The sequence below is a fragment of the Trichosurus vulpecula genome, chromosome 7, assembly GCF_011100635.1.
Source record: "Trichosurus vulpecula isolate mTriVul1 chromosome 7, mTriVul1.pri, whole genome shotgun sequence".
Lineage (NCBI taxonomy): Eukaryota > Metazoa > Chordata > Mammalia > Diprotodontia > Phalangeridae > Trichosurus > Trichosurus vulpecula.
Genome location: NC_050579.1, coordinates 252,986,325 through 253,130,503, shown reverse-complemented (window position 1 = coordinate 253,130,503; position 144,179 = coordinate 252,986,325). Strand labels below are relative to the sequence as shown.

Below are 144,179 nucleotides of genomic sequence, written 5' to 3'. Positions count from 1 at the left end.
TATATGAACATAACTATGAAACACTTTTCACGCGAATAAAATCAGATCTAAATAAATGGAGAAATATCACTTGCTCATGGTTAGGCCGAGCTAATATAATAAAAATGACAATTCTACCTAAATTAATCTATCTATTCAGTGCCATACCAATCGAACTACCAAAAATTTTTTTTACTGAGCTGGACAAAATAATAACAAAATTCATTTGGAAAAACAAGAGGTCTAGAGTATCTAGGATATTAATGAAAAGACATGCTAGAGATGGTGGTTTAGCCACACCAGATATTAAACTGTACTACACAGCAGCAGTCATCAAAACTGCCTGGTACTGGTTAAGAAACAGGGGTGTGGATCAGTGGAATAGGATAGGTACACAAGTAGGTGAAATCAACAAGTTTAGCAATCTACTCTTTGATAAACCCAAAGAAGCCAGTTTCTGGGCTAATAATTCACTATTTCACAAAAACTGTTGGGAAAATTGGAAAATGGTAGGGCAAAAACTGGGCATAGACCAATATCTTACACCATACACCAAAATAAAGTCAAAATGGGTTCATGATTTAGGAGTAAAAGTTGATACTCTAAGTAATTTGGGAAAGCAAGGAATAGTTTACTTATCAGATTTGTGGAAAAGTAAAGAATTCATGACCCAACAAGAGATAGAGAGCATTACAAAATGCAAAATGGATAATTTTGATTATGTCAAATTGAAATGTTTTTGTACAAAAAAAGCCAATGCAACAAGAATTAGGAGGGAAGCAGAAAATTGGGAGAAAATCTTTGCAACTAGTATCTCTGATAAAGGCCTCATCTCTAAAATATACAGGGAGCTAAGCCAAATATATAGGAATACAAGCCATTCCCCAATTGAGAAATGGTCAAAGGATATGAACAGGCAGTTTTCAGAGGAAGAAATTAAAGCTATCTACAGGCATATGGAAAAATGCTCTGGATCGCTGCTGATTAGAGAAATGCAAATCAAAACAACTCTTAGATACCACATCTCTCCTGTCAGATTGGCTAAAATAACAAATCAGGAGAATGATAAATGCTGGAAAGGATGTGGGGAAATTGGAACATTGTTGCATTGCTGGTGGAGTTGTGAGCTGATCCAGCCATTTTAGAGGGCGGTGTGGAACTATGCCCAAAGGGCTATAGAAATGTTCATACCCTTTGACCCAGTAATACCACTTCTAGGGTTGTATCCCAAAGAAATCACGCAAGCGGGAAAAGGACCCATATGTACAAGAATATTTATAGCAGCTCTCTTTGTGGTAGCCAAGAATTGGAAAGCAAAGGGATGCCCATCAATTGGGGAATGGCTGAACAAGCTGTGGTATATGAAGGTGATGGAATACTATTGTGCCATAAGAAATGGGGATGATGCAGACTTTCATAACAACCTGGAAAAACCTACACGACATAATGCTGAGTGAGCGGAGCAGAGCCAGGAGAACGTTGTGCACAGCCACAGATATATGGATTCCGTGAGGACCAACCTTGACAAACTGCCCTTTTCTCAGCAACCTAAGGGGCAAGGACAACTCCAGGGGACTCACGATGGAGAATGCTATCTTCATTGAGACAAAGAATTGCGAAGTTTGAATACAGACTGAGGCACACTACATGCTCGCCTTTTCTGCTTCTCTTTTTTTTGTTTTTGGGGGTTTTTTGGGTTTTTTTTTTTTTTGGTTCTGTTTCTTCTTTCTCGTGATTCATTCAATTGGTCAAAATTCTTCTCCACGACTTGACTAGAGCATAAATTAATTCAATGCGAAGTTATACATGACAGTTATATGAGACTTCATGCCATCTTGGGGAGGGAGGGGGGAGGGAGAGGAGAAAAACTGGAACTCAAAACTATGTAGAACCGTGTGTGGTAAACTAGAAATAAATAAAGGAAAAACAAATTTAAAAAAAAAAAAGTAAAGGAAAAAGACTCTTATTTAGTTTCAGAGGACTTGGGTTGAAATTCTGGCTGTGCCTCTTAGTACTTCTGGTATTCTTCCCAAAACACTTCAACTGTGTAGGCCTTATTTTCATCATCTGTTCAGTGGTTCATTAAGCTTTCATAACAAAACCCAAGGCAATCCTATCGTGAAACAGGAAGCAAAAAGAAATTAGCCACCCTTGATACATTAGTTAAGCAATGTAATACCATTTTGGTGTCAAAAATTCTAAAAAATAACAGAAGCTTGAAGGCCTTACATCACAGATTTTCTACTTGTTACTGTATTTTACACCACTTTCATTTTCACATATATAACTCTCCCAATGGCCTCAACAAATGCATCGTTATCAGAAAAAAAGTTTAAAAAATCAGTTCAGAGAAACTAAATAATGGTAGAACTACATTTCTGGCTCTTTTCCAGAGTCAAGCTTCAAATTTTCCTTATTTTCATTTACATTGTTACCTTTTATGTGTTACATTTCTGGTTCAGTTCATTTCACTTTACTTCAGTTTAATTGATATTGATTTTATAAATTCTTTATATTAATTCTTCCTTATGATATAAAAATATTCCATTACATTTTCATGTGATAATGTTCTTTATTTGATTACTTTGCTAATATAAAAAGTGTTTATTTGAATGGCTAATGGAACATTTGCTGACTATCTTTGACAACCACGTCAGGAGGACATGGGGATTAAAGTACATGTACAATTTAGTCATTGCCACAATATCAAACTACTTTTCCCAAATGGTTGGATCAACTGACGGTTACAGCAACTGAAGTGTTCTCATTCCACAGACCTTCCAACATTAGACTCATATTTTGTCTTCTTTGCCAATTTCGCATGTCTGAAGTAAAACTTCAGTTACTTTTCCTTACCATTTCAGTGATCTGTACTTTCAATAGCTATGTGGTTTTTTTTTTTCAGTTTAATAATAATTATTGGTTCATATACCTACATCACATCCCCTTAGGAATATTTCTTATATACTCTTATAAGAAATTTCATATAAAATTATCAAAATATAGATTCTTTTCTTTCTGATCCTAGTGTGATTGATTTCTAATTTCTTCGGGTATTTCATGCTACTGAGAAAACCGCATTTTCTCCTTTCTCTTAACCAATTTATTCAGTATCTTCTTGTTCCTATGAATTCTTGTTTACATGTCACCTCCCTCATTATAATATGACTGACTGTCACAGAAACAAGGACTATTTTTTGCCTTTCTTTCCATTACCAGTGTTACCCTAGTGCGGATCACATCAGGCAGGCCAGAAGCCAGAGAACGGTTTCTACGGTTTTTTTTTTTTTAAATATTCTGACCTCAGAGCAACATTATAAAACTGGCATAGTTACAGATTTGGCCGAACAGATAAATACTGGTTTGGTGACTCAGGGATTAAATTTCCTCTTTCCCTGCCAATTTGGCTGCAGAGGGCAAACAAAAAAGACATAAGATGCAAAGTGGAGTCAGCGTCAAGAAAAACTTCCTCATAATGAGAGCTATCCAAAAATGAAATGAAGTGCGCAGACCAATATGAGTTCTTCAAGAAGAAAACGGATGACCACTTTTTGGGCATATTATCAGTAGGGATTTCTTCTGATTATGCATAGCAATATAATTTCTTGACTACAATTCTAAGACTGAAACTTATCTTTATCTTTGTAATCTTGTTCTCTTCTACGTAAAGTGCCTGAAAAATGTTCTGGGCATCTAAGCAGGGCAGTAAATGAAACACGGGGAATGAAATCGGAAATACTCATTTTGATCCAGTTTCCTCATCTGTAAAACAAGCTGGGTCAGGAAATGGCAAACTATTTCACTATCCCTGCTAAGAAAAGACACCAAAATGCTTCACGCAAAAGAAATTAGATATTATCCGGAGAATAATACATGTTCTCAGATAAGTAAATGCAAGACATATAGAAAATGCATAATAACTGATGGGAGAGGCACTTCCTAAGGCTATGTATCCAAGGAATTCCTGTTTTTCATTTGGGTAGATATAAAGAAAAGAAAGGGAGAAAGATTAGAATTCCAGGAACAAGTTTTATAAAAGCACAGGAAAAAAACTCACCAATTTAAACTTGAAAGGAACCTCAAAGACTATCTAATGTAGGTCTATCATTTTATAAATGAAATTAAAGTAAGGAGTAGTGATTTGCCTAAGAAGTCCAAAACGATTGAGTTTCTTTCAGGTCTATCCTATTGCTCATCTAAACAATGTAATGCTATGTAGAAAAAAAGACAGTACTTTGCATGAAGCAGTAACTGAATGAAAGGGAGTGATGTAAAGTTACAAAGAGTGAGTTCGTGTTGTAATGGGGAGCACCACAGGAGTTTGTTAATTTTAATCTGGTAACAAATACATAGAATGAACAACACAGTGGAGGAGCTAAAAATATAAATAAATGGAACATTGGCGTTTACCTGGATGGTTTACTGCTTATATCAAAAAAGGGATCGCTGTCAGGGAGGTTGAGTAAGTAGAACCAACAAACCTGGTAAGCAATTAGACACAGTGATGAGTGAGAAATGACTTAGGTTTATGTTGGTGATTGCAAAGAAACAACTATGATGAAAAAAAATGAATTCAGTTTTAGGATGTTTAGTGGCAATGGGACCTCCAGATGTTAATGTCCAGCAAGCAGTGGAAGATACCTTGTTTCTTTGCCTAAACAGATATTGTATTCAGGGAGGCAAATCAAGTATTCTATGCATAATGAATACAAAGCACACATGAATTTCAAATTTTGAAACTTTGGTGTTTTTAAAAACAAAACCCAGATCTCACCATTTTTTTCCTATTTAATGACAGGATATAAGTACCCAAGATTTCCCATGCATACAGAACTAATAGGCAAAGTTACCTGAAAGCATGAAGAAAATACAGTCAGTATTAACAGCTGCTATCTAGAATACTGGGGTAAATTTATAAGTCTCCAAATAATTCTGAGGGTATGAGTCATGTCCAGGAAAGACCAAAAGGCTTACATTCTCATTCTGGTTTTGAGGATTACCCAATTGATTAACCTTCTTCCTAGTCAGTGATATTTAATGAAGAAGATTAGCATTCTATTAAATTAAGATTGTTTCCATGAAACAACATGTAAATGTTGAATGATGTGTGGCTAAGTACAAGTGCACACAGGTGTTTTCAAACATCACAAAAAAATTATCCAAGGCACAGCACACAAATGATTGGCCAGTAAACTGTTAATTGCTAAAGCAACAAAGAAACCTAAAACATGGAAAATTGTGGCTCTTCATTCTGACATGGAATGAACACATACCCTAAGTGACGCTGCACACACACACACAAAAAAAAGTTTTACCAAAACCTCCATAATCCTTTACAACCAAAACCACAGTAGTTCTGAGGAAGGGAGATGTCTGACCCATTTCTCTTCTCCAGTACTTTTCTAATGCCTGTTTTGCTTAATTAGTTTTAAAGGAAGGATATTAGCTGGAAAATCCCTGCAGATTCAGGATGTTATGAAATTTCACAACACAAAGGGAAAAGGTAGCACAGTATAGTGGTTGAGAAGTCAACCTTGTTAACATCAGATAAGGGTGGGAAGCCTCTCATATCCTAACAATTGATAAGTCACTGAACCTTGGTAGTGCCCCTGGTAACATTGTAAGGTGCAGACAAAACTCTGAAGTGCACTGATAGAGGACGTTCCTCAATAGAATCTTACTACCCTAATGAAATCATGCATTTCAATATGTTTTTTTAAATCTGAAACAACCTCACTGAATTAAGATACTCCAATTCTCAGTTCTAGTTATTTTCTGACTGTTTCGTTGGCTTCTAGTCACAACTAAAACCTCACCTTTTAAAAGCTGACTTCCCTAACCCTTCTTAATACAGTGATTTTCCTCTTTTAATTACTCCCAATTTATCCTGTAAATACCTACACCTTTGTATGTAATTCTAACGAGTGTCTTTTATCTTTTTGTCTCCCTAGTGCTCAGCATACAGTAATAAATTTTTACTCATTGAATGAAGTGAAAGCCACATTACAATACTCACAATCCCATTTGTAGTTAATGATATGAGATTTTCATGACTACTTAATGATAATAGATTAAGGAAAATTTTATAAGTGTTACTTATTGAAGTATGTCTATATTCTGTAAAAACTACTTACATACTTGCTTATGAGATCTATCTAAGTATTGGATGGTAACAAGTTTGAGGACCAGGGCAAAAACTTATTAATATATGATTCCAAAGACCTAATATAAAACAGTGGTCCTTTAATTTCTTTAAAGTCATCATATTTTTGCTATCTTCATATTGCCATAGTAGGTAGCTAGAAAATAGAGGTGGAATATATAGTCGATTAGGATGCTGTTAGGCATTCAAATTAAAAAAATCCATGATGTCACAATTTCTGGTACAATATAACTCAGCTATTCTAGAATACCTCCATTGATGAAGCAGTGAATTTCTTAGCTATCTTAACTAGTTGCAATTAGAGGAAGATTTTATAAAAACTCCTGCAAAGTAGGCTGGAGCCATGGGTAGTAAATGATAAGATACCTTCAACGCTATTTAAAAACAAAAACAATTAAGGACACAGGAAGCTAAAAAGTGATTTGCCCAAAGCCAGCCACCAAAGTAGTGGTAAAACCATAATTAAAACTCAGGCCAGAGTTTTGCTCTTGACAACCACATTCCTTTTATTCCCCTCCCTTGTATCCTACCTTTTTTTACCTTACTCCTACCCTCCCTTAAAACATCCCCTTATTTTCTTTCCCCTGTCAATTGTCATAATAACTGTACTATTCTGAAGATGGACATATATAAAACCTATAGAAAACAATATAATTGTATATATATTTAAATCATCTCCCTTGTTTAAAAAGGTTTTTCCCCCATGTTAACCTTTTTTATGTCTCCCTCAGATTGTGTATGTGAAAATGAAATTTTCCATTGAGCTCTGGCCTTTTCATCAGAAAGGTCTGGAACTCCCTTATTTCATTGAATGTCCATCTGCTTACCTGGAAAATTATGCTCAATTCTGCTGGGTAGTTGATCCTTGGTTGTAGTCCAAACTCCTTTGTCTTTCAGAATTTCATATTCCACTTTCTCCTGTGATTTAACGTAGGAGCTGAAATATCTTGTGTTATCCTGACTGTAGTTCCCTGGACTTCATAATAACCTGAAAAAAAAGTACATGATATAATGAAGAGTGAGCAGAGAAGAACCAGGAGAACATTATACACAACCACAGATACATTGATTCTGTGATGACGGCACTTGACGGGACTTGGGTCTTCTCAGCAATACAAGGTTCAAAGACAACTCCAAAGGACTCTTGATGGAGTGAGGTATCCAGAAAAAGGACTATGGAGTCTGAATGAAGATTGAGGCAAACTATCTGCTCTTTTTTTTTCCTCTTCTTTTTTGGTTTTGGTTCTTCTCTTGTCATGGTTCATTCCATTGGTCATAATTCTTCTTTGCAACTTGACTATTGTGTAAATAAGTTTAATGTGAAGGTTTATGTAGAAGAAGTCAGATTCCATACTTTCTTGGAGTGGAGGGGAAAATCTGGAACTCAAAATCATGCAGAACAGCATGTTGTAAATTAAAAATAAAAAAATCTTTATTATCTAGTCAGGATGGGTTTACACAATCAGCTCCCATCATAAGAAAAAATTTATAAAGACCCCAAAAATTCAGGAAAGTTATCAGGAACAGAAAGTAAAGAATCTAGCAGAAGGCAATACTTACAAAAAAATGTAACTTACAACCTCAATGGCCTCTTATTCAGTACAATCTTCCTAATGCAAGTGTTCCCTCATTGCTTCCAGGGATAATACTCAAGATGCTGTATTTTAGGACACTGTGCTTTTACTGTTCATCCCTTCATGTTTTTCCCTGGGAGAGGCACCTACTTTCAATTCTCCACAACTATTACAATCTCACTCAGACCACTCCTAAGGTGACATTTCAAGTGAACGCTGCAGTAGAATTATGGAAAAAACCCAATACCAGATGGATTACCAGAAGACTGTCAATCTGACTAGCCACAAAGGAAAAGGACATGGAATCAGAGGACTGTGCAGCCTGTAAGACAAGGAATCCTAAATGGGGATACCAAAAAAGGCAGTGATGATGAAAATTTACTCAAATAACCGGAGAAGATGCAACCAGTAAAGAGAGAAAAACTAAGTGCAAGCACTTCTGAAAAACTTTCCTCTCAGAAGAATGGTGCATGAGGCTTACAGAGACTAAAATAATTCCAAAGAGAATAGCAGAAGATCAGAAGAATGGGACAGGTAAAAGCCTCATAAAAACAGTTACTTACAAGTTTCTCTGTAGCAGCGTCCCCAACTGTCAACCTTCCTCTTCTGTGGGTGAAAAACCTGTCATACAAACCTTGGAGTGACAAAAAAGAGAAGAGCATCAACGCCTGAAAGGGAGTCATAGCATCATTGTGATTTTCCAGAGAGAACTGCTGTAAATTTTGAATAATGCAAATACAGAAAAATCAACCAAAAGGTGAAGAGGATAAATATAATAGAAAAAATGGAGAAAATTTAAAACCACAAGATTAAAAGAACACAAATAACATGACTAAAACACTACAGCTAACAAAATAAGACAAAATGACAACCTAGGGATTATAGGTTTAAAAAAAAAGGAGGCAAACTTCAAAAACCAAACTGACCGGAAATGTATCCATACGTATTTTTAAATGTATAAATTTTACTAATATTGATTATACCAAAGACTCAATAAGAACAAATTCAAAAGAAAAATCCAGGAAGACACAAATTGAGGACACATTTCAAAATATCATAGAAAAACAAATGATTGTCAAGAACAAAATTTCTATATTCCTAAAGGAAAAACCTGCAAATGTTACATAAACATTAACAGCAATTTTTATTATATGCCAGTAATCATTTTCAAAACGGTGTGCTGAATTTTTGCAGTAGGCATGGGAAAGAACTATAATGTAAAGATGAATGTTATAACTATTTTTAAATAAAGAAGAAATGTCTATATATAAAGTAGTATGCTTTGCAGTTATTATCATTAAACAATCTTTCTTTTCTCATTGTTTGAACTCTTGACTTCTCTGTCATTGTTCTATTCTATTGTATCCTATTCCTCTTCATCCTGAAGGATCACTTCAGCCCAGGAATAACCATTTTGGTGGCAACTTATTCTAGTTGTATGGCTATTTCAAGAACCTCAATTTAAGGACAGCTATGCCTTCATTTCTCACCAGGCCACACTCTAGCCTTATCATACCCTTTTCTGTCCCTATTTGTACATTTGAACATTCCCTAGCCCCAGCTTGTCTATACTATGTTATCTCACTTAGAAGGTAATCTCACTGAGGACAGAGGATGTCTAATTAAATTTTTCTTTTCTTTTGTTTTCTTTTACAGTGCCTAATGTGGAAAAGTTTTGCATGAGTTTATATATATGAGGTACTGTATTTTTTGCACGCTAAATGGATAGAGTGGGAGAGTTGCAGAGAATGTAGGACTCAGGTTTTTTTAAAATGCATCTTTAAAAAATTTAGGGCAACTGGGGAATATATTATTTCTCAGTTGATGAAATTTATGATATAAAACTATTAAGTAAACCTACAAAAGTGGGGGGAGAAAGGGCACATTTAAAATTTCTGTTCCTTTTTCCTATTTACATCGACGGTAAGCAATCTGTATCAGAGACCACAGAACCTTGAGAAATTATGAGTATCATGACTGATTATTATATACAACTCCCTAACATGAATGATATAACACTCGTTTTTTATGCCTTTACTTCATTCTTAGTGTTCCTTTTCCCACAAGTCCTATATTTATGGCTTGGTCCTTCTAACAGACCTCAAGAGTACTGCTTAACTACTAAGTTTTATTCAAACAGGGAACATATTAGATTGACATCTTTCGTCATTTCTATTCCACTTTTCTAATGAAAACACTCCATCTAGTGGTTACTATTCTCCCTGCAGATTCATCTTCTAAGACCAAACGGATTACCTCTAGGATAGAAAATAAGTTCATTTAAAGCCCTTCACAATCTAGCTCCAACTTACTTTTCCAGCCTCAATGGACATTGCCACTTTCATATTCTATGATGCAGACAAACTGGCCTTTTTACTCTATTCCTGTCATACTCACCCTGCCTTGAGTGTTCCAGATACCCCATACCTGGAATACACTCTTCTCCTTAATTCCACCAAATAAAATTCTTCTCTTTAAGGTGAATCTCAGGCAACATCTTCTGCATGATGTCTTTTCTAATTCTCCTTCCTTAACTACTTAAGGTATATCCTCGCAAGTTAGCTTGGAAACAACCACTTGTAATAATTAACTCCATATTTCTGCTTTTAGCATTTTTTATATTTTGGCTGCATCCATTTCTATATATACTTACTGTCTTGCCCTTTAAAACATAAGCTCACTGTAAGCAGATTTTTTCATTACTCAGTTTTCACTAGTCATATAGTATATCCCCAGATACATTTGTATGAAACATAGTAGGTGCTTGATACGTGTTAATTGATTGGTTCTATGTGAACAACCATATGGGATTATCCTTATTCCCGTTTATTGCCCATTTGATATAAGTGTATGTTTAAAGGGCAATAAAGGTTGTATTTTTTGAAAACTGAAAGATCGTTAAGATTAAAATTCTCTTCCTGCTAGAAATGATTCTTACACCAAGATTTAATCAATACCTGATTATAAATTTATCTCCTTATGATTCTTAGACCATGATTTATTCAATACTTGATTGGAAATCTACCTCCTTAACTCATTACTTTTGGTAAAACCCTTCTAAAAATTGCAAACTCCTACTCTTAACAGGAAATATCCCCACCCTTAATTCAAGCACCATCTAAATTACAAGGCATCCAGAATCCTGCTAGTTACCAAAAACAATAACTTGAAAATGCTACCACAAAGGAATGATGCCTAGGAATAGAACTGAGATTCTACCAGGCTAGTTGCATCCAGGATAAGTTAAAGAAATGTGACAAAAGGGGGAGAAAAATGAAATGTACCCAGAAGCTGAACAGGAAGAGTGACTGGAGAAAATTTTAAAACAACTCTGAAGTAAGCCCCAAGGTAAATCTGAAAGCAGAAATTAAAACAAAAAAAAGAAGCACCATGAGACTATTTTGATAAAAACAGTTATACTGCAAAGCCGGGTTAAAAATAAAACAGCCATGTGGTTTTGTTTTCCTCCTATGATTTTATGACTTGATACTAGATGCCATAGTTTTATATAAAATAAAACCTTACTGTTATTGAAAATTCCTCAGCCAAATACTTCAATAATTATGCTTCTCTTGTCAAAAAATTACTTCTCTCATATTACCTTGAAGTTGTATATCAAACTCCTTTCTGACTACAGAAGCAGCAGAATCAATAACCAAAAGTTTAACTACCTTCAAGATAATTTCTTCCTCCAAAGACTCGATTCTTTTAAAAGAATATTTATTTAAAACACTGAGTTTATAGGAAAAATGTCAACAGTCATTAGAAATGTTAAAACTGACACTTAAAAAATTTTCTTTCCTTGAATTGTAACTAATGAAAATGTACTTGTTCCCCAAGCATGTCAGCAATCTGCTTATTTAATATTGCTAACTGAAACAAGCTGCAAGATTCCCAACAATTTCATTCTTTGTTTTTCCTGTATGCAAAGTAACAAGGTGGCAAACACTCAAAAGATATTTCACCTAAATACTTTCATCATCATTAGAAAAAGTGGGGTAGGACAGATATTCAATGAGCAAGGAGTCAACACAAAGATCCTAAGTTCAACAAGCATTACTGACTGATTACTCGTATATGTCATACAGGCCTTGAATGGGAAGATCAGACAATGCTGTTAAAGGATAGGGACTAGAGATCACTAAGTATTCATAATCAAATTTTACTGAGTATCAAATGACAGTGTACAGCTTCTAGCCTACGGATACTAAATTCTCATACGAATTAAATCACCAACAAAAATTAGACAGACAAGTGGCAAAAATTACATTGTCAGAGACAAATGACTCAAAAATAAGGTAGTTTGTTCACAAGGAGAAGAAAACAAGGGAAATGTATCAGAAAACTGAATATGAACATGGGCTAATTATAAAGAAAAATCTCAGATAAAAACAGGTATGAGCACTTTTAAAGAAGTTGAAGGTCCATAAGCATGGGACTTTGCATGTAATGTTAAAAGTTTCTCAAAATGAGTAATTTTGCTTTTAAAAAATTTCACTTTTTGTTATTAAGGGTGACACAAAGGGAGGGGAACATGATACAGAAGCACATCTCATTGACCTAAAAAAATTACCAATAATCTAAGTTTTTTAAATTTAAGTTTCATGTCACACTCAAATTGGCAAAGATAGCAAAAGATTAGACTAAATATTGAAGAGATTATGGAAAGGCAGGCATGCTACTACACTATTAGTTTAATTACGAATTGGACCCAACAGTACTAGAAAGCAATTTTTAATTATTCAAATAAAATAGCTAAGATATCTAAAACCCTTTTACTGAAATATTCCACTGCTTTTGTGGTAGCCAAGAATTGGAAATCAAAGGGATGCCCATCAGTTGGGGAATGGCTGAACAAGCTGCAGTACATGAAGGTAATGGAACACTATTGTGCCATAAGAAATGGGGAAGATACGAACTTCGTAACAACCTGGAAAAACCTACACGACATAATGCTGAGTGAGCGGAGCAGAGCCAGGAGAACGTTGTGCACAGCCACAGATATATGGATTCCGTGAGGACCAACCCTGACATATTGTGCTCTTCTCAGCAACCTAAGGGGCAAGGACAACTCCAGGGGACTCACGATGGAGAATGCTATCTTCATCCAGAGAAAGAACTGTGAAGTTGCTATCTTCATCCAGAGAAAGAACTGTGAAGTTTGAATACAGAGCGAGGCGCACTACATGATCGCCTTTTTTTTGCTTCTCTTTTGTTTTTTTGGGTTGGTTTTTTCTGTTTCTTCTTTCTCATGATTCATTCCATTGGTCAAAATTCTTCTCCATGACTTGACTAGTGCATAAATTAATTCAATGCGAAGTTATACATGACAGTTATATGAGATTCCATGTCGTCTTGGGGAGGGAGTGGGGAGAGAGGGGAGAAAATCTGGAACTCAAAACTATGTAGAACCGTGTGTGGTAAACTAAAAATAAATAAATAAATTTTAAAAAAAAAAGCAAAAAGACAAATGCAAATTCAAGTAAAGACAGTTAAATCTGAACAAATCCAAGAAAATATAAAATTATGGGAACCTATAATAAGCACAATATTTTGCTGTTTAGTTTTGTCTGTTACCCATTTAGTGTTTTCTCAGCAAAGATACTGAAAAGCGATTGGCAGTTACTTCACCACCTCATTTTACAGATAGGGAAACTGAGGCAAATGGAATTGAAGTGATTTGTCCAGTGTCAGAGCACACAAATTTCTGGGGCCATATCTGAACTCAGGGAGATAATCCTGACTACAGGTCCTATATTGTATCCATCACACAACCTAGTGCCTCACTGCACAATTATGTGATAATAAAGTTGAGAATAGAGGAATACATGCAAAAATATAAAATACATAAACTAAAAGACAAATTACACAACGTACAACAAGAATACACAACTAGCTACAAAGGAATTTATTATCAATGGTAACCAAAAAACTAATTGTCCCAATGGAGTTACAGGAGAACTGATAAAGCTTTTAAAGGAACAATTAGTAGAAACACTAAGCAAATGACTCTTAAAATTGAGCAATGAAAGTACTCTAGCAAATGCTTTTCTAAAAAAGAATGTACTCCTACAAGAACAAAGTAAAGAAGAACTAAAGACTACTGTCATTAATTGATTTTAAAAGTTTTAAATACCATACTGCAAAAGCATAGAAATCTATCCACAAAGTTAATGACCAACAGGAGATATTTCACAGTTGTAACAGTGAATCACTGGAATTTATCCAAAGGGGAGAGAGATACGGTTCTGTTCTTTAGGAATGTCACATTGGCAGCTTTGTGAACGATGTACAGGAGAAGGGAGACTTGCTGTAAGGGGAGCAAGTTTTACATTCCAAGTGAAGGGAGATGAGTACCTGAACTAATATAATATGTAAAAGATATTATGGAGATCTATTTGAACTAAAAGAATGTTGGACTCATAGGCCTGGTGGGAGTGAGGGGAGTAAACTGATTTGTTTTAGGCATATTGCATTGAAGATACCCACATAATACACCAGTTTGAAATGCTACAGCTCATTTGGGAGATCAGAGCAACAATCATAGGTTGTAGAATCATCTGCATAGAAATGAGCAATGAACCTTAAGACCTGATTAAATCACCCAAAGGAAGTTTGAAGTGAATGATGAAAGCCAATGACAGCTGGAACACTAGGGTATACCCACTTTGGGTGCTAAATACAGAGGGTGATCCAAAGGAAACTAAGGAGGCAGAGTAAGGATAGATAGCCATGTCAAGTGCTAAAGATATCAAGAAACTTCAGAATTAAGAGAAGCCATAAGAATTAAGAAAAAGGTTATCAAATTTAATAAATAAGATAATTAATGTTTGTAAAGAGTAATATATACAAACCCCTATGTTCAGAAATGAGGCACTACATGGGTAACACCTTTATTGACTTTGAGGAGTTAATAGTGAAATGAAATAAGAGGTTCACAGATGATTCCCATAAGCAGTTAAGAATGCAATCTACACTGAAAAATTACCAAAATCATTAAACCCTTAGAATGGTGTGTCCAAAAAGGTTTTTAAATAGACATAGCATCCCCTTCACAAAAAATGATTCCGAGGGACAAAAGGAGGTACACTGCATCAGAGCACCCCTGATCCAGTGATTTCTTCCCAAGCCAAGTGATAAAACTACAGAAAGGACAAGCAACAGAAGAAACAACAAGGCACTGAAAGTTTTCAAAGTACAAACCATGTTCCTACACTGTTTACTTTTTTATAAGGTGTTTGAAAATATTGTCATCAAAACTGATGTAATTACAAGGCGACTAGCCAATGGCTAGCAAAGATTCTGCTACATTCATCACTGAGGAGTATGATGTCTGTAAATAAGTTAAGGAAGCCTGCTCCAGCCATCACAGTCAAGCTACAAAAAACAAACAACTAAAAACTGACTGGTCAGTCAATCCTAAGAAAAAGACATGGGTCATTTGGAAAGGTACAAGTGATGTGGCCTTTCTCTTCAACACATTTAGAAGACTTTGATTAATTCTCTTAATAGAATAATCACTTTGGTTCACCTTCCCTAGGGCTGGAAGAAGAAATGATTCAGGAGGAAATGAACACTTTCAAGAACATGATTCTCCAAGGTGTCCCCAAATTTGAGCAATTATTTTTCTGTTCAGTGAATCCAACTGCTGTCTGGGCTTTATCCCTCAGTTTTATCTTGATTATGTAATTTGTCTTGGTTCTTGATCAGTTTAAATTGTAAATTGGATTTCTCCCCCTTAGGATCATCTCTTAGTCAAGATGCTCAGAACTGAAAGTTAATTTATCTCAGCCAGGCTTCTCCCCAAAGCAGAGTATAGAATCTTCCTTCCAGTGTACCAACACCCAAACCACAAAACTTCAAGTTTTGATTCTGTTTCTATTTTCAACAACAATGGCAGTTCAACAGAGAGCACTTGCCAGGACCAGAATTGTCTTAAGTCATTTGCTTGCTGGCAACTCAAAACTAAATTCAGTATTTATTTACATACATAACATAACTTAAAATACTATTTGGGTTATAGTCAAATTGAATTTGAATCACTAAGCCTAGGAAATATAGAAATTTAGAGGAAAAAAGTAGAAAAGAAACTACTTATAGAGCTCTTACACATCAGCAGAGAAGCAAAAAGTACTAACAGCCAACTCCTGAAGAGGACAGAATATTATTCCCCAGATAAGAACACAATTGTCTTTAGTCTAACTAAACTAAAACTGCATCCACTGCCATCGTTTCCTTTGCAAGTTATAATAAGGTATAGTGTTTGATTACTATGTGAAACCCTAACTGCTAGAACCTTTAAGTCTCAGTAGGTAAGCCAAACACTTAGGATAAGGGAACTGTGTTCCCAATTTACAAAAAGTCAGATGTGGACTTGGCAATGTGCCAGGATAACACTTCCGAAGAAAATGTGAGATCTGGTTGGCCATAGTTGGAAAAAAAAGACAACCAGAAATCTTAAAACTAAGTATCCCCACCTTCAAAACTTACTTTCAAAGATACTTCCCCAAACTTCTTTGCAGAAGTAGGACATCAGTGTAGAGCAATGCATGTAATATGATGGTTTTTTGGTGGGAAGAGGGAGAACGTATACAATGGGAAATATAGACGATGTCAAAACAAAAGATAATAAAATAAGTTCTTTCTTTTAAGTCAATATTCAGTCATTCACGATAAGTTATTCATGCTCACATCTGTAGACCTAGAGTCTATCTTTAAAACACTAACTCCTCTGAAGTCTAAAAAATTCAGGAAAAAAAGCAAAACAAAAAAAAAACCACTAAACCAAGCTGTACCTTGTCAGTTTAAAAGCCTCCCACTTGAATTACTATACAGTAACGACATGTGGAAAATGTTGTATCTTGGATTCCCTCCAACCCACTCTTATGTCACACTGATAGTTGCTAGGATCAGGGCAAGCAGAGCTGGGAGAGGGCATGGAAATGATGTCAACCTACTACAACCTACATGGTTAACAAAACCAGAACATGTGTGTCACAAGAAAAATAAAGAGCATTTATCAATTGAGAGGAAGGTTTTTTATCCTTGATACAAAAGAAAAAAATTGTACTTATGACAGTATGTGTGTATATATATAATGCATAAAAACCATATATAAATAAAACCCTCCCAAAGGTGAAACTCTAGATCTCATATTCAATAGTCGGGCTTCAAATGCTTTTTTATAAAACATGACTAGCCAAGGCAGAGTAAGTGCTTGTAAGTGGGGAAATTAAGGAAGAGCATAAAGCTGCGGAGTATGAGGAAGACACTAAGTGGGACATTTACGGAACAATAAGAAAAAGAAACTCAGTAAACCTGTCTTAGTGACTCTCTCTGTAAAATTGCTACATTATGATATGGATTAAGTCACTTTTAGAAAACAGCTGTCCTGCTTTTTCAGGGAAAAGAATGAATGCCAAAATAGGACACTGACATCCTGCCTTACTCTATCAAAACAACTGTAGTGCTAAAAGGAGGTCATGTTATCACCGTTTAAGCACAGACAAATCACAGATGCTACTGAAATAACAACAACTAGCATTTAGAGAGATTTAAGATTTGTAAAGCACTTTATAAACAGATTGTCCCAAAAGTCTTTGGGCAATTCTAAGATATTAAAGATTTAAAATTAAATATATTGCTACATAGATATAAACTAATATTTGATATTAATATAAAGGTAAAGTCTTAACAGCTTAAAATGCACTGAGGCTTTAGATACAAATTGTAGTGTCCCCTTTTATCAGCTGGGAGGTAAGTGTTACCATTAACCATTCTATAGATGAGGAAACTTGAGGTAGAAAGAAGTGACTTGCCCAGAATCACACTTTTAAGTGTACAAGACTAAATTCGAACTCCAGACATAGCTTTCTATCTACTGTACCACCTAGTTGCCTGGAAGAAAAAAAAAACGAAACAAAAACCTAAAGACCATAAAAATGCTGACTCATTTCACATATCTAGACAAGATGGGTAAATTCTGGCTCACTTCCATACTATTATGGAGGCGATTTTGATCTTAATTATAAGGGTACTGCGGCCTCTTCTTTTTGACCTAAGTTTCCAATAGTTGGTGAACTCAAATCTAGACTAGTGAAGTACTTTATGTAGAGACTCCCAAAAAGTACTTTATGTAGAGCCACTGCCCAACACCACTCCAATTCCAAGTAATAAAGGAATTGTTTGCCTAGATTTTTCAGCTATCAAACTCAGCAATGTAACTATTCATCCCCTGCCAGTCAAATAACAACTTTGCACTCTATGGAACACAGTATTCATCACCAAGGGTTCTACAATTTCTTCAGCTTCCTGTGGCCCCAAAAATGTTAAGTTTCCTTACATCTCCTTCCTTTTCTTTGGCCTAAGAAATACTTATATGATTCTATTAACACTAAAGTAAAGCTGTACCTGAATAGGTAAATGCACCTGAATGTATTTCACATAAGAAAAAACTGAGAATGGAATGAATACTTATTTCCTTCGGTAACAATTTTTTTTTAAACAGCAGTTGTCTGCAAAATAAAATAGTCTGAAAACACTACCAGTTGGGTAGTTAGATTCATTCTCATTCTCTCAATGATGCCACAACCCGGTTTTTTCCCTAACTTCCAAGTCTAAGATCACTCTGGAATGTGAAATCCAGCTGTTACTTTTTATCATCTTCAATCCTCACCACAAATTAGACTGAACGAACTCCATTTGACACATCCACTGATATTTCTCAATTATAGGACTATGAAAGAAAAATAAATTCATGTCAACAGACTTCAGATTTTATATACACTTTCTTCATTTTTTAATAGGAAAAGGATCTTGAGTAAAAAAAATCCTTTTAAAAATATATAATCCTCCTCAGAAGGGGATAAAATAAGCTAACAAAAATTGTTGTCTTCAACCAATGAAAGTATTATCTATCAGGAAATGGCACTAAACTAATGAAAACTGAAAAAAGTACTCCTTTACTAATGAAATTATAAAAAAAAATTAATGCAACAACACTTTTCAAACAAGAGCTGCCAGTTTCTTAAGAAAGTAATGGAGATGATTCTCCATTCGTTTCCCTATCAAAAGTCCCCTGTCTAGCTACTCACAGGGCCACCATCCCACTTTGTGGCCTTACCAACTCTCTCCAATACTGCTACTGACATGGATTTTTTATTGGTCAGTTTTCTATAAAAATCTGAGAGAATGATTTCCAGGTAATTAAGCATTTTATTAATCATTCAACAAATAATTAACAAAAGGGTTAGTGGTATTCTGGAATGCCAGAGCCCTCTCATGGAGCCTGTTCAAGGCTGACATGCCTTTCAAAGAATGGGTATTCCTAAGGGTGCAATCAATTCTGATTTTTAAAACGTAATGAGAAAATGAATATTATATTGAGGTGAACCTAGTCTATGAGGGACTGGGATTCTTGACTCATTCTTTCGTTTATTTCCAGACCACCCCCAGCCTTGGGCAATCCAGGCAGAGACTTTATTCCCAGAGTAGAACAATGAGCAAGAATTCACCTTAAAGTCTTTGTAAGGTTTCATCTCATCAGCTGCGCCCCCTTCAGGAAACTTATCTCCAAATGAGGAAATAAAATCCCCAATATTTATTTCATAATATTTCTCTAAATCTATCCATCCATTCCCTTCTCCAATACATCCTCCATATAGCTGTGAATCTGGCACTCCTAAAGCATAAATCTTACATTGTCACTTCCCTGATAATCAAGAACCTATTATATCTAAGATAAAAAGCAAAGCCTTTAGAGCCCTCACAATCTACCTTCAAACTGCCTTTCCAAGCTGGCCACACATATCACTCTTTCTTACGCACCAGTTTTCTTTCAATCAAACTACCTTGCTATTATTCATCTATGTATGTATGTCTGTGTGCATGTGTATATCCATACTTAATTCTTGGCTTGAGAGAAGGTGAAAAAATAGAACAGAGTAAAAAGTACACAGCAAAGCACAAAAGAAAACTTACAAGGAAGCAAAGAAAACATGAAGATAGCTCTGAATACAATGTGTAGTATTTATTATATAGGTTTCCTTGTATGTTTTGCATTGTCTTTTATGTTTTGTTGTTCAACGATTTTTCTAATTCTGTATTTAAGTTTATAATGTTTCCTTTATATTGTGCATTTCAGTTTAAAATGAACTTAAATTTTATAAGAAATAAATTTAAGTTTGTCAGCAGGCAAAGAGACACAAGGAATATGCTGCAGGCATCTCAGTGATACTGGTTCAGTGTCTTTTCCTCAGGAGATAAACAATGAATAAGGAAGATAACATGGAATAAGGCTATAAAGATAAGCTGAAGCCTAACCAGGCTATGAGAAGATATTTGTATTTTAGCCTATAGGGAAAAATCTGCTAAAGATTTCAGGGTAGTGGTCTAACATGTTTATTAATTGATTATGAAGATTAAATCAACAAGCCATTAAACACCAAAAACTTTGCTAGGTGAAAGGGATACAGAGAATAAAGAAAAAACACCAATTTCCAAGAAACATTTTACAAGGGGAATGTTTACTCATTAGTATACATAAGCATATATGCAATTAAATTACATACAGAATAAACAGAGGGTGGGGATCAGTAGATAGGGTACTAGTCAACTTAGCCACTTTGCCTTAATACACTTGAGAAAGAAATGGAAATCACTCCAGCATCTTTGCCAAGAAAACCCCATTGACCATATGGTCCCTGGGGTCACACAGAGTCAGACACAACTGAACAACAGCACAAAATAAATATAAAATTCATAACAAGTGGTCGGGGGAAAGTCACTAGCAGTCAGGAGTAATTGTGAAAGGTTTCTTGTAGAACAATATGCTTGGATTGCATCTTGAAAGAAGAGGGGTATTCGAGAAGACTGAAGAGTTAATGCTTTGCTTTCATGAGATGGCTATTGCAAAGTACAATTATATAAGATGGAATGTCAAGCATTAGGAACTGATAAAAGAAAAAAACCAATTTAGCTGGACCAAGAGTGCATGGAGAATAACGTATGATGAAGCTATAAAGATAAGTTGGGGGCAGGTATATAGGGCATTTAAAAGTTAAAATGTGGTTAATGACCTGAAAGAATATTGAAAGGTATAGGAATGAGAAGAATGCATTTAGTAAGTTACTCATTAAAAAAAGAAAACAGGATGGAATATGAAGATATAATAAGAAGAGGTTATGGTCCATTCAGAGTTTGACATCCACAAAGTGGAATATTTATAGTTAAAGGTGAATTCCAGAGTGAGACCATCACTGTACATCTTGGAGGTGGAAAGGAGTAGATAATGGAACTGAACCTAAGAAACTAGGAAGCTGGATTATTTAAGGAAGCATCAACCTGAATGGTGAAATCCAATAAAATAAGGGCATGGGCAGAAGTTGGGAAAGAGAAACATAGTGAGCCAGGTGCTGAACTCCTAGAGAAAGAAAATTACCTGGGAGCAGGTAGAAAACACCCAAAATCTGTATGGGATGAAAGCTTTTTTTAAAAATGAATTTCTTAAAATAAAATGCTGAATTATGAAAGTGAAGTGTCTGGAAGTGACAGGTAAGGGCAAAAAGTATTTCATCATGTAAGATACAGTTGAGGAAGATCAGGATGAAGTAACAGGAGGTAGAGGATGAGAATAGTTTATATTCTTTGATTTGTAGTCATCAAAAACATTAGTGGGGAGCAGATGATTTGGAATGCTCACAGTAAGCGAAGACCTGAAAGTGGTTAAGTTCAACAAGAGAATAGGAAAAGGAAAAAAAGAAATAGGAAAACAAAAACCAGAAGAATCTGAGGGGTAGAAGTAGACAAAGTAAGAAAGTCATATGAAGGAAAACAAAAGAGAAAACAGTGACAGGAACATTAGGAGGGATTGGCTAACAGTGTCAAATGATAAGGTCTGAGAAGTGTATTAGTTCTGTAAAGGAAAAGCCAAAGAACCTGTTCAGGGTTCAGTAATGTTCAGTAATGCATTGAAGGTAGCAAGGCTATCCCTTCCTAGAAAACTGGCACTACAATAGGAGAGTAACTGAATGACAGTCTGATGGTCAAAGAGGTTTTTGGTTTTTTGGTTGTTTTTCATATAAAACTGAGACAATTCGGCACTAGATTTAAAGGGATAAAGACTTCCTTTTGAATTCTACTTCAGATTCCTCAATAGCTATGCATTCCTAGGCAAGCCACCTACCTTCTAAGGGACTCAGTCTACGGAACAGGGATAACAATAGCACCTTCTTCCTAGGGTTATTATAAGAATAAAACATGACAAATGTAAAGCATTTAGAACTGTGCCTGGCACATGGTGGGTGCTATACGAATACTGTTGATGATGTGAAGATCAAATCAGCTAATATATTTAAAGCGCTTTGAAATATTAAAGCACTATGTAAATGTTGGCTATTTATAGACATCAAAGAAGCACACAGCAGAGAAAGATAACCTAAAGCTTAGAGAAACAGAGGCAAGCTCACTAAAAATATGTAAAGGCACAGCATTAGAGCACAAGGGAAAGCATTAGCCTTGAAAAGAGAAACGCTAATCCACCTTCTGAATGAATGAAAGAAAAACCATTTGTGTAAAAATTCAGTGTCAAAACTCAAATGTAACCAGATGATCACTTTGCGTCTGACATTTGCTGTATTCTTGGCAGAGCTACTGAAGTTAGATTTGCCATTTCCTTCTCCAGCTCCTTTTACAGGTGAGGAAACTGAACCCATCACCCAGCTAGGAAGTGTCTCAGACCAGTTATGAACCTGAATCCTCCAAACTCCAAGATCAGCGCTCTATCCGCTATCCCACATAGCTGCCCATAATATTGATTTACAAAACTACTACAAATTAACATATTATCTACCTTCTACTGTATTGTCATTTATCTTGCTACATTATTCCCAATTACATTTCAATCTGGTTTGGGCCACACCAAGGAGTTTTGCAAGCCAGATGCAGCCTACTTGGCCATGTGGGACACCTCTGGCATAAAGCATTATACTAAACAATGGGGATACAAATTAAAAAAAGCAATACAATTCAAGCACTTAAGAAGCTCCTATTCTAAGAGGGTTTCCCAAACAGGTTTCAGCTAAAGTTTGAATACAAAGACCCAGTAGAGCTTAATATTCAACAGCAAAGTAGCCGGCAATGTGTTCTTTAGTGTCATTTCCATTGACAAAAATCATATCCAGTAGGAAAGACAAAGTACAAATGAAAGGAGTTTGCATTAAGGTGATCTCAAACTCTCAAACTTCTTCATAAAGTATCCAGTTAAGTGGTCAGCTAAGAGACATCAGGCATGCAAAATTATAAGGTGATTGATTTCTACAGCACAAAGAGGGACATCTGCTCACAAACTTTAGTATCAGGAACTACCAGTAAACTTTCCATCTTGCCCCTCTCAACAACTGGAATACTCCTGCTTATATGCCTTTGTTATCAGATGATGAGATGACCCTCCTCGTCTCAGTCTCAGCTAGGTTTTTTTCCTCATTAGGATAGAAATAACCTTAGGGTATTTTTAGGGAGGGGAAGGGAGACAAACCAAGGAGGGATTAAAGAGTGACTGACAGAATCTTGCTCTCATCAGATTGGGCCTGAGGAGAGAATACCATACATACCCAATTGGGTATCTTACCCCACAGAAAAGAAGAGGGAAGAAGATAAAAAAAGGCAGGGATGATGGAGGGGAGGGCAGATAGGGATGGAGGTAATCAAAAACAAACACTTTCAAAAAGGGACAGGGTCAAGGGAGAAAATTCAATAAAGGGGAATGGGTTGGGAAGGAGCAAAATATAGTTAGTCTTTCACAACATGAGTATTGTGGTAGGGTTATACATGGTGATACACATGTGGCCTATGTTGAATTGCTTGACTTCTGAGGGAGGGTGGGTGGGAAGGGAGGAGGGGGGAGAATTTGGAACTCAAAGTTTTAAAAACAGACATTCAAAAACAAAAAAAAAGTTTTTTGCATGCAACTAGAAAATAAGATACACAGGCAATGGGGAGTAGAAATTTAGCTTGCCCTACAAGAGGGGAAGGGAAAAGGGAATGGGAAGGGAGTGGGGTGACAGAAGGGAGGGCTGACTGGGGAACAGGGCAACCAGAATATACATCATCTTGGATTCGGGGGGAGGGTAGACATGGGGAGAAAATTTGTAATTCAAACTCTTGTGAAAACCAAGGCTGAAAACTAAATGTTAAATAAATAAATTAAATTTTAAAAAAAAGTGACAAATCAAAAAAGGTCCCAGGAGATGAGTTATGGGATTTAGAGCACCAACCAAAACGTAAACTGTGTAAAGGGTTAAAAAAACGGGAAGATGAATCCTGCCTTCAAAAGTACTCAATCTAATTCAGGAGATAAAAAAAATTCTTGTGAAATATCAGATTTTACTAACCTATTTTTATCTTAGCTTTATCCATGTAATTAATGTTTACCGATTGACTACTACAAAGTATAGAGAAAAAAATCTTTTCCCTTACCTCTGCGAGTGAGGCTCAAGGCACACCTCCATGTAGGGCTTCATCTAAGCTGGTAAGGGTTGTCGCTAAGAAAGCTGAAAAAAGGTCAGACTTCTCTAATTTCATTCCATAAGCCTAAATTAACAAAAATAATTAAGAAAGAGAGGTCAGATTCAATTGGTTAATGAAAAACATTTGCTCCAGACTTTCATTTTGGCCCTCAAACAAAGTGAAGCAAATCATTCTACATCGTTTTTATAAGATGCTAAGTCTGAATGCCCCTACATTATACAACACAAATAAAATTTTTCTGCTACTTTTCAATGAAACTAGGGCACTTCTGCCTTTCTTGTTTTGTGATGTTTCTATATAGTGCATGATATTAACACTTTGGGGAATAATTATTCTAAGGTTACCTTCTGATTGGTGGGATGTTAAAGGTTTGTTCAAGGATAAAAAAAAAAAGACATCCACTTTTTATACATATGGTTTCTTGAAAAAAAATTGGAAAAATGCCTTTTCCTAAAAAATACAACCTAATTTTTGTTTGCACAAGTGGCTGTTTCATTACGAAATCAAAAGTCTCCCTGAAACCGTCATACCATTTACCATTTGCTCTTGTTAACATTCCACTATTACTGTGTGGTAGAAATAAGAAACTTATACCATAAAAATGATATTCAAAAGTAAAATGAGCAGAAGCAGGACAATTTATAACAATACAACACAGTACAGACTATAATAATGAATGACTGGGGAAATCTAATCACCAAGAAGCACAATTACAGAGGCCTCCTGAAGAAATGCTATCCACCTCCAGATAAGGAAGTAAAGATTAAGGCTAATGGAATTTGTCTTATTCGGACATTTTTTCTGAACATTAACATGGTGGGAATTTGTTTTGCTTGCTTATACATGTTAATGACCAATTTCAATTTTCTTGATTTCTTGCTGGGGCAGAGATGTAAATAAATCATAGAAAATTCAGAGCTGAAAATTAAACAAAATTGTATTTTTAAAAACCATGTAACACAGCTCAAAGTACAACACTCTGCTCTAAAAGCTCACAAAGCTGCCAATATTACTCTTCACCTGCCACATTAAGTAGCTGGAGCCATAGTGTACAGAGTGCCGGGCCCAGTCAGAAAGTTCATATACAACCTCAGACACTTCCTAGCTGTGTATGATCCTGGACAAGTCACCTAACCTTTGCTTACCTCAGTTTCCTCATGTGTAAAATGAGGATAATAACATCTACCTCATATGGTTGTTGTGAAGATCAAATGATAAAGTTTATTGTTTTTAAAAAAGCAGTTCAGCATACACGGTAGGTGCTACATAAATGCTTTACCTTTTTCCCTTCCCTTTCATCTAAGTAGATGACGGACTATCTAATTAACAATAATTCCGGTTTTACAGATTACACAATAAATCTTGTGGAACAGGCCTTGAATTCAGGTATTTAAGAGGTGAGAGGTTGAGAGATACTCGACACCCCCCCAAAATATTGACGCACCGGGTCCTGCCGAAAGAATTCGACTCAAGCCTTCTTAGCCAAAGGAAAAGACAAAGTATATTAGGGACCAGCTACACTGGCCAGATCCTCCAGCAGCCCCGCCCTAGGCTAGACTCCTAAAGAATCTGAGCTCCTCCTGGAAGCCGGATAGGATTTAAATACAGAAAAGATTGTGGGAAAGATTGAGGGGTCGTCTGGGGTGACTGGTGGGGGGCTTTTGGGATGCTCCTGAGGGGAAGTCTAAGGAAGATAAGGTGGAGTCGGAGTCCAGGATCCAAGAGAATGGTATCAAGTGCAGGAAGTTACAGAAGGAATATCAAGGTTGGGAAGTAACTGAAGGCATGCATGTCTAAAGTAACAACAGAGGGAGAGATTTGGGCCTAAGAAGAATAGGAGTCTATAGCCTCAGGCTAAAACCGAATCAAGCAGGGAAGAGTCAAGGAGAATTCAAGGTAGGGGTTTCTTCCAGGGCCTAAAGACAAATGGGCTTTTTTTGGGGTTAGGAAGAAAAGGTCTCTGAGCCTGTACCCGATCAGTATGACTTCCAACTGCAGTATTATGACCCTGGGGAGTCTATGTTCATTAGGATGACAAGTCTCACCTGATAATCTCTTAGGGCTACACTTATGAAACATGGTTTTTCACTAGTAGGTCTATTCCTATCCTCAGTTAAGGTGGCACTGGCAGGAGAAGAATTTACCAGCACATCAGCTAACTGGTCAAAAATTAAGCATTTAATTCATTATTGGCAGTAATATGACAGAAAGATGTAAATTGGGAAAAAATTCTTTCCTGTTGCTCTTTGAAATCCTTCTGATTCTGCAGTAACTGCTCAAAATAACCCAGAAATACAAACTATGAAGAGATAAGAAGGGTCTGGAACAGAAAGAAGTACAAGGCCATAGGGAGGATGTACTGAGGCTTGCAGATCATAGTTATGCAGTCCCAGAATTCTCTGAAAAAAGGTAACTGAGAACTGGCTGTAAATGCTTAACAATGCTGAACTAACTTTTGTGCACTCTTCCAAAGTTGGTTAGGTTATCTTTCCATCCATACTCCAATTACTTTGAGGAGTTTCCATGGAAATCAGTATTCAGATTTGCTCGGAAGAGATTTATTTCCTGGCCATTTAGACATATTAGTAAGACAGCTTTATTTCTAAGAATATTCAGTCTTTGCATTCATGAAAAATGCTACATGAAATGAGGCCAGGAGGATTTAGACAAAGGACATAGGTCAGAGTCTGCCCTGTTCACCGCCTGCTTCTTCTAAATAACCCCAGCTGTCTCTTCCAGCTCATCCTTCAACTCTCCCACTCTTAAATCCATCATCTTTTAAGAGAGCTAGAGAAATGGGAAAGAGAATTCAAAAATATAATCCAACTTGATGGCTCAAAAGTCGAAAACTTTTTAAAAACACTATACCTTAAACTTACACTAAGATTTTTAGGACACTACGTAAACTTTATTCAAGAATGGGAGGGAATTTTTTTTTTTTTGCTTTTTTTTGGCAGGACAATTGGGGTTAAGTGACATGCCCAAGGTCACACAGCTAGTACATGTTTCAAGTGTCTGAGATTGGATTGGAACTCAGGTCGGTAATTTAGGTTACTATATTTCATCAGCACAGGAAACATTTTAGAATTAAAGAGATTTAATTCTAATTAAAAAGAATCCCAGATTTCCATAAAATGTAAAATAAAAAAATAATAAATTTATTTACAACTACTAAAAAGAAAAGTTTATCTGTGGCCATTTGCTGGATATATTAGGGGAGAGCATCAATGAGGTGAAATGAGTATTTCACAAATGGTAGATTTTTAAAATGACAAGTACAATACAAAAAGAAGCTGGCTAAAAATGCCATGTGATCCCACCATATCATACCATAACACTGAGCCATTGGTTCTGTTAAAAAATAAATTGGAATGAGGATCAAATAGCTCTCTATTCCCATTGTTTAACATGAAAACAAGGCTTTGCGCGCATTGAATTTTCAAAGTAAAAATGAAGAGTGCTAATACCTCTTAAACGGTAATCACTTTATGAAGCATTTCACATCATTGTTGTGTGCAAGTTATTAAAATACAATTAGAAGCAAGACATCTTATACTAAATAAAAATAAATAGCAGAGGAATTATTAAAATAACAAATCTGTTGACCAAGTCAAGACATCCTATAACAATATGCAGAGAAACAGTTGAAATCAACATGAATTATTACAATGGAGGCTGGAATTTTATGGAAAGCATTACTTTGAGTGTGCCTATAAACATTTTATGTTGACTGACACGGTAACATTCCAGATTTATCCTTCACAGTAGTATTAACTCTATGAACAAATATTCCGATATAACAAAAAAACATGGTGCCTGATTCTTGTCTTTTGGTTATCTAACGCATTTAAAGAATTATAAGGAAAGCAGGTAATTAGGAAAAAAATTTGGAGCAAATTTTTCTGATAAAGGTTTGATATTGAAGCTTTATAGGGAACTCTTATGAATATATAGTAATAAGAGCCATTTCCCAATAGGTAAATGGTCCAAGGATGTTAAAAAGCAGCTCAATTGAAATCTAAACTATCAAAAACCATATTAAAGAAAACCACTTCAAATCACTAAAGAGATACGCAAATTAAAATAACTCTGATGTTCCATCTTATGTCTAACTGGTTAACAAAGACCAAAAATAAAGTCAAAAATATTTGCCAGAGCCAACGTAGAAACCAATTTGGAACTCTTCTTCGATAGTCGTTAAACAAAGAATGATTATTCTTTGACCCAACAATACCTGTACTAGGCATATACCCCAAAGAGATAAAAAAAGATGGGGAAAGAACATCTCAGAAGATATTTATAGCACTTTATGTATTTATAGTACTTTGTTCTTTCAAAAGACCTAAAAACTAAACAGATGCCTATAATTTGAGGAATTGCTGAACAAATGATGGTCTCTAAACGCAATGGAACATTCTATTATGGCACTATGAAAAATTACGAAAGACCCTTAATTCAGGAGAAACCTGGAAAGCACTGCAGTAACTTATAGTTAATAAAGCAGAATCAGAACTATTTATACAATAACATTGTAAGTAAGTGACTAAGACTTAATAATTCTGGTCAATGGTTTTAACAACTCCAAAAACCTGGCAATGAAGCATACTGGAACTTAACAAGTGATACATTTTCAGGCACAAACAAAAATATAAAATTTTTCTTTGCTTGATTATGTTAATTTGTTAGGGCTCCTAGGTTATCTAGTGGGTAAACTATTGGCTCTGAAGTCAGAAGACATAACTTCCCAAGTTCAAATCTAGTCTCAGACACTAACTGTATGACCCTGGCCAAGTCATTTAACCCTGGTTGTCTTAGTTTTCTCATCTTTAAAATGAACTGAGGAAAATGGCAAACCACTCCAAGACCTTTTCCAAGCAAATCCCACAGGGCGTCAGAAAGAGTGAAATACAACTGAAACTAAACATATAATTTTGTTATAGGGGCAGAATTTTATGGAGGAGCATGAGTGAGGAATATGTGGGAAATAGACTAGTGAAGCAAAAGAACAAGAAATAAAAGACCACCAATGAAAACACTAAAAATATAAACAGACGATCAAAGAGATAGACAAGTTTAAATTGAATGTTCTTTTAAAAAACAAGCTATTTGTAAGAGATTCAGTTTTGTATATGATTGTATCTTCCTGGCTTTCTTTCTAATACAGCAATATTCATATTCAGTAATGATTTTCTAATTCGTACGAAAACAGATTTTTAAGCCTTGATCTTTCTATAGGGACTTCTATAGAAAATGTGACCATAAAGGCAGGCATGGAGCGAACTATACTTCAATCTGCCCTCCAAGTTCATTGGTTCTCTCTCTAGAAGTGGCTAGCATTTTTCACTATACGTCTTTTGAAATTCTCCTAGATCACTGATTCGGTCACAATGGATAATATTTATAATGAATAAAAAAATGCACAGGATTAGAAAGAAAAATAAATTGTATTGAATTTCCTATGAAAAAATACTTTTTCCAAAAATAGTTTTTCATGCTCCCCGGGTGAAAGGCCCTTCTGCTGAAATTATGATACCACCTATGCTATAGCGCCCTTTCGACAAGAAAGAATCTATTGAAAGACTATTACATGCTACATAGAGCGGTAGGGTCCTGGGGTGCTAAGCCCAAATGCAATAGTCCCAGTCCTCAACGACCATAGACACTGAGCAGTCACAAACCCATTACAGTAAGGGTCCTTCCTTCCCACCCATTGAGAAGATGCTGTCTAGGCAGGGAAGCTTCGCCCATATCCCAGGGAGGATGAACAGCCACTGGGGGGGGGGGGGACAAGAAAGATCTCTTGATCCCACTCACAACCACCCCCCTGCGAGGTGATTAAAAAAAAGCAAAGAAAAAACTGGGACCCAAGCAGTGTACGAACCCCACTCCTGCATGCACAGCGCCGCTACCTTCGGGTCCGCACGTGGCACCTCCCAAGATCCGGCCTCCGATGATACTGTTCTGTACCCAAACCTCGACGCACCCCAAATGGAAGAGGAAGGTCCCAGAAGCTGCTTTAATGGGGAAAGGGAGGAGAAGAGGGGAGACTGCCAGCCAATCAGAGTCCGCACCAGTCCCGATTGGCCCTGGGGCACGGGGAGAGGCGGCCTTCCCATGGAAAAGGCAAGAAGAGGGGTGGGGTTGGGTTGAGAAAAGGGGTGGGGCTGGGTTGAGAAAATACATGATAAAATTTATGGAAGAAAAACAGTGCGATTTATTCAAGGTTTTCCGCATACACACAGTGAAAACAAAGCTGAATTTCAAATAACAGAATTATCTCTTTTGATGGACTTGAACCTTCTAAATGTAACAGGATAGGGACAGAAAAGAGGTAGATCTCTGAAATTGGCTCCCATCAAGATTATTCTACTGGGCTTAACCTTAGTTTAAATCTGGCCCCAAACCATCTTGGTCAGATTCACTTAGCCTCTGCTGGCTTAAGGTTTCTCAACTGTAAAATGAGGAAAGTAATAGCTCCTAACCTCTAAGGTTGTTGTGCATCTATAAAGTACTTAAGGTAGAGACGAAACTAAATAAATGCCAGGGGAAAGGGAGAAGCACCATTTTTTTTAAGTAGATGTGTAATAAATATGTGATGAAATGCATTTAAATGATTGCTGTGAATTTCTGGGGCCTTCCAACTCTGAAGTTCTGTGATTCCAGTTTTGATTGTCTTCCAGTCGTTTTCAGGAACATCTGACTGCTCATGACCCCACTTGGGGTTTTCTTATCAAAAATTGTTGGAGCAGTTTGCCATTACCTTCTCCAGCTCAGTTTACAAATAAGGAAACTGAGGTAAACAGAGTTAACTGTCTTGTCCAAGGTCCCACTAGGCAATATCTGAGGCTGAATTTGAATTCATGAAGATGAATCTTCCTGATTCCAAGCTCAGTGCTCTATCCCCTGTGCCAGATTTGGGACTAAGTTCATGGAGAATGAGAATTTTTTTCAAAATCACTTAACCATAATTTATAAATTAGTGACTGGAAAAAATGAATATAAAACAAGTTAGCCCCTGCCCTCCAGGACCTTACATTCAAATAAGGGAGATATATATACCCAAACTTATTTGCCACACTGCACCCTTTAAAAAAAATTACTCAGCGCTCCCCTGGAAATCTAATTTCTTTAACCCTTAAACAACTTTTTTTCTTTTTTACAATCTGCGTCATTACAAAAAAAAAAGTACTTTTTTTTAAAAAGATGCACCTTAAATTTCACAATTTATTGTAAATTTGTGGAAGTTTTCCTGTACTGAAATTTTAATGATGCAGTATTGTGTCATGTAACCAGATAGTATAATATTGTAAACAAATCTAATCACACATCTAATTCCTGCCCCTGCATGCTGGACTTCCTGACAATGTGCAACACAGTCACCTGCCAACACTTGCCTCTTAAGATCTCTGGGCAGACTTGACCACTGTTGGGTTATGACTTACATTTTATTTGTCTAGTTGGAAAATAATGTAATCATTACGACTTTAACTCAGTTACACAACAGATGAAACCTGTATGGTTTTTCAAAATTTTCTTAGGTTCTTGCGTGTACTACCACTGCCTGTTTATTATTATTCAATACCCCCAATTGCACCCGAAACTGCCAGTCCTGCCACACCCTACCGCCATTGTTCTAGCGTCCCCCTGAGGGTAGTATTGCCCTCTTTGGGAACCTCTTTAGGAACTGAAAAGAGACAATGCCCTAAGTGTGGGGAACTAGCCACAAAGCTATGGCTCTACTTTGGAAAACAAAGGATTCACACTAAGTTTATCAGATATGATAGTTTTAGAAACTGAAGAAGAATAAAATGTTGAGGAAAAGGCAGGTTTTACTTTGTCTTTCCTCTCCCTCCCTTTCTTTCCAAAAGGACTGATATCTAGCATCTAGAGTTTACTATTCTTTTAAATTGTTTTATTTTTATTTAATTATTTTATATTTCCATAATACATAAAACTCAGTCAATAAACATTTATTAAGCACCTGTTATGTCTCAAACACTATATATATATATATATATATATATATATATATATATATATATATATATATATATATATATCATCTGCATAGAGATAACAATATTTCCTTCTTAATAGGCATCCACTTTGTTTCTAGTTCTTTTATGGCACAAAAATGCTGGCTGCTATAAATATTTTGATGCATATGGAACCTTTCTTTTTGTCATTGACCTCCTTGGGACATTTGCTAGCAGTAGAATCTTTGGGTCAAAAGGTAAGGACTTTTTATTTTATGCATAACTCATTACTTTCCAAGATTGTGGGGCCCATTCTTAGCTCCACCAACAAAGCCTTAGAGTATCTCTCTTTCCAAAATCTTTCCAATGTTGACTATTGTTTTCATATGCATTTCTCTTAAGTGATTTTGACCTTTGTTCTATTTAGAGGCTTCTGGTCTTAAATATTTCTTTTGGTCGACTGTATATCTTGTATATCAAATTTTTATCAGAGTATTTCAAACAAAGATTTTCCCCAGGTGACTTTTTCTTCTTGTCCTAGATGGGGTAATTTTATTATACAAAAGTTTTTGAATTTCATGTAATCAAACTCATTTATTTTATCTCTTGTAATTGTCTCTATCCTCTTGCTAGGTTAAGAATTCATCTCTTACTCATTACTGTAAAATATATATGATCTGCTTCTCTGCTAATTTGTTTATGGCATAATCTTTAACATTCAGGTCATATGTCCAGTTTGAATTTATTGTGGAATATGGTGTAACATGTGAGTATAAGACTAATTTCTGCCAGGCTACTTTCCAGTTTTCCCAGGAGTTTGTGTCAAACAGGGAGTTCTTTCCTAGGTAATTTATTTTCAGCTTTATTGAATACTAGGTTATTGAGTTTGATTTAGTTTGATTCTTCCTTTTCTGGCCTGTTCTACAGAGCAAGTGAAATGCTTTTTTCTATTTTTTAACCCATTACCAAATGTTTTTTGGTAATTGTTGCTTTATAACATAATTTGAAGTCTGAAACGGCCCTCCCCCTCATTCATTCTTATGTTTTAAATTGTTCCTATAATATTCTAGATCTTTTTTTCTACAGATTAATCTTGTAATTATTTTATCTCTCTATAAAGTATCTCTTTTTTAGTTTATAAAATCTACAAATTAGCCCTAAATGTGTAAATTAACTTTGGTAATGTGGTCATTTTTATTATTCAGCTTATTTATGAACCCTGAATATTCCTCCTGCTATTTAAATTGCCCATCTTTTTCCTTATGGATCATTCTGTAAGTTAGTGTGTGTGCGTGTGTGTGTGTGTGTGTGTGTGTGTGTGTGTGTGTACACATACAAATGTGCAAACATTGAGTGGACTTTTGGAAAATTGACTCTCAAATATTTTATGCATTTTGTGTTTATTTTGTGTCAGACTTCACCTTTCTATTTTTGTTTCTTATATTGGATTATTATAATTTATAAATGTCATTGATTTTTTTGGCTTATTTTATAGCCTGCAATTTTGCTGAAGCTCTTTTCAATTAGTTTCTTTGCTGACTCCTTTAAGATTTTCTACGCAAATCATCATGTTACTTAGAAATAGAGGTAGTTTTGTCTCTTCTTTGCCTTTTTATATGTCTTTGATTTCTTTTGTCTTTTTGGTATTGCTAGCATTCCTAAAACTATGTTAAATAATGAAGGGAAGAGTAGGAAGTATGGGCAGCCTTGTTTCCAGTGTTTATTGAGAAAAGCTGCCTTGTTGCATCCCAGGCCTTTCTTTTAAGGATGGTTAACAGAACTGTTTGGGTGTTTTTTGGGAAGTGTCTATTGTATCAAAATGTTTTTTTTTTCTTTTCAGAATACTGTTCAAGAGTTAGATTGAAAAATGTAGAATCAAAGGTTATTCTGATTAGAAGAGGAAATATACATAAAAAGGTGTTAAAGAAGGTTTGATGAAGAAGCATGCAATGTCGGTGAAAGAAAAGGACAGGGTAGGTTGGCAATAAAGAACATAAATGCAGATTCTAGGTCAGAGGTTCTTCACTTTGGGAGTTTGGCATTCTGATGAAATCAATGAATCCCTTAAAATATTTTTGAATTCATGAAACAATACAAAATTATAAAAAGTGACAATTATATCGCAAGTGATCAATTTAAAAAAAACTCATGAACTCGACGTTAAGAAAATGGCTTGGAAGTTTTTTGGGTAGAGAAAGAAAATCAAGGTGAAGAGGTTTAAGGTTGAGGGGTGATCGACACCCCGAAATATTGACGCACCGGGTCCTGCCGAAAGAATTCGACTCAAGCCTTCTCAGCCAAGGGAAAAGAGAAAGTTTATTAGGGATTCACCACAATGGGCTGTCTTAAGAAATCCCCCCCACCTTGTGACGCCTGTTTCCACAAGCGGGCCAGATTCAACCTACTGAATTAGATTGAATCTGAGCACCTTCATCGAGGCAAGACAGAGATTATATACACAAAGATTGTAGGAGGGATTGAGGGGTGGTCTGGGGTGACTAGAGGAGGGGTTTAGGAAGGGTCTTGAGGGGAAGTCCAAGGAGGGCAAGGTGAGGTAATGGGATTAAGGGTGGGAAGTAGCTGCACAACAAAGGGCAACAAAGGGTGAGGCTAGGTAGAGATTTGGGCCTAATGATAATGTGAGGCTTGTGGCCTTAGGGGAAGGCCAGATCTAATTGGAAGATTCAAGGATGGTTCAAGGGGGCTCCCAGAGACTGTATTCCAGATTCAAGGGGGTTCCCAGAGACTGGGCCCTCATCATTCCCCCCTCAAACAAATAGGACCCAAATTCTTTTGGGGTCAGGGACGAAGATCTCAGCTTCTGAAACTGCTTCCTGCTGGCAAGGGGTGTAGATCTGTTCCCGGCTTGATGGGTCCAGTTCAAGGGGTCTCGATGAGTCCAGTTCAAGGGGTACACAGTCATCTGGAAGTTGATGGCTTGGAGTCTGGAGGAGACAAACTTGGCAAAGTGGTTAAACAAACAAGCAGCAAACAGGCAGTATAGGAGTATAGAGAGAAGACAATATCCCTGGTGGGAATTAAAGATGACTATTTCATACCTAGCTCCCCTAATCACCTGTTCTGTGTACCACACTGCTTCGGGGTTCATGAGTGTGTAGCACATCCAAATTAGGTCGGGGGTATCTAAGAGCAAGGTTTGATATGTGGTGAGCCTGTGGTTAGCCAGCCACTGGTGGCCATCTGCTTCCAGGGTGCTCTGAACTTGATGGGGAGTCAGAGCTCCTAAGGGCTGGTCTGCTAGAGGTTTAGAAGCTTCCTCAATTGGAATGGCTGTAGCAGCCAGAGAATCTAATTGTTTTGAAAAACAGGGCTTTCGGTCAGGTCTTAAGGACTGGGTTAGGATTCCCAAAGCCTGTCCTCTCCTTTCATCAACGTAGAGAGTGAAAGGTTTTTCTGGATTGGGTAGAGCTAATGCTGGAGTGGTGGTCAGTTTAATTTTCAAAGTCCCAAAAGCTTGTGCTGGGTAGGGGCCCCACTCTAGAGGGAGTGAGTCAGAGCCTTGAGTGCCAATTAATGGTTGCAGTCCCTCCCAAGCCTTGGGCTTAATTGGATATTGAAGGCTATGGAGGGGAACTATGGCTGGGGTGGCAGAAGTAGCTTGCCCAGGAATTCCCTGATCCCAAACAATTGGCTCAACCTTCTCCCATGCCTCTGGGGGAACATGGGGAGGTCTGGGAAACAGAGGGAAAAGGGAGTTATGAGGTTTAACTATAGAAAATTGGCTTCCCAATTTCACCTTCAGGTCCCTTCCCAAGGGGGCAGGGCCAGAGGAGTGTTCAGACAACAGATCCTTGATGCCCATGACCTGATGGGTCGAGGGGCATGTGGGGCCAGAGCCACTAGTTAAAGCAAGAGAACATAGCCGTGATAAAGTGGGTAACCTTACCTTCTGCCTCGATTTTGCCCAGGGCTCTTCGAGAGAGGTGGAGAAAGTGGGAGCACAGCCAAGCCCCAGGCTTTCCCCTCCTTCCGAGTCTTGAGGAGACTGGAGGACAGGGTACTGGGAGGAGGCTCTACCACTTTTCCAACCTCGGGGACCTGCTGGGCATGGTCCTGGAGGTGTGGATCCTGGAGGCTTCCTCCGGGGGGCGCCCTAGAGTGGCACTCCTTGGACCAGTGACCCTCCTTGTGGCATCAAAAGCAGGTTTCCCCACTGCCCAAGCCACTGGGCTTCCAAGGGGGCTCCCTGGAGGGGCGCTCCTTGGGTCTTTTCCTGGCCATGGCAACAGCCAAGAATTGAGCGTGTTCTCTGTCTCTAGCTCTTTCCCTGCATTTTCTTTCCTCTGCTGCAACTAGGTCCCTATTGTTGAAGACTCCAAAGGCCAAGCCCAGTAGTTGGGCCTGAGGTGTTTGGGGTCCCATTGCCAATTTCTGCAGTTTCCTCCTAATATCTGGGGCAGACTGATTAATGAAATACATGTTAAGTATTGCCGCCCCTTCAACAGAATCAGGATCCAAATTTGTATACTTCCTAATAGCTTCTACTAGCCGGGCCTGGAAAAGAGCAGGGTTTTCCTTTTCTCCCTGAGTAACTTCCCTGATTTTTTGAAAATTTATTTGCTTTTGAAATGCAGTTCTTAGGCCTTCTAACAGGCAAATTACCATATGGTCTCTCTTTTCTCTATCCTCACTCCTTTGATAATTCCATCCTGGGTCACTAGTGGGAACAGCAGCTGTACCTGGGGGATATTTTATGGGGTTATTGCTAGCCAAACTATCCCCAAATTTTTGGGCATGTTCCCAGATTCTCCTCTTCTCCTCAGTGGTACAACAGGTAGAGAAAAGGATATGCAAATCACACCAAGAAAGTTCAAATTGCAGGGACAGATCCCTAAAACCCTCAGTAAACTTAGTGGGATCTTCTGAGTATCTCCCCAGTTTTTCTTTAATTTGGATGAGATCTGAAATGGAGAATGGAACATGCACTCTCCTTGTCCCAGCAGGGGAGGCAGGCATTTCCCTCAGGGGAAAAAGCCTTGAAGGCGCTGTGGAAGTTCCGCTTCTGGTGAGGGAGGGGTTGGGAGCTGCCGACTGAGGTAGATTAGACTGCAAGGCCAGGGCATCTGCCTGGCAAGGCAGATCAGCTAGTACCTGAGGAGGGGTAGGGGTCAGAGAAGGAGATACCAAAGAGACCTGAGTGGGAGCCACCTCAGAGAGAGGGGCCAGGGGAGGAGGTACTGCCTTGGGGGCAGGGCCCGAGACTGGAACCTGAGTAGGGGTTGCCTCAGGGGTAGGGCCCATGGTGGTAGATACTGCAGGGCCTGAAATAGGGGCAGGCCGTGAAGCCAGAACCTGAGTAGGGGTCCCTTCAGGGGAAGGGGCTACAGAGGGAGACACCTCAACAACACCCTTGGCTGGGACCTGAGCAGGGGTCACCAAGGCGGGAGGGGCCATGGGAGGAGAGGCAGGGTAGGAGACTTGGACCGTGAAGGAGGCAGGATAAGAGGGTTGCGCTACAGGAAACCAAGGGAAAGAGGGGATGGCCACGGAAGGGGGAGCACAGGAAACATAGGTGCTCCGAGGAGGTTGGGGAACAGGAGGAGGGGCTGGGGCTGAAGCCCTGGGGACCATAAGGAAGGGGTTATCCAAAATGTCCTGTTGACCCCCATTGCCCCTTTGTGGGGGAGCTCTAGCTATGAGCATCTTACAATCTTTTCTGAGAACGGGGTTCCGAGAGAGCTCCACGAAGGTCATTATGTAAGGAATTTCTGTCCATTTTCTTTCTCGCTGACAATATAAATTTAACTGTAAAAGAGTATTATATTGTAAAGTCCCAAAATAAGGCCACTCTTCATGGTCTTCTAGGCAATATTGTGGCCAAGCGGTATTGCAAAGGTATACCAGCTTTTTCTTTTTAAGTTCTTTAGAGAACTTAAATTTTTTCCAATTTTGTAAAAGACAACCTAAGGGTGAATTTTTGGGGATTGAGGAGGTTTGACCCATTGTGTGCCCAGGGGGCTGGAAGTCCCTTCCTCTGCAAAGAGGATCTGGGAGTAAGCCTCAAAAAGGAACAAAGCAAGACAGGAAAAAACAAACACAAAAAGGTACCTGAGATTTTCCCATTCCCTAGCGCTGAGAGAATTGGGAAAATTGGGGCGCACTTCCGGATAGGGCGTCCGTCCTTGTCCTCTATGATTCAGAAGGTGTGCCCAGGTCCATGGCCTTGAACATAAACCACTGGACCGAGAACCTGAGAGTGTCGGGCTGAGTCCAAGACAGCAGGCAGCTGTCTGACCTACTGGGACCTGGGAAGTCAGGCCCAAAAAGCACTTCCAAAATGCTTGGAGAGCAAGAAAGGGTTTGGGTTAGGGAGAGGCTTACCTTCCAGTCTTGGCTGGAGAAAAACTTGAGATTAGCAGTCGTTCCCGGCCAACGCACCAAAAAAATGAAGAGGTTTAAGGTTGAGGGGTGATCGACACCCCGAAATATTGACGCACCGGGTCCTGCCGAAAGAATTCGACTCAAGCCTTCTCAGCCAAGGGAAAAGAGAAAGTTTATTAGGGATTCACCACAATGGGCTGTCTTAAGAAATCCCCCCACCTTGTGACGCCTGTTTCCACAAGCGGGCCAGATTCAACCTACTGAATTAGATTGAATCTGAGCACCTTCATCGAGGCAAGACAGAGATTATATACACAAAGATTGTAGGAGGGATTGAGGGGTGGTCTGGGGTGACTAGAGGAGGGGTTTAGGAAGGGTCTTGAGGGGAAGTCCAAGGAGGGCAAGGTGAGGTAATGGGATTAAGGGTGGGAAGTAGCTGCACAACAAAGGGCAACAAAGGGTGAGGCTAGGTAGAGATTTGGGCCTAATGATAATGTGAGGCTTGTGGCCTTAGGGGAAGGCCAGATCTAATTGGAAGATTCAAGGATGGTTCAAGGGGGCTCCCAGAGACTGTATTCCAGATTCAAGGGGGTTCCCAGAGACTGGGCCCTCATCAAAGGAAGCATAGTAGGTGAGGCGGTGTGGCAGGAGAGGAGACAAGGGAAGGAGAATTGGGGTGCTGTCTCCTGCTGGGGCTGAAAACAGGGCTGGACTACAGGAAGCAGGGTTTGATAACAACTCTTGACTGGATCTTGGGAGTGTACAATTAAATTTTCGGTGTGTGCTTTTACACCTCAAAAATCAGCAAACACTGCCAAACACGGTTTGATTTATCGTTTTGTTGACTTTAGAAAGTGTTAATAATGCAGATTGAACACTAGAGTGCGTGTGTGTGTCTGTGTCTTGGGAGGAAGAGACATGTGGTTAAACATTTGCCAGCACATCTCTAGTTTACTCCCTAGTATGCGCTGTCCTGTCACAGGTAAGAAGCTCAGCCTGGCGCTGGGCCGGAAGTCTATGGAACAGTACGATCCCAAACTTCCTGTTGAGTTTTCCAGGTTCCATTCTGTGGCTTCCAATGCCCCCAAAAGTATGAAGTCTCATTTGCATATTTCCGGGGAGAGACCTGTCACCTGACAACTCTAAACATGGCGGCTCTGGCTTGGGCACCGTTCTCTGTGCCCGGAGTAGGTGGCACCCTCCTCGAGCCCCCGAAGAGGGGCGGTCCCCGAACTCCCGCTCCCGGCTCAGACAGGATCCCTCCGGCCCGGTCACAGACCCAGGCTCCACATTCACTGTCTTGACCGAACAGTCCAGATCACAGGGGCTGCCTGTCTCAGCCGTTTCCCCCCAGGGGAGTGGGAGGGGAGTGATTTTTCCTTGGGAGATTTGGAGCCTGGAAGGAGCAGTCATTTTCGGCTGGGGTGGAGAGAGGAGTTTGTGAATCCGCCTTGGGCAATGATAATGGATGGTCCCTGCCATGGAGTTAGTCTCCTGTCTCCGTGCCTTTGTACAGGCTGACCACATGCCTTTTGAGAATGTTCCTCTTCCTGCAGCGCCAGTCTCCGATGCTGCCTTCTCTGCGCAGCCTTCCCGCAGTCCCACCACTCTAATCTTTAGCTCACCTGACTCCCCTCAATTACAGTGTGTTTACTTAATTTGTGTATATTTGGATATCCTTCGGTAGATTCTTTATGTATTGCTTCCCTGGCAGGTAGCACGATGCCATGTACAAATTGGGAAGTTATATTGGAGAACCTTGATTTCAAATGCTACCTTTCTTTGATGGAACTCGCAACTGCTCATTATTCTAAGTCCAACTCCTTCTGTTGCTTTTCTGACTCTCCCTATTTGATTTTCCATTTCTAAGAGGTGCTCCAAGAAAGGAAAGATTGAGAGCAGTTTGTGCAGTGTAGCTCACTTTCCTCTATCCCCTGCACTCTGTGCTGGGAAAATGCATCCATTTGGAAAAGAGGAAGCTGCCTCGGTGTTGCAGCTCTTTGGGTTTTTTTGTGAGTGCCTGAAACGTGGAGAATGGGAACTGGCACAGGCCGGTGTCCCTCAGCTACACAGAGGACATGGGGATATCCCCAAGAAGGTGGAAGAGATCCTGCAGGCTCTGGTGGCTTGTCCCAGCCTGATGAGATAACTACTCTTAAGTGTTCCATCACCAGCACTGCCCATTCACAACTTAATCAGTGTATCGATCTTTGCATATAGATGCCACTTAAGTTTAAGATAATTTAGCAGAGTGAAATTTCAGGTTTTGTTTAGATATTTTCCCACATTCAGTAAGTAGAGGAGAAATTTCTTTTAATAGTGAACAGAGAGCTAACTTGGAACCCAGAAACACCTGAGTTCTAGTTCTGCCTCTGATACACACTTGGCTATGTGTCCCCGGGGAAATCACTTAACTTGGACATCTCAAACTATATGTTACATAGACATTTTAAATTAAATATCCAAAACTGAACTTAATATCTTTCTCAGAAAACTCTCCCCTCTTCTTAACTGTATTATTGTTGTCAAGGCAAGCACCATCATCCCAAGTCTCAAAGGCTCAAAAACCTTGGTGTCATCTTCAACTTCTCACTCTTACCAGCTCTCTCCCACCATATCCAGTCAATGATCAGGTGCTGTCATTTCTACCCTCATAACATCTGTCATGTACAACTCTTTTTCTCCTCTGACACTGGCTCCACCATAGTATAGGCCTTCACTCCAGTCTTTCCTTTCACTCACCTGTCAAAGTGATCTTCCTAAGGTGCAGGTCTGACCATATCAAACCCCTGTACCGAAAATTCTAGTGGCTCTGATGAGGGCACAGTCTCTGGGAACCCCTTGAACCCTTGAACTCTCCTTGAATCTTCCCACTCGACCTGGCCTTGGCGGGTTCCCAGAGACTGTGCCCTCATCAGCTCCCTGTCATCTCCAGGATCAAATACAAAATCTGTTTGGACTTTTAAAGAGCCTTTTCCTAGCTTTCCACTTTTCCTACACCTTTTTTCCCCTCCAAGTACTTTTTGATCTGTGTAACTAGCCTCCTTCCTCTTCTTTACATGAGAAACCCCATCTCCTGACTCTCTGCATTTCACTAAATGTACCCCATGCCTGGAATTCTTTCCTTCCTCATTTTTACCTCCTGGCATCTTTCAGGTTCTCAACCTCGAATCCTACCTTGTGCAAGAAGCTTTTCCTGGTCTTCCTTCGTACTAGCACTAGTGCCTTACTCCTTAGATTGTCTCCAATTTATCTCGCACAGATCCTGTTTATATTTAGTTAGTTGAATGTTGCTTTCTCCATTACATTGTGAACCCCTTGAAGACAGAAACAGCTTTTGCCGTTCTTTGTATCTATAGTACTTAGCGCAATGCCTGGCGTATGGTAGGAATCTAATAAATGCTTATTAATTTGACATGACTTAATTTCTCAGTGGTCTAGGCAAAGTCTCTTACATTCTTAAGTTGCAGAGAAGGTGCTCACCTGCATTGGTAGAGGGAATTCCTGTTAATGGTTCTCAAAGTATGATCCAGGGACCACTTGGAGTCTTCTAGACCTTTTTAAAAAAGATCAGTAAATATTTATCAAGTGCCTGTTATGTTCCAGGCACTGTGTGCTAAGTGCTAGGTATTGTGGAAAATATTATACTATTTTATATCATTTTTGTAATTTCAATAAGACTCAGGGCCTGAACTACTTAACCAGAAGAAAAGCCTGATCCTAACAGTCTTTGTTCTCTGAGTAAGCTCAGAGATATCTCTATCTTATATCAACAAACCCAGATGGAGCATTCCTTGCTCTGTCCATGGCCATTGAGGGTGAAAACCTTGACCCCAGACACTATTTTGAATTATGTGACTTTTCCTTATCTTAATATTTTATGGGCGTATACTATGTTGTGGAATGTTAATGGCAAATTAAACACAGAGATCCTGGGTTGTAATTCCAATTGACACTTTGTCAACTATCTAATTTGTTGTATTTACAATCCATTAAGGAAAATCCTCTTGTTGTATCATGGTTAAACATACATGGGGGTCATAAAAATGAGGTCATACAGGCTTGCTAGCTCTGCTAAAATAACATATATAAGTTTTCTCATTGCTTTGTTCAGGCAGCCAGAGTTTATACTCTGACTCCTTGTACGTACAAGTAAGCTAGCTTCGCTATGCTTTAAGGGAAGATAATAAACAACATGGATTTTTCTATCACCTAGCTCTGTTGTTTCCTTCAACCAAATTTCAGGTTTAACAGTATACATCTTGAAGTTAAAGATAATCTTGTCCTTAAAGAGCTTACAATATAATGGTGGTGATAGCACACAAACACTTATGTGCAAAAAAGCTATACTGTATTCAGAATAAATTTGAAATAATCAACAGAAGGAAGGTAGGAGAATTGAGGGAGATAGGAAAAGGCTTCCTATAGAAGGTGAGATTTTTAGCTGAGACTTAAAGGGAAGTCAGAGAAACCAGGCATGGGAGACAGCCAGTAAAAATGCCTAGTCAGGAGGTGGAAAGTCGTGTATAAGGACAGCAAGCAGGCCAGTGTCACTGGATCACAGAGCATGTAGAGGGAAGGAGAAGTGTGTAAGGTGTGCGAAGACTGTAAACATAAGTGGAGACCAACTTATGAAGGGCTTTGGATGCAAAACAGGATTTTATATTTGATCCTGCAGGGGTAATATGGTCATACCTGTGTTTTACAAAGACCACTGTGACAGTGTAGTAGAAGATAGACTAGAGTTGGGAGAGACTCGTGTCAAAGAGACCAACCAGAGGACTATAACAGAAGTGAAAGAGTGAGGCACCTGTAGCAAGATACTGTCAGTGAAGAAAAGAGGGCATATACAAGAGATATTTCCAAAGTAAAATGGATAGTCCTTGGCAACAGGGGGGGTCCGCAAAGTTAAAACGATTTTCATTGTATTACTGAGACATTATATGATGGGGTATAGGCTGTGGAAACCCCCTGGAACTCTCCTTCAATCTTCCCACTTGATCTGGGTTAGCCTGAGGCCATAAGCCTTGCATTATCACTAAGCCCAACTCTTTTTGACCCTTAACCTAGCCTGGCCCTCCTTTGTCAGTTACCTCCTGATAGCCTCTTCCCACCCTTGTTTCTATTCAAATATCTAAATCCAAATAAATTACCCTTAATAAACTAGCCTAGCCTTCCATTGTCTGTTATCTCCAGGTAGCCTTCAGTCACTTCCCATTCTTAATCCCATTCTCATGGTTCCTGGAGTCTGACCTCTATTCGCCCCACTCTGATCAACATCCTCTTTAGACCCCTCCTCCCATCACCCCAGACTTCTTGGCCATCCTGGATCCCTCCCGTAGTCTTTCCGTATAGAAGATCCATCTTGCCTCCATGAAGGTGTTCAGATTTGTGTGGGATGGATTTTACGAATCCAAAAATTAACAACAGAGGCATCTCAAGGTGAAAGTAGAAAGGAAAATTTATTACGATCCTGCAGGAAAGGGCAACCCAGACATCGAGAGGACTGGGGGTCCTCTCAGTGTCAGAGCGCACTGGACACAGAAAATTGGGGTGTTTATATAGGTCCCTAACCGCAATTCCCCCTCCCAACCTCCTTCTTCTCAGCTTGCAGACGTAAGCTTTGAGGGTACAATCTAGACGCGATAAATCTACCCAGGGACAATGGCAAGGAACAAACAGTATGGTTATTTTTACAAGCAGGAGACAGTCATAAACTTCCCACCATCCTTGTTTCATTCTACTATCAATCTCAAGGTAGTAAATCTGTCTTAAATGACAATGACGATTAAACAAACAGTTCGGTTATCGGTGACAGGCAGGAATTAGTTGTTAGTTACCTAATCTTGCACATCTATATTGCACCTGGCTTTTCGGCTTTCCATCCATTCTTCCCCAAACAGAGGTTCTCTTATCTTGGGGTCAATGTACAGGGGGTGAGTATCCTGTGTCTTATCCTTATCCTCAGAGAATTTTATGGTTGCTGACTTATTCACCTCAGCCCTTCTTTCTTTCAGGCCTCTCGCCATTAGGTGAATACACAGGACCTGTTCTTAACCTCGGGGGCCTTATGGTCACTAGCTAGGCTTGTGGAGGGGAAAACATCTGAGTAGAGATAATGGCTTTACAGAAAGGAAAATATCTAAGTAGAGAAATGGGACTCACTATCCTACTTATTTCTATTTATCTAATTTGTTCCCTTTTATGAGAGGTCTTCACTCATCCCACACAGATTCAGTCTACCCCAGATTCAGTGTGCCCAGCTGGCATTACTGATACCTATGCTCAGGCTCCTTAAGAGTCCACATAGGGCGAATCTTTAATAAACTTAGTTTTACCTTGGCTGAAAGAAGGCTTGGGTTGAATTCATTCGGACAAGACCCAACATGTAGGTATTTTGGGGTCCCGAGCACCCCTAAACCTCAACATGTAGATGTAAATTCCATGGACAAAAACTTTTTAGGGAGTCCTCAATAATTTTTAAGAGTATAAAGAAGTACCAAGACAAAAAAAGTTTGAGATCTGCTGCCTGCCTTATATCACTGAAAAATCATAAGTCCAAATTCTTTCCAAGACTCTTTTTATCAGGTATTTACTAATTTATAAGCAAAGCTTATGACATCTGTTAAACCTGAAAATTTGGTTGAAGGAAACAACAGAGCTAGGTGATAGAAAAATCCATGTTGTTTATTATTTTCCCTTAAAGCATAGCTAAGCTAGCTTACTTGTACGTACAAGGAGTCAGAGTATAAACTCTGGCTGCCTGAACAAAGCAATGGGAAAACTTATATACATTATTTTAGCAGACCTAGCAAGTCTGTATTACCTCATTTTTTATGACCCTCATGTATGTTTAACCCTGATACAAGAAGAGGATTTTCCTTAATGGAATAGAGTTGTAAAGGATGTTGACAAAAGTCACTTGAAGCTACAGCCCAGCGTCTCTGTGTCTCATTACATTCCATAACATAGTATATACCTGTAGAATATTAAGCAAGGTAATCTCTCTTGGGGTTGGGGTAATGTCCTTAATGATCTGGCTTTGTTGACAGAGGTAAGGGTATTGCCTGAGCAAACTTTTAGAGAGAACAAAGAAGCCCAGGTCCTGGATCTTCATCCAGTTACTCATTAATTCAGGCTCTGGGTCTGGTTGAAATTAGAAATGATATAAAACAGTATAATATTTTCCACACATCGTATAAAACTTGGTACAGAGCCTGTCCAGGGAAGTACCCCTGAGCCAATCTTTGTCTTCTTTACAATTAGTCTCTTTGAGAGGGGATAGATAACAACATGCTAGACTGTATTTTCTTTCATTCCTTCAAAAATATAAATCCTGTATCCATATGGGGGTGAAGATTTTGTTGCAGCTTAAGCAAAATAATGAAAGAGAATTCCAGCTGTTGCTAAAGACGCTGGATATATTATTCAGTCTTTTGTTTTTTATATTCCACCTTTTGTACCTCAGCTTAACAGAGAAGCAAAACTTAATAGATTCCTTTCTTCCTTGGGTTTTAGACAGTTTTTGTTTTAAGCTGTGGCTGTTGGGTTTGGGTTGCCAGCTACCAAAAGAAAAAAAGTCATACTCCCAATCTTTTTCTTTTTATGCAAAGAAAAGGAGGAAAATGAGCTGAAGAAACAATATACCTCAAAATAAATGCGTGATTTAAGGAAGCAAAAATTAATTTCAGTTCAACAAGTTCAACTTTTGGAAACACTGGGCTAGGTGCTAGGAAAACAAAGACAGTTCCTCTCCTTAAGAAATTTGCACCTCACTTTAGACTAGGCCTGGGGGATTTGCAGATGAAAGGGGAGATTAAAGGGCATTAGTTCATTACTCCGGTACTGATAGAGTAACTATAATAGCTTGAATTTAATAGGTACTCAAAGCACTTTATTTAGCACAGTTCTACTTAGCAAATTTAATTTCTTCTGGAGATTTCTATAGCAAACCACCTCTAATGGTTCCTTGCTAAGTACCTACAGATTCAAGTCTTCTTTATCCTAAATTCTTCCCTTATCTATCCATCCTAACTTTAACTTGCTCATCTTAGTTTCTTGACCTCCCATTCAACCACAGCTTGGACCTTACCATTCTCAGCAAACTCCCCTACTTCCTCAAAATTTTAAAATTAACACTTTTCCTCCTTCTCCCTTAAATTCAGCCTGGACTGTCCCTAAAATTACTGTATTCTTTGAAACCATATCCCTTGGAGGCCACATTCTTTGTTCCTCATTGCCTCAGGGTATTTTCTCTAAGTACGTTCCCTCCCTTTTTCCCTTTAGAAGCCTATGCAGTCCATCTATACCTGCCTATCCTCATTCTCATTGCTGTCCTTTACTGATCTCTAGGTGTTTCCTAGGTGGCACCTTGGGAAGTGTGAGGCCTAGAGTCAGGGAGACATCCTCCTGCGTTCAAAGCTGGTTTCAGATACTTAGTAGCTGTGTGACCCTGGGAAAGTCACCTAACCCCATTTACCTCAGTTTCCTCATCTGTAAAATGAGCTGGAAAAGGAAATGGCAAACCACTCTGGTATCTTTGTGTCTTTGCCAAGAAAACCCTAAACAGGGTCACAAAGAGTTGGATATACCTGAACAACAACAAGGTCATTGCTAACTTCTTCAGTTATTTTGCTAAAGTTGATGGTTCATCCTCTTTTATGTGCCATTCTTTGTCTTCATCCATGAAAACTGGTGTACATGTTGAAGGACCTGACCTCTTCACACAATTCATCACCACTCTCAATTCCCTCTATTCTATTATTGACTTCCAAGTGTAATACAAGGAAAATTAGGAACCCCTGAGTAACCCCTAGCTACTGACAAGCCCCCCCAGAAAGAATGAACTCATATCTTTGGCATTTAGCAAACCCTCTGGGACTCCATGACTCCACCAAGGAATCTCAATAGATAGGACCATCCCACTGAGAGATAACTTGACAGAGCCTTCCTGGGAGATATCCCTGGGACTCCAGTGACTCCACCAAGGAATGTAAATGAGATTATCCCACTAGTACGATAACCTGACTGAATCTTTTGATCAGCCAGGACCTTTGTTCCTCTTCCCCCTACTCTGTACCCCCATATCCTATATAAACCAAGCCATCACCCCAACACATTTGCCATTGATTTGTGGTGCCGTACCCCGATGGCCGCCGGCTAATAAATTCTCCACTTAAAACTTGTACTCTGTGGTGTGTCTCGCTCGCTTCTGGTACAACATTTTGGAGGCCCCAGCGAGATGTGGCAGTATTTCGTGTTACTGCCCTGGAGACACACACAGAATTCCGGACCTCAGCAGGGAGTCTCTGCCCCCGATCCACCTTCTCTCACTTCAGAGGGCCGGCTCCTGGGGATTTCTTTTCCTAGGACTCTGATGTAGAGTGATGGTCTCGGAGAATGGGCTCTTTGCTGACCTGTCCCTTTTCGGCCTATGGAGAATTCTGGTTTGTAGACCTCTAGAGGTAAGGTTTTTCTGGTTTGGGGCTAGCCATTTGGATCTCTGATACCATGCTAAACCCTGACGAGGCTGTGGTGCAGAGCTAGGAAGCTGGGACGCCACCCTTCCTATTGGGGTGTGGGAAGATTGGGGGTCGTATCCTTGAGGAGGAAATCTTTCCCCTGAGAGGACTTGTTTAGCCTTCAATCAGCTCATGCCATTTGGTTTTCTGTTTTGTGTTGGAGTGTGAGAGAGATTGGGGGTCGTATCCTTGAGGAGGAAATCTTTCCTCTGAGAGGACTTGTTTAGCCTTCGATTTCACCCACACTGTGAGGTTCTCTGTTTTGTGCTGAGGTGTGAGAAAGATTGGGGGTCGTATCTTTGAGGAGGAAATCTTTCCTCTGAGGGGACCTGCTTAGCCTTCAATTCAATCCACACCGTGAATTTTGTTGTGTTTTGAGTTCGTCTCTGTTCGCGTGTCTATGTCAATTGTGAAATGTCTATGTTTTGTTAAAAAAAAAAAGAAAAAAATCTGAAACATAGGCAGCCAGAGATATCAGGCTGTCACTAGGGAAGCAAAGACTCCCTTCCTTGTGGCTCCCGTTTGGCCAGCGTAGAACTACGGGGAATGGGTTAAAATTTGGCAAATTCTGGGTTTTAAATTGTTAAAAAGTTTGGAAATTGGTTAGTTGAATTTGGGAAGAAAGAACTCCTGAAATTGTAAAGTCATTCCAGGAGCTCACTCTTGCTAAAAAACACCTCCTCCCAATGAATGCCTTCTGGCTAAAACCTCTGTTGAAGTCTTCAGTGGGACTCTTGCGTTTGTCTCAGTCCCAGATTCCCTTAGATTTAAGTACAAAAGAGGTTTTTGGGAGTGAGCAAGGGGTGAAGTTTTATTTGAATTACAATCATTGAGATCCTTTCAGTAGGACTGCAGTAAAGGTTAGAGCAGTTAAATCAAACTCCTCTCCTCCCGGATCAGATTAGAAGAGAATGCAGGAGAACTGTAGGGAAAAACTTAAATCGCCCTCCCCACCGGGCAATGGGGAGAGGGATAGAAATTCACAGACTGACAGTCAGTCCTGTGCCCCTGAGTACCTTTGTAGCCCATCCTTGTGGTAAAGTTTAAAAGGTGAATTTGTGAAAGAGAGAGATAGAAAACCTGTATAAGGAATTTAGGGGGTGGTAGAGTAGCAGCTTGAGATTATCTGTCTAGTCAGGAGTCCATGTGCTCCTCCTGGCTGCCATGTGCTGCTCCTGGCCTCACCCTTCCCCCACCCTCCACATTGAAAGGTTATCAGAGCTGAAGCTAAAAGGAAACTTGTAAAGAAATAGGGCTGGTTAGTTAGTGCTTGGAAGGGTAGGCTCCTTGCCCTCAAGGGGCTGCCAGGCCCTACCTAGGGAGGAGCCCCTTTAGAAAACTAAAAGGGATTTTTTTCCTGCTCTTATCTTCCTTGGGAGTCCAAAAAAAATCCTTTTAGGCATTTTTGTATAAGATGAAGCTTGGAAAAAGTGGGTGCAAAATTAAGTTTCTCTTTCTTTCATAAGTTCATTCATGGCCAGGCAAAAGTTCCTATACCTGGGCCAGAGGTAGTGGTGCTGAAGAATATATAGCTAAATAAAGTGTATTTGGGATGTTAATGTATTAATATATGTGATACATGTGTTTATATATTAATGCATTAATATATAATATCAGAAGTAATAAGACCAACAGTTCCTATATTGTATCTGGAAATGCAATAGATGTCATCTGAAAATTATTGTTTCTGTATTTCTAAACTTGCATTGTGTTCCCAAAATTCTCTTAGATTGTGAAATTTGAGAAGACCATTGTGTGGTAAGAAATGATATTATAGCAATTTTAATCTGATTTTGAGATATGTGAATTGGGTTTTTAAAGGGATGTGATAAAATTTGAAACTGTTATATGTGGTTATAACAAGTAAATAATTAATAATACTAATATTTAACCATGAGAACAGACTTTCTGTGTGAAAAAGTTTTCTATTATGAGAATATATCTGGTGATTTAAAGTTATAGTTTCAAATAATGATATGAAAGATTCTCTGTGCAAGGAGATTTAGAAATGTGTTCACCTAAATTGATAAAAGGGTTGTTTCAAGTTTTAAAATGCATAATTATGTTTAGGGCACTGGTACATTTCTAAATTGTGCAATGTGACAAACAGATGTATCAGCAATATTGAAAAAAGTGGTAATCTTTTATAATGCAGAGAGTATTGGGCCTTAGAAATTAAAATGTTACCACTAGTGGTTATGAATCAGATTTGATTTGCTTATCCAACTCAGTTATGATCACTAGATTGGTAATTAATTGGAATCTGTTTCAAGTTTTAGATACATGATAATTGCTTGTGGTGTACTTATTTCTAAGTTAGTTATTATATACAAATTGGTTAACATCACATTACCTGTGCTGTTAGAGAATAATTTCTCTTATAATCTGGATGTTGTTAGATTAAGCATCGTAGTTAATTAAGAAATTGAGGTTATTAACTGAAACAAGAACTTTTGAAACCATCTAGTCATGAATTCTTATCAATCTTGTGTGAGTTTTCTGTGTAGAGGAATTCTTATGGAAAAAGCTTTTTTAAGTCCTGGTAAACCTTATTATTGTGATAAGGCTAATTAATTGAGTATATAATTTATAGAAATTAAGTGTCCTCCCATTATAACACTTTTTGATTAAGGAACTTTGTAATGTCTAGGAATTCTGTGCAATATTTGAGAATGAGGACATTTGGCACTAACTTAGTTAATGAATTCCAGCATTTAAGGGTTAATTTGCTTTAAGGAAAAAGAAGGAGATGTCTATCATTTTAAAACCTTCTAAATAATTGTGTTCAGGAAAGTTTAGTGAGCATGCCTTTTAACATCTGGATAAAAAATCCTTGTTAGAATTATTAGAATTAATGCTTATCTATAGAAGCAACTAGGTTTGAAAGATTTGGAAAGGTGAATTAAGGTTGAGGGAAAATAGGAAAGGCAGATAAGAAAGTTTGGGGACAAATGGGAGTTAGCTAAGCCTCTCCTGTCCCGAGAATGATAGTTTCAGATGGTCAAAGTAAGTTGGAGATGAGTGTGAGGAAGTATTTAGAAGATGGAAAAGTTATGTAGCTTGATTTGATAATTATTAGCTCAATAAAATTTGGGCAGTCTTATCTGAAGGATATTTATTTGCTATTTAAGATTTTATGGGACTACAGTTTAATATTGTCTTAAGCTCTGATTACAGGACTAGGTCACATGAAGCCAGTAATGGCATGGCAGGCATTACAAGCTGAGAATTTTTTAGGTGGGTCTGCCTGGGAGCAGTCGTGAAGACGACCTTGGTCACAGCCTAGGTAGGATCTTCCTGACTTTATTTCCCAACTCTGCTATTTCCTTTCTGAAAAAGGAAAGTCCCCACCTGGTTACACCTAAGCCCTGCTTTCAGCACCTGGTGACTATAAGATTGGCTATCATATATGACTCGTGCCTGGAATCAAACAGAGCTAAGGAAGTAAGTTCTTTCCTTCTGTTAAGATATATGACATAGTCCCTCGTTTCTTTCATAGCAAATCTAAATTATCAAGAAGTTTTGTAAGCACTATGCTAAATCTGTTAGGTAATAGATAGATGAGTATTGAAATATCTCTGAGTTATTATAATAGGATACAGGTATGAATAGCTTACAATTTTAACTTAGGTTCATGACCAATAAGACATTGAAATAATATAGGGATAACATCCTCCGAAAGGGGAAAATGATTAGGCAAAGCAAATAAGGCAAAGATGTAATGTGATAAATGTCTAATAAAAGGAAGGGACAGCGAATTTTGAAAAAAGGCAATTGATTGATTCCCCTAAGAATTATGTACAGATGTGTATGATTGGCTCTAAAAATTTATCAATTCTGGAAATTCGAGCTGTTAAGTGTGTTTTGGTAATAAGATCTAAAATGTGGATGCTAATACAAGAAAATTGTATAAGATAATGGTACAAGTGAAAATATATCCCCTTTGTAAAGTATCTGTAAGTTATAGTAAGTTAAAATTGTCTGAGAATTTCTAGATCTGAACCAGAGAAGCAGAACTCTCTTTTACTATCAAGGGACCAGATAACTACAATCAGGCATCTGGGATTTTAAAATACTGCTTTAAATGAACATTGTGAGGAGTGGACATCTGGGCCTATAGAAGACCTCGCCCTGCGGTTCCAAGAGCCTGAGAGGGACAGCACCGGATGCGGACGGCTTCTCACGGGATCCGGATCCGGAACCAGAACCTGAGCAAAGACCTGCTTTTTTCCCTTCTGTGTCCTTGTGTTCCCAAGACTGTTTTTCCTGAACTTTTATTATGTTCCCTCTGCTTACTTACAATTAGTTTACAATTTCTGCCCATCCCTGGGGATGTCCAAATACAGAAAAGGGAAAACCTGACTCCACCTAGATAGGGATTTTAAAACTTCACCCTGTGGAAAATAGTTTTTTTTCCATACCTTTAATTGGTCTTTAGGCGAAACTTTCAGTTTGCCTTTGACCAAAAAGGGGGAAATGGGGGATGTTTTGGGAAATGTGGGATGTTTTATACCATTTTTTAAAATTTCTGGAGTGCAGTACCTGGGGAGGCTCCTTGGACTCTCCTTGAGTCTTCCAACTAGGTCTGGCCTTCCCCTGGGGCCAACGACCTAGCGTTCCTTTTATTGTCACCCCTGCTTAGCATTTTGGTTGGCCTCCTAATTTTCATTGCTATGCCCCATCAGGTCGTTCCTTTTTCAAGGATTTGAAACCCCCCATGAAGAAAAAAAGTGGGGAATGTAATACAAGGAAAATTAGGAACCCCTGAGTAACCCCTAGCTACTGACAAGCCCCCCCAGAAAGAATGAACTCATATCTTTGGCATTTAGCAAACCCTCTGGGACTCCATGACTCCACCAAGGAATCTCAATAGATAGGACCATCCCACTGAGAGATAACTTGACAGAGCCTTCCTGGGAGATATCCCTGGGACTCCAGTGACTCCACCAAGGAATGTAAATGAGATTATCCCACTAGTACGATAACCTGACTGAATCTTTTGATCAGCCAGGACCTTTGTTCCTCTTCCCCCTACTCTGTACCCCCATATCCTATATAAACCAAGCCATCACCCCAACACATTTGCCATTGATTTGTGGTGCCGTACCCCGATGGCCGCCGGCTAATAAATTCTCCACTTAAAACTTATACTCCGTGGTGTGTCTCGCTTGCTTCTGGTACAACACAAGCTCATTCTACTCAAAGACATAATCATACACTACTCTCTCACAGCAGATGGATTTAACCTAATGACAATAAGGAGACAACATATTATAACTTGTGGGGTGCAGCTGAACGCTTTCATCAGCAAAAGAGAGAAAGGTTTAGCTTTCGCCAAGAAGATCCAGGCCATCTTCTTGTCACTCAGCCTTCCTTCATTCCTCAGAACTTCTCAGCATCGTCACCTACCATCTCTTTCTTTCTTCTGACCTTAGAAGAGGAGATTTTGTTAATCCTCCTATTCCATCCCATTGCCTCCTGCTCCCGCCTTTTCTAGGACCTCACTTCTGCAGTCATTCCCTCTGTTTGATGTATCTTCAGTTTTCTCCTTACTGGTTCCTTCCTGTCTGCCAACAAACATACTTTAGTCTCTTCAGTTCTAAAGAATTGTTCTTTTGACCACTCTGCCCCATCTGTTATATCACTCTCCTCTCCTTGGCTGCTAAAATTCTTGAAAAGAGTTGTTGATGCCAGGTGCCTTCACTTTGTCACCACATATTCTATCCTCAGCCTTGATCATTTGAACTTTTACCTTCAAAACACTTCTGAAACTGCTGTTCCAAGGTCACCTCTGACTTCCTAATTGCGAAATTCACCAAGTTGTTGTTTTTTTCAATCATAGGATAAATGAAAGAATGAAAATGAAAAAAATATCTATAAGTAGCTACTATATCCTAAGAGCTGTGCTAAGCATTGGGGGTGCAGATACAAAATCAAGGTTGTCCTCTGCTCACAGAATTCACATTTCTCATTGGGGAAGATTACATTTATAGGAATAAATGTAGTTCTGTGGTAGATAGCAAAGCCCACAAGTTCCTAGGGCTTAGCAGGAGGACAGATTGTAAGGCTTGATGATCCTCCGTCTTACTGCAATCATTTTATTGGTGCTGCATGAGTGACCACCTCAACCCAGTGGTAGCACCAGCCACCCAGCAAAACCTTCCTCTTATCTTTGACTGTTACTTCTCCATCACTTCTCATTTCGAATCATTTACGAAGTCCCAGTAGTTTTACCTCAGATTATCTTTTGCATGTATCCCTTCTAGTATAGGACCTCATCATCACCTCCCCTGGACTATCACATTAACTTAACTTCCCACTGCTCTTTCCAACCCATCCTTCATTATCAAACCTAGGTCTGGTTAGGTCACTTCTCTGCTCAGAAATCTTTAACGGCTTCTTACTGCCCATCAACTAGAGTTCTTACCGCCTTGGTTGGCATTCAAGGCCTACCAGAATAAGGTGGGTGCTGAGGTGTATTCCAGCATTGTCTCATATTATGACCTTCTGTGTACTCTAGGCCTTAGGCAAACTTTACCTCTCCAGAATATACCCATTTCCCTCCTACTGTCACGTTGTTCATGCTTTCCTCTGTTCCTGGAATGTCCTCCCTAGCCTTCCTCATCTTTTGAATTTCTTCCCATTCTTTAAAAGCCTAACTCATATTCTTCTACCTCCATGAAGTATTTGCTGATGCCCATCCCTCTTCCTGTCACATAGCACTTTGAACCACTTTGATGCACTTAACCATGTAATATTTTGTATTACATGTATGTATATCTTACCCCTAGACTCTATAGGACCTACACTACGAAGGCAGGGATGATGTCTTATCTAAATATTTTATCCACTCTCCTGCCTTGTACAATATCCTGTACATAATAAACATTTGTTGAATTTACTTAACCATGTAAAGTAGGTTCTTTCCATTTTTAAAATGAGGAAACTTAGATTCACTAAATTGTGAAACATTTGGCTAATATGTCAGTGCTAGCACTTAAAATGAAGTCTTATGACTCCCAAGTTCCAAGAAATTTAGATCCTGAGGTCACGCTGCAGAAAGGAAAAAAAGATAAATCTTGGGTCTTGCATGTATGGGGGGCTGGGGTTCTAGCAATTTACTGCTAATGCAGTACTTTGAGTCCTAATCTTTAGATGTTCAGACATTACCTGAATTTCCCTCAAGGCTGTTCTCATTTTGGACTTCATCCATCATACCACCAGGATAAGCTTATCACCTTAAATCTTATCACCATGCTGTTCCTAAGTAAAAATTTCTAGACTTTTGGCTGCTTGTTGCTTGTTGAAATCATCTTGCCTTTTCAGGTTTGACAGAAATGGAGTCACAGAGAAGTCAAAATAAACTTGTGAAACCCTGAACAGCTCTATTTCTTCTTGCCTTTTCAGGTGTGGGCAGTATAACAGTCCCCAAAGATTGGCCTGGATTTGGCTTCTGACACTAGAAAAATGGCTAGAATGGAACCGGGTAAGGATCTTCTTTACAATTGAAGTGAGCCTCTGAGGTGGAGATTGAGAATGAACTGTTAGTAGTGGAATCCTCTTGGTGGATTCTATGTTTTCTATGTTAGTGATTTCTTTTCATCTGAGATTTACCAAAATTTACGTAACAGTGCTTCTTTGAATAGAGCTTCTTACAGGCTGTGTGAGTGTGGACACCACTATGGATATGAAGGAGAAGAGAGAAAAAAGGTCAGAAAATAATAAAGTTAAACTACAATCAGTTGTTGATTATGTCATGGTAGTGGGCAAATATGTAAATAATTGAAGTTCAGAAATATTTTTAAAACCTCGTTGTAATACATATGGGTTAGGATGCAACTTCTCTCACACACATGCACACGCACAGGCATGCATAATTAAAAGAATATTAATCCTATTAAGGGTACAAATAGGGTTCTTAAAAATTTAATTATTAGAACATTTTTTTCCTTTGCTTTAGAAAGTTTACATACTAAATCACTCAAAACATTTCTTAGCATTACTCTGAGGCAATATTGATTAATATTTGTTGGCTTTTACTTAAATTACGGTGTACATTAAAAGTTTTTTGTAAGCCTACATTTATGTACCAAGTCTTCTCATCAGACCATTCCTTTCTTCATTCCAAATTGCTTTTTATTCTGTTTTTATTGTCACCAGAGACCAAATCTTTTCAGCAGAGATGCCAAAAAGCAACCAAGATGGTCAACTTAAATTGACCTCTTACTCTTTGCCATCTTTCTGGGGAAAGTACTAATGCACAACATAATGACCAAAATCAAGCAAGAAAAGGGAGACACGAGAAGCAGAGTGCCTGCATGAGCAGGGATTATAGTTTATTTTTAGACTTATGGAAGGAGTTTGAAATAAAATGTTTAACAGTTTCTGAAGAGGAAAAGTTTATTGTTCCCACTTAGGGATCTTTCTGTCTTAAACATTGAATTTCTTGAACCAGGTGAACTTTCACCTCTCGTTTGCTTTACCAGCTCGCTCAACTGGATCAGGAGTTTTGTTGCACCAGGGGATTTCATTATCCAGTCACCCTGCCCAGTCCTTTTCCTGCATTTTCACTGCACAGGCTGAGCATAACTTTTGTCTTGGTTTTTCCAAGATTAAAGTAAATAGTTTTGCCCCTTAAAACCACAGTAACTCTGTTTTTTAAAACAACTTCAAAGATGTGATGAGTCCTCTGGGAGCTGATTAAACTTACCCTAAAACCCACATGGAACCTGCAGCATTAACCTCTGACTTTCCTTCTCAAGGTGCTTCAAAACCAGACAAAAAAGTCTTGCTTTCTTTTAAACTGCTTGCTGTGGTTCCTTTTCTAAACCTCCTAACTTCTGCTAAAAGTTTCCTTTTTGATTTTCAGATTAATATGGAACCTTCTTCTCCTTTTCTTTGTTCCATTTTTGCTTTTCTCTCTTTCATTTTGTTGTGATTTTTCTAGGTATTATTTTCAGGGTGGATCTTGTACTTAAGATGGTTAGCATCTGTGTTTTAGATAAAGTACATAAATTCTTGACTGAAGAAAAATATGAATATGAAATCTGGTTATGAATCTGTGGATAATGATTGTCACATAATGAATAAAATCAATGTTAGTCAGCTTGGCTTTAGAATTCTAAATGGAAGCCCTAACCTGTTCCTTTCAATTAAGAATATGCTGTCTGGGTAACTTAATTATTTCTCACAGACCCAGGCAGCTATACAAGCCTCTGTCTCCCTACATGAATCCTCTTCCTTCAACTATCATAGTCCTTTCCCGCTTTACTGCCTCCTGAAAAGACCTTGACACACAAATTAATGAAAATGTCATAACAATATAAGGAATTATCTCATCAAAAATATTAATGGAAACAATACGTAAGTTTAGCAGATTTGCAGGTCATAAAATCAGTCTGCCAATATCATCTGCATTCTTATTCACTAGTTATAAAGATCAAGAAGGGATAAAGCAGAAATCTCATTTATGATGAAAGGAAGCCCATCAAATATGTAGGCATTGACCTACCTAGAATACTTAAGATCCCTGTATAAGGGCTATAAAACTAGAGTGACCAAGATAGAGGAGGACCTAAATAATTGGAGAGACATTTGGTATTACCAAAATAAGCCAAGTTAATATAGTAAAAATTACAAATTGCCCATATAAAAAGTTTGAAAAACTGGAATAGTTATCTCTTTTGTAAAAAGAGGGTAAATATTTCTGTGCCACAAATAGAAGGGATCATTAGGGACAAATCTAGATGCTTGACTACATTAAAATAGTGAAAGATAATACATTAGGGGAAATATTTATAGCAAATGGGATGGATAAAGAAACTTGACATTTTAAATATCTAGGGAGCTGTTCATAATATGCTGTGGTAACTTTAATTCCACAGCAGGTAAATGACCAAGGGATAAGAATAAGATCATTTTCAGAAGAAAAAAAAATTGTTAATAATCACTTCAAAAACCTTCAACTTCCCTAATAATCAAAGAGATGCATATTAAAATAACTTTGAAGTACCACTTCATACCCATCAGACTTGTGAAAATAATGAAAGGCAGTGGAGCTTAGTATTGGTAGGGCTGTGGAGGAAAAGGCCATAATTGAGCAGTATACAGTAAAAGCTACAGCAATATTCATCCCCTTTGACCAAGCAAGTTCATTTCTGGAAATATACTCTGGAGGTATTGAAATTTAAAAATAAGAAAAAAAATTACCCGTTCCAGGATTATCATAGAAGTTTGTAATGCAGTTGTAATAAACCTGAAGTAACCTAACTGTCCTAAAATAGGAAGCTGATTAAATAATTTGTATTAAATTAATGAGATGGAATGCCATTTATTCAACAGACATTTAAATTTAATGTCATTGAGACTGACAAGTACGACGGATATAAAGAAAATTGCTTTGCAACAAATTTTTCTGGCCAAGATCTAATATCCACTATATATATAAGAAACTGATTTCAAATATTTAAGAGTCATTCCCCAGTAGAGAAATGGTAAAAGAATATGAGCAGGCAATTCTCAAAGGAATAAATTCAAGCTATCAAAATCCTTGTGAAAAAATGCTCCCAATTAATAATAAAAATGCAAATTAAAACAACTCTGAAGTTCCACCTCATACCTTTCAGATTGGCAAAGTTGACAAAAAAAGAAAAATAACATTTGTTGAAGGGATGGCCAAGAATACGGGCACCCTGTGCATTATGGGTAGAGTTGTAAGTTGGTTCATCCATTCTGGAAAGCAATTTAGAATCATTCCCCCAATATGACTTAAGCTGCGCATATATCCCTTCATTCAGTGATAACCCCTATTAAGCCTATACCCCAAAGACATCAAAGAAAGAGGAAAGGAACCCACACGTTCAAAAAGAGTCATCTGGGGAATAGTTGGACAAATTGTGGTAATGAATGTAGTGGAATATTACTGCACCATAAACAATAATGAAAGGGATGGTTTCAGACACATCTGGGAAGACTTGAAGCAGCTAATACAGGGTGAAGTGAGTGGAATTTAGAGAGTAATGTGTATAGTAACATCATCATAAAGAAAAACAATTTTGAAAATCATCAAGATTAAGAACTCTGATTGATGCGGTGACAAAAACCAAGATTCCAAATGACCAGTGATGACATTCTACCTACTCTCTCCTGGCAGACAGATGATAAACCTGGTACAGAATTAAATGTTCATTTTCAGATGTGTCCAATGTGGAGATTTGGTTTGCTTGACTATGCATATCTAATTAAAGGGTTTTTTTTCCTTTCTTTCTTGGGGGAGGGGTGGAGTGATGCCAAAAAGGGGGACAGTGATGGGGTTACCAGAATGAAAGAAAAAAGTAATAAAAGAAGGTCCTTGTAGTATTTTTAAAAGATGCATAGGAGAGAATAAAATTTCAGTAGGAAACAGATTAGCAAGACAGTTTTGAAAATATGTTGAATTAATTATACACTTGAAAACTGAACTAAGTTGGTCATAATACAGACTTACAGCTTCTTGTACTATTTTTTGTTATTTGCATATGCAAATGGTCAACTTATTTGGCATTAAGATCGGAATTTTAAAGCCAAATAAATTTGGAAAAACCCTTATGAAATAATGCAAATAGAAAAAACTTTAAACTAGAAGAAAGGCTATGCATTAACTATGATCAAGTAAGCTAAGTAAATGAAAATGAATATACAAAGAATTTTGGTGGGTGTTTTTGACAGTGCCTGAATACTTTGTTAACCAAGTAGAATTGGTTTTAGTCATGTTCAGTATCAAGTTTTAAATGATATATTTAACAACAACAACAAAGAAATAGGATTATGTATTTTGAATGGAAAGTAGGTAAATCTAGCATCCATCCTGATGTTGGCAGGTGCTTCCTACTTTAGGTTGGGATTCCCTTCACCTTGTTTTTTATTTAAAAGAGCTATGATAGATGTCATCAGGGTTTTGAGATATAGCATTTTTTTTTATGGTTCCACGGGCCCACCTCAGACCATAGATTTGTTCGCGTTGGTCCATGGGGATAAGGAGATGAATTTTTGAACTGAAAAAGGTTGTGAAATTTAAAGGTTTAGGAACCATGCCTCTAAGCTAAATGTAATTGTGAAATGAGAAGATGAGACTCTTTTTTATTTTTTTAACTGGACCTCTGGTTTCACTGATGGAGACAGTAGGTAGTGAGGAACTTCTGCCAAGGTGGAAGACCTTAATAACTTCTTGATAACTTGTATATTTAGAGTAATTTCCTGAGGTACTGAGAAATGAAGGAACTTAGCTGGAGCTATAGAGCTAGTATGTCAGATTTAGAACTTGAACTCAGCTGATTCTGATGCTATTTCACATTGCCTCTCACAACTTAATATAAAATCACCCATTCTAGAATACTGAAAAATGAGTATATAGCACTGCCTTAAGCCTTCTATGTTCTTGGAGAATAATTCACATATCCACTTCTCATCATGATCAGCACAGAAATTCCAGCATAAAAGGGGCCATCTGAAATGTTTAAAGCTGATTACTATGTCCTTTTGTCTCATCTGCTCAAGTTAGAAGTAAAGTGGGGATTTGGACATAAGATTGGCTGCCCTTTTATTGGGAATCAATTAACAAACATTTATTATGTGTCTCTCTATGCCAGGCACTGTGCTGGTATCTCAGTATACACTGACTAAAGTCGAAACTTTTTTGGCCCCCCCTTCCCCCATGTGCCTTACAGTCTACTGGGAGATACCACATTCAGAAAAGCCTTCGTAGCACTTCACTTAAGCCCTGAAGGAAACTAGAGACTCTCCAAAATGAAGGTGAAGAGGAGGGAAAACCATTCCAGGCATGGGAGATAGCCAGTGCCAAGGTGAGAGATGCACGGTTATATAGGAAGAACATTAAGAAGGCCAGTCTGGAAGGGCTGCGGTGTTCCTAGAAGGACAGGAACTGTAGGTTGGGGTCAGATTATAAAGGACTTTACATGCCAAACAAAGGAGTTTATATTTGAGCCTGGAAGCAACACAAAGCTGCTGGAGTTTGAGGAGAAGGGTGACAATGTCAGCACTTAAGGAAGACCATTTTGACAGCTGTGTGGAGAGTGGACTGAAGAGGGGAGAGACTCAAGGCAGGGAGACCAAATAGGAAGCTACTACAGGAATCCAGGAAATCCATAACCATTTATTACCATGTGCCAGGCACTGTGCTAATGCTGGGGATACAAAAAGGGGCAAAAGACAGTCCTTGCCCTCAATGAGCTCATACTCTAATAAGGGAGATAACAAGCAAACAAATACCTACAAACAAGCTATGCACAGGATAAATAAAAATAAAAGAGAGAAGGTGCTAGAATGAAGAAGAGCTTAAAAAGGCTTCCTGTTGAAGGCGAAATTTTAGTTAGGACTTCGAGGAAGCCAGGAGGTAGAGATGAGAAAGGATGGGGTGTTTGATAGGTATGTTTGAAAGCAGCGAGGAAGGAATGAGTATCACATAGAGAAGGAATATTAGAGAAAGAGAAGGAATGATAGCACGATATGATGGAGAGGACATTAGGGGGTGAGATGAGTTAATCAACAAGCATTTTTTAAGTATCTACTACATGCCAGGCACTATGCTAGGTTCTGGGGATATTAATATAAAGACAAAACATTCTCTGCTTTCTATCAGGAGTACACATAGCGGGGAGAGCCTTGACAAGGGCAAGAAGAGATTGGGATGAAGGAGGAGAGAATGGGGGGAGGATGTCAAGGGGCTTTGAGATGAAGACAGAAGGAGAGGGAATGGTATAACTTTCTTTCAGAGAGAAATTCAATATCGCTGGGACTGAGAGACTAAGAGGGAAGTGGGGATTTATTAACCATGTGGGAAGAGTCTAGGCAGAGAATTCACAGTTGTATTGGGCCTCACCTTTATGGTATGGGGATGGTCTAACTTTACTGGACCTCTGCTGAGTTACCATGAGATCTGGCTATGCCCATCTGCCCTGCCACAACCTGTTTAGCTGTTTTTCAGGTAATGGGCATGTCTTTATTTTCAAGTTTTGTGCTGCAGCTATAGTATCGTGAAAAGCTATGATATTAATATTTTTGTACAACTGTAATAGTACTTAAGGTGGGACTTTCTGCTTTTCTTAAGTGCCTTTAATGATTCTGGCCTTTGTTTGAATAGGTCAGATAAAGTGGGATCTTTTCGTCTTGGTTATTCCTCAGCACAGAGACAACTGGGAGTCTTTGATTTGTATATGATGTGATACTGGGGATGGAGAACTTTCCCAGACCCAGCCTGGGTGAAGTCAGAGCCCTCAGGGCTCCAAACTGGGTATGATTGAGAATAGCTTGGCATTTGATTTTGGGGGCACATTCACTGAAGGAGTGTTGAGACTCTGGGCAAGCTGCAAACTGCCCTCCAGCGTTGCAACCCAAATGTTGGTACTGGTAGCTATGTATTGTGATTTGAATCAGATAAGGTCTGTCTGTTGATGTTTGTAATTTGTTTGTTTGCTCTGAAGTCTAGGGTGCTGATCTTTTCCCCTGAACTGTGAATGATATTTGTATGTTTGATTAAACTGAGATTGTTAACCCCTTAAAGTTACTTTCTTTAGTCAAGCAGATCAAAGCTGTGTTGGCAGCTTTCTGGGCACTGGTTTTTGGTGGATCTTGCACACCCACAGCAGCTGCTAGCAAGATTGTTACTACAACAACATGGATCTTTTTCCTTTGTCTTTGATATTTTCAGGGTATAGGCCAAGTAGTGGCATCATTGGGTCATGTGGTATGTAGAATTTAGTTGACTTTTGGAATATACAGAACTTAAATAATTAACAAATAAGCTCACAAGTTGCTTTTGTTATTTGTCTCCTTCCAGGTCTGTCCACAGTTCTGTCACTTTTAGCCCTGTTTTCCTTTCTTTTCCCATTTTTTTCTTAATATCATTGTAATTGGTATGCCTACAGTTCTGATTTCACTGCATTAAGTGTACTTTATTTCAGGACAACCTCAAGTCATAGGCTAGCCCAGGTGAGGTATGTGCCTATAATTTGTTTGCCCTCAACTTGGACTTTAGCCTCTGTGGTTCTTCTTTCCAATTCTTCCAGAAGTTTCCCCCGTCTACTTTACAGAGAAGGGCAGAGTTTTTTTTGCTATCAGAAGATCTACAAAATAACATTCCAGAAGATATCCTTAAGGTGAGCCTCTCTGAGGAAAAGACTAGGAAGAAAGCTTGTATTACATGTTTCTTTCCCCAGGTTATTCTAAGTTATTAAAGTTGTTCCGCTTGCTAAGGTGCTTCTAGGAGAGGCTGCCTTTCAAGATAGTGGCTACACAGTATTCTTTCCCCTCCCATGCCAGTCTGGGTTTCCTTTAATTTAGCAAACATTTATTAATCACCTGTTGCATGCAGGGTACCTTGGTAGGTCCTGGGGATGCTAGAACAAGAAGGAAACATTCTCTGCCCTTCAAGGACCTTCAGTTTTACTGGAGGTTGAGACATAGCTGTCAAAGCATTCTAGGCATCCTTCCAGAGCTTATAGCTACTTATTTTACCTACTTTCTCTACTGCTTATAGATTGGTTAGACTGGTTGTTAGAAGAGAAAGGGAAATAGGTTGTCACATTATATGAGTAGGGGCACCACAGTCCCATGAGCCATTCCTGAGTCTATAAAAGCTATTATTGACCTACTGTGTGCTTTGCACCATACTAAACTATGAAACATACAAGAAAAATAGAAAACATGGTCACTATGCCCAAGGAACTAAGTCAGCTTGGAGAGACAAGACAATGGAGCAGTTAGGTGCTAAACCGTATGATACTAATTTTAAGTGCTCTTTGTTTATAGAAAGAAGTGGTCCTATAGGAATGAAATCGTGCGGCCAGTCCTTGTCTCAAATATGTAGGGTATGTTGGGTTGGGGAAAGACTAGAAGCAGTTAAGGCAGCTAGGAGGTTGTTGGCATAATGAAGTGATGAGGCCCTGATGACTGTGCGAATGGAGAGGAAGGGATGACTCCATTGTGAAGGAAAGAACAGGTTTTGGTAACAAATTCTATATTGGTCATGCAGGAAAGATAAGAAAGCACAAAAGTGGTAGCTTTTTAGGCATTTCTGACCAACTACTCTTCCCACAGGAGCTGTATGAGTCCATACCACAAGATGATATAGGGCCTTTGACTGACAGCATTAGGAAGGGGGAGAATTGGGCACGCCAGCTCAGCACAAAAGCTGTTTCCACCCTCTGGGACCTCCTGTGGCAGGCACCCCCCAGGCACAGGCCCTGCTGGATCTGTTGCTTGGAGAGGACAATGGCATAGGAGCCTGTGGCTGGCCTTTGCAGAAACCATTGATTGACTTTATTCATAAAGCACTGAAGTCTCTAAAGGGTCCCAGCCCTATCCCCTCTGGGGTAGCTGATGCCATCTATGGGACTCTGCGTATGCTACGCTGCCCTGCAGAACCACTTGGGGTTGAATGGCATCTCCTGTGCGAGGAGCTCCTTAGAGCTTGTGAAACTGAAGGTGGTCTCCTGCAAGAGGAGCAACTCTTGGGGTGCATGATAAGGTGAGGTAGCTGGAGCCTGGTTGCCATATATGGCAATATCTATGCAGAACAGGTGAAGGAAAAGCCATTGAGCTCTAAAACACTGGGAAAAGGTAAGTTTTTTCTCTTCTCCGCCCTGTCTGTATCCAGGGATCAAAGCCTTCTCTTTGCTAAATTCTGGTATGTTAACTTCTTTTGGGTCCACACCCTCCATGTAGACTAGGAAACCTGGTAAGAAAAGCTAGGTAGTATTGGGGATTAGGGAGTCTTGGGTATAATTTTGCCAAAGCAACATTTCATGAACTAAGGTAGTGGTAGTAGGAGACAGATAAGTTATTAGCAATAAGAAAAGAAGGGTTTTTTCAGAACAAATAGAGAAATGGGAAAGCTGTTGAAAGTTGTGAAGTTATAAACTCTTGCATCAGTTATTTAAAAATGGAGTCGATCGTAAGAACTGAGATACTGGTTTTTCCTCAGTAACTCCTGCTGTATTGTTGATTTCTAGTTCCATCTGAACATCTGGATCCTGAGAAGGCAATGCTAACTCTGTTCTCCAATCCTAATCCTGTTTTTACTGCTTGAGTGGTCGCGAACAACTCCTGGAGCAGATCCTGGTATGGGCAAGTCAGGTTACTCTATAATTCATAGAGAATCACAGAATTTAGCACTGTTGGTTCAACCCATGCCCAACGAATCCCCCTTTTTATCATCTCTGGTATCCAAACTCTGCCTGAAGACTTCCACTAAGGGAAAAACTCATCACCTCGCAGTTCAGCTGTTCCCCTTTTAGACAGCTCTAGTCATTAGAAAGTCAGCCAAGATATCAAGCCTGAATTTGTGTCTTCCCATCCACTGCTTGTTTCTGCCCTCTACAGCTAAATAGAACAATTCTCATTCCTCCTATGTATGTGGCAGCCCTTCAGATACCTGAAGACAGTCATCACATGTATCCCCAGAGTCTTTTCTTCTCCAGGCCAAACATGCCTGGAATTCCTTTTCCTTTGTGACATAGATACAAGAGCTTCGGTTGTTCTCTGGATACCAGCGTAACATTCCAGAGCTGAACTTAGCAGTCCAGATAGTGCAAGGACTGAGTAGAGAAGGTTCTCACTTCCTTATTCCTAGCAGCAAATGCCTCTCATGAGGTAGCCCCAGCCCACCCCACACTGCTGACTGGTATTGATTGAGTTTGCAGTCCAAAAAAACCCTCAGACCTCTTTGAGACAAACTGCTCTCTAACCATGTTCTCCCATATGTACTTTTAAAGTTGGTTTTTTGAACCCAAGTATAAGTCCTCCGCTAGTATGAAATTTCATCTAATTAGATTCGATCCGATGCTCTTGCTCTAGGACTGCTATCACATAGAAGTTTCTTCAAGTAGTATCTGAGCAACAATCTGGGATGGCTGTCCTTGGGTGTCCACCAGAGCTTAGTTATGACCCTGCTGGTGAGTCCTAAGAAGGATGCCATATTTTTGTATACTGATTCTGTCATCCAGCTTGTTAGCTACAATATCTCCCAGCCTTGTGTCATTAAATTTGATAAGCATGCCCTCTGTGCCTTTATCCAAGTCATTGATAAAAAGTGTTAAATAACATAGATCCCTAGGGCACTTCTGGCCCTGGAGACTTCCTGCCATAATGAAATTGAACCATTAATGGAATGACCTGTATGAATTTGTCCATTTAAGCAGTTATGTCCACATTTCTCCATCTTCTCCACAAGAATAGTTTGAACTACCTTATCAATGTTTTGTTAAAAAAATCTATGCAAATTATGTTTAGGCATTCCTCTCACCCACAAATTTAGTAATCCTGTTGGGGGAAGGAGAAAGTAAGGTTAATCTAGCACAGGGGTAGGAATCTGTGACCTTAGGGCCACATATGGCCCTCTAGGTGTTCAAATGCAACTCTTTGACTGAATCCAGGCTTACAGAACAATAAAAGGATTTGTTCTGTAAAACTTGGACTCAGTTAAAAGGACTAGGATTTAGAAGGCCATGTATGGACTCGAGGCTTCAGGTTCCCCACCCCTGGTCTAGCATGACTTATTGCTTGATGAAGTCATGCTTTCTCTTTGTAATCTCTACTTTTCTATATGTTCACTGACTGGTTTTTAAAATGATCCATTCTAGAATTTTCCCAAGAATTCAGACTTACTGGCCTATACTTTTAGACTTTATTCTCTTCCCTTTTTTGTCCACATCTGAATTACCTCTCCTAATTTCCATGGCTTTTCAGCTGTTACTGACAGTGGCTTGCTTGCCTCTCACATTTAGCCATTCTTTAAGCATCGAAGGATGCAGTTTGTCTGGACTAGGTGACTTAAGTCTATCAAAGATGACTGAGGGTTCTCTTATTATCATCTTACTTACTTTGGATATTGGCTCCCTTTATCAGCTCTCTGTCAGCTATTGTCCTGTCATTTCCAGTCCACGGGTCATTCTGGTTATGCTCACTCCACCCCCAGCAGCAGTCCTGTCTCTTCTTGAACTCCCTTTTTGGTGTCCATAGATCCCTTTATCAGCCTCAGCGTATTCTCAACTTTAGTATTCCTGACACTTTTTATAGGACTGTGCCACTCTTTTATTCATCTTCTTTTGCCTGCCTGTGCTTCCATCTTTAATCTCTATCTTTTAAAAAATGTAAGTTGGGTGGTCAGTTCCTTGTGCAGCTGCAGCTTACTCTTCAGACAATTCCGTTTTTCTTCTTCATTTGGGATTGTTTCCCTTGGTCTTCAGAATTTTTCATTCTTCTTGGGCTAACTTCCCCTGTAGAATGGAGTCCTCCTTTTCCTTCCCCTACACTTCCTGAGACCTAGGGTACCTGTCAAACTAAACTCAACTTTTGTTCTCTTCAATCACAACCTCTAAAGAAGGAGTGGTTACTTCCTCCAAAAATCCCGCCATTTCCACCCCAGCAACCAGCTCTTCCCAGTTAGTGAGAATTAGATCCGATATAGAATTTCCTCTTGTTAGTTCCAATTTTTTTTTTAAATTTCTTTATTTATTTTTAGTTTACCACACACGGTTCTACATAGTTTTGAGTTCCAGTTTTTCTCCCCTCCCTCCCCCCTCCCTCCCCAAGACGGCATCAAGTCCCATATAACTGTCATGTATAACTTCGCATTGAATTAATTTATGCTCTAGTCAGGTCGTGGAGAAGAATTTTGACCAATGGAATGAATCCTGAGAAAGAAGAAACAGAACCAAAAAAAAAAAAACCCAAAAACAAAAACAAAAGAGAAGCAGAAAAGGCGAGCATGTAGTGTGCCTCAGTCTGTATTCAAACTTCGCAGTTCTTTCTCTGAATGAAGATAGCATTCTCCATCGTGAGTCCCCTGGAGTTGTCCTTGCCCTTTAGGTTGCTGAGAAAAGCGCAGTATGTCAGGGTTGGTCCTCACGGAATCCATATATCTGTGGCTGTGCACAACGTTCTCCTGGCTCTGCTCCGCTCACTCAGCATTATGTCGTGTAGGTTTTTCCAGGTTGTTATGTAGTCTGCATCATCCCCATTTCTTATGGCACAATAGTATTCCATCACCTTCATATACCACAGCTTGTTCAGCCATTCCCCAATTGATGGGCATCCCTTTGCTTTCCAATTCTTGGCTACCACAAAGAGAGCTGCTATAAATATTCTTGTACATATGGGTCCTTTTCCCGCTTGCGTGATTTCTTTGGGATACAACCCTAGAAGTGGTATTACTGGGTCAAAGGGTATGAACATTTGTATAGCCCTTTGGGCATAGTTCCACACCGCCCTCCAAAATGGCTGGATCAGCTCACAACTCCACCAGCAATGCAACAATGTTCCAATTTCCCCACATCCTTTCCAGCATTTATCATTCTCCTGATTTGTTATTTTAGCCAATCTGACAGGAGAGATGTGGTATCTAAGAGTTGTTTTGATTTGCATTTCTCTAATCAGCAGCGATCCAGAGCATTTTTCCATATGCCTGTAGATAGCTTTAATTTCTTCCTCTGAAAACTGCCTGTTCATATCCTTTGACCATTTCTCAATTGGGGAATGGCTTGTATTCCTATATATTTGGCTTAGCTCCCTGTATATTTTAGAGATGAGGCCTTTATCAGAGATACTAGTTGCAAAGATTTTCTCCCAATTTTCTGCTTCCCTCCTAATTCTTGTTGCATTGGCTTTTTTTGTACAAAAACATTTCAATTTGACATAATCAAAATTATCCATTTTGCATTTTGTAATGCTCTCTATCTCTTGTTGGGTCATGAATTCTTTACTTTTCCACAAATCTGATAAGTAAACTATTCCTTGCTTTCCCAAATTACTTAGAGTATCAACTTTTACTCCTAAATCATGAACCCATTTTGACTTTATTTTGGTATATGGTGTAAGATATTGGTCTATGCCCAGTTTTTACCCTACCATTTTCCAATTTTCCCAACAGTTTTTGTGAAATAGTGAATTATTAGCCCAGAAACTGGCTTCTTTGGGTTTATCAAAGAGTAGATTGCTAAACTTGTTGATTTCACCTGCTTGTGTACCTATCCTATTCCACTGATCCACACCCCTGTTTCTTAACCAGTACCAGGCAGTTTTGACGACTGCTGCTGTGTAGTACAGTTTAATATCTGGTGTGGCTAAACCACCATCTCTAGCATGTCTTTTCATTAACATCCTAGATACTCTAGACCTCTTGTTTTTCCAAATGAATTTTGTTATTATTTTGTCCAGCTCAGTAAAAAAATTTTTTGGTAGTTCGATTGGTATGGCACTGAATAGATAGATTAATTTAGGTAGAATTGTCATTTTTATTATATTAGCTCGGCCTAACCATGAGCAACTGATATTTCTCCATTTATTTAGATCTGATTTTATTCGCGTGAAAAGTGTTTCATAGTTATGTTCATATAGGCCCTGGGTTTGTCTTGGCAAATAGATTCCCAAATATTTTATAGTGCCTTCAGTAACTTTGAATGGAATTTCTCTTTCTATCTCTTGCTGTTGGGCTTTGTCAGTAATGTATAGGAATGCTGAGGATTTATGTGGGTTTATTTTATATCCTGCAACTTTGCTAAAGTTGTTTATTATTTCAAGTAGTTTTTTACTTGATTCTCCAGGATTCTCTAGATAAATCATCATATCATCTGCAAAAAGTGATAATTTAGTTTCTTCTTTTCCTATTCTAATTCCTTCAATTTCTTTTTCTTCTCTTATTGCTACAGCTAATGTTTCTAGTACCAAATTGAATAATAGGGGTGATAATGGACATCCTTGTTTCACCCCTGATCTTATTGGGAATGCATCTAATTTATCCCCATTACATATAATGCTTGTTGATGGTTTTAGGTAGATGCTATTTATAATTTTGAGGAAGGACATTTCCTTTACTTTTAAGATGATCCTTTTGATAAATCTAACCTCAAAATAAATAAGAAAAAATTTAAGGAGGTAAACAGAATTTTAGAAAAGGCACATATGATAGACCTCTGGAGAAAACTGAACGGGGATAAAAAGGAATATACTTTCTTCTCAAAAGTACATGGCACATACTCAAAAATTGACCATGTACTAGGGCATAAAAACCTCACAATCCAGTGCAGAAAAGCAGAAGTAGTCAATGCATCCTTTTCAGATCATGACGCAATAAGAATCATTTTTAATAAAGTACCATGGAAAAATAAGCTAAAAACTAATTGGAAACTAAATAATTTAATTCTAAAGAGTGAGTGGGCCAAAAGATCAAATCAGAGAAACAATTAATAATTTCATTCAAGAGAATGACAATAATGAAACAACATACCAAAACTTATGGGATGCAGCAAAAGCTGTTCTTAGGGGGAGTTTTATATCTCTAAATGCCTACATGAATAAAATAGGGAAAGAGGAGATCAATGATCTGGGCAGACAGCTGAAAAACCTAGAAAAAGAGCAAATTGAAAACCCCCAATTAAATACCAAATTAGAAATACTGAAAATCAAAGGAGAGATTAATAAAATTGAAACCAAGAAAACTATTGAATTAATAAATAAAACAAAGAGCTGGTTTTATGAAAAAACCAATAAAATTGACAAACCTTTGGCCAATTTGATTAAAAAAAAGAAAGAAGAAAATCAAATCACCAGTATAAAAAATGAAAAGGGTGAGGTCACCTCTAATGAAGAGGAAATCAAAACAATAATTAGGAATTATTTTGCCCAACTCTATGCCCATAAATTTGACAACCTTAGAGATATGGAGGAATATCTACAAAAACATAAACTGCCCAGACTAACAGAGAAGGAAGTGAAATTTCTTAATGACCCCATATCAGAAAAAGAAATTGAGCAGGCCATCAACGAACTCCCTAGGAAAAAATCTCCAGGGCCAGATGGTTTTACATGTGAATTCTATCAAACATTTAAAGAACAACTAATTCCAATACTTTGTAGACTATTTGGGAAAATAGGTGAAGAAGGAGTCCTACCAAATTCTTTTTATGACACAAATATGGTACTAATACCCAAACCAGGTAGAGTTAAAACAGAGAAAGAAAATTATAGACCAATTTCTCTAATGAATATTGATGCAAAAATTTTAAATAAAATATTAGCAAAAAGATTGCAGCAACTCATTACGAGAATAATACACCATGACCAGGTAGGATTTATTCCAGGAATGCAAGGATGGTTCAATATTAGGAAAACTATTAGCATAATTGACCATATCAACAACAAAACTAGCAGAAACCATATGATCATCTCAATAGACGCAGAAAAAGCCTTTGACAAAGTACAACACCCATTCCTATTAAAAACACTAGAAAGCATAGTTCCAATTTTTTAAGGATAAAAATTATTAATGCAAATCAGGATGTCATGAGCTGTTATCCTTTTGGCAGAGAGAGAGTTCCAAAAAGATCACTTCTCCGTGCAAGGTCTATGATCTATTTCCTGAACTCATCTATTTCTTTCTGTTTAGGTGGTCTGTGGCATACAAAATTGCTTGTATTTCTTCTTCCACTGAACTTTGTCCAAATGTTTTCCACTACTCTTATTTATTCCCATTCCTGGATTTCCTCACATGAGAATAACTTATTAATATGCACTGCTTTTCTACTCCATTTTTCTTCCCCTTTACCTGTCCTGTTTCTTGTAAATAAGGTACACCCGTCTTGGGCCATATTCCAATATTGGATTTTATTCCATCAATCTCAGTGATGCTTCAGGTCAAATTTGCTACCTTATGGTTTTTTTTTTAAGGTAGAACCTAGCATTTTATTTAGATCTTCATTAAACTGTTGGAATTGAGAACCAGACATACATAATAAACCTCCAAAAAATAGATCCTGAAAGGCACTTTCTGCTTAGGGCAGCAGCCATGGACTAGGCATGTAAACAAGCTGGCTTCTCTGTACCACACCAGCCAAGTCAGCTTCCTCCATGGCTGGCTGCTCCAGCTCTGCCTTCCCTTCTGTTAACACCAGCCATACCCCCTTGTAGGTGTAACCCAAGGTTCTTCTGTAGGACACCTTGGCCTACCTGGTAATGCTGGAAACATGTCAAAGGAATCATGGTGTCAAGGATTTTTTTTTTTAAAGCTGCCCTCTGAGGTGATAGCTTCTCTGTACTCACACCACACCCCAGAATACAATAAATAAGCAATTAGAAAATGTTCAAGTATGAAGGGATTTCCTTCTCCTCCCCGCCAAAAGCATTGCTCTCTGAAGGAAGCTGGTTTCTCTGTATCTACACCAGCTGCTCAGAAAGCTCATTGGACCTGGTTTTGAAAATAAAACAAAGTTAAAAACCCTGGGAGGAGTTCTTGTGCAGTGTGGAATACTCAGTCTTTCTTATAAAGAAAAAGTTAGCCGGTACCAAAGTGTGCAACCTACAGACCCTCAGATACTGCCCTGTGACTTCTCTGTATAACATCACAAGGCTGCCAAGTGCCCGCTTAACTAGAGCTAGGAGTTGGTGAGGTTTGGCTAGTGCTGAAACCAAGCATAGGATTGGTTTACTAAATAAAAACCTTATTACCTACGTCCTCCAAAAGACAGCCGAGTGGAGAAATTTTAAGATTTGGTGCCTTAAGAGATGGTCATTAAGAGCATAAGCACCAGAAGGTGGTTCAACTAGTAACTGCCTTTTTCATGAAGTCAGGCTAGAGCTCCAACTGGAACTTGCATTTACATGCAAGATTGATCTGGTAGGGAACACTCCCTGACAAAAAGCTACATAATTAGAAGTGGGTCAGATTACAGGGAGAATGGGGGGGGGAGGCTTCACATTCATAATAGAGCTCAAGACATTACAAAATCATGCCGACAGGGCGGTGGCATTGTTGGACAGAGGCTATAAATGGAACTACAAGTACTTGACGTGCACATTACAAGGACATTTTTCAGCATTTGATGGGAGAGTCAATGCAGTTAAGGTTTTGGGGGTGGGTGGAGGGACACAAAGGTTCAATCTTAAAGCATCATTTACTAGACAGTGCTGTCTGCTCATGTCTAGGCAGTTACACGGATCACCTATGCTCACTAGCTACCTTATGTTAGGACAACTAGTTCTTCTTGCTTCTTGCTTAAATTTTGAGTATTTATAGGTAGTTGAGGCTATTGAGTTTACTATTGGCTCCTTTCTTGGATTTTATCTCCTGTGATTTCTGAGTGTCTCATCTGCTATTCTTTCTTCATTCTAGCTATCCATGGTATCTAGCTTAGAAAATCACCTAAAGCTAGGCAATTTCTTCCCTTTCCCATCCTTTTTAAAAGTCCTTTTGATTAAGTTTGCATATACCCAACTAGCCATTCATTCTTACCTGCTTTTATTAAGTTTAGTTCATCCCCATCTAATCATTGGATTTAAGTCATGGTACAGTCATGGTACAAATTCCATTCTCAGACACTGCTATTTTAGTCAACTGTTTACTTCCCAAATTGCTTTTTCTTTTTTACCATTTGCCATCAGTAAACAACAGTGAGAAAAAAAACAACCCGTGCCTATATTATCTTTAGTTTCTTACTCAAAACCTCATAATCTTTTACAATACTTTTTAGGCACCTTTTGGCAATATTATTTGTGCCTATGTGAAACACTAAAATTGCATTACAGACTTCCATTCTGATAAATATTAGATATATGCCACTGTAATACAAGAGACTTCTCTATTATTGTTAGCATATGAGTAAATAACTGCTGCAGTGTCCCTACACAGGGAATCATCAGTCACTGTCCTACTCTTCATTTCTTCCTCCGACTCTAATTGGAGGATTTCTCCCCTGATGGCTTTGGTGGTTCTCCTGTGATTCCTTGGAGGACAAGCAACTGCTTCCTCTTTAGAACTTCCTTCTCTTCAGGAAGAGCGTTAAATCTGTTATTTAGCTGTAAATCTACAGTTCCCTTTTTCCTTTTCTTCCTATAATCTGTAGTACTCATTCATCTTCCATCTTCTTGACTAGGGTCTAGTCTCCTGTCCTCTACCTCAAATCCCCCATTTTTTCCCCACTGAAGCTCTGCTTTCATTTCTTTTAGGAACACTTAAATGACCCTAATGGCCTTGAATATAGAGAGGCATTTCCCAGGTCCTTTCATCTATTCCTATTTCATCTATTAGAAGGAAGACCATTCTATACTTGGAGCACATCAGTCAACTGACTGTGACAGAAATGCAAACATTTGCACAATTAGTGCAAGTCATTGCAGAATTCTATCCTGTTCCCCATCCCAATTGTGATTTTTTTAGACTTGTGGGGTTCTTTCACTACTTTGGGGTATTTATAGTATACCCCTAAGGACTTGACTCTGTAGTGTTTTATTACTTCTTAATAACCTTCCTTTCTTTAGTATCAACTATTCCATAGCCCCACACTCTTCGCTTCTCCATTACACCAGTTCCCCATTTCACCAACTTATCCCACCAACCAATCCACTCTACCAATTTGTTTTATTATTTAGTTTGTTCCATCTGGCTTTCTTACTCAGCCTTGCAACTTCCTTCATGTTTCCCTTCTCCTGAGTCTCTCTTCAATTCCTTGTAATTTTATCCTCATTCATCCTCCTTGACCTTGTTCCTTTTCTTTCAACATTCTCTCACAGAAGCTGGGACCAAGAATATGTTCATCTTCACATTTTCCTCAATTTATCCCAAATTGCTCCTCAAGCACAAACCTCTCCTACACACAGTGTCTTGCTCCTTATTCAGCTCAGATGCTTCTCTCTTCTCCCAGGGATAAGAAGGAAACCAGAGAGCTAGCATCATTGATCATCAGATTTGGTTCATTCAGCCAAAACTTATTGTTGCCTTGCGTACACACTTATGGCAAAGGCTAGGCATTATAAATATGATTGACTGTGATAAATAATCCCATCCAACAAATTTTTAAGTCAATTTATTTATTTTTAGTTTTCACCATTCACTTCCATAAGCTTTAAATTTTCCCCCTCCCTCCCCAAGACAGCATGCAATCTGATATAGGCTCTACATATACATGCCTATTAAACATGTTTTCACATTAGTCATGTTGTATAGAAGAATTAGAATGAATGGGAGGAACAATGAGATAGAAAATAAACAAAACAGAAAAGAAAATAGTCTGCTTTGCTTTGCATTTAGACTCCATAGTTCTTTCTCTGGATGTGAATGTTAGCAAAGTCTAGGGATTACTCTAGAAAGAGGAGGATCACAGTCCAGTCGGCCTGATGCCATTGTTTTCTGTTCTTTAGATGGTTTCATGAGATTCAGAATATGCATGGAAAAGTAAAACTTTTCCCTGTAGGCTGTAGTTCCCTTTGGTAGAACCTGAAAATTGGCCCCACTCAATCTCCTCTCCAGCTTTGTAATTGCCAAGAAGCCCTACACTAAGAAGCTAACACCTTTATAGTTCAAACCAAGTTCATTTAGATTGTTTAATGGGTTTGTCAGCCTCTCATAACCCTCTTCTTGGTCTGCAGATGACAGCACTGATGCTATTGAAGGAAGAAGACTTTTCAGGTCTGAGTTGCTTGCTGGATAGATAATTCAGGCCTCTCAGTCAACTATTTGTGCTTCTGGGATGGACTCATTGTCAGAGCTTGGAGTCGGCCAAGTTGCTGCTCCAGACCCGGCATGTGTTAAGGTCCTAGAGTGGTGTCTGCAGCAAAACAGGTGAGGATAGGTAATGCCTTCTCTTGGTCACTTCTCTGTCCTGTAATAGGGATAGTAAACCTTTTTTGATGATGCTGCCTGTCAACTCTTCCACCCCTCTTCAACATGAACATACAGTTGCTAATTCTTCTCTGGCCACAGGAGGTTGGCATAAGGAGCATCTTGCCTCATGTTTCTCTGACCTCAGCTCACCTGTGGTTCCAGGCTCACCTCCTTCCCACCTCATCAGGATTTCCAGAAGTGGAGGGGCTGTAGAGAAGAATGGCAGTCTCTGTTTGGTCATTGTCCTGGCACTTGCCAAAAGTATTCCAGGGGAGTTTCTGTCAGCAGACATTAGAAAGCTTGGTAGTAAAGGGCTTGTCCTTCAGAATCTCCTGGAGTCTCGTTGATGGTGGGTACTGACAATTTCCATCCTAGATCTGGCTCCTTTTTTAGTGCTAACAGAGGTGAGATCTGTGGTCTGAGGAGTGAAGGAGAAAGGTAAAGGAGGAAATGAAGTCAGGCTCTCCCCTGACAGAACTATGAAACCAACCCCACACTTCCTCAGTCTTCTCTTTGCAGCCTTCCTATACCAGAGAGAAGAGAGATCCTACATCACTTGTATGGTGGAGACAGCCATTCAGTGCTCTACTCCCTTCATCACCTCACAAACCTTCCTGCTCTTAGGGAGGAAGATGTTCTTGAGCTACTGCAGAAAATGCTCATCAAGGACCCACAGCACAATCAGTGTACATTGAAGTGGAGGTGGTCCAGGTCATGTCTCTCCCCTGCTAAATGAAGGTCTGCCCAGGCTTATTGCCATGACTTCTCAAAATGGGCAGCCTGGCAGTGGTCCCCTAGAGTGTCCTTGAATTTGAAGGAACAACAGTGAGTCACTCACACCAGGAGGGTGGGGTTTCCTCACCTTTCCTAGGAACTCTGAGATGTTGGGAATCTCTGGAACAGAATCACAAATACAAGATCTCTGGCCTTTCTGAGGTAATTTAGGTTACAACTGAGCATCCTGTAACTTGAAACTCTCAATATATACATTCCCCAATTGAATAAAATTAGAAGCTTCATTTTAAATTCTGTACATTGTTAAAGAGGATAAGGACTGAGAAAAGGGCACTGGGAAGTTAATTATAGTGATTCTGAACAATCGTAAATACGATACAAGACCGCTTTACCACCACCATCCCCAATCTTCGAACAAATTAGAATTATCTGGTTTTCCTATATAAAAACATAAAACCTTTTCAGTTGATTTCATTCTGAGCACTATTGATGTGAGAGGACATAGACATATACTTTAGAAAAGAAAAGGTAGATGATGTTACCGTACCTATATCAGAGCTATAGGACAATGTGGATTCTAGTCTATTCATCTTCAGGAGTTCTGTAATGGGTGAGGGTGGATGTCTTAGAATAAGTGAGTCTGGGAAAGGATTTTTAAGGATTGTCAGGTTTGGGAGGTAGACAGAACATAGACTTTATGATTCTATGGGTAGGAGTAAATGAAAGAAGGAAATAAAAGAATCGTAATGTTTAATTCAAATGGCATAAAAGACAAAGACAAGAGGAACTAGTAGAAATAAGAAACGGTATGGAGAGAAGACACATCTAAATGACTCAAAATCTCCCCATCTCTTCATGTTGTGCTCACAGCCAGTGGGAATGTGAAAGAATTGACTCTCAGGAGTTTTACTTCTTTCTTTTCTCCTTCTTTTTATTTAATATTCAACTGATTTCTCAATTCCCAACAATCTGTACCAATGTCAGAACCTGACACTCTTACAGGGATTCTGTGCCATGAAGCATGCCATCTATGCCCTCTGTGTGAATTCTCACCAACGCTCTCAGTGCCAGGTCTGCAAAGAAGGACCCTCTGAGAACCTGGCCACTAACCAGGAGCCCACAAAGGAGTCTTCTTCCCCAGGTGCAGTAATTGGGCCCCATCTTGTACATGGACTTAGTAGCAAAAATCCAACATATATATTCTTTGTACTGATAATCACTTTCACTGCAGTTTTCAATTTAAAGGTTTTATTACTCACAAGAATTATTTCATTGTTATCAAATAGTATTTTCAGTGTTGTAAAGGGAAAACCAAAATATGAAGGAAAAAAAGAACTATCTAATATCTAATGGAGTCAGACCTCCTGACTTCCTTTCTTTGCTTTTATCGGGACACTTTGAAGTCTCTGTGTCTTCAATGTACCTTGTCTGTAAAGTTCACAACTTAGTTAGAGGTCGTTTCCAATATTATATCACCACCACTCTAAACTATGTGTGATCAAGGTTATTTTTTAGCAGCATCCTCTTGCCTGGTGAATAGCTCTCTTGGTATTCAGGGAAGCTAAGATAAACTGTGGTTTACTCTTCTGGGGCAGGGGGAATATAAAAGAGGATTAATTAAGGGAGACAAATGCTACCTTCATTCTAGTAAATCAGAAATAGAGCATTTGTAAGAGAGAAGGGATAGTAAGATAGTACAAGACCCACCTTATTGAGGTTTCAGTGCCTTAGCTGAAAGCACATACTGAACATAAGTATGGTAGGTTTATCTGTGTCCTGTGAATGAAAGAAAAACACTTATTAAGTACCTGCTAGGTACTTAATTCCAGGCACTGTATTAAGCACTGGGAAAAGACAGTCCTTGCCCTCAAATTACCTAATGTAGTGGGGGGAAAGGGACAGATAACATACATAGAAGAGTAGTTACCGAGGAAGGGAGTTTTAGTCTGGGGACTTCCTGGGATATTGAGTTGAGCCATAGAGTGACTTACATGACATAGCCTTTCCAGAATGCAGTGGTAAGTATTGATTTAATTATTGTACTCAGAGCAAGAGAGTGGCCGGGAAGGGAGGAGAAATACAGCAGGCAGATGGCCCAGATGGACACAAGCTAGAAATAGGGTGCTAGAGGAGTTTGTTCTCCCCTATTAAGAAGCATGAAGACCCTGGCGTAGCTCACCGGCCAATGCCAGGCTTCAGCAGTATCTCTGGTTTCTGCTAAGGTCCTGAAGCCCTGTGGAGTGTATCATGCAGTACGTCTTACTAGTCTTCTGACCACTGCTATAGTCTCCTGGCTTAGAAGATAGTGCCCCTAGGTAAGAAAATGTTTGTGAGGCTAGCAGATGATTTTTATTTTTTGCTTTTGGCTTGGAGGCATGTATGAGTATATATGTGAACTTGTTTTTTTCTTTCTCTGGCACCCTTCATCTCCTTAGGTGCCTCAAATCTCTTCTCAACATACCTGGCCAAGTGTCAACATTCCCTGCGGCTAGAACTTCTGGAAAATATTTTCTCTTTGCTCCTCAGCACCTCTAGTGACCTTCACCAAGAGCCTGCCCTGCCTGAGGACTATGCTGAAGATGATGACCTTGATGTGAAAAGTCCTCCAGATCTAGGATGTTCTCCCTCTGAAAACCCCCAGCATATACCCCAGCCTGAGAGGAAGTCAGAAGGGCCTGCCCTTGAGATGCTCGGAGGTCTTCCTCACAACTCTCCAAGCTGTCTGATTGCAGAGGCAAGAGGCAAGGATCAAGAACAAGGCTTTCTGGACCTCAAACATAGTAGTGGTAGCAGTGGGGTTTGGGCTGATGAATTAGCAATGGAGGCTTTTCTCAAGCTTCTCAAAGAACAGCTAGAGGAAATCAACAACCGTGAGCCCTCCAAGGACCCTAAACTGGTTGAGAGCCAGAGCTGCTCAGGAAGCAGGGATGGGTTGCAGAGTCGACTGCACCAGTTCTCCAAAGTTCTCTCTGAGGCACAGTGGAGATATAAGGTGGTAATCAGCAACCAGAACACAGCTAAGAGAAGGGATTATGCTTGTAGGACAAAAAGGGAGAAAACTAAGAAATGGTTTCAGAGTCCCATAGTAATTTTCAGAGGGCCAGATGCCATCCTAACCTGTATTATAAACTTGAACATTGTTCCACTTTTTAGCAGGCTTTCTCTACCTACTATCCCAAGGAGGGGGTAGCCTGCATACTTATTTGTATGACCTGTGGTGGATACCATTTCAGAGGAGCAGCTGACAGCCTTCCAGAAATGCCGCACCCTTGCCACACACCACTCTACTCTCTGCCAGGCTCACCGGGCAAGAAGGAGTAAGTCAGGTGAACTCAGAAACTCTTTCCATACATTGGGCAACTTGTGGTCTGCTACTTGTGTCCGAAGTCAATCACTTATTTATACCTATCATCAAGCTGGAAACTTTGAGAGAAACAGGAGAGGGAGAAGAAGAGCACATAGTCTGTACCCTCAAAAAGCTTATATTCTAGTTAGGGAGACAGGAGTATCATATTAAAAAAATTGGAAAACAAGTGCTAAATTCAGGACTGGAATCAGGAAGTCCTGAGTTCAAATCCAACCTCAGGCATTACTAGCTATGTGACCCTGGCCGAGTCACTTAACCCCTGCCTCAGTTTCCTTATCTATAAAATGGTTATAACAGTAGCACCTGCCTCCCAGAGTTGCGAGGATCTACAGAGGTAACATCTATAAAGCGCTTTGCAAATCTGGGCATGCTGTCTGTAAAGCTAGCTCCTCTAATTACTGCTGTGAGTGCCGGGGGGTTAAAATAACCACCATTAGAGATAACAAAGGTTACTGTTAGCATAGACTAACATGATAGGGGAAGCCTTCTTGGACAAGATAGGACTTGAACTGGGTCTTCAAAGATGTATTCGATGAGTGAACAAGAAAGGAAAGACCATTCTGTTTGTGGCGAATGGCATAAAATAATGTCTGAGAAATCGGTGTGGCTCAGAGACTAGGCAAAGAGGGTATGGATCCATGAAGCTGATGGGCTCCATGGGTTCTGCATGCAGGACCTGGATTACATCCATTCTAGATATATAAAGTATGCCGTGCTCACCAGTGGATGAAAGAGGAGCTAGAAGGCAGTGTGGACCCCTTGTCTAGGACAGGGGTCAGCACTGACCAAGCCTGTCAGATAATGACCCAGTAGCCACAGGGCATCTTATAAAGAAGCAGGCCATGGAAAGTGATGCAAAGAAGTTTGTCTTCCATAGCCTGATGCATTCACGTCTGTGCTTGATGGAGTCCTGTAATTTTCTCTAATACATGTGATATCAGCTATTGCTTGAAGGAGAAAGTAAAGCTTCTGTTGTAGAGAGGATTAGTTGGACCAGCTGCCTCTGAGGTCCTTTCTCTCTGCTACTCGCTAAAGCTGGTATTGCTGTACGGATGCTCGCTTTTATGTATGTGTGTATGTGCGTATGTATGTATGTGTGTATGTGTGGCAGCAGTTGCCTGCTGTATGGATGCATTCCACTCTCAGACTTCACAAGTTCCTGTTAATGAGAGGACTTGACATTTCCTATGCTACAAGAAATTGATGGTAGATTTTTTTTCCTCTTCTTTCTAGTGCCTTTAGATGGCTGGGACAGAGTCTCCAGCCTATCACTAGAAAGTACAAGTAGTGAACTAAGCACGAGCACCTCAGGTATTGATCAGGCGGGTCCTGTTCCCCACCTTTGTCCTGGGAGAGGGTATTCCTTCATTGTGGTGAAAGAACTGGGGTACCACAGCCTAACTCCATGTGAATATTGGCTTGAGAACTATGAGATCATGCTTACCATGTTCCAGGCAAAGTTAGAGGGAAAAGTGAGGACTAGCTCTATAGAAAGCCTTTCAGAGGCTTCCCTGTCAGGCCTGCTCACTTTCAGTTGAGATAAACAGAGGTTTCTCAGTGCCTGTCACTCGCTAAAGGAATCTAGAGGTGGAGATAGTCCTTCCTCCAGAGGAGAGGTCAGGCACTATCTCCAGGTTTCTCCATGGGGTACTCTGATGAAAGTGATTTGAAGACTTTGCAGTGCAAGTCATGTGCTCCCCTTATTTTCCCCTTATCCTGTGTTCCTTATAGAGGGAAGTCTGAGTACTATGTCTGGGCACAGTGAGCTAGAGGTCCAGCGACAACCCCAACCGCAAAACCTACTTATCCCAATGATGCTGTCTCAGCCCGAGTCACTTCTTGCATCTTGTATTCTCCCAGAGAAATTTGTGGAAGCATATCAGGTGAGAGAGAGAGACTCACTGCCCCCACCCTGCGGTGGCAACAGCTTTGATCTAGGCTGTTTCTTTGGGCCATCAGAAGTTACAGCTGAGTTGTTGATCTGCCTCAGTGAAGGGAATTTCCACACCAGGAGTTTAACCCCACCACCACCACCACCACTGGCATGGGCAGGGAATCATAAGTCCAGACCAAATACTGGGGGGAAGGGGGTTTGCAGCTGCAGTACATCAGCAGTCACAGATCATTGCTTCGTGTGGAAATTAAGAACATGTTACACAAACACATTGAGAGGCCATTGCCCAGCTAGCTTTCTCTATATCTATAAGGTACAGCTGGCCAGCTGGGCTCAGCATTCAGGTCCCTGGGAGGACTTGGCCTAGATAGTTGTGGTTGGCCCCAGGGTTCACCTTCCTCTTCTACCCATCTTCCTTATAGCTCCTTCAGAGAATCTCTGATGCCATCATGCGCTTTGATGTCACAGAACATTCCCTTGACCAGCATCCCAGCCTGACTGCCTCTCACTTTGTAGCCAACTACCTCACCACTCACTTCTACAGGGAACTGACAGCTACTCAACACTATGAGATCCAAGCTCTATACGTGGGGTCCAAGGTAAGTAGAGCATTGTATTAACTTTATACACGTAAGAAAAACTGCAGGCCTGTGAAGGGAGCACTTCCAGCAGGGCCAGCCCTATTCAGAACTCATAAATAGGCTTTGCGATATCCTGCCATTTAGGCATCAAGCCCTGTGCTCCCAGGTACTTACCCTGGGATTGTCCTCCCTTCCCTGGCACACTCATGTTCTTTGTAAACCCTCCCTTCACTGCCTGTGGCCCTTACTAGGCCACTCCATCTAGACCTGTCTTCCTTCTCTAGATGCCTCTGGCCACTGGGAAAAACTACTTGATTGCCTTGGGTGAAGGAGTTTCAGACTTTGGCAGGCAGTTTCTGTGATGCAAATGTAGACATCACAATGCAATTAAAGCCAAAAAAATGACATTTTATATGTATAATAGTTTCCCCTGCATACTGAAAATCATAATTATGGAATACATGATGATTCAAACAAATACAGACCTCCAAGTGTTACATGTCAGACTTGGAAGAAGCCTAAAAAGACTGTCTTGTTTCCATCTCAGAGGCCATAACTTTCTGTATGACTTTATGCATCCTAATGCCTCCATTTGTCTAGATCAGAATTGGGGCTTTCTTCTCCCAAGAGAAACCAATTGGTTGTTCTTATGGGTTAGATTGCACTCCACAGGCCTTCAGTAGCACCCTAAAGTTCCCATGTTACCATCCTTCCTTTGATGAAACTCTCATACAGGTTCTGCCTGAGATGCACCAGGCCAGCTACTTCAACCTGTCTTCCAGCCCCTTACTCATGTTGGAGCAGCTGCTGATGAACATGAAAGTGGAGTGGGCTACTGTGGCTGTGCAAACCCTACACAACCTGCTGACTGGGAAAGAAGTTGGCTTTACCATGGAGGACATTGACGCACTACTTTCCAGATCTGCAGGGAAAGCACTTGACTTCCCATATTCATTGAAAGAAAAGTGATCAGGTAGGTGATTTTCAATAGCACATTCTGGTCTTGGGACGGCAGAGGACCGATATAGCCATGCTGCACTTCTAATTCCCCTCCCCTTTGTTTCCCTGAGTTGCTAAAGGTCATAGGAGGGTAATTATTGTGCAAGAAAAACCCTGGATTTGGAGGCTCTGGTTACAAGAGCTTGCTGGGGTACCAGTGTGTCTGAAATGACATGTCTGCTTCTGGCATATGAACAGTCATTCCTTAAGTTCTATCACTTCTGGAATCACACCATTACATTACAGTTCATTATTGAAATACAAGCGGCCTCTTGGAGTGCTGCAGTAAAGTGAAGCCAGTACTTGAAGCAATCTGGGTTTAATCTCTAGGTGTAAGCATCCTTTCAAAGTCTTGACACATCCTTTGGGCACTTGGTTTAGGAGAACTCAGTGTTCACTTTTGTCCTCTAGCTAAAGGTTCAGCTCTTTCTGTACTCAGGTACCAAAGCAGAAGGAAGGAACCTATATGCTCTTGGGTTATGGAGGCTTTTAACTCTCTCTATATTCTCAAGAAAGCATCACCCAAACTGAACTGGCTTTGAGTTAATTTTTCCCATTACAGTGAACAGCGATACATTTTTTTGAGCCATGCTTTTAACAGCATGTCGTCCATAATTTACCTGAATTTTTAAAAATTTTTCCTCCTTAGATTCTGTAATTCACCTCCAAGACAGTTTTAATCAGGTGTCAGAGCCTGAGATTTTATCTAGGTCAATATCACTTGAGTTGTCTGCTGCTACTTTTCCTGGTAAGAAAAATTTCTGAAATTTTCCCTACTTTTTTGTTTCTTTCCTCCAACGCTATCTCCTTATTCCCTTTTTTGCCTCTTTCTAAAAAAACCTCTGCATCTGACCTTCTGAAAATCATTCTTTCAAGCTCCTCTTTCTGGGTTTGATCTAGCTTTGCATACCAGAGATGGTAATTTATGACCCCGTTGTGGATTGAGTGAATGTTTTGGGAGCTATTTCTCACTATCCAGATTTTTCAAGCTCAGTGGAAACATTAGACTAAATTCATCTTCATCCCAAATTTATTGAACTAAGGTAAAAAGATGTCTTTGCAGAGGAAGCTGAACTCTTCTCCATACATTACCAGGAATCCAGAAGGGTGGGAGCCTCCATAAACAGCCACCTTCTTGGGGTGTACATAGAAGAGATTATCTGATGAGTTTCCTCAGATATTATTTAAATGTCATTGTTATGTCATTCCCATGTCATTTACTTATTTAAAAATCTTCCAAGATTTCCCACAGCCTTTTGGTTCAACTCTAAACTTTGTTACCATTTTAAGGTCTTCTATATTCTAGCTTCAATCACTTAATTTCTTTATCTGTAAAACTAAGAGGTTAGGCTATGATCTCTAAAGTCCCTGCAGTCCATTGCTCCTACCTTTCCAAACTTAAATCCCACCATTCTCTGCAAAAACCCTCTGTTCCAGCCGCTGGGTTTTTAATTACCCCTGTCTGGAATGCCTTTTCCCCTTCCACCTATTGTATATTCCTGAATCCTACCTGTTTTTCAAGGTTGGTCTTAAAGTCCAGTCCTCCTCCATTAGATTTTTTAATGGCCATAAATATTAAGATTAACGCAAGCATTTTATTTTTTTTCTTTTTTATGGTTCTTTTTATTTATTTTTAATTTATGGGATAAAAGAAACATTTCCATAACATAGTTCAGTAAAAAAATACGATTGCATATGAAACTACACATCTGTTATGCACGACTTGCTATTACTTTCAAATATACAAGAAAATTATCATGTGATAATTTTCTGTTTCTCTTTTTTCTTCCCTCTCCCCCTCCCACCCTAGAGATGGGTACTGTTAGACATACATAGGTGTATATATTGATATATACATATTATATATATATATGATTATTCTCTGCATATTTCTATTTATCAGTTCTTTCTTCATTAGATTTTTAACTAACCTTCCTGACCCACAGTTCTCTTTCCTTTAGGTTCCTATAACACTCATTTAGTTCTTAGATGTGTTCTTACATTGTCACCTTTTTAAGTGTGTTTATGCTTTGTCCAGCAACTTCTCAACTACATCATCAACACCTTAAGGAAAGGGGCCATATTTTATTCTTCTTCATAACCCCTGTGATGCCCAAAACAGCATCCTCAAGTGTAGAGGTATCACACTTAGTGCAAGCAGATTAAAATGGAATGGGCATATGTTCAACAAAATAAGCAAAATATAGTAAAATATAAATGTTAGTTTGTGGTTTTCTAAGTCAATATGCAGCCACAGGGATCCATTTCTGTTTGAGTTTCATACACTGCTCAAGTACTCAATAAATATCTCAGTGTATATGGCTGATAAAGGCAGCAGACGCTTGTGGAGAGCCCCAAGGTGTTTTCATCACAACGTTGCACCTCTGTTTTTCTGTACTAGTTCTCTTCACATACAGACATCCGAACACTGGGTTGAGAATCAAAAGATTTTTGTTTTAGCCCCAGTTCTGATGCTTCCTAGCTGTGGGACTGTAACATCTCTCCAAGCATCAGTTTCCTCATCTGAAATATAGGGATAATTCTCTATTGCCTCACAGGATTTTTATGGAGAAAGTACTTTGTAAACCTCAAGAAGCAACATAAATATGAGCTGCTATTATTATCTAGTCCCAATTCTTACTCAGCACGTGGCCTCGGGTAAATCACTTAAGCCCTCTAAGCCTCAGTTTTTCATCTGTAAAAAGTGAAGATAAATAAACATGCTTTATATAGTCAGTAACTATGGAACAAGTGATGGTCTCCAAAAACATTTTGAAATTTGTAAAGGACTCTTGTAAATGTGAATTCCTGTTATCTGGACCTGGCTCTACCACTTGGTAACCACGTGACCTTGAGCAGATTACTTACTCTAATGTTCTGATACCATTATAACCAGGAATCCTAAATTCTTGACTCTGTCACTCATTGACTTTCAGACCTGGTACAATTTGTTGTTTATATCTCAGGTTTCTCATTTGTAAAACAAGAACGATCATTTTCTTTTCTATAAAGATAACAGATAGGATCAGGAAAATATCCTAAACTCCTTTTCCTTAAAAGTAAGCTGGTGGTCTCTTCTCAAGCTTTTGCCTGGTCACTGTAATATAAAGCCTTCCAGGAATAAAAACAGTGTCTCTAATCGCAGCCCTTTGCCTAATCTGGGTTACGAATCCAAATAACAGGATTTAATCCCCTTTATAAGAGAAAACCCCTTATGAACTATCTTTTATGCCTCAAAACTCTGAAGGAGTTAAATTTTCCAATCAAGTCCTGTCCAAAGATGATTTCTCAATTTTATCAAGAGGTAAATATCATAGAGATGGTAACCCAGAGGAAATTCCAAGCCTAACTTGGTTTCCTAGAGTCAGAGTACTCCTGAGTTATTCTGATTGTACACATATATTGTGGAAAACAGAAACAGGAACCTCTGCCTTGCTCTTCTGACCTCAGATCTCTCTTTTGTGGCCTGGCTTTTTTCAAGCAGCACTCAAAAACCTTACCACATTGGGACTTAGCAAGGTTACAATATTCAGAGGTACAGTGTACTTAGTAGAGTTCCAGCTTTTCGTCTTTGAGCTGGTCTTAAGAATCTTAGATTATTTTTCCTCTGTAGTACCCAGAAAACTTTGCTCTGAATGGGACCAAAAAATTTGCTTGCATGCCACAAAGCAATGACTATGACATTTCTTAGCATATAATACATGATATTTGTCCCAAAAAAAGATAGCCGACACAGCCAAATTAGAAGTTCTAGGCTAATGACATATTGATATAGCCTGGCCCACTTAGCTCTATTCAAGCTCTAACTTCAATTCTCACTTTTCATCTGACCTTTTGGAGTCTCCTTTGCATGATCTCCAAGCTTAAAGGAGAGAAGCTTCCCACAGAGTGATCCCTTGGAATTTATGCCCCCTGAAAAAGTGCCAGCTAGGCAGGAGTGGGTACCAGATGAGATGGAAATCACCTGTATGATGTGTAGAAGTGAACGTTTCACCATGGTAAGCAGCTGCCTGCTTCATTTCTTACTAAGTGAGAGGGAGCCTCAGCTCAAAACGAAGGAACCTGTGTTCTAGTCCCAAGTGTGTCACTAACAAGCACTTCCTTGTCTGTAAAAATGGGGATGATAAAACTTATCTACCTCACCCTTTGGCCATAGGGATGAAACAAGGTGATAGATAGCTAAAAGTGCTTTAATAAAGTATTATTATTGAGAAATATAGGTTATTTGATTGGTTTTATTGATCTGGTTGGCACAGTGCCTGGCACATAGTAGTAGCACTTAATAAGTGCTGATTGATTGTTTAATTGAAAGCCATTGTTAAAAAGATGTGTGGGTATCTCTTCTTTCCCACTGTGTTGTGCCCACCAGAAGGTAGAACTAGTTTTCACGATCAGCCCAACATTGCAGAATCTTTAATGAACTTTGAAGTTTCTCCCTTCAGCTTAAAGAGAGGCTCCTCCAGGGCAGGGATGTCAGATTGCATTTATTTGCTTTAGCACCAAGACTACCATGTCCTCTGAGTACATAATATGAAAAAACTGGAGAAAAGAAGGGAGGGAAGGGGACTCCATTGACAGAACCATTTATTAATTTATTGAGAAAAGCATTTATTAATCTACCCATATCCCCTTTCCTTTCCCCTCCTATTTCTTAGTTTTACCCGCTGTCATCACTGCCGTCACTGTGGCAGGCTGGTGTGCAGCTTTCGCTCCACTAAAAAAATGGTTGTGGAGGGCAGCAGAGAGAACCCAGCTTGGGTGTGTGACCAGAAACAGTGAGTGGAGGCAGCAAGGGCTCTGCTCGTTCCCCTAAGCATTCAGGTCCCCAAAAGCCTGCTTCTCTGACATCAGCACTCCTCAAACATTTAGTGACTTCTGGAGTGAGATGTTGGTGGACTCATAGCAGGACAAGCTATCTGTAGGTAGGGCTAATCCTTTCCAGCCAAGATGAGAAGAAATATGTGTTCAGGGTTCCTGTCATGGATTCCTCAGTGGCAGGGATTTATTTCTTCATTCTGACCCCAAGAGTCTGTTTAGTGTCTGCACTTAGTGAAGCAACTAACTCCTTATCCACTTGAAGCAGTCTCTGCTTCATGGATCACACCTCCTAGCTCATGGATGCTTAACTAAAGTTTGTTAAATTGAATTAAATATTTCCTATCCCAGTTGGGCACTACTTACCATGTAAAATCCAGTTAGATAATGTATGAAAGTCATGTTGTAAACCTTATTTATATGCAAACATTAGCTTTTTGAATTATTGTAACCTTACCTGTGCCAACAACCATGCCTAGTAACCCATAATTTTTAGATCATCAAACGTGCCAGTCACATCTTCCTAATAAATCTTCCATTTGCCCTCATACTTCAAAATCCATAAGAACCTCCAGAGTTCTATATTCATAGTAGTATTGATTAAGTCCACACCTCTGGTTTCAGTTCTGTGTTGAAATAGGTGCCTAATTCCCTTCAACGGTAAGAGAGACAATACGTAGACAGGAAAGAGCTCTGAGTCTAGTCATATCATACATTCAAATCCTGTCTCTAACATTTATTATCTGTATGATGTTGGGCAAGCCAACTTCCCTAGGCCTCAGTTTTCTCATCTATAAAATGAGAGTTGGACTAGATGGCCTCTGAGGTACCTTCTAGCTTGAGATCTGTAATCCTATGGTTTTTTCAACTATGAGACATGTGATGGGCAATTTATTTTTCTGTTTCTATTTCCAGTTTGCCAGAGGAGAGTATAGGACATTCAGAAGGTGAGCCTGAAAGATACTCTGATATTCTCATATTGGTTTTTAATCTCATGTTCCCTGTATGTTAGAGCTTATTGCAATGAAGACCCCAACTACTGCTTTCAGTCATTTATTTAATGCCAAAGCCCTCCCCGTGTGCATCTGTTTCTTAACTCAGCAGGTCATTCCTAGGGTATTTAATTACTTGCACCTTTACCTGGAAAGCGAACCCCTTCTTAGTTCTGTAGTACACAGAACAGATGAGCTAAAAACCTACCCAAATTCCTATTTGAGGTTGTACAATTTTAAGTTCCACTCTTAAGTTCCCACAAATCAAAAGGTAAATAGTTACGGGGAACAAATATTTATGTATCTTTCATTCTGAGCAGATGCAGAGAACCGAATTCCTTATTATTTACCACTGTCTATGAAGCATCACAGTTTTGTGTTCTACACTGTAGATCTGTCCCCAGCTATATCAGTCTTACAAGAGATGCTACTCCCTTCAGAGGTCTCCCTATGGGAAAGAGAAGGAGGCCATTACCATAATCAAATGTCTGCACTATTACCTGCTGTCAGGACTGACCACCATTGACTTCTAGGGTGCCCTAACTGACAAATGAATGAATGGCATTTCTATCCTCAGCCTCAGACAGCCCCTCAAGTGAGAGCCCCCCATACTTGGCTTTGGTGTGAGTCCCCAAAGCAGCTCAGCCTGAGTGGATTCTAGATCTGAATGAGGAAGAAGATAATCTAGTCCGGAGTGAGTTTTACTATAAACAGGTATGTGTGACCGCTGGCCATGCAGCCACCAGTGCCCTAGAGGAGAACCTAAGATCAACTACAGAGAGTTTTACACAGTGGGCATGGGATCCCCTAGATTTATTTTCAATCCACTGTTGCTTTACAAGAGGATTTTTTTCCCAAGTTCCTTCTCCTCTATTTCACTTGGCCCATTTGTAAAATGGAAATAAGTCCTCTCTCCTGAGAGTACTTGAAAAATGTTTCCGTTGGACACTGCTTTCTTCCTTTCCCCCTGGCTAGACCCCCAGTGCCTCCTTGTGCATTGCCATCCTGAACCTGCACCGTGACAGCATTGCCTGCTGCCATCAGTTGATTGATCACTGCTGCCAAGTGTCTTGGGGCCTGACCAACCCGGAGGTGGATGCTGGACTACTCACAGATATCATGAAGCAGCTGCTCTTCAGTGCCAAGATGATGTTTGTTAAAGTTGGCCAGAGCCAAGACTCAGCATTGTGTGGCAGGTAGCCTTGTCCTGTGGGTTAGGAGGGTTTCCTTCTATATCTTCCACTCCAAGTTATCCAAACATCCCCATCTTCAAAAAGACAGGGTTGGATAGGAATTCAGCCCACTCTAATTGATTCATGTTAATGAGTTAATTGCTAAGTCCTATGTGATTTCACTTTATTCTGTTTCAATATCAGTATCTATATTCCCATACTGAGTTCCTGGGGAAAAAAATCATTATCAAAGAGACTAGAATCAGAAGAAAATACAAACCTTGATTTTGGAGTTTGATCAGCATTCAGTATTTAATGCCTTCTAGTGCCAAGGAAAATTCACTAAGCCTGGTCTTTTGCTGAAAGCTAAGATCAAGTGACATTAGAGTCTTCTAGGTAGGTATGGTAAACAATGAATTACGTCATTTTGTGGATGGAGTGCCAGCATCAAATGTGTCAAGCTCTAGACCTACTTTTGTCCCAGACAGTAAACCTGCTCTGTACCTTAAATTACAAAGGCAGTGTGGTGTGGTAGAAAGAGTGCTACTCTTGTATTTACGAGAAACTTGAGTTCAAGCTCCACTTGGCTGATCAGCCAAATGACCATGGGCAAGTCACTTGACCTCCCTATGCCTCAGTTTACTCATCTGTAAAATGGAGGTAATAACACCTGTGGCACCTACCTCACATAGTTATTATGAGGATCAAGGGAGCTATATAAAGGGCTTTGTAAACTTTCAGTTACTTTATAAACATCAGCAATTGTTAGAATCCCCACATACAAACTAAAAGCAAACCAGAAACTAATTTTACAGCTCTACCTACTTGGCCCAGAGCATTGAGTTGTGGATTCAGTACTAGAGATACATGGAGACTTAAAACCATCTACCAGTGACTATACGTAGCTGAAATGTGGTCCGGGTTGGAAAATAGAGAATGTCTTTCTTCAGATAAGATGCTGACCATTGACTTAGTACTTTTAACTCACTTTATGATCTTGGGCAAGTCATTTGGGCCTCAGTTTCCTCATCTTTTAAATGGTTTTAAATGGTATCTTTTTAAATGGGTTGGACAAGGTAATTGTTTAAGATCCATTCTGGTGTGAAAATAATATGAATTTTTGAAGAGATAGCTATTGCTTCTCTAATATAAACCATAACAACTTTTTTCTAATTTAATAAAAATGTGTGAAGGACTGGTAATTATGTGCTTATATACTTTGTGCTCATTTATAGCCCCTTTTATCCAGGCAAGAGTATTACAGTACAGCCTCACAGTAGCACAGAATCCCCTTCCATGGAAATCAATGAGCAATTGATACTATATAATACACACTATAATCTACTGCCAGGAATCATAGGGTTCACTCACCTAGAGTCAGGAGTCAAGGACTCCACTGGCAGAATGGATGAGAAAGGACAGTCCAACAGTATCAGACAGAGCAGTGTATTAGGAGGGCAGAGTTTATAATCTCAAAGAGGATCATAAACATGACTGAAAGGTTCGGAACCGCCGGATATAAGAAACTCTCAAAGTAGAAGGCAGAAGAATCAAAACATATATTTAGGCTCCACAGTAACCAACCCATGAACCAGCAACCCCATTTTGATATATTGATCAAAAGCTTCCAGGCCCAATAAGTACGCCTTGAAAGAGTAACCAGGAGGCTACAGAGAAGCATGATTGCGTAAAGCAAAATCATGCTTCCCCCTCTATGGTAATAAGATTACCCACTGGCCTGAAGTCTTTGTTCAGCTTCCTCCCGTAGGTCAGCTCTGCTACTGGCAGCTCCTGCTTCAGCTGTGGCTGTGGCTGTGGCTGCGGCTGTGGCTGTGGCTGTAGCTGTAGCAGCCTCTGGCTCCAACGGGAGCTGCTTTTAACCATCCAGCTTCTGCGGGGGTATAAGGTACGCCGGGGAAAGCACAGGTTCTTTCAATCTGCTTAAGCAAGGTGAAGGGGTTGACCAGGAAAGCACAGGTTCTTTCCATCAGCTTAAGCAAGGGAAGCAAGGTGAAGGGGCCGACAAGCTTACTCCAGTCCAACATACAAACAGCATTCAGTTCAGGGGAAAAAGCCAAACTAGTCAAGGGCACTTGTTGACTAAGTGCTAAAGAGCCCATTTTTGGTTGCCAATACACTCCACCCCTTGTTATAGGATACATAATCTAATCAGCCATGTATCCTAGAACATACATTGTGATCCAATTACAAAGGAAACTAAAACATATCATTCATTATAAAGCAAAACATATCATTTGGTGACATTCCTAAATATTGGTTTACGATTCAAATGTGATCCACCCCTAGGTCCCAGCAAGATAATCTCTTCAATCAATCATCCCCAAAATAATTATTAATAATTCAAATGTCCACCCCTAAATCCTTGTATCCATTACATAGGATCAATAATATCATAATAATAAAACAACATAGCAAGGATAACACAAAATAAGTAAACATAGAACACTATCATCATTCCCACCCCCCTTGAATGATTGGGGCTCAAAATCTTGGGGTAAGGGGTGAAGGTCTCATTTTCCATAGCTTCTTCATGCTGAAATTGGATGTAGAGATGGCCCTGCCCCCAAAAGTCCCAGTCCAGAGGTCAGTTCTTTAACGAGCTGGCAGGAATTCCAAGAATGCTATATGCTTAGGCAGTCACCAGAAAGTGCAGGGTGCTTAAGCCTAAAGGAGACAGAACTAGCAACAAAATTAACCAAAACAAAGAACAAAAAGAGTAGGAAAGTATGGGCTATTATCCTTCAAATAAAATCATCCAATATCAGAAGCCAAACTCAGGTGGGAAATGTTTCTTTTCAAAAGGAACATAATGAGGAAGCCAAGAGGATCCCACCCTAGATAGAGACTAGGATTGTCCTCCCAGCCTTTCCCCAGATGTACAAGGAAACACAATGGGAAAACTAAACTAAGAGGATCCCATCCTAGGTAGAGACTAGGATTGTCCTCCCAGCCTTTCCCCAGATGTACAAGCTTTCATCCGTTAATCACACAAGGTCACCTTCACTCTGAGTGGCTTGTGGGCTTGCAGGAGCAGTTCTTATTTCCCTATTTCTCCTGTTATCAAGTCCTTTATCTCTATACATTCTGTATAATTCATTGGTTGGAATGCCATCTATCATTTCAAAACCTACCCCTGCTCTCAACAGAGCAGTAAACATTTCTTTCCTTGTTACTCTCCTTTGGCGCCAAGTTTGCTGGTTATTCACCCTTCTCTCTCGAGGAGATCTATCCCTTCCCCAGTCACCTAAGTCACGTAACTGTAAAATCTTATTTATCACTGTTGTAAGACGGCTCCCTACTTCTCCAAGTAATAAATTCAAAATTAGTTGTTTATAAGCAGGGGGAGCTGTCCTAATTATTAAATTCCTATGAGGCAGTCCCATTGGATCATTGTAATATTTGTCTGCGGTTCCTATCATAATGGCAGTCTTCATCACCTCCTCCTTTAGTCTCATGATACAATCTCTAAGTGAATACCAGGGTCTGTGCTCAGTGGGCCACATAGAATCAGTAGCATATCTCTTATTGCATCTCACAGCGGCTAACGCCAACAGAGTAGTCCTGCTATCACCATCTCCTTGCTGATGATGTTCCCTAAAACCTTGTTGAACTAGAGAATCATGGCTGATACCTATGAATCTCATGCAGTCTGTCCTATCTACTGATATTCCACTGGCCCCTTGATCACTGAGTCTTACCATCCAAGATATCAATGGTTCTCCTATTCTTTGGCTGAATCTACTCAAAATATCTGTGACCTCTTGTGGTGAGAAATCTTCCTGAATTTCCCTTGTAACTGAATCTTCACCTCGGGTTTCTGTCTTCCTCCTTTGTATGGGTTGAGCCCTTGTCTGATCATTTAACCATCTCCTATTCTCTGTGTGAGGGACATCCTGAACCCCAGTAGTGTTTTGTGCCTCAGCCCCTAACATTGTCTCATTTTCCCCCCACTCACTTCCTCTGCCACCATGGCTAGGACGAAGCAGGCAGTCAGGCTCTTTCTGGGCTGGGTTGAAATGCACTCTGGGCTTTTTTGGTCTCCTGTTGCTCCTAGCCACATTAATAGAAAAGTTCTCATTTGAGTCAGTTTGGTCTCCTGCTATCTGAGATTCCCCTTCTTCCTGTGGGGTAGGAGTGCCCCCATGTCTTTCACTTAATCTCAATCTTTCATATACTAGCCGGTAGGCTGATAACACTATCCAGCTTTGCCTAGATAGTGATGCCCCTGACTGAATCCCAACTTCTTGTAAACACTTTTCCAAATCCCTAGGATCTCCTCTCCGTAGCCTTGGTTCCCAGTTTTCACAGGGTCCAGCTTTTTTAGCCAATTTTTTTGCTAGGGAGGAATAAAATGGATCCTCCCATCCTGGGATATTCATCTCTTCCTCTGAAATTGTTCTGCTTCTAAATAGACATCTTATACCTAGCGATCCCATCCTCGTCGCCAAATGTATTAGGAGGGCAGAGTTTATAATCTCAAAGAGGATCATAAACATGTCTGAAAGGTTCGGAACCGCCGGATATAAGAAACTCTCAAAGTAGAAGGCAGAAGAATCAAAACATATATTTAGGCTCCACAGTAACCAACCCATGAACCAGCAACCCCATTTTGATATATTGATCAAAAGCTTCCAGGCCCAATAAGTACGCCTTGAAAGAGTAACCAGGAGGCTACAGAGAAGCATGATTGCGTAAAGCAAAATCATGCTTCCCCCTCTATGGTAATAAGATTACCCACTGGCCTGAAGTCTTTGTTCAGCTTCCTCCCGTAGGTCAGCTCTGCTACTGGCAGCTCCTGCTTCAGCTGTGGCTGTGGCTGTGGCTGCGGCTGTGGCTGTGGCTGTAGCTGTAGCAGCCTCTGGCTCCAACGGGAGCTGCTTTTAACCATCCAGCTTCTGCGGGGGTATAAGGTACGCCGGGGAAAGCACAGGTTCTTTCAATCTGCTTAAGCAAGGTGAAGGGGTTGACCGGGAAAGCACAGGTTCTTTCCATCAGCTTAAGCAAGGGAAGCAAGGTGAAGGGGCCGACAAGCTTACTCCAGTCCAACATACAAACAGCATTCAGTTCAGGGGAAAAAGCCAAACTAGTCAAGGGCACTTGTTGACTAAGTGCTAAAGAGCCCATTTTTGGTTGCCAATACAAGCAGGATTGACCTTTGGGCTCTCTGCTTTCTTACCAAGTTGAAACAATCCCTGTCTGTCAGGGATGGGGCCCAAGCAAAAAGTCGTAGGCTTTGAATATATGCCTGCAACTAGTCAAGGCAACCAAACCTAGGGGCCCATGAAAGAACTTCAGTTGAGCCAGGCAGGGAGGCGAGAATCTAAATAAAGGGGTAGGGAGACTCTGAAAAGAACAACTAGGAAATCAGTGATGTTTTCATCTGGGTACTAGTGTGAAGTAGAATCTAAACTGATTCAGGTGATGGCATCACTGAATAAACTAGCAAACACAGAGCACACAGACCCCACCTTCTACATGAAGCCTTTCCCAGTCCTCTTAATGTTAGTACCTTCCCTCTAAGATGATCTTCACCTTACCCTACATATATCTTGTTTGCACAGAGCTGTTTTCAGGTTGTCTCACCCTTTAGACTGTGAGCTTCTTGAGGGAAGAGACTGTCTTTTGCTTTTCTCTGTATCCCTAGTGCTTAGCATAGTACCTGGCATAGTAGATGCTTAATAAATGCTAGATGACAGACTGACCTAAAAAGGAAAACCTGATACTACCTGCTGCAAAGGCTTTGCTTCATGCTCCTAGTGACCATAGCAGAAAATTAAAGCAGGAGTTCAAGCAAGTTATTCTAGGGGGAGTTCTGTGTAGATTCCTTTCCATGCCCCTTTCTTCCATTAGCTACATCAGCAAGGTGGATGTACTGAATATTTTAGTTGCTGCTATTGACATGTACCATCTCTGGATCAGATCCTACAGCCAGATGCAGTAACGAGACTAAGGAACCAACTTTTGGAAGTTGAATACTATCAGCTGGGTGTTGAGGTAAGAGAGGAACACAAACTGCATCCAACTCGTGAGAATGAATTGCATTTTGCTAGTCTCAAAAATCACTCTCGTCAGCATTTCATGGGAGTAGGGAAGTATCCTTAGCAGAGCCAATGGCCAAGTTAGAGTGGTGGAATATATTTTTTAGTTTAGACTTACCTATGGGTAAAATTGTCAGTGTCACAACAAACCAGAACCAAAATCACAACCCAAAACCAATGCCATAAATTTAGGAACCAATGAGGATTTATTGAGTTCACCAGCAAGGGAGCTTCACCCACACGATTAAAGATTCCCCAAAGGAACAAAACATCAAAGCTTATATAGGTTTCAATTTAGGCAGGAGGTGAATTGGGTATAGGGTACCTTAGGATTGGACAGGGCTATTGCTGGGCTAGTAACAGAAAAGACTGTTCTTCAGGTTAGCTATCTCTTGTAACCCCACCCTAATAGGCATCTCATTGCTGCAGTAGTAAGGAAGGTCACAGACAGGATAGGACAGGGTCAGGGACAAGATACAGCTATAGACAAAATGGAGGTACTTTAGCTTTCTTGTCTACTTAGTATCCTCTTTGAGACTAAATAGTCTTGCTTTTTCTTTTAACAATTCCCAAGTTGATATTAGTTCAGATAAGCAGCTTACAGAATGGGTAACATACAGAAAATTAATAAAAACAAGCAAAATTACAATAGGATGAATAACGAAATCCAATATCACTGAAATTTTAAGGCTGTCAAGTCCCTTGCCAGTGTCCATGATCTTTAGGTGTCTGGATGGTTTGTGGAGATAGCTCTTTGACCACCAGGTCACTTATAGAAATTCTCTGGGCAATGCTTCTAATGCCCACTAGTGGTAAGACTTGGCATAATTTACAAAATCTAATCAAATTGGCCTTTCATGTGGAGAAAACCAGACCTTATAGAGATAACCTTATAAACAATAGAGCTATAGGAAGAATAAGCAAGTAGGCTATACAATAAAGGGCTTTGTACTTGTATCACATTATAGCACTTCAGCACAAGATTCATGATATAAAAAATTATAGTTTTACCTGCTGTGGTTAGAGAGATTTCCTATGAAAGGAAGAAGCAGGGACCTGGTTGTAACAGCCTCAAGCGTAAGGGCACAAAATGACTTAACACAGATATAACAGGATATTGCCTCCTTAGTTCCACTTGATTTCAGGTAAGACTTTTTAACTTTTTGGAACAGCCAATTATGCACCAAAGTTCTACATTATTCACAAGGCATCATAGCCAGGCTCAGGATTAACCAGGTGGAAAACATTCCTGTTCAAAAAGGAAATAACACAATGAGAAAATTGAGTGAAGAGCATCCTACCTTTGCCTAGTGAAAGTTGTCCCCTTAACTTTCTTAGACACAGATATCCACCTATCGCAGTTCTCAGATCACCCTCCCTTTGAGTAGCTTGTGGAATTTCCTTTGAATGACTTAATGATAATTCACACCTTTATATCTAAATTCAGAACTCGGAACAATATCAAATTACAGTCCCAAAAGATTTTACTTCAAATAGTAAACTTCACTGATCATAGCCTAGGACTAGATACTTATTATTTCTCATGTTGTTGCAATAACAGTTAAGAATAAAGGATTTACCAGGCCTTTCAAAAAAATCATTCAACATCCTTTTTTTTCTTCTTGATTTTAAACTCATCTGGGTATAAAAATATATCATTGGAAATTAAGAAAATAATCACATTCTTGAATTCCACATAGATAGCAAATAGTTCACTCAAAACCCAGAAAATACTGACTATTTATTATAAATCTTTAGAGCCTAGACTATCAGATATCCATCTGTTAAGGTATTGTATATTATTAATCTGTCAGGCAAAAATCTTTAAGACTGGAGTTTGTTAAAACTAAGTTGGCTCAAGATGTAACATATATAGGTGTGTGTGTATACACATAGATACATACATACACACATATATATTTTAGGTATAATTTCATGATTCCCATAGTCACAAATTATCTTATAAATCACTTCTATACTATACGCAAGCTTATAAATGGAAGTGGTGGATGTGATGGAAGTACCGTTTTCTCAGAAAGTCAGTTCATTATTTTAGAATTTCACAATATTAGCAAGTTCTTTCACAGGGCTGATAAGATTTCAGGACCTTGTCCAAGCAGATGATCCCAAGAAACCTGGCAAGTTTACAGATAAGGAGATTTTACAAGGTTGTTTTCTTTTTTTCCTTTTCCCACAAAGTAAATAATTATTATTCTTCCTTTTAAAAATATTCCCAATTAAAAACTTGATAGGTTTTGACATTATGACAATAACCTCTAGTAACTTAATAATTTCAAAGTTTCCAGATCAAAAGGAGTTAGATTTTCCAATGATAACAATTGCATAATTCTCTTAACAGCATTTCTTATAGAATAGTTTCCCAAATTTCACAGTCTAAGAAAATTTAGAAATGCAGTAATAAAATCCACACTATTGTGTATTTAAAACATGAAACAAAGCATATTACCAATCAGATGATATCTATTCAGTTGAATATATTGCCAAATTATCTTATATAGAAAGTCACTTTGTTTTATCACTTTGGGCATTCTATTGCTGATTACATTCAAGACCAGTATAGAGTAATTTTGATCCAATTACACCTTTAACAAAACTTGTACTTTCAAAACATATTGTTTTAATTGCAAATATTAAGTATCTTTTCCACTAAGGTCTATTTTACTTATAAAGAGTCAAAGATCACAATTATCATAACAGGAAAAAATATTCCATTTAAAATGAGACCAGAATAAATTAAATCACATCTGGATCCATAGTTACCAATGGTATCATACAGAATCTCAATTTTCCCAATGACCATTTTACTACTAGCACTTCCTAGGGCCCACTACATTCAGTTAGTCTAGTGCCAAAGACTTAAAGTGACAGTCTTGTATTCTCAGCCCCCTCTGCCAGGGTTCATGAGGATCTTATAGTCCTATATAACAACTAAAATATACCTTTACAGTGGTCCTTCAAGGACAGAATTTTGGTACACTGTCTTCAAGTAATTCCATATTGTTACTTGTTACTAAATTTTCCATATCCTAAAGAATAACTACACAGTTTCTCATGTCCTTATGTCAATGAAATAAAAAACCTCCCTCAAACCTCTCTTTCCAAAACTACAAACCTTTGTCTTTCAAACCCTCCATTTACAGTGCAAATTCCAGCTTTCTTTAATTTTCTGCACATTTTTTCTCATCTCTACTTCCTTCCTTCCCTTCTTTTTATATCTTTCCAGTGGACTTTGATTACAGCCCTTCAAAACTGCCCCTTTCTTATTTCTTTCATGTTCTGATCTAACACTTCTCTTATATAATTCTGCTTAATTCCTCTAATCTTTATTTCCCAGTCATATCCCAGACCATCTGTAGAACTTATCTTTATTTCATTGGATTTCTCCAAGTTTTTAGCACAAGTTTTTATTACACAATGACAATTAATTGCAATAGTATTACCTTTCTGGGTTTTTAAGAGTGCATAGTGTGTTCCAATTTCTTTTAGATGACTTTAATTCTAGTTTACCTATATAATTACATTCCCTTATATCCTTCACAGCATAAAATACAGTTGTAACACAAAACATTTTCCCAAATTAAATTTTACTCACTTTTAAGTTGCTCCCTGATTTAAACAACTTTTTCTCTTTTCATGGTCAAAAAATATTTAATAATGGGTGCTTCTTAAGTACCAGATAAATTTAAACCACAAACTCATTTTTTTTTCTTCACTTTGAAACTTCACTTTCAAATTAGCTTCAGTTCCCGTTTTTTTTTTACCCTTTCTCTCTAATCAATAAAATAACCTTCCTTCCTTGAACTAAGACAATAAATCTCACTCTCCAGAGAAAGACTGATAAATGGTCTAGGTATTATTTCCATGTTACTTTCACAGAGTTTTATTTTTATTTTTCCTTAGATTCTGCAAAGTGGTACCCCAAAACTTACCTAGATATTTCAGCATTTATAAAAAAATTCATACCACTATTTGAAAATTCACAGGACAGAACTTACATTTTAGTCTTAAATTTAGTCTCTAATTAGTTTACAACGTCATAAATTTCTGCAGACTGGGAAAAGATTCTCTTCTCTCTTATCTGTATTGTCTCATCTGCCTCACCAACTTGACCTGAGTTAGAAATGCAGAGACTTTCATTTAAAGGCTTAGGAAGTCCCACAGAAAAGTTTTCATTTTTTACATCCTTTTTCCTTTGGCTGATTAGAACAATGGAAGGAGTCATCTGGATTTTACCAAGACACAAAACACAGACAATGATAACAACATACTTGACATTAAATACAAACACTCATATTGAAACAAAGACAAAACAGAAGCACTTTCAGGTGAAATCTTTTCCAGTTAATCCAGAGAATCCATTTTCTAACCAAGAACCAAACCAAACCACCAGTTTAATCAGAAAGGAGGAGGGTGAGGGGTGTTGCCATTTGTGGATCAGGGCACTATGGCCAATCCTCATCCACCTAACTGCAAATACTTACCAGATTCTCATCACCAACCCATAATGTCTATCCGAAGCAGAGGAGCTCAAGTCATTCCTGAGTTGTCACCCTGGAATTCCACTAGTCTGTCTAAGAATCCCATAGCCCACCACCATGTACTGTGGGTAAAGTTCTTGGTGCCTCAGCAAATTAGAACCAAACCCAATACCACCAATTTAAGAACCAAGAAGGGTTTCTTGAGTTTGCCAGCAAAGGAGTCCCAGCCACACAGGCAGATGCTCCCCAAAGGAACAAAAGGACAAAGTTTATATTGGCTTTGATTTTAGGTAGGAGGTAAGTTGGGTATGGGGTGCCATAGGATTGGATAGGACCTATTGCTGGACTAGCGATAGGAATGGCTCTTCTTCAGATTAGCTATATCTTGTAACCCCACTCTAACAGATGGGACTGTCTTTACCATTTTAGTGGTATGGCTGTATATGGGGATAGGGTGGGAGGAAGAGGTTGCCATACCAGCCAGATCAGGAGCAAGATAGAGGAACAATGGAGTTGCTTTGGCTTTCTTGGCTACCTACACCTCAGATAAATAATTTTTGCTTCCAGGTATCCACAGAAACTGGACTGGATCTCACTGGTGCATGGCATGCCTGGGGTATGGCCTGCCTGAAAGCTGGGAACCTGATGGCAACACGTGGGAAGTTCATTCGATGTCTCAAGTCACCCCTTGATCTCAATCAGCTAACTTATGGCTCAAGGCTGGTACAGGATATAATTGAGTACCTGGAGTACACAGTATAGCCTATCTTGTCAGTGGTAAGAGAACAGCAAGCAGTTCAAAAAAGGAAACATCATTGTGATATCATAGATATAGGGGTCACCTTGATTTTCAACTCTCTCTCTCTAATCTCATGTTTCATTATGCTTGTGGCTTATTCTTCTATTAAACTATAAATTCCTAAGGACAAAGTCCAAGTTTCATCTCAACTTTGTGTCTCTCCTAGTTCCCACCACACAGTAAGTTCTTAGTAAATATTATTTATTAAAAAGAATGCTTTTCCTGCTCTTTCTTCCTCTTCCTCATAGCAGGATGATGGTTATTTTGCCACTCTGAAGGAGCTAGAAGCTACTCTTAGAACTAAGAGCCTCTCTCTAAAAGTGATTTCAGAGGGGAAGTCCATGCACAATACCTACTACCAGGAATGCCTCTTCTACTTACATCACTACAGCACCAACCTGGCCATCATCAGCTTCTACATGAGGCACAACTGCATGAGAGAAGCCCTTCAGCATCTCCGAAAGAAGGTGTGTGATCCAATGACAACTGGCAGCTTCTTACTTCATCCAACTACATCATCCACATACACACACACACACACACACACACACACACACACACAAATATATATACATACATACACACATCTGTATATCTATATCTATCTGTCTATCTATCTATATAGACTACCCTAATGCTGATGAAGGTCCCTTGAGTCTTTCCATGTAGGAATGTAAACACTTCAACTTCAACTTTAATAATTTTATCTAGGGTTTTTATTACAACCTGCTACAGCCAAAGCTAACAGATTGGTTGTTTGGTTACCACCTTGCAAATGATAATCCCTAAATCGTGCTGTACAAAAGGATTCTGACTAATACTTATGAATCTCATACAATCCACAGTATCTACAGATACTCCTGCAGCCCCTTCATCACCAATTCGCACCATCCAAGATATTAACAATTCTCCCATTCTTTGGATGAACCTACTCAAGATATCTGTGATTTCCTGCTGCGTGAAATCCTCCAGCATCTCTCTGAACACTGTATTATCTTGGGTTTCTTGCCTCCTTCGTTGTATGGGGCATACTGCTATTTGAGAAGCCTGGTCTGATACTGTATCATTCTCTGGCTGTAGCATCGTTGCACAAAGTAACATTTCATGCCTCAGCTTCTGATGCTGTATCTTCCTTTCTAGATGCTCTCTCCCTGTTACCATGGTAATGAGACTAGCTGCTAGACTTGAACTGTGCTGAACTTCAATGCGCTCCTGACCTCCTTGGCTCCATCTTCTAGCCAAATAAACAGCAAACACATAAGATCCAAAATATTGAGTACTGGACTGTGAGGGAAGATGTCCCACCACCATTTCCAAGAATACCTGGTTCGGCAGGATATGTTTGGAGGACTTTTGGTTGGATAGAAAAGAGATAAGAAAAATCTCTACTGGGATATGCATGAGAATCCCCAAGAATCATCTTGGATGGATATTATCTAAATTAGGATTAGCAGCTCAGGGAATACATGTATTGGCTGGAGTGATTGATTCTAGTTATCAAGGAGAAATTAATTTAACATTGCAGAATTTGGTTTTTTGGTGTTATCCTTGCTATATTGCTTTCTTGTTATGATGTTATTGATCCTATGTAATGGATACAAAGATCTAGGGGTGGACATTTGAATTATTAATAATTATTTTGGGATGATTGATTGAAGAGATTATCTGGCTGGGATCTAGGGGTGGATCACATTTGAATCGTAAAACAATATTTGGGAATGTCACTGAATGATATATTTTGCTTTATTGTGAATGATATGTTTTAGTTTCCTGCGTAATTGGATCACAATGTTCTAGGATATATAATTTAATTTAAATTATGATTGGATTGTGCATCCTAGAACATTGTGAGGGGTGGAGTGTAGCCAGAGTGGCATTTGTTTTCTTTGAGTGACTCAGCTTACCTCATTGAGCTTTGTTGGGCTATACCTGGGAGCAGAGAACTTCCTGTGTGACCTCTTCCGGGGTAGGAAGTCCACAGACTCATGGCCTGCGAGCAGAGAACTTCCTGTGCGATGAGTCATGGGGCTGGCTGGGGGGAGGTGTTAGCTCCAGAGCCATGCCCTGTTGGGTGTTAACCTAGTCTGTGCTAGGGGGAGGGGCCAGCTCAAGAACCAATCGGCTCTGGTCATTCAGGTGGCGCTTGATGATGTCAAAAACCTCTATAAGAGGGGAGAGGACAGCTTGAAGATCCCTTTTTCCTTTTCCTGTTGGAGCCAGAGACGCCTACAGCCAAAGCTGAGCTGCCAGTAGCAGAGCTGACCCACGTGGAGCGAGGAGTGCTGAGCCAGGACTGAAGGCCAGTGGGTAATCTTCTTACCGTAGAGGGGAAGCATGTATACGATTTTGCCTTATACTATCTCGCTTCTCTGTGGCCTCCTGGTTACCCTTGGGAGGTGGACTTATTGGGCCTGGAAGCTTTTGATGAAAATATCAAAATGGGGATGCTGGTTTGTGGGCTTGTTACTGTGGAGTGTAAATACATGCTTTAGTTCTCCTGCCTTCTGCCTAGAGAATTCTTTATATCCTGCGGTTCTGAACCTTTCAGGCACATATGAGATTCTCTTTGAAATCATAAATTCTGCCTTCCTAATATACCCCAGCACTTAGCATAGTGCCTATGAGAGCTTAATAAATGTCTATCAATTCAAAAAAAAAATGTTTATCAATTGATTGATTGTATATCCTAACCCTGACACAGACTGTTTGATTTTGAATAAATAAATCCCTCTACTTTTCCAGGCCTCAGTTTCCTCAGTCTGTAAAATGATGATAATCTCCGAAGTATAAAGGTCTAGTTCTGACACTGCATGGTCCTATGATATCATTTACTGGGTGGTTATTGTACAAAGTCACTAAGCTTTGAGCTAATGTTATGCACTGAATAGGAGCAGCTAGGTGGCTCAGTGGATAGAGTGCCAGACCTGCAGTCAGGAAGACCTGAATTCAAATTAGGCCTCAGAAATTTACTAGCTATGTGACCCTAGGCAGGTCACTTCACCCTGTCTGCCTCAGATTCCTCATATACAAAATGAGCTGGAAAAACAAATGTGAACCACTCCAATATCTTTGCCAAGAAAACCCCTGATGGGGTCACGAAGCATCAGATACAACTGAAAAAACGCCTGAAAGTGCTACGTACCTAGTAGGTATTCAGTGAATATTTATTAAATGAGATTGCAAATTCCTACATCAAATGAGGTAACATTTGCTTTAAAAAAAAAAAAGGAAAAAGAAAAGAAAATAGCTTAGCACAGTGCTTTAAAAATAGTAAGCACTATGTAAATGCTTATTCTCCTATAAGGAGAAACATACCTATAACCAGGAAAACTGTCCCCTGGGGCAAAAAACAGTTGGATGGGTCAGCCAGCAGCAGGTGGGGCCTCAAAGAACATCAGAACAATGGGTGCAAGTTGTCCGGGGAGAGGCAGCAATCTGACTTCCACTCCTTCAGGGATTAGGGAAAAGGAAGATTTCGATAGAGGAGCAGTGATGGGACCATTGTGGAGATGGATGTGCCAGGGGGTCGTATATCCCATGGAGGTATAGGCCAGCAAATGACCATAATGTGAAGAACCGGACTATAGATGATCCAGACTAAGTGTGCACTCATCCCATGCAAGGCCCTGGGGTGAAGCTCCATTCATCCTGTCCTAGTTAGCTATAGCTCTCAGCAAGGGATCATATCTTATTGTCTTATTGATCTTAGTACTCCAGGAGGGCCTAGCACATTGCTTAGCAGAGTATAAAGACTTTAAAAATGCTTGTTGACTGTATGAAATCAATTCTAAACCACATCATGTGCAGCCAGAGCTCACTTCCAGATAGAGCTATACTATTACTTTCTTGTGAGGGAGGGAGTGTAAAAATCTTTATTACCCATTTGAAAGATGAGGGAGCTGAAACTGAGACAGACATAGTCAGTCACATTCAAGGGTAAATCACAGATCCAGGATGTGAACTAATCCAGAATTCCTGAATCTGAATTTTGCCCTCTATCACCCCACAATGTAGAGCCTCTCAGTCCTGTGGGTTTGGTTCTTTATCTTGATATACAACATGTAAACAAAGGTCTTGCCCTCAAGGACCAGCCAAACTCTGAGCTTCAGAATGATCAGATCTCAATGGAGAGTCAAAAAAAAAAGTGTTCTCTACATTTGTCCATGGGGTTTACTTGTCAAATATACTAGAGTGGCTTGCCATTTTCTTCTCCAGCTCATTTTACCGATGAGGAAACTGAGGTAAACGGGGCAACGTGGGATCATGTCATACAGCTATCTAAGGCCGGATTTGAGATCAGATCTTCCTGACTTCAGGTCCAGTCCTCTATTGACCACACCACCTAGCTGCCCACTAAGCTGGATTCCTAGTTCCTACTTACTGAATAGCTGTTGTCTTTCTACATCAGTAAGGGATGGTAGGCACTGTTTAGTAAAATCCTGTCAAGCAGTGGGAGACTTGTAGATCTCAAGACACAAATCTTTCTGAAGAACAGAAGCTCAGTTGTGTCCTCATAGTGGCCCCTAGTGGGAAGATTATATATATCACACCAACTGGAGATAAACCAGCAAATAAAGAAATCTTCTCCAATATTGCCCAGATTCATAGAAACATAACATTGGATGGGACCTTATAGATCATTTGCTCCAATCCATACCTAAGCTGGACTTGCTGCTTCATACAATACGCCCTAGAAAGTTTAAAACATCTACTCAAAGAGCTTGAGAGACGGGGAATCTTTCTTCCTTTGTAAGGCTGCCCACTCCATTTTTGGAGAACTCAAATTGATACACCAGTCAATAGACATTTGTTAAGTGCCTGCTATGGGCCAGGCACTGCGCTGAACCCTGAGGATACAAAAAGAGGCAAAAGACAGTCCTTGTTCTTGGAGAGCTCAATCTAATGGGGGAGGCAACTAGGTTCAGACATGTACAAGTTGTAGATAACCAATAGAGGGAAGGTTCTAGCATTCAGGAGGATCTGGAAAGGCATCCTTTTTTTAAAAAATAAATTTATCTTTTATTTTTAGTTTACAACACTCAGTTCCACAAATTTTTCGGTTCTAAATTTTCTCTCCTTCCCTCACCTTCCCCCTCCCCGCCCCCAGAAGGCATGTAATCCAATGTACATTCTACATATACCTTCACATTGAAATTATTTACATAATAATCCAGTTGTAAAGAAGAATTATAACCAATGGAATAAATCATGAGAAAGGAGAAATGAAACTAAAAAAGAAAGAAAAAAAGGAGAGCAAAATGTTTGCCTCAATCTGCATTCAGACTCCATAATTCTTTCTCTGGATGTGCATAGCTTTTTCCATCATGAGTCCTTTGGAGCTGTCTTTGAACCTTGCAATGATGAGAGCAGTCAAGTCTCTCAAAGTTAGTCCTCATGATATCATGTGTCTGTAATCGTGTATAATGATCTCCTGGTTCTGCTCCCCTCACTCAGCATCAGTTCATTTAAGTCTTTCCAAGTTATAATGAAGTTCATCTGCTCCTCATTTCTTATAGCACAACAGTAAGGAAAGGCATCTTGCGGTAGGTGGGGTTTTAGTTGTGATTTAGCAGGGAAGCAATAGAGTTCAAAGCATGAGGAATGAGTGAAAACACAGAGTGTCTTGTGCTAGGAACAAGTAGTGGAGTAAGATCAGTGCTGGGCTGGAACCAACTCTAATTTTCAGTATGAGCATTTGCACCTCAAATATCAGCAGTTGCTATAAATCAGGGTGAGATTTTTTTGTTTTATTGTCTAGACTTGAGAAAGTTTAATGTAGATTAAACTTAAAGGTATGTGCATATATTTCCTTCCCCTCACCATTCCCCAGCCCCATTGTTAAACATATACCAGCACACTTCTATAAATATGTTGCTCTATAAACACTTGTTCTTGTTTGCCTTTTGTTCTTGAAGAGCACCATGACATCAGGAAGGTGATGCCATGACTTACACATGAATTGGATTTAAGTGAGGGAGGGCTGTGCAAGGTCACCACCCTCACTTTCTCCTCCAGAGCCATTTGGGTCCAGTGGCCAGATATAGATTAGGATGACTTATCCTGATGGCCCCTCTATAAACACCGCTTATAATCAGTTGGAAGGCAATAGAAGGCACAGGGAATGAAGTTACTGCCAGACTGGATACTTGGTGACTGTAAACTAATAAAAAATAATTATTATTGTTATTATTATTATTGTAACTGGTATTTATATAGCACTTTAAGGTGTGCAATGTATTTTACATCCATTGTGTTATTTTAGCCTCACAATCCCCAAGTAAGGTGTAAGAAGACTGGAAAGGTATGTGTAGAGGAGGAGGTTATGAAGATTTTTGAATGGGATGCATGGGGTGTTCAAGAAGGATGAGCACCTCTGCTGTGAGGGTTTGCTGAGCCCTTTTCAGGACTGCTCATTCACCTTTGGTGTCTACCTGCCACTCAACTCTCCCTTGTGACTCCAAGAAGCTATAGCATGTGCAGTGGCAGCAGCCACACCCTAGTAAAACCATCTCTGCAGATGGACTAAACCAGGTAACTGATGGGCCTCAAACCCATCAGTGGGAGGTGGATAGGGGGGAGTCTACGCAAAGCATGTGAAGACTTCCCCCAGAGGAATGGGCAGATGAGAACAATTTGTTCCACCTTGAAGGTAGCTGAAGCAGGCCCTGTGGAGCACTTAGAGCTTGGTTAGACAATGAAAATGCCAAGGTCATCCACAGCATCCCTGGCCATCGCTAGTCATCCTGACTTTTGTCTTGCCACTGGACTTCGATGACTCTGAAAGAGAGAGTGAGGCCAATGACTTTGTGCAACTCTGCTTCACTTAAATATAATTCACACACAAGTCAAGATATCACCCATGATGTTATTGGTCCTCTTTCAAAATGAAGGACAAACGACCAAGATGGTGGCTGGAAAGCAGTGAGCTCCCCGCCGAGTCCCTCCAAAAACCTATAAAAAATGGCTCTGAACCAATTCTAGAACTGCAGAACCCACAAAACAGCAGAGGGAAGCAGGGCTCCAGCCCAGGACAGCCTGGATGGTCTCTGGGTGAGGTCTATCCCACATGGAGCTGGGAGCTGGGAGCTGAGAGTGGAGCAGAGCAGAGCCAGGCGTGAGCGGCTCGGACCAACCAAACCAGGAGCCGGGCAGAGCGGGCCCTAGCGCCCTGAATCAGTGAGCCAGGGCAGTTACCAGACTTCTCAACCCACAAACACCAAAGATAACAGAGAAGGTTAGTGGGAAAAGCTGCGGGAGTGGAAGCTACCAGCCCCGGGGGCAGCGGAGGTGGGGCAGCCACAGCTGCTGTCGCTTCTGGCCCCAGGCCCACCTGGTGGGAGGAATTAAGTGGTGGATCAGAGCAAGAGTACACAGCCTGCTGAAGACCTAAGCCCAGTCCGGGTTGGGGGTTCTTGGGGAAGGAGGAGTGCTGGTGTGCCAGAGCTGGCGCATCCCCCCCAAACGTGGAACACAGAACTCTTTAGTCTACAAGCAGTCATACCCCACTGAAAAACTCAAGGGTCAAGTTAGCTGGTTGGGAATATGGCCAGGCAGCGAAAGCACACCCAGATTCAGTCTCAGACTTTGGATTCTTTCTTTGGTGACAAAGAAGACCAAAACATACAGCCTAAAGAAGTCAACGAAGTGCAAGAGCCTACACCAAAAGCCTCCAAGAAAAACATGAACTGGTCCCAGGCCATGGAAGAGCTCAAAAAGGATTTGGAAAAGCAAGTTAGAGAAGTAGAGGAAAAATTGGGAAGAAAAATGAGAAGGATGCAAGAAAACCATGAAAAACAAGTCAATGACTTGCTAAAGGAGACCCAAAAAAATACTGAAAAATACACTGAAGAAAACAACACCTTAAAAAATAGACTAACTCAAATGGCAAAAGAGCTCCAAAAAGCCAATGAGGAGAAGAATGCCTTGAAAGGCAGAATTAGCCAAATGGAAAAGGAGGTCCAAAAGACCACTGAAGAAAATACTACCTTAAAAATTAGATTGGAGCAAGTGGAAGCTAGTGACTTTATGAGAAATCAAGATATTATAAAACAGAACCAAAGGAATGAAAAAAATGGAAGACAATGTGAAATATCTCATTGGAAAAACCACTGACCTGGAAAATAGATCCAGGAGAGATAATTCAAAAATTATTGGACTACCTGAAAGCCATGATCAAAAAAAGAGCCTAGATATCATCTTTCAAGAAATTATCAAGGAGAACTGCCCTGATATTCTAGAGCCAGAGGGTAAAATAGAAATTGAAAGAATCCACAGATTGCCTCCTCAAATAGATCCCAAAAAGAAATCTCCTAGGAATATTGTCGCCAAATTCCAGAGCTCCCAGGTCAAGGAGAAAATAATGCAAGCAGCCAGAAAGAAACAATTTGGGTATTGTGGAAACACAATCAGAATAACCCAAGATCTGGCAGCTTCCACATTAAGAGATCGAAGGGCTTGGAATACAATATTCCCGAGGTCAATGGAGCTAGAATTAAAACCTAGAATCACCTACCCAGCAAAACTGAGTATCATGCTCCAAGTCAAAATATGGATTTTCAATAAAATAGAGGACTTTCAAGCTTTCTCAGTGAAAAGACCAGAGCTGAATAGAAAATTTGACTTTCGAACACAAGAATCAAGAGAAGCATGAAAAGGTAAACAAGAAAGAGAAATCATAAGGGATTTACTAAAGTTGAACTATTTTGTTTACGTTCCTACATAGAAAGATGATGTGTATGATTCATGAGACCTCAATATCATAGTAGCTGAAAGGAATATGCATATACATATATATATACATATGAATAAGTGAATGTGCACGTATGTATATATGTATGTGTGTGTATATATATATATATAAAGAGAGAGAGAGAAAGAGCGGACACAGGGTGAGTTGAAGATGAAGGGAAGATATCTAAAAGAAATAAAATCAAATTAAGGGATGAGAGAGGAATATATTGAGAGAGGGAGATAGGGAGAGATAGAATGGGGTGGATTATCTCGCATAAAGGTGGCAAGAGGAAGCAGTTCTGTGGGAGGAGGGGAGAGGGCAGGCGAGGGGGGAATGAGTGAATCTTGCTCTCATCAAATTTGGCCTGAAGAGGGAATACCATACATACTCAATTGGATATCTTACCCCACAGGAAAGAAGAGGGAAGAAGATAAAAAAAAGGGGGGGGATGACAGAGGGGAGGGCAGATGGGGGTGGAGATAATCAAAAACAAACATTTTGGAAAGGGGACAGGGTCAAGGGGGAAAATTCAATAAAGGGGGATGGGTTGGGAAGGAGCAAAATATACTTAGTCTTTCACAACATGAGTATTGTGGAAGGGTTATACATAATGATACACATGTGGCCTATGTTGAATTGCTTGACTTCATAGGGAGGGTGGGTGGAAAGGGAAGAGGGGAGAGAATTTGGAACTCAAAGTTTTAAAAACAGATGTTCAAGATGTTCAAAAAAGTTTTTGCATGCAACTAGAAAATAAGATACACAGGCAATACGGCATAGAAATTTATCTTGCCCTACAAGAAAGGAAGGGAAAAGGGGATGGGAGGGGAGGGGGGTGACAGAAGGGAGGGCTGAATGGGGAACAGGGCAACCAGAATATACATCATCTTGGAGTGGGGAGGAGGGTAGAAATGGGGAGAAAATTTGTAATTCAAACTCTTGTGAAAATCAATGCTGAAAACTAAATATGTTAAATAAATAAATTTTTAAAAATTTAAAAAAAGAAAAAGAAAAAAAAAAAGAAAAATGAACAAAAAAATGAAGGACAAACAAAAACAGCAACAATGGAGGGCTTTGAATGCCAAGTGTGATCAATATCCAAGCCACAGCCGTCTCTACATCCCTCTTAGAAAATGGAACAAAGTTGTTCTTTACCTTACCCAGTGCCCAGGCACTTAATAAGTATATGTTAAAAGAATAAATAATTGACTGAATTGGTGTGGATCTAGGGTTCTCTCTGTCCCCCACACTCATCCCTACCAAAATCCAGTTTGCATAAAACCCAAAGGCAGTGTATGTGAATACCTTTTTATTTTTTCTTAGGAGGGAAGTCTATGTTTGAATAAATTATCTACAAAAGTTAATTCTTAATATTGCTTGGTTCCCCAGGCAACCCCTTCCCTTCAATCCAATCCCTATTGCAAGAGGAATCTAACACTAGTTCCAACACTCCAAGGAAAACCACAGCTGATTCAAAGACCCAAAGAGCTCTGACACTAATATTCACTTCTGCCTCCGAGATGTGGGTACTAATTCAGCCCCAAGATGTCCATCAATCTGTTCTCATCTGCCTCAGCATTCTGTATTTGACTTGTCCTCTTCAAGAGGAGAGAAAGTGATCCTTTGGGAGGCAATGCACCATGGAGATAAATCCTGTAGTGTGCTCTGTATGGAGAAGGGGGGGAGGGGAGAAAGTGAGTCCATGTCATACACATCTTACACAATGTCTTCTCCTCTCCTCCAGGACCAAACACCACTTATGAGCTATGTGACATTAGGAAGTCAGGAGACAAGCATATATTAAATGCCCTACTATGTGCCAGGTGTTTTACAAATATTATCTCATTTGGTCCTCACAACCACCTCTGGAACGTAGGAGCTACTATTATCCCCAATTTACAGTTAAGGAAACTGAGGCAGATAGAGGTTAAGTGACTTGCCCAGGGTTATACTGCTAGTAAGCAATTGAAGGTGAATTTAAAATCAGATCTTCCCAACTCCAGGCCCCGGGCTTTATCTACCATGTCTTAGGAAAGTAACTTCTCTGAACCTTAGCTGCCTGCTCTGCAAAAGCTTTCTTTAAAGCATATCTTCATAATGCTGCTATTTTCCCAATAATCCAATACGATCACAAATCATGGAACATGGCTTCATAAGAATCAGTTGGTGACCTCAAAATCTTATTGTGGATATATTGGATTCCATGCCCTCTTGGGGAAGATGGGGGAGAGGGGGAAGAAAATCTGGAACTCAAAATCATGTGGAACTGAGTGTTATAAACTAAAAATAAAAAATCTTAATTTAAAAAAAAATCATATTGTGAGGGTAAGTAGGCTGCAGTGTACAGTATTACCTATTACACAGTTATTATAATTGTAATACACAGTGTTAGAGTGTACAGGATCAAAAGTGCTTTAAAATACATCATCAAGGCCAAAAATGACCACAAAAAGGAGGTGGGTGATTTATCATGTGTTATACTGTTATCCTAGGAACATTAAGAGAATCAGAAGGCAGTAGCTAGCATTTTGAGTGGCTCCACTACAGAGAATTTATAGAAAGACATGGACACCAAATGCCGATGTTGACGAATGCAGCTTCAACCAGCGGATGGAGTCCCCACATCAGCTGAAATCATGGATCTACTTAAGTAGTCTGCTAGGGACCATGGACTAGACCAGGTCATATGGAGATTGGTCCCTCCTAGCTTTTAAGATTCTTATAAGGAAATTCGTACAGCTTGAGAAATTCACAGTCATGCAGATGCTGTCTGCACTTCTTTGCAGGTGGCAGTCAAAACTCAAACACCAACCCAAGTGGCTGGCACCCTGAAGAGGATCAGAGGCTCCTCCTTTTAGCTGCTTCAGGGTTGGAATGGGGAAAGAGGAGATACCACTTGGGCTCTAGCTGTCCAGGAAAATGAGGCTAGAAAATCAAGTCCCACCCTCCTTAAAAACCAGTGAGAACATGAGATCCCTCTATTCTAGGAAAACACAGGAGTAGACCCAGCTCTCAGGTCAAGAAGTTGTCACCAGGGCAGAACTCATAATCTGGGGCAGGCTCTGTGTTCCTATGCTAGAGAGTCAGAGCCCTAAAGGCATTCCCTGTAAAAAGGACATCCACACAGGTGTGGGAAGCATGAGACAGAGCACTGAGAGAAGGCAGTACCTCCCTCATCTGTTGTTTGGGTTTCTAAACCTAACAGTTTCCCAAACCTGCCTGGGCCTCAGTTCCACCACATCTGAGCTTCCCAAGCTTACACAAAATCAGGCTCAAGCATTTGCTTAAAATCTTGAAGGGCCACCAAAATAATGGTAACTGACTCACAGAATTTTTTAAAAAGTTTTTATTGATATCTTTTATTTTTACATTTCCTAAATTTCCCCCATGTGTCCCTCCCATTTCCCCTTTCCAGAAATCAATCTTTTGTAGCAAGAGTTCTTAACTTAGATTTCAAGGGGATCCAAAAATTTGGAGGGGGGGTGGAAATTACATCTTTATTTTTACTGATCTCTAACTGAAACCTAGCATTAACTTCAATTATGAATTTTTTTAAAAAATTATTCTGAAGACTATAGGTTTAAATCAGATAGCCAAAGTGGTCCACAACACAAAGGTTAAGAATCCCTGTCTTATGTAGCAAAGAATTTAAAGAAAAAGGAAAATAAATTCTGCAAAATGGATCAATAAATTGAAAAGATCATAAATTATATGCAATGTTCAGTACCTGGGGAGCCTCCATCTCTATGAAGGAGTTGGGAGAGGGGAAGGAGATCTCCTCTCTTCTTTGAGGCCAAGCTTGTTCTTTGTCATTTTGCAACATTCATTTTCAATTGTTTCATGGTGGTGGTTTTCCATTTACATTGTTACAGTCATTGTGTATCTCATTTTCTTAGCTCTGCTTACTTCCATTTTACATCTGTTCAGGTAGGTCTTCCCATGCTTCTCTGTATTCATTTCTTTTAGCACAGTTTTATTGTATGTATGTATTCTACTATATAGATGTAATATTCCATTACCTTCATGTACCACAATGTTTAGCCATTCCCCAATGTGGCCCATAGCACTTTAAAGCACTCTACATATATGAAGCTCTCAAAACACTCTAGGTATTTGCCTTTTCTTACAGTTAAAGAAACTGAGGCTCAGAGCAGGAATTGATTGACTCATAGTAACATAGCTAGTAGGTCACAATGAAGATCTGACCATCTTAAAGATATCCTACATCCTGGAATCAAAATGCTACAGTATCTGGCTGTTTTTCTCCAATCTCATGGAGCTGGCCAAAGCATGACCTGGCAGAAAAGAGGAGAGGGGGAGGGGAAATAAACATTTACATAGCACCTACTATTTGCCATATACTGCATTAAGCAATTTACAAAGATCTCATTTCATCGTCATAACATTTCAAGGAAGGTGCTGTAAAAAATTTATACACATACATACATACATTCATATACATACACACATATATAAAATCCCCACTTTACAATTGAGGAGACTGAGGTAAACAGCAATTAAGAGACTTGTCCAGGGTCATGCAGCTATTGTCTGAGGATCTGAACTCAGGTCTTCCTGAGTTCTAGGCCTTCCTTCAGGCCCAGAGCTCTATTCACTGCACCACCTAACAACTGAATCAGACTCAGAGGACCCGAGTTCAAGACTCCTCTCCTCCACTCTGTGTGATCTTTGGCAAATAACTTCCCTCTCTAGATCTGTTTTCTCACCTGTAAAATGGGACCTTTAGACCAGATGATCTCTGAGGCACTTTCCAACTCTAAAATTATCTGAGTCCTGTGAATCTATATTCCTTGTAGCAAACACAACCTCACCCACAGCTACATCTCTGTGAAATCTTATACATGAGTCACTCACTGATAAGCCATGAACTCAGACAGGTGAAGACATAGTACAATTTGGGGCTCAGGGGCTAATTCGGACTGCCAAGACAATGCATACATCCCTACCAATTCATTTTCCTTTCTTGTACTTCTGTTCTCTCTTGTGCAAAAATGAAGGTCAATCCAGCTCTAAATCTCTAGCAATGACATGTTGGAGTGGTTGGGGGAGGACAGGAATGCTAATATACTATTGGTGGAGTCGTGATTGGTCCAAATACTCTAGAAGGATATTTGGTAATAAACCCAAAAAGTCACTAAACTGTGATGGCATTACTAGGCACATATCCCTAAACAGATCAAAGAAAGAGGGAAGGGACCCATATAAAACAAAAGTATTTGTAGGAGCCCTTTTTGTTGTAGCAAACCGGAGAAAGAGTAGATGACCATCAATTAGAGAATGGTTGAACAAATTATGGTATATGAATGTAGACAGGATAGGGCCTGGACCTGTAATTTCATTTCTCCAGGGAGGAAATTCCCTCTACCAATGCATCTTTTCTGCAATTTGTAATCTCAGAGTTGTCTAGAGATTGAGGGATTTTCCCAGGGTCACAGAGCCAGTGTCACAGGTGGCATTTGAACCCAGGTCTTACTGGCTTGGAGGTGGGCTCTTTATCCATTACCACCCTCCCTGCTATGTGGATATAATGGAATATTACTGTGCTCTAAGAAATGACAAAAGGTATAGATTCATAGAAACCTGGGGAGACTCGTATGAACTAAAGCAGAAGGAATTTGAACAGAACCAAGAAAACAATTTATACAATAACTATGATAATGTAAAGAAAAACAATTTTGAAAGACTCAATAACTACTCAGTGCAATATCCAATCATGACTGCCAACAGGAGACTGACTGATGAAGTATGCCTCCTAAAACTTGGCAGGGAAGTGATGGGGCAGAGGTGCGAAATGAGACATTTTCAGAAACAACTAATCTGTTCATTTGTTTTGCTTGATGCTATTTATTTGTTACACGGGAGGATTTCTATTTTAGATTAGAAGAGCTGGGGGTGGAGGGTGATGAGGAATTGCAGTAAAAGTGATGCCAAGAGAAAAATGGGAGTCAAACCTAACTTTAAAAAAATTATAGAGGGGAGAACAGAAGGAAATTCAGAGAGAGACAAAAACAACAATCAGGACAGGTTTGGTACAATCACAGATTGAATACACACTTTAAAAAACTGCACATATACCATCTTCTTTTTCTAGTCTTTACTTATTGAAGTGTTTGTTGCTTGTGATATTCATAATAAAAATAAACAAACAAAAATTGATGAACCCATCATCTTAGATGTGTTTTGGGGGAAAAAAACACCCCAACCAGAGGGTACTCCGTATTTACAAGTGGACAATGGTTTTTCATTTCTCTCCTTTCTCCAGATGCCAGTGAAAGTGAGGCCAAGACCATGTTGGGGGGAGAAGCTAGACCACCTGTGAGGCATGAATGTAATGGAATATTGCTGCATGCTAAGTAATCATGAATATGAAGAATACAGAGAAGTGTGGAAAGACATAAAAAATGATGAAAAGTGAAGGAGTTGTTTCAACAATCCGGCTAGCAGCTGTTGTGGGGATGAAAGACCAACACAAGCCCAACAACAAGCATGCTGCCAAAGCGCTGCAAAGCCCAGGTTCTTTTGATCTGCTTTACTAAGGAAAGCAATGTTAAGGGGTTGACAAGTTTACTTTAATCCAGCATACAAATACCATTCACTTAGTTCAGGGGAAAAAGCCAGCACCCTGAACTTTGGAGCAAATACAAACAAATTACAAACATTGACAGACAGACCAAATACAATTCATAGTTACCAACATCTAGGTTCAGCCCGGGAGCTCATAACAAGGGCTGGCCCAGAGTCACACGTGCCACCGTGGTTGTGGGTAAGAGCTCTGAAAAAGAGAAAGCCAACCCCTGGTTTTATATCTTTTTCAGGGTCAAGCGTGAGTCACACATGCGACTCACCCACGTGACCTGAAATCATCACAAAGAGGAGATTTAAACCCATGTGGTCTAAAAGCCTCTGATGTCCAAACATGCCACTCAAAGCCATGTAAAGTAGGCCCTCCCCTGAAACAAGGACACCAAGGACTCCCAGTCTAATCAAGGAAACAGAGGCCAAACTCTTCAAGGGCACTCGGGTGAACTGAGTGCTAAGAGCTCATTTTGATTGCCAACACAGGAGTCCTGGGGAAATAATATACACAATGAAATGAGAAAGAACATAAATAACAACAAAATACCCAAACTGAACACTACTGGACAGAGTTCTGGGCCTGGAGCCTGGGGAAAGTCATGTAACCTCTGCCTGCCTTGGTTTCCTCATCTGTAAAATGGGAATGACAATAATAGCACCCCTCTCCTCCGACGGTTCTTGTGAGCCCAACACAAATTATAATAATCAATCTTTTTTCCCAGGTCAGCTAGGTGGCGCAGTGAGTAGAGCACCGGCCCTGGAGTCAGGAGGACCTGAATTCAAATCCAGCCTCAGACACTTGACACACTTACTAGCTGGGTGACCTTGGGCAAGTCACTTAACCCCAAATGCCTTGACTTCCCCCCTCCAAAAAAAAAAACAAGCTTCTTCCTAAAGAAATGATACAATATTCTTCTCTCCTTTTTTTGCAAAGGTAAAGGACTATGGGTAGAGAACAGGTTTGGCTAAGTTGCTTCTTCCTCCCTCTTACTTTGCTACAACAGATGGTTCTCTGGGCATGGGAGAGGAGAGAGATATGTATGGAAATAAAGATAATGTTAAAACAAAAGATACAAATGAAAATTTTTTAAAGTGAAGCTAAGAGAATGACCATCTTGGTGGCTTGGATGGGCTCAAAAGTTTGAAAACATATCTGGGCAGAGCTTTCGGGTTTGCAAAGCATTTTGCTCATAAACCTGGGAAGGGCAGTAGTATGCTTATGCCCCCTTACAGACAAGGAAACTGACTCAGGAAATGGAAGTGACCTGATTAATCACACAGCCTGGATTAGGGCTGGGATGAAAACTATCTAACTCCAGGCAACCTGGGTTCTAGTTACAGCTCTACCTCCAGAGGAAGGCCTCAATTTCCTCAACTGCAAAATGAGGAAGTTGAACTAGATAACCTTTAAATTTACTTCTTGTACTAAAAAGTCTATTGATGCCAAGATCATAACATAAAAATAAAACATGCTAAGTCCTTCAGAGTTTAGATGACCAAGCACTGTTTGCTAACCTAAACCCAAGACTGGAGCTTAGGGCCCAACTGTGCCTAAAAATGGTTCGACAGGGAACAGGGATCTTCAGCCTTTTCTTGATGAGGAATCTCTTTTAATTTCTGCAGTTTTATGATCTTCACTGGGGGCTAGAAGCAGCAGAGTTCAGTAGAAAAGTGCTGCTTTTAAGTTGAAATCAGAAAACCTGGCTTCATAGCATTAAAGATGGAAAAAGGACCTCAAGAGGCCAACCAGCCCAAGCCCTCCCATTTCACGGATGAGGAAAACTGAGGCCCAGGGAAGTTGTGATTTGCCCAAGGCTTCACAGGTCTCAAAGGCACTTACTAGCTAGCTATGGGGTCCAGTTACATCCAGTCTCCAGGCATCAATACCCATTGTTTGTTAAAATGAGGAGGTAAGACTAGGCAATCTCTGAGGTCAACTCCAGCTTTGATATTCTAGAATTCTAAGCTGCTGAAGAAGACAGGGATATGAGCAGAGCACAGATCGAATACAGCTTCTGGATGTGAAGCCTCCCCCTCACCCCTCAGAATCATGAGAAAGAGGGCATCGCATGGCAACAACGGGCTTAAAAAGCTCCAAAAGGCTAAGAGAGATACTGGTAGATCATAATCCACTGTTTTGGGGGACCTCTGGAGGAATGTGGGAGCAGAACAAAACTGTAAGGAGGAAGTACAGATAAGCTCTGAACCCTTCCTGCCCATATGCCACAATGGATGACAATTCTCATGATCTTTCTTTTTTTGGGAGGGGGTGGGGGGATGGAGAGGGGAGGAAATCAGAGCTAAGTGACTTGCCCAGGGTCACACAGTGTCTAAGGCTGCATTTGCACTTAGGTCCCCCCGACTCTAGGGCTGGTGCTCTATCCACTACACCACCTAGCTACCCCCTCCCATGATTCTTTTACAATTTCTACTGGTCCATCATACCCCAATCTATCCAGTGTGGGCCCAGTACACCAGTAACACAACATAAATGTAAGCCATCATCACAGCAACAAAGGGGTACTTTAAAAATTATAGAGCCTGCCCTTTAGCCTCAAATTCTAACCCTATGGCCCAGACACCTTGAATTCTCATGTCTCATTTAATGAGATGGTGGAAAGAAGAGCAGACTAGGAGTCAGGAGACCTGAGGTAAAGCCCTGGTTCTACCAGACTCTCTTAAGAAAGTCATGTCCACAGTTCCAAAAGACTCATGATGGAAAGTGCCATCCACATCCAGAAAAAGAAATACGGAGTCTGAATGCAGATCGAAGCAGACTATTTTCTCTATGGAAGTGAATGTTGAAAACTAAAAAAAATAAATAATTTTTTAAAAAAAGTTAAGTCATTTCCATTCTCTGGGTCTATTTTATCATCTGTAAAAGAAGGAAGAGCGGTACATAAGCAGGAAAAGGAAAAGGGTTAGACTATGGCTAAGATAACTTTTTTTTTAATGTACTGATGTATTCTGTTTTTTAAGCCAGTTATTTCTGGATATATGCTTCCCCCACCCCCAACCTCCCACCTTGTAACAAAGAAAAGCAGTTTAAGTGCAAAACAACCAAAGAGTGACTGCATCTGATGGTGTGGGCTCCCAACTCTCAGTAAAGAGAGGGGAAGGATTTCATTATGCTTTATTACCTATTCTCCATGATGATTAATTTTGGTTTGGCTTTTTAAAAAAAATTACTCAGTTTGGCTTCCTTTTTTAGCTCTTAACACTCTTGGGAGGGAAGGAGCACAGAATAGTGGGGAGAGCTCAGGAACGGAGTCAGAGGACCCAGTTGTATCAGTTCCAATGCTACCTATATGACCATGATCAAATAACATTTCCACCTCTCTCCAAAGGCTGTTTGGGAGGTGGGGGGAGAGGGTGGCAAAATGCTCTCTAAATCTGAAAGTGCTATAGAAATTGAGTTTGGCCTGATCCTTACTCATCTCCAATACACCTACTCAAAGCTCTCCATTGAGCATCCCACTGCCACATTTAAGTCTCCAATTTAGCCCATTCACAGTTCAGCACTTCAAGGATTTTTTTTTTAAATGATGTTATTTGGAAAGCAAAGCATCTACTGGGAGTAACAAAAGATTAAAAGATGCAGTCTCGCCTTAGAGGCGCTTAAGAGGGGGGAAGGGGCAAACTTGACAAGAACACCCCCAATCTCACCAAACACAAGGTGAAAACGTGCACCAGCAGATTGCTTGTGAGCTAAACAAAAGCTCTGGTCCCTCAGGCTGAGCCTATCTCACCCAATCTAAATGTAATTCCCCCTCACAGACAAATACTGGCAGATATCACTTATATTCTCTTTCCTCAGGTCTGCCTCCTGTTCTAAATATGAGCCACTCTTGAATGGAACAGCTCTGGAATACTTTTCTTGTCGTTAAGGAAGCTCTGTATTTCTGCTATTGATCACTAGAGATTCATAAACCTAAAAACATTGCAAAATCTCCAAGATAGGAGCTTTTACAGTAAATAGAGAAGCTTACTAATGTTAAGATGATGAGCAGTAGACTGCGTTAGGATATTACAAATGAGAGGGGACAGAGCAACCATCTCTATTTTGGGGGGGTGTTTTCCATGTAATATTATAGTATTAACTCCACTCCCTTCCCTACTCCTGTGGCCAGAGTGGCCTTTGTTTTCTTTGAGTGACTCAGTTTATCTCATTGAGCCTTGCTGGGCCATGCCTGGGAGCAGACAATTTCCTGTGTGACCTCTTCCAGGGCAGGAAGCCCAAAGACCCATGCCTGTGAGCAGAGAACTTCCTGTGTGATGAGTCATGGGGCTGGCTGAGGGGAGGTGTTAACTCCAGAGCCATGCCCTATTGGGTGTTAACCTAGTCTACGCTAGGGGGAGGGGCCAACTCAAGAACCAATCGGCCCTGGTCATTCAGGTGGCGCTTGATGATGTCAAAACTCTATAAAAGGGGAGAAGATGGCTTGAAGATCCCTCTTTCCTTTTCCGGTTGGCATGGGAGCAGCGGCAAGCGTGACTCTGGGCCAGCCCTTGCTCTCGGGCTGAGCCCGGATGTTGGTAACTATGAATTGTACTGGGTCTGTCTGTTGATATTTGTAGTTTGTTTCTATTTTGTTCTGAAGTTCAGGATGCTGGTTTTGTTTTCCCCCGAACTAAATGAATGTTCTGAACTTCAGGGTACTGGCTGTTTGTTCCCCTGAACTAGCTGACTGTAATCTGTATTTGACCTGTCTGTTGATGCTTGTCTGTATGCTCCCCTGAACTAACTGAATGCTGGATTAAAGTAAGCTGGTCAACCCCTTCACCGTGCTTTCCTTGTTTAAGCAGATAAAAAGAACCTGTGCTTTCCTGGCATGCCAGCAGCCTCCTGGGTGCTGGCTGTGGGGGGATCTTACGCCCCCACAGGAGCTGCTAGCCGGATTATTAAAACAACTCCCTACCCATAAAACAAAATGTACATTTTAAAAGCTAAGCAGACACAGGTTCTGGTTTAAAGTGGTCAAAGTGATGATGCCTTTCACCTCTACACAACTGGTTTTTAGAAGAGAATGTATAATTCAGAGAAATGTGGAAAGACTCATTTGAATCGTGAAGTCAGCAGAACCAGGAAAACAACATATGCAGTGACTATAATGATGTAAATAGAAAGACTACAGGTCAACTGAGTGCTGTATAATTATCATAACCAAACCTGGCCTCAAAGAGATGAGGAATGATGGAGGCACTCAATGGTGTGAACCATCACATGTCCTGTCAGATGATTGACGGATCGGTTAGTTTTGATGAACTGCTTCTTTTCTTCTTGCTTTTTTACCTTTGGTTAGAAGGGATTGCTCTAAGGGGTGAGGGAAAAAACATTCAGAGATGAACATGACATAAAAACAAACAAGAGAAGAGAATCCATAGTCTACCATTGTGTCCACTGAAGATCTCAACTGTAAAATAGGTAGCTAAACAATTTTTTTTTCCTTGAATGAAATTCATTTCAAAATTAATCACATATAAACCTTCTTACCTAACAGTCTCTTAGAAATTTGAATGTTTTCTCTATTGGAAGCATTTTCCATTTGGCAAAAATTCAGTATGATTTCATTTGGAGTATGTGAATATTAGAAATAATTACTGTTTATGACTGGGATTTCAAAAATATGTGTATAGAAAGGCTTGAACACAAATATGCATATGTTGATGAGATATATAATAAGCAAAGATTCCTCTAGAGAGAGACACACACACACGTGCACATGCACACACACAGAAATAAGATTACAAATTCTGTTGCCATTAGTCACCAAAGTCAAGGAGTAGGACTCCTTGGAAAAAGATTAGGTTTAGAATGAATAAGTCTATATGTACCAACATCGCCTGATTCTATTTCATTTTTTCCCAGATGGATCAGAAGAAAAAAATACAGGAGACAACAGTTTTGATCCACTGCAATAAGAAGTATGTGTACAATGTTCTGACATTTATATCCTAGGAGAAGGAAAGAAGTGTCTTGTTAATTAAAATGCACTTTCCTCTCTAGTCCATCTGGGACATGGCTTATTCTGCAGGACAAACTATAGAGGCAAATCCAACGATGACTCCAGAGCAAATAGATGGGAATGTAGAGGTCATTTTGCTCTAATGTCCACAGGCTACCTAAGGACTGGCCAGCTAAGAAATCTCCAATGAAACTCGCTGGGACTGGCCATGGATATATCTGCCTAGACTCCACTTTTATCCAGATGGGTAAGCCTTGATAATTTTCACATCATCAACAGGACGGTCCTGGGCATTTGTCTCTACCATACCCACTCGATTCACCATCCCTATGCCCTGACACACACGGCCAAAAATGGTATGCTTCCCATCAAGCCACTGGGTAGGGGCCAAGGTGACAAAGAACTGGCTGCCATTGGTATCTGGCCCTGCATTGGCCATTGCAAGAATTCCAGCCCCTAAAAGAGAGAAAAAGGGAAAGGAAAAGCAGCTATGAACCTCAGAGCTTCACAACAGAACTATTAAAGATTCCAGAAGTCACAGGTTTAATTCTGGTCTTCATTACATCTTAGACTTCTTCAACCTTCTTCTCCCTGCAAAATCCCCAGTTTTATCAGGCTATCTTAGACTACCTCCCTTCTTTCTCTTCTGAGTTCCCGACCTATCCCCATTCTTCTCCAACAAATACATTCAAATTTGCTTTCATCAGAACTTCTGCCTTCTCTCAGGATGACTGACATATTACCCAGCCTCCCATCCCCACCACCCTACTTCAGCAAATCCTCTCTGTGGGCAGCTTCTAAATTCCTGACAATAGCAGTATTCAACAAGAAGTTAGTGACCAAAACACCTCAGACCAGCTCTCCACATTACTCAGCAGGCTACAAGGAGAGGCCTTTTCTCATGTCTACCATTTTCCTTTTGTGGCACCAGGGCTGAGCAGGTGCCACTCACCTAGAGTGACAGCCAAAGGAAGAGCTTTTTAAATTTTGAAATCCACTTCCCTGCCCATGCTCTCTGGTCAGATTATACACACCTGTGAATTTCAACTCAGGGTGAAGTTCATCTTCAAACTGTTTGCCATAGATAGATGCACCACCTCTGCCTGCCCAGGAAGAGAACAAATGAATTAACTGCACAACCTCACAACAGGAAAGGAACAATTCAAAGTCAAAGGACCTTCACTGAAAAGGAAAAGTTAACGAGCAGTCCAAACTTCTCATAACTCCCCTAGACTTATTTAAAATTATATAACCCAGCAGGGAAAAGAACCAAACATCCTTGTAACACACACAAATCAGAGCAGCCACAGTCAATTCATTGAATACCATTTCTTGTTAGTGAACACCACCACTAATAGCCTAGATGGTGGGATAAAAGGGAGCCTCATCATAGAGGGTTCAAGCCAAAGGAGAATAGGCACAGAAGCAAGCAGCAACACAGAGGATAAGAATTATGTGACCTGTGAGTTGAAGTGGTGAAAATAAAATAAAATGAGGTTCAGAAGGCAGCATGTTTTGGGAAAGAAACAGGTTAACACAAGGCAGCTAACAACATCAGCTAACATGACCAGTGAAAAACCTTTACCAAGTGGTATGCCAAACACTAAAACAAGCAGGATTTGCAACAGAACATCAGAAAGACAGATGATCCCAACGGTGTTCCTGCTACTCCCATTCAGGGGTAAGGGAAATCAAATGTGAGGGCCAAGGTTGAAAAGATAAGGAAAGTAAATTCTGAAAGTTCACTGCAACAAATGTTTGTACCAAAATCAATTAAAAATAAAGTCAATGGTAAGACTTAGCCTTTTATAACTCTAGTTTAACACGGCTGAAATAGAAATAAATACCCTAGCAAGTCAATCAGCCAAAAAACATCTGGTGTGTGCTTATTGTGTAATAGAGCCTCATTGTTGTTCATTCGTTTGGGTCCTGAATGACTCTTCCTGACCCTATTTGCGGTTTTCTTCCTCCTCTAGTTCATTTTACAGATGAAGAAACTGAAGCAAACAGAGTTAAGTGACTTGCTCAGGGTCACACAGTATCTGAGTCCAGATTTGAATTCACGAAGAGAATCTTCCTGACTCCAGGCCTGGCACTCAATCCATTGCACCACCTAGCTGCCCATATAAGTCTCATAGAAGGTCCTTTAGGAAGATACAATCTATTGGTACTATTTTTTCCCTAAAAAAGTTTGTGAAAGATGGAAGTGGAAAGGAAAAGCACCTTCTTTCTCCCTGGCCCCAGGCCACCCACAATCTAATAAAGCTTCAAAGAATCTTCTGAGGAAACAAGTGTTTCAGAGTGCTCTTCTCTCTTAACCCTCCTGCCAATGCCCCTTCCACTCTTCTGGCTGTTAACTGACTGACCTCCTCCCCAACTTCACCTCTGTGGGAGGGAACCCAGAATCCCCTCTTCTCCTCTTCCCAAGGATAGCCCACCCTACCTCTACTATAGCCATCACCTCCACTTTACGTTCACTTCTCTTTCCTTTCCTCCCTTTCCCAGCATACTCAAGACCACAACAGCCTATTTCTACAGTTTACTTGCATAGAAAAAGGCACATATATACAAAAATCCAGAAATAATGCACCAAGTTAAAAATTTTACATAAAAGGCACTCCACCCAGGTCCAGACTAGGTATCTCTCACCAAAGTTCTCCCAGCCTGGCCCTCATGATTTCCTCTGAACTAGGAATGCACTGCAGATGAAAACATGGGTTCTTCTTTCCTATCCTAATGTGCCTGAGCTCAGCCCACAGAGCCTAGCAATTTGGGTTTTTTAATCCATTCTTCCGGGACCATCAGGAAGCCTTTAATGGGCTTGGATGGCAAGCTTTGGACACTCCATCCACAGCACTATGATACCAATTTAGATGACAGGCTATCCTTGATCATGACACCAAGGGGCAAAGAAATACAAATAGGTATTTCAGATAGCTCAACTTCAAAGTTCAAAACAGTCACCCCCTTTCTTTACACAGCTCATTTACTTCCAAAGTTTCAATTACTATCTCTATGTTATCAACTCTGAAATCTGTATCTCCAGGCTAGTTTCAAGGTGTCAGCTTACCACAGCACAACTCCCCTTAAATGCTAAGTTGAGGGGAACAGCAGTACATATCTAAAGTTACCCTTTCTCTTCAAACCAGCTCCACAACCCTATATTCCTCTATCATACTAGCATTTTCTCAATCCCTCAGTTCAAACTTAATTTAGCTTTGAAGTTTCTTTCTCTCCTATTCTCCGCACACACAAGCAGTCACTAGGCTTTTCTATTCTTTCTTCACCTCAATTCTCACTGCTACCATTCTAGACCACTTTGATTCCTGCAAGGCTCTCCTAGCTAGTTGCCCTGACTCTAGTTTCTCCCCCTTACTCCCCATCCCCAATTCACTGTGCACAACACTGCCAAATTCATCTTCTAAAACACCTCTTTCATCACACCACTCCCCTGATCCAGAAGCTAAAATAGCCTCCTAGCTTGAATCCAAAATCCTTAGGTCTAGAAGTCAAAGGCCTCCATGAACTGCCTCAACCTTATCTTAAACACACACACGCACACACCATTTGCTCCAGTAGAGTTGATCATAATGTTCTCCATGCATACCATGGTCCCTTCTGTCTCTGGGTCTTTGTTCCTGCTCTTACTCTGGCCTCCTGTTAATCCAAATTTTATCATTTCTTCAGTTCACAACTCATCTACTCCATGAAGTATTCACAAGTTAAACCCCTACCACAACCTTTCCCTTATCATAAACTCCTTCAGCTCTACTCTAAACAGAGTCTATGCCATAATAAGACATTTCCTTAGTATATCTCAGCTCCTCAGCCAAATTTTAAACTCCTTAAAGGCAGGAACCACGGCATCTATTTCTTTGGAATATTGAGTCTGTTGTAATATTTTAAGTCTTTAGAGGACATAATACTACTTTTAATCATAGTTGGTGATTTCTCTTTCTTCTACCCTTTTGTTCTGAGGTCTATACCAAGAAAGTCTATACAGCTGTCAAGTCAGATGAGTCAGCTATGGTTCTAGAGTAATTCTAAGGCATACATGTAGTAGGCGGGGATCAGCCCCCAAAACAACAAAACTTCTAAGGAGCTGGAATAACAAACTATTGCCTCCACGTAACATGATTAATTTTGGCCATACCTGTTCCTGTGGGATCACCACCTTGGACCATGAAATCTTTGATGATCCTATGAAACTTGGTGCCATTGTAATAACCACGTCGAGCCAACTCTGCAAAGTTCTTACAGGTCTTGGGGGCGTGTTTCCAATAGAGCTCCAGCACAATGGTCCCCATGCTACAAGATGGAAGGATAGCAAAAGTCAAGTCTATCTCACCAACAATTCTACGCAATTCAGATTCATACCTAGCATTTTGACAAAGTACAAGGAAAACATTACTATTGGACATCATGCTTGGCAAAAGAGTGATTTCAATTTCCACCAACACAAAAAGCATACCTCACTTTGGTAAAGCAAACATGTAAAATGTCAAATTAGAAGAGATTCACAATTCTAAAATACACACACATACAAACATAAGGTTCCCTCTCCAAAGATTCAGAAGCTTGTGTATGCATGCTTACTTTTGTGCATGTATACACACACACACACACACATTTCTGTGCATATAACTATACACACCTAACTATAATCTAAGTAATTAAACTACTCAATTAAGTGCATTTTCTTCCTGTACTCAAGTCATAAGTGATCAGTAAAGGCTTCACAGAGTGAGTCAGATTTGTGCTGGATTTTGAAAGATGAGCAGGAGTCAGGTAAGAGGGTGGCCCAGAAGAGAGGGTTATGAATTCTTAAAGGCCACACCAGTAGAGTTCAAGTTCTGGCAGGTTCAACCAAACCAAAAAATTTTCAAGTATCATAGGTAGGTTGGCCACTAGATGAATTCTTTGGTCATGGCAGCCCATTAAAAAGAGAAGAATACTGAATAGCCTTCAGTCCTTTACTGCCTATACTACTTCTACAGGGATGAGAGCAGAGTGGTGGGAAAAGGGGTCAAACTTACTAAGAACTATAGTTTCTACACCATCTATAAACATTAATTTAACTGTTGACACTCTAAATGCAAAATGCTTGTCTAATAACCATATGTACATATTACTGTAGCAACTGAACAACACAGATATCAAAGCTTGTGCTAGATATGAAAGCAGAAGAATGAAACTGCAGATAAATGAAAGGCTAGTCTAAGGCTCCTTAGGAGAGGCAAAACAAAAGGACAGAGCTGCTTCTATCATACTTCCAAAGGCAACAAGTGTCTTCATTTCATCTTGCAGTGCTTGTGATGAACACATGCAAAAAAAGAAAAGACAAAGACACTACCACGAAGGTGACTAAAACTTATGCAATGACATCTGCTGCACAGGATGAAGAAATAGAGGAAAGTGATCAAGGGCCAAATAGGAGCTTCCAACACAAGGCAATATATAGTTTAATACTTAGTGACTGGAATGTAAAGATAGCCATAGGGATGACAGCTAAAAATACGTTTGAAAACAAAGATTCATGATTAAGAAATTAGAGAAGTCAAAAGCTTACAGACTACTCCAATGTCTCAAGCCTATGTGACATGAATGCTTTCTTCAAGAAAAGTGAAATGGAATCCCTAGCGTTATACCCACTTCACCATCACCACCTCCATCAAAAATCAGTGTATCTTGATAGGAAATCATTATGGTAAAGGTCAAAATCAGTATCAAATTATGAGAAATTTCCAAAATGAGAAGACACTGTGTGCAATCCTGAAAGGTGATTGATTCAGACAAGGTATCGATGCCAAAGAAACAGAAGTGGATATTTCATAGGATCATAGATTTAGAGCTAGAAGAGACTTCCTGAGGTCATTCTGTTCAATTGCACTAGCGCCTAGAGAGGAAAAGACATCAATTGCTCTATTAATATTTCCTACAAAAGTTTAAATAACGTAAAACAATCAGCACAGTGATGAGGAAAAAAAGAGCTCTGAAATCATTTCAGTCTTCTTGCCAAATGAAGTGACAACAATAATCAAAGGCAACACCAAGTAGGACTATAAATTCATTTGCAAAACCTGACAAAGGAATACAATGTTGAATTATAAGCAGTATTACCTCACAAAAAGTGAAGAGTGGTAGAAGGGAAAATGAGTATACAGAAAACTTGATGTGAAACCCAACTAGGCTATTTCACCCCAAGTACATTTCAAGATGAAAGTGGAAACAGCAGACGAAAAAGTTTCTATAACAAATTATTTAAATGATCGTTAATGATAGAACCATCACATTTGGACTCTTATAACTCCGGTTCCAAATGTGTTATATGAGAAGTAGATGTACATACCAATGTCTCTCTCCATCATCACAGGTCCTTAGATGCCCCAAACAATATTTATGGTAGCAAAATTTCACTTCCAGATAACCCTAATCCCAGCATTTCAGTCACCATCTCCTGTAACAATAATGTTGCTTGTAGCTGCTGTGGGGCTATAAGACCAATAACGCCAGCACACAGGAGGGCTGCTAGCATAGGTTCTTTGATCTGCTTTTGTAAGGAAAGCAACTTTAAGGGGTTAACGATCTTACTTTAATCAAACATCAGGGAAAAGTCAACACCCTAAACTTCAGAGCAAATACAAACAGAAATTATATAAAACTGAGTAAATAACACAAATCAGCAGATAGGGCTTCTGTCTGGCCGTAGCAATACATACAGCTACCACAGAGAGAAGCACCAACATCAGGATTTTCAAAGCCGGGAGGCTCCTTAACGGCTACCCAGGGTCTCATCTGGCTACGTCAACAAACATTCTTCTCATGAGTGGGCCCCAAAGCAAAATGCCAACCTCTGAGTATATATACACTTCTTCAGGGTCAGAGGGCATCACAACCCACATGACCATGGCCCAGGCTCATGTGACTTAGGCTTCCATGTGATTTAAGCATGTCACATGCGCCTATTAATGGATGGGAAAGATCTTCCCATCAAGCAAAAAATACATTAACAATACATCTCCTAAGACCAAAATCTCCCCTTTTCTTGATATCTCTCCCCATCCTCATGTCCCCATCTCTTCAATGTCTTCTAGATCTTTCATCTACTGCTTGATGTTTTAACAAACTCCACTTTCTCATGCTTACAGAATGCAGCTTTCTCCAGAAGACACTGAATATCTGGTCAAACTCTCCAGTGACGGTTGCTCAAAGAGTTGGCATACTCCTTGCTCCCCAATGTCACTCCCAGACTAATACCACTATTCACTCCACTCATCTCTATCATCTAGTCTAAATCCTCACTGTTGTGATCTACTGACCTTCAGCTCATTCTTCCTTCTTTCTAAATGAGTCCAGTATCTAGCTCAAAATCTCTGTCTCCAATCCAAACCCTGTTTTCATATTGGGAACTTCAATTCACACAAAAACACACTAGTTTTCAAGTTCATTAACTTCAACATTCTAATCTAAAGCCTCACTTTTTCTCAGACATCGAAAGGGATGCTCATACTTCATCATCAGCCAGGGGGCCCAAAAGACAAATCTTTGTAAGGAAAGGTAGTATAGTATCTGGTTTTGCTCCCGCAGAAGCTATCCATATAGCTGAGTTAAAGTTTACCTACCAAGACAATGGCCAGCTGGGGGTCAGGGAAGCTAGAGAGGCTAAACCTGTTGAATCAGTCCAAGCTTATCATGTCAGTTCAAGGGTTAGATCCTGGTCAAGTGTCCAAGTCTACTAATCTGCATAATTTGCATATGTTAAAGAGGGAAGGTAGGGTAGTAAAGAATGTAGACTAATCCTAACTCAGACAAGGAAGACAGAACTAATTAACTTCACTTTTGCTTCTGTATCCTTACTATACTACCTATGTAAACTGTATAACTTAAGAAAAATATGTAAAAAAGTAAAGAATGTAAACTAACCATAACTCTAACAGGAGTAGAAGAGCTTGTTACCCTCACTCCTACTGCTATATTGGTGTGAGTGTTCCTAACGAGCACTGCACCTACTCTCTCGAGGAGTGTGATAAACGCCTTCCTCTGCCCACTCTGGTCCTGAGTTCTTTGGGTGAGAATGGTTAAATCACATGGATCTTCCTAAGGCTATGCTACCAGAAAAGCAATGAGCTGCAGAAGCACGTGTGGGACTAACTTCCTGACCCTGCCTTGGGGAGTCCTGTGATTCCCCACAGCGCTGTTACGGGGGCTACCACTTGGGACTTCCCCGGGGAACCCTGTGGTCTGCACAGCCTTAAGAGTCCATCACTTGGGTCTTACGGTTCTGTCTCAGGAGCCTTGTGATCTTACCGTTGTTCTAAGGGGCCATCACTTGGGCCTTCCTCAGGGTCCAACCCTAGGAAGTCCTGTGATCCCCACAACCGTTCTAAGGGGCTATCACTTGGGTCTTCCTCAGGGTCTAACCCCCAGGAAGCCCTGTGATCCCCAGTTAGAAGAGGGGCTGCCACTTGGTATTCCTCTGGGAGTCCTGTGGTCTGCACAGTCTTCCTTAGGGGTTATCACATGGTTCTTCCTCAGGGATTTGGCCCTGCCCCGGAAGTCCAGTGACCCCCCAAAACTGTGTTTCTCACATCTTTTTTAATCTTCAATCTCTATCTACTGGGCTCCCCCCCCCATATTTCTATTGAGATCTATATTTGATTTACATATAAAGATTCTCTCTTTCACTGCCAGACTCCTTAGAAAAAATCTAAAATCTACATTCAATGCTCCCCTTCCCCCACTTCCTCCTCTCCTAATAATTTCTTGATCCTTTGCAATCTGGCTTTTGATCCTACCATTTGACAGAAATGGATCTCCACAAAGTTACCAATAGTGTCTCTACTGCTAAACCCAATAGTATTTTCAAAGTCCCCACAGTCTGCGACCTCTCTGGCCATCCCTTGCTCTCCAACACTTTAGTATCCCTTGAATTTGTAACACTGTTCTCTTCTGATTCTTCTCTTTTCCTGTAAGACTTGCTGTTGTTTGTCCTTCCTTCTAGAAGAGGACTGTAATGTCACAGAGATGATGCCATGACTGGAGACAGAGAACCTGAGTACAAATCACATCCCTGCCATGCCCTATCTATGTTACTTTGGGCAATTCACTTAACCACTCTGGGCATGTCATCTACAAAATAAAAGAGTTAAACTAAATGATGTCTAACATTTTTTCCAACTTCAAATTTCTGTGATCATATGATGAAAACCTTATAGATATAACCACAGATCAACAATCTTCTGCCTTTGTACAACACATATAAAAAACTGAAACATTTGCCAAAGAGGTTTGCTACTGCCATGAGAGATGTCCTAAACAATCCAAATAAAGAGATTCCTTATAGATGGCAATGTCTTCCAGAAGCTCCAGTTTAAGAGGGACACTGTGTTCACAGTTCCATACTAGAAAGATTCCTCAAACAGAATAAACATTTCAAAGCAATCTGCCTAACAATCCACAAAAGAAAAAATAAGTGAAGACTACCTATTGTCTAAACCAGAGCTGTAAAACTCCTAATGTTAAGTTTTGGTTTTCTAAGTCAATTTGCACCTAGATATCGATTTGAGTTTAACACCATCAGTTTAAACTGTGTCATAAAGTTGGATATGCAGTTTGTAGAATTAGTACACCATCAGTACATTTATCTCAGACAGGCATTGCAAATGGACATTAAGCTGGGTCCAGGATCAAACAAGAAGAAGAAAATGAGCTAGATTGCATTTGGGGAAACTGTGTAATGCTTCCAAGGATAACATCTGCTCCCAGAGGCAAAAACCCTTCTGTTTAATAGTGATACGCTTCTGGTGATGCAATACAGCTGCTGATCCATAGAACACCACAATCTTCAAAGAATCAAAATTGTGGGGGACCTCAAGGGTATTGTAAAGACATACGACAAACAGAAATGGGCTGCAGCATATTACCAATAAAGAGGAGATGTAAAAGACACCATGCAGGAACCGTATAACTGGTAAAGGAGGTGGGCTAATAACAGTGGGAAAGCAAGGGGTAACTGATGAACAGCCCAGGTGCTCCATGGGTACCCACAAAATGCCAAAAGACCTACAGGGAAGTCTCCAGTATTCTAGAAATAATCCTCTTTGTGGGACACAAACAAGAATCATACAGGAAGAAGTGTGGATCGCAGATGGACTGCAATCACTCTCCCCGCCCCCCCACCCACAAAGACCACAGAAGATGCATGTATTGACAATGTGGCTTCCACCCTCAGATCATAATAAACTAGTAGTCAGTAAGGACATCAGAGATGAGCTAGTTCAACCCTCTCCTTTTACAAAGGAATCTACCCTTTTGTAATCAAAAAGTCACATGCCCCATCCATCTACTGCAATCCAGCTAGCGGCAAAGCAAGAAGTTAGAAGTCTGGTCTCTTGGGCTTGTCTTGATTTTTCCTCATTTATTAAGAGCCTTCTATATACAGGGTGTTGTGCTTTCCTTGAATGACCGTCGTTATCTTAATCAAAAATCCTACTCCAACAAGCCCTCACCTCCTGAGGTGACAACAAGCGCAGGGCGGCTGCCCACTGCTGTGCTCCTTCCACTGTCTCCTTTAAGATCGGGCAAGACTATACAGAGCCTTGAATGCCGCCTTTGAAGATCGGATTTTTACTCTGGGGACAGTGGAGAGTCACTGAAGGTTTTTAAGAATGGGAATGAATGACCAGATTTTTAGGGCCTTCAGTGCCCCTGATGCGGGCTCGGACGCGGGTGGAGGCTGCCTGGAGCGCAGGACTCAGCGTGCAGGGGAGAGGCCGGTCCGGCCTCCCCCGCCTAGTCCTGCTCTCGTGGCCCACTCCGCCGATCCATACATCACTCACCTTATACCACGCCACACACACACACACACACACGCACGCACGCACGCACGCACACACACACAGACCCACCTTGTCTCCAAAAAGACGTTGGGGGGCTGCCAGGAATCTGGCGGCACCGCAGCCATGGTAAAGCCCGCTTAGCCTCAACTTCCGGCACAGGATCTACGGGATACTCGCAGCCTAAGAGCACCCTTCCGGTTTCCACAGATAGCGCACCGGATACGGGAAAGGAAGAGGCGGAGTCCTATGTAAACTACTCTTGTTACCAAGGTCCCGGACTGCTTTCCCCACTTTTTCAGTGCTCTGATTGGTTCAAATGGGCGTGGAGGGTGGAACCTTCTAGGAAACATGTGCGCCTATTAGCTGCTTTTCTTCATCAGTCAGTCGTTCTGTCCAATGACGCAACAGCTCTTCGTTCTCCTCCCCCTCCGAACCTCTCCTCCCTTATCCCCCTCCCTCCCCACACCCAAGAAGGAGCAGGCTGACAAAGAAATGCTGCGGTTCTTTATCTGCCATTTTTATTCCCTGCTTTCTCTTTCGCTTTTCCTTTCCTTCTGTGAGCGTCTCCAAAGCAGCTCCCTTGCCGTTTTTAATCTTCCTATCCCCCGCGCCTAGCACAGTGCCTAAACATAGTAAATGCCCGACAAATATTTGTTTAGCTGAACTGAATAAAAGCCAGAGGAAAGAAAAAGAGAAGGAAAGAGAAAGGGAGAGAGGAGGAACGAGGGAAATGTGTGGGACAAACCACAGGCTCAAAATAAACAAAAACAGAGGTGTCTCGGTTTTCTCAAGGTAGAAACAAAACAGAAGCTTTATTTGATCAAGTCTCGCGAGAATTGGGCATCTCCCACTACCAGGGTGGGATGGTAGTGCAGAGAGGCAAGGGGGAGAAGGCAAGCAAGGGGATATATAACCTTGTACAAACAATTCTAAGAAATTCCACCCCTAGAGGCTGGACCCCTGTCCCTATTTGCTGGGACAGGTGGCCTCACAATTTATCCCAGAATAAGTTTATCCAATACTAGCACAGAAACTACAGAATTACCTTATAGGGAAATCTCAATGTTAAGATGATGGCATGCGAGTAGGCTAGGGGAGGGGGAGAGGGGGAGACCACCTGATTTCCCCGAAATCATATGATTTACAGGAAAACGAAACTTAGGCCTAGTGAGGTCTACATCCTAACTAAATTTGTACTATCTGAGTATTACCTTGCTTGATTTATCCATGGGAAGCTTTCACAAACAATCTTGTATCCCACACAGAAAGGACAACGGGAGTCGAGGAGAGAGAAGAGAAGATGACGGGAGGGAAGGAAACAGATGAGCACAAGAAGTGGAAAAAGCAGAAGAGAGAGGAAGAGATGGGGGTGGGGGGGAAGAAGGGAAAAGAAAGGAGAGGAAAGGAGAGAGAGGAGGAAGAGTGTGGAGATGATTGTAATGAAAAGGAAGAGATGACTGAGGGCATCCAGGTAAAAGAAAAAAAGGAGGAGGAGGATCCCCCCGGGGGCGGGGTCAGTCAAGAGCCAGAGGTTTTTGGAAGGGACAAGGCGCTATTTTAGACAAGAACAGAGAAGGTAGTCTTGGGGAGAGCGGAAGAAGAAGGGCTCACCCACCGTTATCTGCAAGCCAGTTAAAGGCAGGGGTCTTGCGGACGTAGATTCCGCTCGCCTGCTCTTGGACCGCGCAGTTATTTATAGAGATGACAATGCCCGACTCCTCTCTACCATGTCCAAATGCTCAGCACAACAGAGCAAATAAGACGTCAACCTCCATTTCACGTGTAACGCGTAGAAGAAAGCCAAAAAGGAATAAAAATGTGGAAATAGAACCTGCTCTGGATGGGGGAGGGTATGGATAATGTTATATTGCTGAAAATATAAGAGTAGCCTTTCTGGGTCAGACCTTCAGATCATCCTGCCCAGTGCTGTTTGATGGACGCTAAGCGATGGACAGAAAAGCGATAATTCTCCTCAGTCTCAAATGTCAGGGGCAGCTAGGTGGTGCAGTGGAGTCAGGAGGGCCTGAGTTCTAATGCAGACTCAGACACTAGCTGTGTGACCCTGGGCGAGTCACTTAACCCCATTGCCTAAAAAATGTCAGCAAGCATTTGTTAAGTGACTACAACGTGCAGGTATTGTGCTAATAACGACTTGGGGGTCGAAGAAAGTCAAAAACAGTCCCTGTTCTCAAGGAGCTCACATTCTAATAGTGGAAACATGTAAATAGATAAATGCATGATATGTCAGTATATAAATCAAGGGACATATGTCAAAATCTTAGTTTTCTCTTTGTAGCAAGTAGCCTAACTCCCCCAGAGTAAGGATGGTTACATCTACCCCTTAGGGTTCTAGTGATACCCTGATGGGATGGGTTTCTTCTCTTTAAAGCCATTAGCTGAATACCTCATTTGGTGTATGTTCCCATTTCTGTTAGCCACCAACAACTAGCACCTAAATTCCATTTAACCAATTAACATCAATTGGTTTTTACAAAAGGATATTAGTCATACACAGCCATACAAACATTTACCCCCAGCTCTCTCTCATACATTACCTCCATCTCTGGGAAGAGGGGGTTCAAACTTAACAGTTTCTACACAGCATTGATCTCATCAATTTTACATCCAAATTCAGCATTGGTATCAGGTGAATCCTAGTCTCAGCTTCCACTGGGCTGGGTCCCAAAGGTTGATCTTCACTCCTTGAAACAAAGATGCTGGCTAACTGCAAAACCAACAAGACTCCTAGATTCCCAGACTCACTGAGTTTAGGTGACTCACCCTCATCCCATATAACAAACAATTTTTTTAAGAAAAAAAAAAGAAAAAGTGGAAAAAAATTCTGCAAAACTAATCGATACAGTAACATTTCCCTCCTTTTGCAGAGACATATGGTTTATGGATGTGGAATATTTTCAGAAGCAGCGGAGGTATACTCAAGCTGAATCAACTTGTCCGTGCTGGAATTCATGTTACATATCCTTCCCCTGCTGTGAAGTAAACCTCCTTTGGTTAAATGTTAGACAGACTATGAGTGTCTGATTTTGTTCCGATCTTAAAGCTAAACTACCAGCAGACTGGCCTGAATCAAACCTCTCCTACAAAATGCCACACTGCCTCTCAAATGTGAGGATGAATGTGAAAGCTATGGAGGATTTGACTACAAGGTTTTAAGTTTGGATGACTGAATGGTACTGCCATCAACAGAAAGAGAGAAGTAGAGTAGGGGAAGGTCTGGGGAGAAAGATGGTGAGTTCAGTTTTGGACAACTTCATTTTGAACTGCTGGTGGGACATCCACGTGGGGACGTTTAGCAGTGAATCCAGGAGTATTGTACTTTAGGTCTTGGCTAGAGATGTAGATGTAAGGAAGGTACCCCATTGAACTTTAGAAAAATTGAAATTTGGAAGGAATAAAAGAGACATTGAAATGAGGGAGTGTTTCTGCATTTTACCTACCAAATCCAGAAGGAAGAGATAGAGAAATTTCATTCAAAATGACTACAGAATATATAAAATACTTGGGAGTCTATTTCCCAAGACACATAGGATCCATATGAATGCAACTGCAAAACACTCTTTATGGAAATGAATGGGCTTAAATAATTGTGGAAACATTCATTGCTCACGAATAAGCCATCTTACTATAATATAAAAAACAATATTAAGTTTATTTACTTGTTCAGTGTTCATTCAAACTAACAAATGATTATTTTATAGAGCTAAAAAAATAAAATTCATCTAGAAGAACAAAAGGTCAATAATCTGAAGAGGAAAAAATGAAAGGAGAAAGAAGTGAGTCTAGAAGTACCAAACCTTAAACCATACTGTAAAGCAGTAGTCATCGAAGTGATTTGGTATCGTTGAAAAAGAGAGATCAATCAGTGGAACAAATTAGCTGCACAACACACACAAGCAAACAAACAGTAGCATAGTGTTTGGTAAGCCCAAAGATTCTGGCTATTGGAGTAAGAACTTTTCAAAAATTGCTGGGAAAAATGGAAAGCAGTCTGACAGAGAGTATTTATGTAACAGTATCTCACGTTGTATACCAAGATAAGTTCCAAATGGATATTATAATAGAAATAAAGAGTGACAGTATACATAAATTAGAGGAGCAAAGAAGAAATTTACCTTTCAGATCTATGGAGAAATGAAGAATTAATGATCAAGTGAGGGTTAGAGAGGAGCATAGAAGATAAAATGGACAATTTTGATTATATAAAATTAAAAAGGTTTTGTCCAAACAAAATCCACCCAGTTAAAATCAGAAGGGAAGCAGGTCATGGGGTGGGGGGGAGGGGGGCGTGGCAAGAATCTTTGTAGCAAGTTTCTCCAACAAAAGACATATCCAAAATATATAAGGAACTGATTTAAATTTATACGAACAGGAGCCATTCCCCAATAGAAGAATGCAAACAAGCAGTTTTCAAAGGAAGAAATCCAAACTATTAACAATCATATAAAAATGCTCCAAATCACTGATATTTAGAGAAATGCAAATTAAAGCAGCTCTGAGGTTCCATCTCATAGTATCAGACTGGCAAAGATACAAAAAAGAAAAGTGACAATTGCTAAAGGTGCTGTGAGGAAACAGACACACTAATGCACTATTAATAGAGCTGTGAATTGGTCCAGCCATTCCAACAATTTGGAATTATGCCCCAAAGTCACTAATATGTGGATACCCTTTGACCCAGCAATACCACTATTAGACTTAGTCCCCAAAAAGAGGAAAAAAAGGAAAAGTAGCCATGTGCACAAAAATATTTATAGTAGCCCTTTTTATGGTGTAGGTCAAAGCATGGGAAATTAAAGAGTGTTAAAACTTTCTTTATCTGAAATAAAAAGGAAGCTGAGGACAAAGTTACCGGCCATCTATGATTTGATTTGCAAAGGTAGCATTTGTATATCAAACCAGGTTACTTGGCCTCACAGAGGTCAGAGACAAGGAGTGATTTACAGAGATGGTTTTTTTAACCAGAAAAGAGGAATTGGAAAAATTACAGAAACTTGTTTTGAACATAATTCTATTGGACAAGGAAGGTCACCTGACTAGTTAGGTTCTCCCAGACTTTCTTAATCCTATGGCAGACATCTTTTCCTCCAGTTGGTATCTTTTGTAACCAGAAAGTCTACTGGGCAGGAAGAACTTGTGGTCAGTGTTTAGCAATCACTGCCCCATCTTCCTTAATCCATTACTTAACTTGTGCTCTAGCTCAAGAGAAAAAGGCAGCTTAACTTAACCTCTGCCGAACCTTTCCCCAGCCGCCCAAAAGGAAAACTTAGTCTCTGGTCAACCCCACTTTCTGCTAGAAAGGTCTTTGATCAACCTTTTTTTTTTTTGGAGGGGGGAAGGCAGGGCAATTGGGGTTAAGTGACTTGCCCAAGGTCACACAGCTAGTGTGTGTGTCAAGTGTCTGAGGTCCGATTTGAACTCAGGTCCTCCTCATTCCAGGGCCAGTGCTCTACTCACTGTACCACCTACCTGCCCCACCCGCCCCTTTTTGTTAGGGAAATTTAGACTTTTGAAAAACCTTATGATCTTATGAGTATTTTATTCTTTGAGGAACATCTTATACCATTTTATACCATTTTTGCAATTTCAATAAGACCCAGAGCCTGAATTAATGATCAGCTGGAAGAAGAGCCTGGACCCGGGCTTCTTCGTTCTCTAAAGTTTGCTCAGAGAATACCTTTTCTCTATCCACAAGGCCAGATCCGGCTGACCTAAGAACATTCTTTCACCTGTTAACCATTAAAGGATGAGACCCTAATCCCGAGAAACTACCTTGCTAAATATTTTGTGGGCATATACTATATTATGGCATGTTAATGGTAAATTACACACAGAATCGCTGGGTTGTATGATACACAACCACAGATATATGGATTCTGTGATGACTAACCCTGATAGACTTTGCTCTTCTCAGCAACACAAGGTGCAAAGACAACTCCTGCTGTCTATACCCAGAGAAAGAACTATGGAGTCTGAATGCAGACTGAGGGACACCTTATGCTTGCCTTTTTTTTTCCCTTTTTTTTTCTCTTTTGTTTTTGTTTTTGGGTTTTTGGTTTTGGTTTTGGTTTTGGTTCTGTTTCCTCTTTCTCATGATTCATTCCATTGGTCATAATTCTTCTTCACAACTTGACTAGTGTGTTATACATAGAAGATATATCGGATTCCATGCCGTCTTGGGGAGGCGGTGTGAAGGGGGGAAGAAAACCTGGAACTCAAAATTATGTAGAATCAAGTCTTATAAACTAAAAATAAAAACTCTCAAAAAAAAAAAAGAAAAAAGAAACGCTGGGTTGTAGTTTTAACTGACCCTTGTGAACACTCATCTTATTGTATTTACAAACCTATTCCATTGTCTTGTATCATAGTTAAACACACATGGGGATCATAAAATTGAGTAACACAAAAACATGCTGAATTGTGACTGTTCTAAAAATATAAAAACCTGTTCATTCTTCTGCACAAGTCAGTCAGACTCTGTCTGGCTCAATCCATGATCATGTTTGTCAGCTATGCTTAAAGGGAATGAATAAATAAATAATGTGAATTTTTCTATCGCCTAGCTCTGTTTGCCTCCTTTAACCAGCTTTCAGGTTTAACAGTTATGGTGTCGTGAACTGCGGATGGAAATGATGGAATAGGGACAAAGAACTGCAAGCCCAATCATGCCAACGCCATTCTTAGGTACCTGAGGATTAATTTTTTTTCCTGGAATCTTGGCCTTGACGAGGTGGGGGTAAATTCTCCCTATCCCCAGCTTCCAAAAAGGACTCACACTAGGTTGGCTGAAGTCCAAAAATTCCCTTTAAGCTAGCTCTGGGGTCGGGGACCAGTTCGCATTAAATCGCTTTGGATTAATTTGGTTCCCTCTGTAGATAGATCTTTGAAAATGAGTTGGGAATGTTTTTCACCTTGGGCTTGCTGAGATGACTGAGCGAGAACAAAAGGCAAAAGCCTTTTCCCTTAAGGCTCGCAAAGTTGCTAATTCCCTCAGCTTCACTCTCCTTTTCCAACAGCTCCAGTTCTAGCTGTTCTACTCTCTCTGCCCTATTACGTACTCTAACCCAGAAGGAGGTAACTTTGTTCTGCTACTGTTGCCTTCTCTCTCTCCCTCCTCCTCCCTTTCCCCCTGCCCTTAAGGGCTCTGTTTTTGCATTCTGCCCTATTCCTGCCTCCCCTTCCCTTAAAGGCTCTGATTAGGGGAGGATAAACGTCCTCACTCCTCACCTTTTCCCTTACCTGCCCTAGCCTAAGGAGTATAACCTTGTACCGCTGCTGCCATTGCCTCCTTTCTCAGCTCCCCCTCCCCCACCCCGCCCCACCCCTTCCCAAGGGCTTTTGTTTTTGAGAAGGCCATCTACACTCTGGATGTAGATTATGGAGAGTCAGAAACATCAGGGATGCCAAGGCTTCCCCAAAGACCATAGGGTACTAATAGCCAATGCATGAAAGCCTCTAATTCCCTCTCTTTGTCGTTAAATTGTGAGCTTAATCTGTATTTGTTCTGTTAATTGTCAGTATGTGTGAGTGTGTGTGTGTGCTGTGAAATGTCTATACCTTGTAAAAGCTGAAATGCAGGCAGCCAGAGAATTCTAAGGCTGCAGCTAGGGAAACAGAGCAAAAATTTGGAAACTGGTTAGTTAGATTTTGGGAAAGAGAACTCCTGAGACTGTAAAATCACTCCAGGAGCTTACTCTTCCTGAAACACCTCCTCCCAATGCTGATCACTTATCATTCCCCACTCGCTCCCCTGAGTTAAGAGAGTATCTCAGTGTGGGAAATTTAAACAGCCACCAGGATTCCTGTTAACTCCTCTCGTCCCAGATCATATTGCAAGAAGAGAATGCAGGAGAACTGTAGGGAAAACTTAAATCACTCTTCCCATCCTGGCAAAGGAGGAAAAGGGCAAGAATTCGCAGACTGACAGTATCCTGACAGTTCCGTGCCCTTTGGGTACCTTTGTAGCCCATCCTTTTTGGCAAAGCTTGGAAATGTCATCCAGGTCCTATACATTTCACCCATTCTGTCCCCAGCAGCTGCAAGACTGCCCTAGGCTCAGTAACTTCTGCAATTGTGAGGGAAGGGAAAGGTAGATGGATTTGGACTGTGGTGAGCATTCTCTAAGCTCTGCCTCCAAGAATTGTCACCACTGAGAAACCAGCCTCTGCTCTAGGTAAACTTCACACTTCTCTGTCCCAATTGCAAAACTATGTTTTATCTCTGCTTGACCTGTTTCCTGATTTGTAAAAGGAAAGTAATAATGATGGTTGTTAGGGAATCAAAATGATAATGATTGTAAAATGCTTAACAGAACGTCTGGTATATGTTAGACACAACCTTATTATTATCTCTCTCTGATTTAATGTAATTGTTAACACTTGAAGTGGTTTTAAAATACCAAAAGTAATAAGTTGAATAATTTCTGTATGTGGTAATCTGGAAATGAAATTGATGTCATCTGAAGTTTATTGCTTCTGTATTTCTAAAATTATATTGTATTTCTAACATTCTCTTGGATTTTGAAATTTGAGAAGATCATGGTGTGATAGAAATGATATTATAACAATTTTAATCTGATTTTGATATATGTGAATTGGGTTTTTAAAGGGATGTGATAAAATTTGACAATTTGAAACTTATATTTGGTTATAACAAGTAAATAATTTATAATAATACTGATATTTACTATAAGAACAGACTTTCCATGTGAAAACTTTTCTATTATAAGAGTATATCTGGTGGTTTAAAGTTATAGTTTCAAATGATGAGGTGAAAGATTCTCTGTGCAGGGAGATTTAGAAATGTGTTCACCTAAATTGATAAATGAGTTGTTTCAAGTTTTAAAATGCATAATTATGTTTAAGGCATTGTTACATTTCTAAATGGTGTAATTTGGCAACAGACATATCAGCAATATTGAAGAAAAATGTGATTTTATAAATAATAATCTTTTACAATGCTAAGAGTATTGAGCCTTAGGAATTAAAATGTTACCACTAGTGATTATAAATCCAGATTTGATTTGCTCATCCAAATAAGTTATAGTCACCTGATTGTTAATCAATAGATTCTGTTTCAAGTTTTACATACATGATAATTACTTATGGTGTGCTTATAGTTCTAAATTTTCTTATATTGTGCAAATTGGTTAACATTGCATTACCTATATTGATAGAGAAAAAAACAATTCCTCTTATAATCTAGATGTTGTTAGATTAGGAATTGTAATTAATTAAGAAATTGAGATTGTTAACTGAAACAAAGACTTTTGAAACCATCTAGTCATGGATTTTTATCCATCTTGTTTAAAGCTTTCTGTGTAGAGGAATTCCTATGGAGAAAGTTTTTAAAGTCCTGGTAAACTTTGTTATTCTGATAAGGCTAATTTAATTGGGTATGTTCTTTTTAACTTATAGAAACTAAGTGTCCTCCACATTACAACACCTTTTTAACTAAGGAACTTTGAAGTATCTAGGAATTCTATATAATATTTGAGAATGAGGACATTTTCCACCAACTTAGTTAATGAATTCCAGTGTTTACGGGTTAATTTGCTTTAAGGAGAAAGAAAGAGATGTCTATCATTTTAAAACTTTCTAAATAATTTTCTTTAGAAAAGTTTAATGAGCATTCCTTTTAACATCAGGATAAACTTTAAGGCTGTTTTAAAAGGGGAAACACTTTTAGAAGAAATATTTTAAAAAATCTTTTTGTGATTTTAAGCAAGAGTTAGAGTTATCAATGTGTATAAGATTTAATTCCTAAAGTGTCCCTTTCCTCCAGAATGAGTAAACAGGGGACATAAATCCATCAACCTGTGAGGTTGGTCATTAACCTCTTTGTTTTGTTTAAGCTGGAATGGGATTCCAGTATAGACAGTTATGTCAGTAAAAAGTATTAACTTATGAGCTATTTCGTCTTATGGTTGAAATGTAAAGGAAAGCTGAATAATGGGTTTGAGAGATTTGGAAAGGTAAATAAAGGTTTGATTGGAAATATGAAAGGCAGATAAGAAAGTCTGGGGACAAATGGGAGTTAGCTAAGCCTCTCCTGTCCCAAGAGAATACTAGTTTCAGATGGTTTAAGTTGAGAGAGTGTGAGAAAGTATTTTAGAAGACAGAAAAGTTATGTAGCTCGATTTGACAATTATTAGCTCAATGAAATTTGGTACAGTACTATCTGAAGGATATTTGCTGTTTAAGATTTTATGGAACTACAATTTAATATTATTTTAAGCTCTGATTACAGGAATAGGTCACATGATGCCAGTAGTAGAATGGCAGGCATTACAGGCTGAGAATTTCTAAAGGGATGTCTGTGCCCAGGAAAAAGTTTTAAAGACAACCTTGGACATGGCCTAGGTAGGATCTTCCTGACTCTATTTCCCAATTC

General features: G+C 39.8%; 1 protein-coding gene and 1 pseudogene across 1 annotated transcript; one reads left to right on the top strand and one right to left on the bottom strand.

Moving 5' to 3' along the window:
* Positions 1-40,471: 40,471 nt before the first annotated feature.
* LOC118857894 lies at positions 40,472-102,348 on the top strand (annotated as a pseudogene).
* A 20,543-nt stretch (positions 102,349-122,891) lies between these two features.
* PPIL1 (peptidylprolyl isomerase like 1) lies at positions 122,892-133,974 on the bottom strand. Its single transcript, XM_036766337.1, has 4 exons — positions 133,839-133,974; positions 127,085-127,239; positions 123,966-124,034; positions 122,892-123,387 (listed from the first exon to the last, which is right to left on the bottom strand). The coding sequence occupies exons 1-4, from the start codon at positions 133,892-133,894 to the stop codon at positions 123,167-123,169; spliced, it is 501 nt and encodes a 166-aa protein (XP_036622232.1). The 5' UTR covers positions 133,895-133,974; the 3' UTR covers positions 122,892-123,166.
* Between the last annotated feature and the right edge of the window lie 10,205 nt (positions 133,975-144,179).

Bases quoted from the DNA above. Each gene is read 5' to 3' on its own strand.
- PPIL1 (XM_036766337.1), bottom strand. From the start codon at position 133,894: ATGGCTGCGGTGCCGCCAGATTCCTGGCAGCCCCCCAACGTCTTTTTG. The intron at 127,240-133,838 runs GTGGGTCTGTGT...TCCATCTTGTAG, and splicing joins AACGTCTTTTTGGAGACAAG to CATGGGGACCATTGTGCTGG. The intron at 123,388-123,965 runs GTGTGTATAATC...TCTCTCTTTTAG, and splicing joins CCCTGAGTTGAAATTCACAG to GGGCTGGAATTCTTGCAATG.